This window comes from Aquila chrysaetos, chromosome 10 (assembly GCF_900496995.4).
Source record: "Aquila chrysaetos chrysaetos chromosome 10, bAquChr1.4, whole genome shotgun sequence".
Classification (NCBI taxonomy): domain Eukaryota; kingdom Metazoa; phylum Chordata; class Aves; order Accipitriformes; family Accipitridae; genus Aquila; species Aquila chrysaetos.
Window position 1 is genome coordinate 20,475,457 of NC_044013.1, and position 137,207 is coordinate 20,612,663.

The window sequence follows — 137,207 nt, forward strand, 5'->3', positions numbered from 1 at the left end:
CTCAAAGAAGCAAAAACGGTGAAATTATTCTTACACAAGATAAACTAGCTCAGAGAAGGTATGTTGCTTCTGTGCCCTGAGGGCACATGCTGCATAGAGGCACCTGTAGGAAAACAGTAATGATAGAGGTAAGTGGAGTCAGATGCAAAATGTACATCTTAAGATGCCTTGGCATTCAGAGTCCAGTTTAAGAGTCACCTGAAAGAAATTCTCTTCTGGCTATGCCACGTACTTCCTCTGAGGGATCTTGAGCAAGGCATGTTTTGACCCAGATTTCAATTTCAGCCACTAACTTTTCAGTTAGTCCCCTGGCGACAGGGACCTAGATTTTTCCTGGCTGACCAGCCTAACTTTCAGAGGTACGACGCCACTACTAACTTACAGAATCTGACATTTTCAAAACATTCTTCCCTTTTACAACAACTGCCCTTCCCTGAATGACCTATATGTAATTCTGGGCTCATATAAGCTTTGCCTCAGGTGACACCCTCATTTCTCAGGCACGCATTGCGACGAAAACACAAAACATAAATAAAAATGCCTTGCATCATGCCATTCTGTGAGCCTCCGCGGGGGGATACGCCTACCGGTAACATGATTCAGAGAGGCAGAACTGACCTCCGGGAGACTTCAAAGGGTAAGGCATAGGAAAAGGAACAAGCTGCCCTTCCTTTTTTAGCTGGGCATAGCAAGGTTAATACCAGGTAGCCAAAACACAGAGTAGGTGCTGTCCGGCTGGGGACAGGGCTAGGGTGATGCCCCGTTTTCCACGGACCGGTGGGACTGCACCAGCGCTCCAGCCATGCTTAATGCTGTGAGGCCCACTCACGCTTCCCTGTATGGGTGTGAAAACCTGCACTTTGACCCTAATGAAACATCTGCCACAAGCCCAAGAAGGGCGATATCGACGGGGGGGGGGGGGGGGGGGGGGAACGGAACTCTGGCAAAAAAAAACCCAAAACCAAAAAAACCCCAAACCCAAACAATAAAGCCAGGCATGCCCTCTACAATGCGTCCTGCCGGCAGGCCCCCGGCCGACCCCGGCCCCGCCATCCCTGACTGGACCTGCCGCCCGCCCGGCTCCGCCCCGCCCCGCCCCGCCTCCCCGCGGCGTCGCTCTCCGCCAATCAGCGGCGCCCTCTCCTCCCGCGCGCCTTCCCCCTCCCCTCGCCGCCCGCCGCGACGCTGACAGCTCGGCGCCGCGCGGCTCCGCCCGCCGGAGAGGGGCCGGCCGGCCGTCTCGCGAGAACGGCGGAAGCCTCGTGAGAGCGGCGAGGCACACCCCCTCGCCCCCCCCCGCAGGCGGCGCTCCGCCCCGCGGCCCTCCCGCCGCCGCCGCCGCCGCCGCCGCCGCCTCCGCCCGCCGCCGCGGCCGGATCTGTCTCTCGCTGGCTGCTGGCTGGGCGGTGGGAAGGGAAGAGAGAGGAAAGGGAAGGAAAGGAAAGGAAAGGAAGGGGGGGGGCGCTCGGCCCTGCGCACTGAGCGATGTTTGTCCGCCATCGCGGCGGAGGAGGAGGGTGAAGGAAGCGCCGCCGCCGGAGCGAGGGGCCTGCGCCGCCGCCTCGCCCCTCGCCGCCGCCTCCGCCGCCGTTCCCCCCCTCGGCCCGGCCCGGCCCCGGTCCCGGCCCCGACCCTCCCGCCCTCCGCGCAGCCCCGGGGGCCGCAGCCCGGAGTGAAGGTCGCCAGCGGCCTCCTCTGCCCGGCCCCCGGCCCCCGCTCCCGGGGTCTGCCGCCCCGCCGCGCGTCCCCCGGCGCCCCTCCGGACGGGAGGCGCCGCCGCCGCCGGGCCCGAAGATGTCGAACCTGAGCAAGGGGACGGGCAGCCGGAAGGACACCAAGATGCGGATCCGAGCCTTCCCTGTGAGTACCGGGCCTAGGCCGGGCCGAGCGGCCGCGCCAGGCCCCGGCCTCCGCCTGCCCGCAGGCCCCGCGGCCTCGCCGCCCCGTCAGCCGCGCCGTGTGCCCGGGGCCGCGGGGCGGCGAGCCGGGCCGGCCCCGGGCAGAGGCGGCCTCGGGCCTGGGAGGGGGCCGCGGGTGCGGGCGGTGCGGGGAGAGCTGTCAGCCGGCCGGCGGCCTCGGGCACCCCCCGTGCGAGTTGCGGGGCGGAACGGGCGGGAGCCGCATCTCGGGGGAGCGGTGCTACCTGCCGCCCGGCGAGTGGGAGGTGGAGGAACTGGTCCCCGGGATTATCGTCTCCGTCATCAGTCAAGCAAATCAATTATGGAAATCCACGTACGGCATGGGGGGGGGGGGCTGGTTTCTTTGTTTTCAAGGAAAAGGCCTCAAAGAAGGAGTCGAAGGTGATACGCCTACATCAACAAAATTAGTTAACCCCGGAAGGGGGGTGTGTTTATTTATGTCTTCTGGAGAGTTTCCTTTTGGTGGATTTATTTCACTCTCCACACCGTAAAAGAGGCTATAAGTCGTATGATTATAAGATTTAGGTGGCACAATGCCAGCTGTTTGGAAGATGTTACTATAAACATCTAGGCATAGGTAACTTTCACGCATGTTCGGTGGAGCCATGAGCGTGCCATCCTTTTGAGTTACAGAGGGGAATGAACCAGATTATTAATTTATACTGCCATAAAGCTTGCTGTGTTTTGACAGTTGGTTCAATTAAAGCTTACAACAGAATAACAAATACAGTACTATTAATGGCGCTGAGGAACGAGAGAAATAGAGAAGCTTCAGTCTGCCAGAGGATGGCCAGGAAGTGTGTATGTGTTCATCGGTGTATATGTTAAAAAGAAGATACTCAGTTGAGTCACTGGCTTTTAAGGTTTAGCGTTAACTTTTTGATGCTATGTCTGATCCCAGTAGGCAGTAGTGTAGAACTAATGTGCCTTGCCTTTATAGAGAAACTGGATATACCTGTTTATCTTATTTCACTGGCAAGGAATATATCAATATATTTGCTTCATCAAAACTCTCGCTGATGAAATTAGAGAATTCTTTATATTCTCAGCAGCTGGCTTAATCTTAGCAATCTGATTTATACTGTTTTACTCTTTCCTCTACTTTTAATGACTGACAGTTGCATTTAGTGGTAAAAGTCAAAAGAAGAAAATGGGCTATGAAATTAGGAATTTTAGCTGATGAAAGGTTCTTGATCTCCAAATTGCCTTTATTTTTTTAAACAGCCTTTTTCAAGAATGTCAATTTTGTTAGGATGTGTTGGATTATAGGAATAAAGAAAAAGACTTACTGCAATGTGGCCAGGGCTCTACTGACTTCTTCCTATGGTAGTAGGAAAACCTGTACAAAAATAAACCATGACAAAAACAATGTGTATGTTTTACAACGAACTACACCAAAAAATAGTCTTTTAATTTGATAAACAGATTCTGTATTCCAACTGTGAATATGTAGATATGGGTCAGCCAGCCAAGGTAGACTTAACAATGGGATAAACTTTAGTTTGTGTTTTACTTTTTTCATCACTTCTGTAAATGAGCATATGAAATTAGTTTGGGGGGTGAAGAATGCTCATACAGAGCCCTGCTTTTACATAAAGTTAAACATTGTCGTCAGTTTTTTTTCCTTCTGAAACTGTTTTTGCTAGCATTGTCTTTTCAGTTGCTTAAAGAATGTCTGGGTTAAAAGTTTTCTAAAAAATTACCTTCTTCCTAGAATAATTTGATAAGTAAATAGGCATCAAGGCCTACAGGTCTTAAATGTTTGGTGACATCTGTTGACAGCAATTTTTCAGGTGTTCACTTCAATAGATTTTCTTTTCCAAGATATTTTGTTGACAATCCTGTTGATAAAGTGTTTGTAGAAAAGAAGCATGTACTTGGTTGAGAGATTTGGAGGGGTTTCTCTTTCATAATTGCAGAAGGCAATAGCTGTAGTTCATGTAAAAATCTTAATGCGAATTTTGTGGAGGCCTAAGTGGTTGTATAGCTTTGGTCCTGTGAATAGTGCCAGCGACTGCAGTGGGATTATTCATGTCAATGAGGTTGCATTTGTGTGGGGGGTAGAGTCTATATTTAGAAAGTGTACTATTCGTACTTCAGCTACTGATCTTCGTTCTTTTCTCTCAAATTTAGTGGTTCTGCTTTTGAGTTCTGAATTGACTGCTTGCAGAGGTGACTTTTGTAGGCTGCTTTAATTTGTCTTCTTATTGATCATCTTTCCTCAGCAGGTCTACCTGTTTTAGATTAATTTGCTTCTTGCATGGAGGTAGCTATTTACTATTATATTAAACTAGAAGTAGCCAAATTTGAGAGGTAAGGTTCCTGGAACATAGCAATATTATGGTAGCTCCTTCCATGTAGGTTCTGTCTCTAATATTTTCTATTTTTCATAATGTTTTTGATATTTCTGTTATTGTTACATTTTACCTTAGCTAAAGGAAAGGAGAAATAGTAATTTGCAAAATATTACTACTCCAAAGTTTTCTTTTTGTACTTTACTAGAAATTAAGTAGAAATTGACCAAAACATTTGAAAACCATCAGTGTTGTACCTAGAGATCTTAATGTTTTGGAATTAGTTTTATTCCAGATTCCTTGTTTATTATTTCTTGTAATTGGTGGCAGATTATCTGTCATCTCAAGTGTCCGCTAATATTTGCTAGCTCCTGGTATGTGCTCTGATGTGCTTTTTCTTACCTCAAGGGCAATAACTGAGTACATGGTGTACTGTTTTGCTGAAGTGGGTTGTAGAGTAAGATAGTTTTGTATACATTTAACCGATTTTTCTGTTCACAATAGAAAAAAATGCATTTCTTTTCCTAATTTAAAAACTTAATTACTAAAGAGTTTTTTGTGTTCTCGTGTTGGGCTTGACTTAAACACAGTGATAATCTTTGCATCAGAAGTAGCCCAGCTGAGTATGCATTTTTTTTGAGACTTCAGACTTGAGCATTTTTTTAAAATCCAGAAAGAATAATAGAAATAAATTTTTATCAAAGTTTACTGTATATTCAGTAGAGCAAACTGATGCAGTTAAGCGTGTGCAGTTAATTAACCTTATGTACCACTGTAGAAGACTTCCATTGTGCTACTTTCAATAACCACTTATAGTACTTTTAACACCTTCTTAATATATAGCTGTTCTATATTTGTATAAGGTCTATCCAGATAGTGTTCAGAGTAGCATTAGAGTTAATGTGAGAGATGGAATAGTGTAAGAGGGCTTTTGAGTGAGTGCAGGTTCTTTTTTTCTTAAGCAATCTTTAAACTTTCTTGTTTCAAATTCATACACACTGCAACAAATAGGAACATGTTGTGGTTGGACACTAAAAATAACAAAATAATTTTTGAAATGTCAAGTAATTGTCAGTGATGTAAGTTGAATATAGTTTGTAAGTATTTTATTTTTTTTAATTATTTGGAGGAGTGCAGTAGTATTTTTGCTGAATACACAGTATGTGCATTATGTGAAAATGCAGCTATGATACTCCTACAAAACATTAATTAATTGTACCTGTTTTGGAGAAGTGCTGGGATTTGTTTTCTTCCGTTCCCTGGTTTAATTTAAAGTACTCTGAGGGTCTCAAATTGGCTCTCATTGTTTAACTCTCAGTGAGCCCATTACTGCTGGCTAAAGGAGTACTTTAAAAGCTCTCAAACAAGCTGGCAGCAAATCTGATTTTAAGATGATGTAGTTGGTCTGAGAAAAGTGGTGGCAAAGAATGCTAGATTTGCACTTAAAACTTTTGGAGAGATGTGATGTCTATGACGGAGATCTAGCATGTATAAATTATGTTTCCTGCAAGTGTATTTGAGGTGGTTTGCTGTGACTGTTTAGCTAGTGGAAAATAGTAGCCTTAAATGTGTTTTGATGGAAAAGTTGTACAAAGTGAAAAATGCACATTTCTTACAGAAATAAACAGTATGTGAGAATTTGGAAAGCATTTTGGGAATTCAGTTTCAAAATTTATACAAGTAACGTTAAGCTGTGTTGAATGAACTTTTTTGCAAGAACTCATCCTTCTCTCAATGCAATATGTCAGCTGTCGCCATAAAATTGGTTGGACAGATCTTTCTGAAAACCAGTATGACCTGATGTAGGTTCTTGGGCTTGATCTTTATAGTTGGGGTATCTTTTTTTGGTTTTTTGAGTGCTTTTAATCATTTTCATTTCCTGCAGAGCTGTCTTTCCTCTCTAGAGCAATGCTACAAAATAGTGTTTTGCCAATTCTCAGAACTATTCCAGTGGTTCAGTATTATATGGTTATATTATGAATTCTGGAAAGCATTTAGAGAGATCCTACACATGCACTTGCGACTGAATGAGTCTTTCAAGTATGTATGTGTGTGTGTGTGTATATATATATATATATACACACGTACATACATATACATATAACATAAGCTTCACTGATTCATTTTATTTGAAATAGTTGTGTCCAAGAAAATTCTCATTTCGTGCAATCTTGTGCAGAAAGGCAGACAGCCTTTTGTTTCTTTCAACCCCATTTATCAATTGATGTTACTCCTTCCTCAAAGAAAGTTCTGTAAACTTAGAAGTAAATGACTTCAACTCTTCCACGAGAAGTATTAAGACTCATATTTTCATTGCCACTGCTCCTTTCTCCGCAGATCTAATGGCCACTTGTTTTGGGCTTTGTGTAGGCAGAAGGCTTTTTTTTTTTTTCTCGGGGAATGCTAACTGCTTCTGTGGTTTGTTTTGAATCTTGGGGAATTGATGATGCAAGTTGAGATGAGGTTTGTTAAATTTATGCTTCAACATATAATGTGTAATCTATCAATTCAAGAATTTTATGTAAAATTTGTGTCTGTCTTGAGCATCTTACAGCAGATAGACCATAGAAAACATGTTGAACTGTTGTCAAATGATTAAGTGTTCATATTATGTAAGCAATATGTGTATTTCTGCTTTGGTTTATAACTGTTAGAGTATGCGTGCTGTATTGGTGAGTGAATGGAGAGGCCTGGAGGACGGGATGGGGATAGAGTTGGAGGATAGTTTACTGCAGGCTTTTTTAGCTCTGATTAAAATAATGCAATCCCACCGAGTGCTGCAAGACCACCTAGTGAACTTAATGCTTTACATGGTTGCTTCGTGAATCTTGATTGCTTTATATTCTCAAACATATTTATAAGAGCATCTTAGCTATTAACCCATATAGTGTATACAGTAGTCATAAGTTAATGTTAGCAACTAAAATTTTAGTAGGTTTAAAATCTCAAAATAAAACAGAGCAAAACCCTAAAACACTGTTTATCTTACTCAGAGGAAAAAGGTGGTGTTTTCATGTAAATTACAGAAAAATACAGAGATACTTGCTGTTTACTGGACAGTTAACCTTAATGAAGGCCTTCCAGTTTTCACAGATACATTTTTTTTTTTTTTTTTTGTAATGAAATGCTCTGAGCAGACTGACTGCCCTGATACTACATTTAGAATTTTTAAGAGATGGTGACACTAATTCCAGGGTAGATTTTGAGTAGTTGTAGGTGGTTTTTTGCTTGGTTGGGTTTTTTTAATACACTGTACATACTATCTTTTAGTTGTAGTCTAACCTAATCTCATTAGAATTCCTGAGTTCTATAGGTGTTTGGGTTTCAGTTGCACATTTTCTTGGTTTTCCTTGTTAGTTGGGTCTTAAGTTCTGAGCAATCATCATTCCAGTTGGGCTGAGTTTTGAGTAAGTGCCTCTGTATGGCATTGGAATGGGTACTGCTGTTTATGCATCTTGCCTGTATTTGAAATTTGCTTGATTTTCATGCAGAAGTGTGAAGTAACATCACTAGCATTCTGTTAAGATTTTTATACTGGCTAATTCAATCTCAGTTTTTTTCAAGTGGCTTGATAGGTTTCTCCACCTCCTCATTCTTGTGTTGTATAGTAGTGCATTATTAAACAGGAATTACTGTTTTTCCCTGGTAGCAGTAGGTGAAAGGGCTTTGTGAGACTTGCTATAAAACTGATCAAGAGCTTTTGGTATTCTACATGAAGAGTTACAGTAACAGAAAGTAACATAAAACTAGAAGTTTTTTCTAGAAAAATTATTACAATTTTTCAAAATGTTTCTTATTTTAATCTCTTTTGGGCAGATGTACACGACATAAGTGGCAACATTTCTCAGAATTTCAAATATGTATTCTGAAGTCTTTGGCTTTGATCTGTAGGACAGGTAGTCTTAGTGCAGGTGCTTTTAAATTTTCACCACCATGACTGATCTGCAGTGTCTGATAATCTCTCTGTATGGGGTGAAAACATTTTGTGATGGACTGGGACAGATTTTCTTAAGATAGTTTGATTGAGTCCGTTCATAAAATGCACAGTGATTCTGTTACAGTCCAAAATAGGTTTTTGACCTTGTGTGTATGTTATCTTTGGTTTCTAGTAGCTATACATGTGGAAAACTAACTCTTGAGAAGAAGTGAGCTCGTATTTCTCATTCTGAGTCAGTTTTTGTGGAAACAAGGATAGGAAAGTACTGTAATAGAAAACTGTAGCATGGCCAAGTATACTTTTTATCATATGATTATTTTTCTGAAGTTCAGTTAAAGCCAGTAGAAATTTTAAATCACTAATAGTTCTTTCGTGAAGGTGCAAGGATTGGCATATCAGCAGAAGTAAATACTGTTAGACAACTTAACAAAAGAACTTCCATAATGACATTTTTAACACATGCATTTTAGGGCAGGAAAAAAGTACATTTAATACCCGAATACAGCAAGAAGGACAAAACTGTAATAAACACATTTGGTTGGTGCTTGCTGTGGAGTTGCCTAGATTCTTTAATTAGTTGTGCATAAAATTGGTGTTTGAGGGCTGAAACTGTCTTGCTTGTAGTTTAAATAAACTGTAGTAGTATGCAAAATGTACACAGATAACTTGCTTTATTTGTTTATGGTTATGGATGAGGTGCATTTGTGGAAATGACAATTTTTGGTTTAATACTTCTGAGAATAAACATAAATGAGGACAATAATAATTTAAATTATACATGTGAATGATATAAAATTGGACTAGCTTATATAATAAAAAATTTGTGACATTCATTTCTTGTACTACATGTAGTCTGAGTACAGGCTGTGCGTGTCTGTTTCTTACATTTTGTATGTGAAGAATCTTTAAGGAAATAAATACTTCCCTTTTACTTTCACACTACTTCTGTTTTTAAAGTGTTGGTAGCATCTGAGTGGACCTATTTTTTGATATATACGTGGATATTATTTCCATGTGTAGCTCTGGATTTTTTCTTTTCTGTTGCACTCGTTTCAGTGTTAGTCTTGCTCTTCCAGGCACTGCTGACTTGTGCATCCGATCATGGTGTATGCACTATATGGTGCAAAAACCCCCAGAGAAAGGTTACTGTCAGCATGCAGCGGTATTGATTATCTGTAAATGTGTTAAGTGATTTATTAAGTGTATCTTCCTTCCACTCCCTGAAGTAAGCTGAGAAAAAAAAATTATCCTCTGTTGGCCTCTGTCTACCATAAAATTTTATCTTTTATTTACTATACAAGCTCTTGAATTGTTATACTTTTATCATTATGGAGGAGGAGTTGTCAGCAAGCCCCCAAAGCCTCTAAAGGCCCTTCTGCCCCGCACCCACCCTTTCTTCCTTCATTCCCCCCAAATCATTCATTGTGTTCCTTGTTTTGAAATGGCCTCAGGAAACGTGTCTGCAATCTGTATAAGTTCGTGTGTATTTCACAGATTTCCTCTTTAAATAGTGTTGATTTTTGAACAATTGTAAAATATTCAACTACTTGTAGGTTAATTGAAAAAACCCAGAAATAATTCTTGTGGGATTTGCATTGAAGTTGAGTGGGCAAGGAATGGGCCATTTGTGGTTCAGGGAAGCCTTCTGAATCCAGGTCATTGAGGCTGGGAAGTTAATGAACTAATGGATTTTTTCACTTGGAGAGATGATACCCCTGAGGAGACTCGGTGCCTTCCACAGAAGGTATGGATGCGCAGAACAGCATTGCTCTTTCCCCGGCAGTTCTTAACTGGGATTGAGGCGCGCAGCATCTCCGTTATTCTTTAAAGTTGTTATAATGTTAATATTATACAAGTCATCAATATAAAACATTTGCCAAAAACCCCCATGAATTTGCCTCTTGTTAAATTAATGCTATTTACTTCTACTTTGTAATGTTGGGATGATGATCTTAAAACTAATAGAAGTATGATCACATATTGAATCAAAGTTTTCAAAACTGTTTTGACTTAGGTTAAAAACCAAATATTTCTGTTGGTTTAGAGTTAGGAGTGATATGAGTAGCAGGCTGGGTGTAATAGTGCTGCTTCTGTGGACAGTGGCCTGTCGTCCGTTATGGCAGTTTCAAGACAACCTACTGCTTGTTACCTGGAATGTTGCAGTCTCACGCTTGGGTTTTAAAAGGAGATGAAGAGTGTCAGGGACCTAAATCCCATTGAAATTTGAGAGTTCCAGCAATTTTTAATCTTTGCTAGCAAATCTTGTTAGGTTATATATAGGTAAGCAAACAACTTTCCTTTCTGCTCATAAGTCTTCAGTAAATTGGGAGTAATTCCAGTGGAAGCGGAATGAGCCACCTTCCTTCTACTGCAGTGTAAGAGCCTGCACATGGCCAATTATCCCAAGTAAGCTGCTTTGAGGAAATTTGCAGTCAAACTTACTTTGTGGTACTGTGCTCATAGTCACATAGTCCTCATATTTGAAAAGCATGTCCTTGGCTGTTCTAAGATTTTATTGCAGTGGAAAGCTGAATGACTTGAATGAATTTTTGGGGACTGGCCCTTGTTTGAAAATGGGGAAAGGCATGCCCAGTAGTTTATAAAATTTTGTGCCACTGTTTCCACTGTCTGTACTGTCACCTTTGACATGAGCCTGTTTGACAGCTACAGACACACAGCTGAGCTCTTGAAGTGTAGAACTACCTGTCCCTGTGCCTTCTAGACCTCCAGGATCTTGCTGACACATGAGAGGGATGATTCACTCCCAGAAACTCAGCTCTTCTTCATTCCATTTCTACTGTTCTAATTCAGTTCAAATATTTTCTTTTAACGCCAGCTTCATTTAGGATAGAAATCTTAAAGCTACTCTGTTTCTTTCAGGAACATATTTCCTGCTGTTACACAAGCCTTTCAGAATTTTTTTTCCCGTAACTTTAATTTGAGGAAAGTTGTCTTAGGATTGCTACTTCTGAAGTGAATTGAGAGGACTCTGAACTTCTCATTAGTCTTCAGAATATTGATACTTATTCTTTTGGGCAGGAGAGAAGTAGGCAGATTTTTGGTGTTAAATCTCTGTATTTATTCTGCTGTTTCATTCAGAATGGTTTTTTTTTGAGTTAAGCAATCCTGACCTGATATAGCTTTTTTTTTTTCCCCCACACGTGTTAATTGCACCTGAAGTAATCAATACAACTACTGAAATAAGCCAAAAACTTTCTTCATGTCTGAAAATGCTTCTGTTACTTTGCAAAGTTAAACATGAAAGACCAGAGTTTCTGAAGTGTCAACTTACATCTAGACTTCAGCTGTAACAGTTTCCAGATTAGTAAGAGAAGTTTCAGAAGCATAGACAGTTCTTCTTTACTATGGTTAGGTTGAAGCATTCTTAGGAAATAAGTAGTTTCATTATAGGTGTTTTATAATCCTCCTCCATTTTCAGGCACTATAGTAATGAGCGCTGTAGAAATGTCATTGAATGTTTTTAAAAGAACATTGGTTAATAATACAGGCAATGTCACTATTTTGGCTGTATAATCACTTCCATTCTATAGCAGTGACAACTATCTTTTGAACTAGAACTTCCTATATTTAGCCTCTTACCAATTCAGTTCTTCTAGAAGCTTGAACAAAACCAGTCAATTGTTATCTTTTAAATACAGCTTTTTTAAAAACAACTTTAATAATGTGATGACAGGTGGGCAGAAGCTTGCACCATGGCAGGGGGCGAGTTACCCATTTATAGGTAATGCCTTTTGGTATTTGAAAAGGCATTTATATTTGTCTGCAGATGCTGGGGAAAAAATAAGGTAACTTTAAAACTTGGATTTCTGTATTTTTAATTAAATACTATTCTGCTATCCTCTTTGGGCAAAGCATGCAATTCTAGAATAAAGTCCCTAGTGTAATTAGTAGCATCTTTGAAAGTTTATGTTGAAAAGAAGTTAATTTAGGTCTGTTTTCTTTGTTTTTCCCCAGTATCCAACCCTGCTGGAGGACACCATCCCTTAGTCCTTGCTGACTAAAGCATATGTGTATTTCAAGCAGTTTGGGTCCTGTGGAAAATAAATAGTAAGACAGATGAGTGTATACGAGACAGAGTTCAGCTTTGTATAGGTGATCTTAGATACAGTATTTACTGACTCTGATTATCCTGTGTTGTTACTTAACTTACTGATAGAGTTTTTCTACAGAACCTTAAAGACTGGCCTGTGTGAATCCATATATACCAATAAGTGAATGAAAAATGAGGCTGGTGAGCTATCAGTAATTTTTCATTGACCCACTTAGATAAGTAATATTCTGGTTTTATCTGTATTAATGAGAGTGACTGTTCGAAGGTGCATTTTGTAAGTTGAACATCATAAATTGCAAACTGAACCTGTAAGTTGATTTTTAAACAGCATAATGTAGTTTGTGGGCTACCCTTAATGGACCTGCAGCAGAGGAAAAAGATAGTTAAGTCTTATCCATGGACTTAAACGTGTCATGCAAGAGTCTGCATCTCTAATAAAAAAGTTGAAAGAATTGCCAAATCAGAGAGTCTCAAGGGTATTAGAGAGTAGTGAATACACATGGACCTTGTTTTGAATTAAATAGGTGCTGTTACATACTATGTACCTATGTACTACTCTTCTGCTGTTTACTGCTGACTAAATATATTGTCCTTTACAGTTGGGTTATGCTTTGCAACCATTTTATGAAAGACTGTTGACCTTTGTCTTTGTGTATATGATGCATTCTTATAGTTGTTCATCAGTAGTTACAAACACTTAGTATGAGTTAGCGTTGGGAAAGTGTGCAAAGATCTGTAATGGAAAGAAGTCCCCATTCACAGAATCAGCACTGTGTAATTTTGTGTTTCAGTTTATATTTAGTTGTCTTCCTCTCCAGGTTTTCTCCATTGTTTTTGCATTTTTTTAAAGATATTAAAGAAAAAGTTTTAGATTATCTTTTGTCTTGTGTTTATTCAGTAACTGATGGCTGCTCAAATTTACATAGTTCGTAGTCACAGTTCAGATGGAACAGGTGTTTGGGAGGAGTTGTTTTTCTCATTTTTTCCCCTTTCCTCTGGGGTAGTGTTCCACAGATTTGCAAAACTGAAGTTGAGGAGGGCCATTTGGGAAAAATGAAGACATTTTATTAAATAAAAGTTGAAATCTAGAATAAGTCAGGTAGGTTGGCAGTGCAGGATTAGTCTCATTCTTCTGAATCGGTTCTTAAAATATGAAAGAGATGAGTCTCTGATCTTTCTTTAAATTTGTTCAGTCTCCTAAACATGTCAAAACTGCTGCTGCAGTATGACATTTTCTATTAAAAACTTGTTTTAAACTTTTCATATAGGCTGTTAAATTGCTATTGTGTGGTGGAACTCCTGTCAGGTCTACCTATAACACAGACATGTTACCTTTTGAGAGGAGGAACAAATCTTTTTTTCCTGGGCTTTATGTTTACTAGAAAAGGAAGTTCTTGGAGGATATTAGTTTGCTGTAAAGCTTATCAAAACCAACCAACCAAACCCCTTCCTTTTCAAGCTCCCACCCCCAAGCAGCACTTGTTTTGTGATGAGACCAGCAGTACTCTAAGACAGTGCCTTGGAGGTAGACCAAATCTGTCAGTCACTACGCAGGAGGTATGACTCCGTCTTTTAAGGAACAATCACTTTTAATCTACTTACTTCTTCAGCTCTGTGCTGGCAGAATAGCTTTTCATTGCTGCAGAACCCATTTAAGTAAAATGGAGAAGGAAGGGGTTTTGCCTAAAATCCTGCAGCCCTTGAGTATTTCAGTTGACAAAGAGTATTCCCTTTTTTTACTTAATTGCGCATTGTGCTTGCTTCTGCTAAGTAAAGACTGACAGAGCTGGGAAGGAGAGGTGGATATTGAAATTCCTGCATTTCTACTACTGACTGAGTATTGTCATGGAGCCCTGCCTGTTCTACAGAGGCTGGAGCCTTTTTTGGAGTCAGACTAGACTTGATCTTTCTCTTGGCCTTTATGGGATTACTCTCAGCACTGGTTACTCAGCTCATCTTCTGAGCCTGGAATGGAACACGGTGCAGGCCATGAATATTTCTTGCAGGAGGAATCTGGAGAAGTTTAGTGTAGAGATTGCCCACCCAAACAAGGGTGAGGCTTGAATGTCAAGGGATGAGTGAAGAACAAACCACAGATATTAAAAATGGTGTCAGTATTTAATGTTGTAAATGATAACTGGCAGATGCCATAAACGAACTGCAGGCATACATTCCCCACCATCACACACACCCTCTGAGGGAGTATAATAGTGTAGTAGGCATTTCCTGACACTCCTAGGAGATGTGGATAATACTGGATAGTCATCTCCAGTTGTTGTTATAGGTCACCTAGGAGCAAAAGCCTAGTTATTAGGACCAGGTTTGATAGCACATTGCTGTGACTTCCCTGTGACTCTTTCAGCAGATGGCCAAAGTGGAGTAGTAGCCCAGATGCAGAACAGCAGTAGGTCAGGGTGCCCCTTACTTTCTTCATGCTCCTTCTCTTAGCTTCCAGTCATGTTCTTTGGTGTGTAACAGTCAACCTAATCAGATAACACTATTGAAGAATTTTGTGCCTGGTGGTTTTGCTTTTTCAGAAATTAGTTGTTTTTATTTGTGAGTGTGTGTTATGGAGTTATTTGCTTCTTGACATACTGATGTTTCTTAGGCAATGAGTTGTAGCCAATGTATCCTCTTCCAGGTAACGCTCCTGGCTACAGAGTGATGAAAACTTCAAAATTCAGAGAAGTATGAATATTGAGCTCTCCATTTGTCATTAATAGGAGTACATTTTATCTGCTCTGTAGTTGAAGAATATGTAGTTCCGTATCTTAATATGCCATTTTTCAGAGATATTATTTGAGCAAATACTAGACAATATATCTCTGTCACTGTAAATTCTTGTCTTCTAAATTAAGAATATTGGAAGGGTTTATAAAAATTCAAGTAGTGATTGGGTTCTGAGGCAGGAAGTGTGGTGCTCTTGCCCTTTTCTGGATAACCTCAGCCAAGCTTCATCCAGAATGAAGGATCCAAGCTAAGGATGCTGAGTTATTGTGTAACAGGCTATTTAATACCATCTTGATGAATGCCCTGTCTTGAAATGGAAGTGAAGACTATTAGTTTTGATAGCCTCCCTTGCCTCTTGGACTGTGGGTCAGGACCCCTGTGGTAGCAGTTTTAGATGGCTGCAGTCAGCCCCTGCTCATTTTGTCCTGCTGAGGGATGGGAAATGGGGGAGTGAGAACAGGATGCAATTACTAGGTGCAAATGTTTACTCCCAGAGCTGCTAACTAACTTTGTTGGTATCCACTCACTTCCTTCAAGGTAGAGAGCGTAAACACTTGCATTCTGTAATTTCAATCGGTTCTCACTCCAGTGCTCTGGGGTATTAGACCTAAAGGATGTCATGGAAAGGAATGAGGCAGGTGATGGTTGTGTTTTTTGAAAATCGTGATAAATGCTCTGCAGCTAGTCTGTAGAAAAATTGAGTAGTAATGTTTGTGACTTTTTTTAAAGCAAAAATGTCCTGCAAGTGTGTTTACAGTCTGTTAAAACTTCTGAGAACTAACAGTGGCCTGTTTCGTCTGAGATCTTTGTGAGAACTTTGTAGAACTTGTCTAGAAACTTCTTCTGCAAGAAGGATGAGAAGCTGTGTCTAGTCACTAGTCTTGTGAGTACTAGTTCACGTGCCTCCTGTTTCTGCTGGTTGGTAAACCTCTGTGGATGCTCCTACCGAGATTCCATAGGACATCTGTTACCTCTTCCTCGCTTCTTTCTTAACCACCTCTTGTTTAAGAAGACTAAGTAGCTACTTCCAGTAAAAGTAAGCTGGTGTAAACAGTCAAGGGTTCAGCAGGTTCTTAACAGTTTACTCCTGTAACTGCCTTTCTTTACAACTCACAGCAGTTCAAGCATGGTTATATAAGTAAGAGGAGCAAGTTCTGTAGTGTTAAGGGCAAAATGACCAACTGACAAGAACATGAAATGAAGTTGCGTTCAAAGGAAACTGTTGTAAAAGCTAAATTGTATAGAATGGAAATTATATAAAAAAAACCCAAGCATTTATTTCTGTGTAAAGTAATCTGGATTTCCAGCAGTAGATCTGTTTGATGTTCTGCATAAATCTGGGAGTTCTAATGTTGTTTGACTGTAGTTAAGATAAGCTAGGGACCAAATGCCTGGTTCCACTGGTGACCGCAAGCATTTTATAGCTCACCTTTGTTATCCTGTGATGCATTTCAGTTGGTGCTGGCAGTTTTAGTAAGTCATGCTTACTCAGGGAGCCCTGGTTTTCTGAATTCCTCGGTGTACAGCTGTAATGCATATCACCAAATCAGAGAATGGTTGAGGTTGGAAGGCACGTCCAGAGGTCATCTTGTCCAACCCCTCTGCTCAAGCAGGGTCACCTGCAGCCAGTTGCTCAGGATGGTATCCAGACAGCTTTTGAGTATCTCCAAGGATGGGGACTCCACAACCTCTCTGGGCAACCTGTGCCACTGCTTGGTCACCCGCACAGTAAAAAAAAGTTTTCTTGGTGTTCAGAGGGAATCTCCTGTGTTTCAGTTTGTGCCCACTGCCACTGGTCCTGTCACTGGGCTCCACTGAAAAGAGCCTGGCTCCCTCTTCTGTACACCCTCCCTTTAGGTATTTATATACATTGATTTGATCCCTGTGAGGCTTCTCTAAGTTAAACAAATCTGACTCTCAGCCTTTCCCCATGTGAGAGGTGTTGCAGTCAGTTATCTTAGTGGCCCTTCACTGGACTCTTTCCCATATGTCCATGTCTGTCTTGTACTGGGGAGCCCAGAGCTGGACAAAGTACTCCACATGTCTCACCAGTGCTGAGTAGAGCCCTCAGCCTGTTGGCAATGCTCCTCCAAATGCAGCCCAGGATACCATTAACCTTCGTTGCCTCAAGGGCCCATTGGCTCATTGCCAACTTGATGTCCACCAAGAGCCCTGGGTTCTTTTCTGCCAAGCTGCTTTCCAGGCAGTTGACACCAGCATGTATTAATGCATGGGATTGTTCCTCCCGGGGGACAGGATATTGCACTTCCCTTTGAACTACATGACTAGAAAGGAGATAATAATATTTTGTTTGAAGTTACACATTAATACCAAAACTACTGGAGTTTAGCTGTTTGCCACTTTTGATTTAAGGAATGCTGATGAAGTTATTCAAAAGAGGTGGTGGCTGTAGTGTTAGCTTCTAGGAGGGAAACACTGAGAAGTATATTCAGGACTGTTACTAGCTTTACCTGCTGGCGTTGTACTCTTCAGATGATAATGGCAATAGATTGCTGACAGTGATTATTTATTCTGTCTTGGAGATTTTAATAGGATAGACGAACATTGTTAAAGAAAGGGCTTGCATGTATCTGATCCTGCACTGTGGCAGTACTGTGGAATAGAGGACCTTTTGAGTCCTTTACAGACTTTTTTTTTTTTTTTTTTTTTTTGTGAAATGATTGTACTTTCATGTCCACTGATATTTTAGTCTAATTTCCTCAAGATGTACTTCTGCTACACTTTGAGTTCAGATGTTTGTGTTCAAGTTGCATCTTTGAATCATTAGCATTTGGGCAGCGGTTTGTGGAAGTTTTCCAACTAGCGGCTTCTTATAAACAGCTATCTATTCTGCCAATAATAGACTTGATCTCTCTCCCGTTCCCCAAGAAAGGTAATATTCAGATAAACTGGAGTACATTAACACATTTCCTCTCTTTGGACACTGGCTTCTTACCATCTTCGTGAATCTTGGTGTAAACACTACTGAAATTACTGGGATTTTGCTTCTGAAAGCTTTTCTGAACCTGGGTGGTTTTGGTGTTGGTGTTTTTTTTTCTTTTTTTTTTCCAAAGCACCAGCAGAAGCAGTAATTTAGCTTCTGCTTAAATCTGCAAGAATAGTAGGCACAAGCAAGGCAACTGTATTACAACTGTGGAGTTGACTTAAAATACAACCGTTAGAAGAAATCTGGGAATGAGCATGGAAAAACATTTGGGCTCTGATCCTGTATTCATATTTGTGGAAGTGGATCACTTATAGGCTTTGTTGTTGACAGATCTAGAGAGTTGCATAAATCTTCACTGTTGGGTCAGACTGATGGATTAGGATCACAGTTGTCTAATAGTGTTTTTAGTGATGCTTTTGTACACAATTCTGAAAGATGTCAAAATGTTCTAGTAACATCACAAACTTACTGCTTAGTTGTTTTTGTTGGTTTTTTTTTTTTTTTTTTTTTTTTAAATTGTGTACAAGCCTGACTTAAGGAAGGGGGATGAAAAGAGATGAACCTGTGAGTTAAATAATCCAAGGGTAGATTTAGTCATTGCAATTCTTACATAACTTTGAGGATAGTAATAGAGGAAGACCTCTTCTGTTGAAAAGCTAAACAGCTTTTCAGCAGTGGAGAGGAAAGAATAAATTTTTGCTAAAGCTTTACTGCAGTGACTTACTGCCCGATAGAGTGGAGTTATTTAAAGTATTGGGAGCCTTTGCTTTGTTAGCTAGCTTGTTTACAGCAGTGTTTTCTATGCTAGAGCTTTTTTGGAAGACAGTGCTCTTCTAACTTGGTACCCTAGAATTTTAGCAAACCTGTTCCCACAAAACCTCACAGATAGTAATCTAAAGTAAGTCAGTAGCAGAATAGGAAGCTGCACTGAGAAGCAGAGTCCTTCATGGTTAATCTTAAAAGGTAATAAGATAAGTTTATAATACTATTTCAAATATTTCAGTATATTTATGCCATGGAGATGTGGACTTCTTAAAATTCCCTTTTATGGATCTTGTGCTTCCAGAGCAGCTCATAGTGTGTCAATTGTTAAGTGGCAGAAAGCTATGTGTTTATGTTTGTATTCAGTGAGTTCGGAGCAAATAATGTTACAATCATTCTTTCATTTTTTTGTAGCATTTGGATTAAAGGTAGAAGAATTAAACAGCTCACTTTTAGCTTTTTCTTGAACAGATCTGAATTATTAGATGTACTGCTTATCTGTAACGTACAGGAATGTTTACCAGCTGGCCAACCCAGAAACAGCAGTGTTGTAGTATCACTTCAAACTAGAGGCTGGTGATTTCCCTGTTTTATACAGATCATACTTTTTTTTAAATACAGTGAGCAGTTAAGTTGCAGTTGAGATAAAAAGGTTATCCTGTTGGCTGGGAGAGTTTTTATTAGCAAGGGGAGAAAATGGCATTGGGAAGTGTTGGTTTGAGTCTATGCTTTGTTTGAAAACAAACCCTCTTTTTTTTTTTTTTTTTCAAAGGAAGATTGAAAAGCTTTACTTGGATTGCTGTCTGCAATTCTAAATGGTTGCCTTCGTTATTAGTACTTGTAAAATTGCTTGTTCAGGAAAGCTTTAGAAAATAATTTGCCTGAAGAGGCACCAATGTAGCAAATGCAAATTAAAAAGAAAATAACTGATCTTTCAATATTATGCATAGCAGAATAAGCAAAAAGCAGGGCCGAGGGGATGACATTGCACCATTTCTCTGTTACTTTGAGGTTTTGGTTTTGGGAGATAGGAAGCTAAGAATTTTTAAGTGTGTCTGAATTTTTGGGGTTTAGATATACAATGACATATCTCTTAAGTTTTGGGTACATACAGGTTAGTAGGCTAGTGGATCTGGTATCATGAGAGTGGGAAAAGTAGCGATAGGATTATTTTTGTCGTGAAAATCTTTGTATTTAACTAAAACTCAAAAAGACGAGGAAGATGGAGGAGTGTGTCTTGTCTTGATATTGTTCGGCAGCCCATTCCCTCCTAAGGCAGTGAATGGCTTATCCTTATTATGAGCTGTACTTTTATTTATAATGCCTAGAAAACTTGATATTTTGAAATTGCATGTAAAAATGTACTTTTAATGAAAAAAGTCCTGCTAATCATTGTGTTTGATTACAAATGCAGGCAAGTCTAGTGTTCCATGTTTTTCCTCTATTCACTTAGTGTTTTTTGGGTGGAAGGGGAGGGAGAAGAGAGGCAGACCAGGGCTGGTCATGATTTTCCTCTAGAATGTCATACCATTATTCTTTACACTCTTACTACTTTCAGCTCTTATTTTCATGGCTGCTTTGACAGTATTGGTAGACTCAGGCATATTTTCGTTCTCCACAGTAACTCTGGGAATAGTGGCCTTTTTCCTCTCTTCAGCCTTTTTCTTTAGATGTAAAATGCTTGATCAGTTCCTTTTTGTATAAACTAAACCAAACTTAACTTTAAACATGCATTTTAAATTTGGTTCATTTAAAAAGTTTGGGTTTTTTTCAGTTGGGTGATGAAACTTGGCTAAATCACAAACTTTAAGCAATACTGACATCTAATAACTTTGTTGCTATACTTATTTGCTATCCCAGATACTGCTTTATATAAAGCATCATATTTTGAAGCACCTTTGCATTGGTAAAGCACAATTGTAAACTGATTCACACTACACTAGACAAGTTGGTTTGATATGAGACTATTTCTTATAAGAGTTTCTCTCTTTTTCTCTGAATTTTTCTTTATTGCTCTAGTTTTTATTTGGTGTATTTACTGAGGTATTCAGTGTCTGAATAACGTCAAGTGGATGCATATTCTGCTTAGTGCTTGATGCATATCCTGTAGGAACTTACTTAGCCATATTTGTGCAGTGGAAATATGTTCAATACAGATGTTAATTTTGGACATTCGTAGGGTTTTTCAACAACACTTCCAAGTATTTAAATTGTAGGCACAATATTGTAGGCACGTAATTCTTTGGCCGTTAGTACGTTGCTGTAAATAAAGAATATCTAGTTAGCTGAAGCAAATGACTAAGTAAGTTTGCTAACTCTGTGTCAGACATTATTGTCTTTTATTGTACAAGTTGATTTGGGGTCTGATTAAGCAGATCAGTGTTGCAGTGCAATTTATGAGGTGCCAAGTAGCATGTCAGTATGGGAGGAAAGTTAATTGACTATCATTATTAACACTGTGGAGTAAGAGTAGGGAAGAGACTCATGTCCACAATTACCTGCCTTCCCACCTGCACAGGCTCTGGAATTGGATTCTGTGGATTTGCAGGTTTGAAGGAGAAAAGCATTAAACTTTTACAAACTACAGTTTTCATAACTATTTCTTGAAATCCCATTAGTTTCAGAAATACTGTTTTCCTTTTGATAAAGTTTGAGAAACCTTGCGATAATGGAATGAACAAAATGTGGCAGAAGCAATTACTGCTCCTGGAGTTAAAACTTCTGTAGATAACTTTCTGTAGTGATCTTTCTTGATTCTAAACAATAATGTATTGTTTTATTTTTACAGATGACTATGGATGAGAAATATGTGAATAGCATTTGGGATCTTCTAAAAAATGCAATCCAAGAGATCCAGCGTAAGAACAATAGTGGTCTCAGTTTTGAGGAGCTGTATAGGAATGCATATACAATGGTATTGCATAAACATGGCGAAAAACTCTACACTGGACTAAGAGAAGTGGTCACTGAGCATCTAATAAACAAGGTATGTCATTTTATGAATTAAAATTGAAATGTCTTATATGAAAGAACTCTGAATAGTTATTTAAATGACAAAAAAAATTTAACTTTATTATGTTATTATGTTGCCTTGTGTTGACATTGTATTGCAACCCTCAAAAGTGGTAGCTTAGAGCTAAGCTAACATCAAGGTTAAATGACTTCTTATTCCAGATACTGTTTAAGTTATTCATGGAGGGTGGACCATAGGAAGTATTTGAAAGTGTATAACAGGTAACAACTTTAGCTGAAGCATAACTGTTGAGAACTGGGACTTTTTTTTAAAAGGTTTGTGGCCTTTTGGTGGCAATTTGTGACTTTCTCAGAACAAATTTTGGTTTGTTTTCGAGTCAGTTTTTTCATCTGTGGAACAAAAATACCAATTTAAGAACCTGTTTGCTATGGGGTAATGAACTAATTCACAAGTTAATGAGAGAGTTGTGCTAGGATTACTCTATTTAAAGAGGTGGTAGGCAATGTACAAAAACATCAGCTCAGCAACAGCAAAAGTCCAGAGTAGTCTGCATTCTATCATTTCAGCCTTTTCAAAACCATGTAATTCAGTCAAAAAGACATGCAGAAACTTCTTGTTTCTGAAGATGTATCATCTGAGAAAAGGGCTCTTTACATCTTATGGTAAACCGTGGAACCACCTCTTCAGTCTTTGTGAGCAAAGTTTAGGGTTGATTAATAAGTATGTCACTGAAAAAAAGTTAAAACTCACTTTTTATGAGTCCAGATAATATTTACTGGTAATAGGATCATAAGTCTAGGGAAGATGCCTTACTCCTTGCGGTAACATCCATAGCTGCCTATTTTTGAAAAGAGACACATTTGATTTCATATACTGGCTGTGGGTCCAGATGGAGTGTCAGATTTTTGTTCTGTTATTACAACATTTGAAAAGGAAAGTCATAAACCATCGTGTGTCTTGGATGATTACTTATGGCTGAATTACAGAGAGTGGATGGGAGGTTTATGTCTAAATAATGCATAATAGTTGGGGAGCTTTTTGTGCATTCTGACTAGAGTTACTGCTGTGGCAGAGAAGTGTGTTCATTTCTTTTCTAAAATCTTAGTTTTCAAAGGTGTGTTCCAGACAAGTATAGTCTAAAACTGCTTTGAATGTGGAGCTTTTTTACTGTTTGCACGAGAGGAAACATCCTGTATGAAGTGGCTAAATAATTTATGGCTCTGTTCTATAATTGTAGCACATCTGTGACTCTCGAACACTTCTGTTTTCATAATCTGTGCATTCATAATCTGTACTATTCATATAAAATGTGGCAAATGGCTGAGGCTTTTTGTGCCTTGTTCTTGTATGTGCCTATGTTTACAGTTTATACTTAATAATAATCACTACACTAAACTTTTATTCTTCTAGGCTTTAGTTTACCCTGGCTTAATTTGAGGAAAGCTTCTTATCTTTGTTCCTAGCTATTCTGCATATTAAAAATTATCCATATACACAACTAATTATTCTGAAGTGCTGATTGTGGCAAACTGACAAAAGAGCAGAAGATCCTGTGAGTTTGTACTGTCACTGCACTGGCTGAGAGGGTTGCACAGATACCAGTGTAGAGAATTGCCTTTCTGACACTTAATGCAATTGTATCTAATGCTTAAAAAGCAAAAAATAATCTCCAATGATCTAGTATTCTGATCTTTAATGTGATTAATCAAATTATATCTATGTGTATGGGTAACATAAAAATGGATGATCAAAAGCTTTTTAAATAAAAAGGTTAACTACTGAGTTTTAGTAGTTAAATGCTGTAAAAAGGCTAAATTATTCAGATGTCTGATGATGCCGTCCTATAAATTAAATAATCCCAGGAAAAGATTTTAAAAAAAGAAAATGTGACTTCTGTCAAAAAGTTCTGAACAATAAAGAAAACTTCTGTGGGCTCAAAGCTACTTCTTGTTCTTTTTGGTGGTTTGCTTAACGATGTTATGTTGAGGCATTTACAGATGGAAGTATGGAAAAAATAGTGCATTGTTTATTAAGAATAGGATTGGTTCTATAATGGCATCTTATGATTGTGCCATTGTTGTAAGATAGATAAAAAGAAATTTTTGTTTAACCTCACACTTCATGTAACAGAAATTTTAGAGGAGTCATGTATTTTCAGTGTCTGTTTCTAAGAGCAGGTCGCTGTTAAATGTTAAGTAGCTAATTAACAATAAATGCTCTCATCACAAGTCTTTGTAAACTTCTATTCAGAGAATCAATGGTGGTTGCTAGAGTTTAGAAGAGGGGCTTTTGCCAACTGAAATGTTGTTTATGAAACCTGTTAACTTTTCTCAAAATGAAAATGTGCAGAAATGAATAGATTTTAGTAAAGGACTATGCTCAGTTTAGGGAGTGCTTCTGAGGAGCCAAACCCAAATTTTGAATTGCTAGAATCCTTGAAACAGAATTGCCATTTGCTGTCCACATCTGCTGGTTATCTTTCTACAAATAAAGTTACATCCCTGTAGTATTCCAGTCATGCTGGTTAATTAAGAATAGATGAAGAGACTAGGTAGAGGCAATGTATTTGTTCAGATGTTTTTACAAATAGTTTTCAAGCTTGGAATGCAAAAGTTTTTATTTTTGGTGTGGCACAGTTAAGAGCTATATTTATGCTTTATGCTTATTTAATTGCTAGATGAAAGTTGTGCTTACTCAGCATTTTTATTAGAAAGAAACCAAACACTTTAAAGATGAAAATTATCTAACTTGTCAACAAGAAAACACAATACTGCGTACTGTCTTTACAGCCCGTTTAATTGTAAATAAAATGACAGGTGCAAACATGATCAATACAAGATACAGGCATGCAAGCAAGTTACTATAAAGTATGCTTGATTTTGAACTTGCAGACCCTAATGGCTTTTAGTTACGGTCACCAGGTTCCGACTGCTTGATGAAGGCACTAGTAAGCCAGGTAGCTTACTCTACATCATTGACAAGAGTCAGCTGTCTTCAACTACCTTGTTTTTACTGCAGGGTAAGGACATGCTAAAACTTGTCTTTGTGTATTGACATCATTATTAAAGTATAGTACATATAGAATTTTATTTAAAAATACCGTTGAATAAAAAGTACTGAAATCTTTCATCTTAATTCAAGCATTTAATTCTTGTGCATCTTGTACTTCATTGATTTCTTGCTTTCTTATCCTTCAGCAACCTTGTAGCTTGATGTGGATGCTCTTCCTTCACACTTCTCAAGTCTAGTCTGTTATTCCTTCACACAAGTGTTGTAGAAGTGTTTTTTAAAAATAAACACACAAAGCTTAGTTTACAGCTCTTTAAACCGTTTGATCATAAGCAACATCACTTGTGTTAGAATAAAAAAAATCTTGAAGTTAAAAAGTTTGCAGGATAGTATTTTTAAAGTTCCCTTAATGTACACTTCATAGTCTAGTGAAATCTAAACCCATGACGTGCAATGTCATAGACATTATGTAAATCATGTGTGTGTGTGACAAAGAGATTGACTGATTTGTTGGCCAAGCCCAGTACAGTTTTGTTGGTTTTTCTGTGCAGTGTACATCAGAGATTCAGAGATGTAAAGGACTGTCCTAAACTTAAATGGGCTGAAATGTGCTGGTTTGGAAAGATAGTAGAGCATTACTGAAAAGCAAGAGATGCTTGGGATGTTCTTATTATGTCCTATAAGATTTCTTGATCTTACCAAACATTTCTGTTACTGTCTGTTGCTGGCATGCCAGAATGCCTTATGACCTGGTGGTCACTGCTGATACAACTGGTGGAGGTCGGTAACAACTGTGCATGCTATTTCAGAATAATAATAAAGGCAGGCATGCAAGAAAGCCTTTGGTAAGGGGGGCACAGAGCCAGTCATTGTGGCAGTGTTGTTGAGTGCAGAAGAAATTGTATGGGGTGCTGGTGCAGAAGGTATGGGGTAAAGAAAGCATGTCGATTCTGGGGCTTATAAAGATATGTCTAGGATCCTTGGCAAGCCTTAAAATTTGCTATCGTGGTGTCGCAGAGAGAAGGGGAGAGAGAAGATAGGAATCTTCTACAGGCAGTTTGAAATTATTTCCATGACATGTATGAAATAGGGAGGAATGACATGAGGAGTCGTGTAGGAGATAAATTAAATAGTGAGCATTATGGTGTACTGTAAGCCTGACTGACAATGTTTGAAGTGTTATCTGCCTTTATCTTTCCTTAGTGATATTTTAAGATGATCTTGTGCAAGTCTGCAATTATATGGAGGGCAAAAGGATGTGAGGGAATTGCAAGAAAGTAAATGCAATTCAGAATCATCAATATTCTTCAGTAGTTTTTTTCTTTCAGCAAAAGGATAGCAGCTGCAGGGGTGGGCACATTTCTGGTAAAGTCAGAGTTAATCTGTTAACTTAGTTGGAACTGTAAGATTTTGGAATACTATCTTTTGGACTACTTGGACTTTTGTAGAAGATGAAGAAACTCCATAATGAAAGTGCTGAGTCCTGGAGGACTTAGTTCAGAAAGAGATGTTCTATCCCGCTGCTCCCCACAGAAGATTCTAGCTGTCCTTACAGTAGTGGAAATTATATAATTGAACTATTCGTGCTGCTGCGTCAGACCAGGCACTGTAAGAGAGAAAATACTAGGCCGTAAGTCTGCTTTGTGTACACTTAATAGAGAGTTATTCAAAGGTATTGAAAGCTTATGCCAACAAACTATTCATAAGAGATTGGTGGGGGAGGGTGCTAAATTTCCTTAAGAGCTATATCTAGTAGAAAATACTGTTGAGCTTGAAGTTATATAGAAGATTTCATCCTTGCAAATACAAGAAGACCTTGTGTAGATCATGAAGCTGCTTATTTATTTTTGAGACCGTATATGGACAGTCCTATTTAAGCTGGATATGCTTGCCAATTTACTGCATAACTGCAAAGATTGTCACAGAAATCACTATAGGCTCAGCTAATTGAAAGTAACGTTCTGCTGATAAAAATCTTTGAGACTGAAGTTTTCTTGAGGCTTTGGAAGAGCAGCAGCTGTGTCTGTGAAGGGCTTCCTTCTCTATAGAAGAGTGTGGATATCCAGGTTTTTTTACTAGAAGTTATTTATTCCACCAAAGTGGTTTGACTCTGCACCTTTGCATGGCTAAGCCATTTTGTCCATTATAGTAGTTTTTCTGTAATATTGTTGTATTCATGGCCCATACAAGGAATGTGTTCAATGCTTATTAACTAAACAGCTGTTGTAAGCATCAATTTGGTTGACTTTTGTAGCAACTAAAAGATCAGCTTCCCAAACCTGTCTGCAGCTTAAAATAAACCTAGGAGAAAGTCACTGAGAAGCTTCACAGAGAGACTCTTAGTTTTGTTGTACAGCACCATTCCTGAATTTAAAACACATTTCCAGAAAGCCACATGGCATACTCTATGGAGCAGAGGTGGCACAGATCTGAGTGCTCCTGTGTCTGCTTGGAAGCAAGTTGCCATTGCTACCTGGTGGCAAGAACCCCCTTTTGCTACCAGTGATTTGGCACTGGCTGGTCTAGTAGGATTATTGTGATGGGTGTGTGTAATTATAAAGGCACACAGCCTCTGAGTTGTTAAAGAAGAAAAAAAAAATCTTTGAACCCTGAAGGGTTCTGTGATGGCCTCATATACTTGGGTAAAATTGACCAATCCCTACCCTGGTTATCTGTGCTTGTAAACTAATCATACTCTTAGTTTTGCTTTGGTAAATTTTACTGGTGTGGGTGATCTACAAAATAATGTTTTCAGTGTTTTTCATATTGACTAAAGAAGTGAAAGCAACCATGTCATGTTTGTTTCTCTTGTTCTGGGAGATTCTGTGTAGTCTTTACAAGTATGACTGGTGAAGTTTTTAATGCATATTTACATTTTAGCTGAAAACTACATAGATCGGATGACAACAGGGCACACATTTGGGAGACCAAAGGATAAATGATGATCACTATCAGAAAGAATGAGGCAGCTAAGCAGTGCTGCTTGTGACTTATAACTGCATATTGTGTTTTCCAAAAGCAAGGAGGAGAGGCCTTGCTCAGGTCTGGGGAGTAGGTGTTTGAAGATTTCAGAAAAATTTGAACAACCTGCAGATATGCCTATATTACCTAGATTTGATAACAAGGTAAATGTTATGGGGATAAGTTTCCACAGCTTCTTGAAGAGACCATTGTGTTCATATGATATGCCATTCTATGTTTCTGATTTGCTCATCTAAGTTTATGGAGTATATATAGTAGTGTGGCAGACTGCATTTTTTGTTATGCTGGTTTTGCCTAATAACTTTGTAAAACTTAAATGTCAGAATGAAGTCAGTCAGGTGGTTGCATCTGATGTTGGTGCAGCTTGTGGCTGCTTGTCATGTGTGTTTTGTTTTCCTATTTGAATTCTCTCTACTTGTGCAATAGTGTAAATTTCGGTATAAATGCAAATCTATAAATGTGAAGATACATTCTGTTTGGTTACAACAGAGGGCAGAATGTCAAAAGTCTATTCACATTTTGTTAATTCTGGAATAATTTTTTGTACATTCCCTCAGGTTTCTCCTTTACATGAGTTTTAAGCTTGAGCACTGTAGTATATGCGTACTGCATGAAAATCAAAATATGAAACTGGATGTTCTTTTTTATTAGTAGGGAGTAGCAGCGTCAAAAAGAAATAAAGCCTGAAGTTGATGGGACAAATGAATCAACTAGGAAATACGTTTGTAAAAACAATGATGACTTTCTTTTGTTCTCCAGAGTCTTGTTGGCCATTAGGGACTATTAGTATGAGAGTCTGGTCTTTACCAAGTGATTGATTGTTTTCTTTCAGAACTGTTGTTTGCTGTAACTTTATGCTATCTCAGCATGTCTTCCTAAATGCCATTATGGCCAGTTTTCCACCTGTGCTTGTTCCTGTTTGTAACATTTACCAGTACTACCCGATATTCTGAAATTACTTCTGATAGTAAAGTTAACATTAATTGAAACACTATAGCATAGGAAATTAAACCTTTGAGGAGTTGTAAAAAAATATTTTTAACATTTGAGATTTCATATATTCCTTTGAAATTTAATATCCATGTTTATTTTGTTGCTCTTGGTTTTAGCCTGGTTTTATTTTTTTATTTTTTTTCCACAGAAATGAAATAAAAGGTAGGGAATGTGAGCACCCAGGAAAAGCAAGAACTTGTTCGTAAAAAGGAGGAGAAAGAAAAAAAAAAAAAAAATTTTTTTTTTTTTTTTTTTTTTTTTTTTTGAAGCAAAGCTTGTTAAGATTTAAATGATGCAGGAGAAACTGACTTGGGGGTTTATAACGATGGTTTTTTTTTTTTTCTCTCTTCAGGTGCGAGAAGATGTGTTAAACTCCTTGAATAACAACTTTCTACAAACACTAAACCAAGCATGGAATGATCATCAAACGGCGATGGTGATGATTAGAGACATTCTGATGTATATGGTGGGTATTCTGCTTTTTCACACATTTAACTTGGTGCAGTAAATTGTCTTTTGACAAATGTAAACAAATGAGCTGGAGGGGTAAAAAGCAAGGCATGCTTACCAGTCTTCCTAAGACTACTGTCTGTCCCTTGTTTTGAATTTCCTGTGTGCATGCGAGACTGTTATGGGTGTGTGACCAATTATAATTGGATTCTTCTTTCAGGTTATCTCATTATCACTTGAAAAATGCATCTGAAAAATGATTGAATTTTGCAGTTCTTAAAAAATAAGCTAGTCAGACCCATTCTGGCAGGTTATAGATGTTACTTGCATGTTTTAATTCACATAGTGGCGGTTTCTTACTGTGGAAAGCATAATAGTGTAAACTCTCCTCAAACTTCCAATGTAGTTGTTGTTCTTTAAGCTTAACAGCTTGAAGAGGATAACTTTGCTTAGGTACAGTCTGTGTCCTTGAATGTTAAATTCTAATTGAATCCTTTGCTGTTCATATAGAGCTTGGGTACCAGATCAAGCAGAGTACTTAGATGATGATGGGATCTTGGTTGCATGGTTGTAATTTTAAAAGAAAAAAGGAAAGCATTTTTTACCTGATAGCTAACAGAAAAGACCTTTTCTGAAGAGGGAGGGCTTACGTTTTTGTGTCTGGGTTGTGTTATGCTTTAGGTAGTTGGTATATGTCATGGTTTAACCCCAGCCAGCAGCTAAGCACCATGCAGCTGCTTGCTCACTCCCCCCCCCACCACCCAGTGGGATGGGGGGAGAGAATTGGCCAAAAAAAAGTAAAACTCGTGGGCTGAGATAAGAACGGTTTAATAGAACAGAAAAGAAGAAACTAATAATGATAGTGATAACACTAATAAAATGACAACAGTAATAATAAAAGGATTGGAATATACAAATGATGCACAGTGCAATTGCTCACCACCTGCTGACGGATGCCCAGTTAGCTCCCAAGCAGCAATTACCCCCCAGTCCCACTCCCCCCAGTTTATATACTGGGCATGATGTCACATGGTATGGAATACCCCTTTGGCTGGTTTGGGTCAGCTGCCCTGGCTGCGTCCTGTGCCAACTTCTTGTGCCCCTCCAGCCTTCTTGCTGGCTGGGCATGAGAAGCTGAAAAATCCTTGACTTTAGACTAAACACTACTTAGCAACAACTGAAAACATCAGTGTGTTATCAACATTCTTCTCATATTGAACCCAAAACATAGCACTGTACCAGCTACTAGGAAGACAATCAACTGTATCCCAGCTGAAACCAGGACAGTATATGTTTAAAATCCCAGAATGGTGGGTATGGTCTGAGGATGCAGGAGAGTGTATTTTTGCATAGCTTCTAGCCAAAGGCTTTAACTTCAGAAGGAAAAGAAATATGTGTTGAGACACTGTGGGTTTTTTATATAAAATCTTTTTTTTTTCAAACTATCATACTGAAGATAGTACTTTATGCAATATTAGACAGTGAAGGACAGATAATGGTAGTGCTTATTTTGTTTTTGTCAAAAAAGATGATTAACCGAGATTGTACTTGAATATCTGCTGAACAACTGGAGTTAAGATCTTATCTTGTAGCTGTTAAAGATCTCAGGCTATGAAATTGAACCTGTTTGTATTAGCTGTGAAGAAATCCTACTTGGTTAATAAGCTAATAAATGTTAAAGAATTTGGAGTAATTATTGTAGCCGCATAGCTTAATTTTTTTATTTTTTTTTTTTTTAAGTTGTGAAAAGACCACATACCTAAAGCTAGAGGGCTGGATAAAATGCCTTCAGTGACACTTAATGATCTGTGTATCTTACCTTGCCAAAAGGAAGAATCGGAGATTATTTTGAAGATGTACTATCTTCACTGTAAGAAATCCTGGAATCTCTTATGTTTGTGAAGGACAAATACAAATCAATTGCTGCTAGCTGCATCTGGGCAAATTCAAGAATAGTTAACGATTAGAATAAGCTACCAAAGCTAGTGGTGAATTTTCAGAAACGTTAGAAGACAGAATCCAGAGCTTTCTAGGGGAATAGCTGTTGTGTCTTGGCCAAATACTATGTATTATTTCAGTACAGGAGGTGCTGGATGCTCTAATACAATGTTATCTGCTGCTCTTAAATTCAATAGATCTTTGATCCCTCAAACAGTGTCAGAGAAAGCTGGTCTCATCAGCTGTTCTTCTTTTAGTGTATTGACCAGTGAGGACCAGAAGTCCCCTTTCTGAGGAAGGGTTACATGCTTCAGTTAGCGCTTCTGGGAGGAGATGAGAGCTGTTTCCTAAGTATTTTTTTGTGCTTAGGAGAGCAGTGCCTTGACTTTTGTTTGAAGCTTGCAAGTGCTGTTAGAACAGCCAGCCAGCCTTCTCTTTTCCACCAAAACTCCAGAAGGTGGAGACCTGCAGCATTCCTACAAGTGCAAATTGAACTTCATTGGGTTGGTTGTATTTTAGATTCAGAACAGAATAGTAAACAAATAAACTTGAATACCTCTGGAATATATAGTCTTTCACGTGCTGTTTGACAGTTCCTAATTATTTCAAGTGGGTGTTCAGTTGAGGCCTCCACTTGACTAATTATTTGCCTCTCAGGCTTTTTCCCTTGTACCAAAATGAGACCCAAGAAAACAGAAAAGATGCATCTACAATAAAACATATTTATCGTATAATAGTAAAAATATAATAAATTTTTCTTTCAAAATGCTTATATAAACTTGTCAAACTTCAGGAGCACTGATGTCTTTGTTAAACATCTATAATGTAGCATGGTTTTTATGATTATAAATTTAATCTTTATTAGATAGAACTGTCTAAGGCAAGGAGCTAATACAATGGGTAGACTCCCTCCTTTTCTTTGACTTGTAGGGGCATAAGATGAAGTGTCATGAGAAAATACATGCTTTGATTACAAATTAAAAGTATAAGCTATGGTCTAAAATGGGACTAGTCTCGAAGATTTGCAGTTTCACCTTTGTCACTGGGATGTCCTGTTAGTCAAACATAATTCTGTTCATTGGAAAAGGTTAAGAGCAGGAAACTTCTAGTCTTGAGTATGTATTCATTCAAAAAGCTTGAAAAAGCTGCTAGTACCAAAAACTTACAAAGCAGAGGAATATCTGTCAAAGATGAGACCTGACTGCTCTTCAAAGAAACAATTTTCAAGAACTTTATAAAATAAGGAATGATTTGTTCTTTTATGATGTTGAGTCTGAATGAAATGTAGTTTTATAATGATATGCTTATGTCAGAAGTTGTTTATACCTTTTTATTCAAGCACAGCTAATAAAATTTACATAAAAAATACTTTACCTTAAAAAAAAAAAAAAACCAAAAAAAAACCCAAACAACCAACACTGTATAAACTCAGTCACCAGGCATTGTTAATTGATATGCTTGTGTTCCACTAGGAGAAGTATATGCAATTTTAATATGTCTATAAATAAAGGTTAACCCAACCCTCCTCCTCTTATTTTGTAGGCTGTCCCAATTACTTACCCATCAGTTTCAGGAAATGTACCTATTGGTAACCAACAAGCCACAGTCTGACATCAGTGAAAGTAAAACAGTTAATATCCTCTTGAATTCTGATCTTACTTTCTTAAATTCTTGCTTCAGCCTAGTGATTGTACCTCTTAAACTAAACTGTATCTGTTTTAATGCCATGTTTGTTTTCCAGCTTATTTTCACCCATTGTCTCCCATATGATCTAAGTCAAAACAAACCTCTCCAACCCCCCCTTAATCTCTTTCCTCTGTTTAATTTTGCCACTTCTAAAATAAAAAATAATTCAAATAGATCTTTTTTAGAAAGGTATATATTTTGTACAATGGGGTTTGTGCATTGTTATGATACTTAGTGACTAGAATCCTTGCCGTTTGAGGTTTACGGCAGGATTTCATTTTACATGCAGAACCTCTTCCACAAGACACTTGTAAAGCTTGCCTTCTAGTTGCATTTTAAAAAAAAGTCCCATGTCTCTTGTGTTGTGGTTGCTGCCTGGTAAAAGTCTGCTTGGTTTCAGGTCTGTTGTATAATGTAGTTCTAGTGTGAGGTTTTGCAACCTGGAATTGCATAATAAAGGCAGATCTAAATTTCTTGAGATATTCCAGTTTCATAGTTGAATTTCAAGTTTACGTAGTTCCACTGTATTTTATAGTATATGTGCACTAGCTCTCCTCCTTTCGTTTTACGTGTTTAGGCAACAGTAATCAGTGCCAGAATAGACGTAATAATCTCTGTAAATTCATGGTACTGTCTGCAGCAAGCAGTGAGGTACCAAAGCAGTGAAGTCCTGTCCTAAGTAGTATCTTCACTAAGTCACGTAATGTCCTAAGACATGTTGAAGTAATGTACTGCAGTTCAGCATATCTGAAATTTAGTCTCACTTACGGCTGCATTGTAGGTAAGCATACCTACAATAGGTTTTATTTAGCTACTGTATGGAACAGTAGTAGTGGAGGTGGAGTTCTTTGGTTCTTCTCTTCAAGCTACATGAGCGTGCGTATTCTTGGAATGTCTTACGGAAACTGGGCTAAACTTGATTCTGTGGTGTCCTTTCTTTACTACTTGTACTTGCTAAATTTAAAGCAATTTCAGGTATGCAAACAGCAGTCACACCCTTGGCTGCATTATGGGCATATGGGTAGTGCTAGTTAAGCACTGTCAGAAGTGAACAATTACTCTTGCGAATACAGCTGTGTATTTCACAGAGGGCAGAGCGTTCCCTTCTCATCTGTGCGGTGCACAAAGCCAGTGTCTTGATTTAGGCCAGCACTGACAGATCAGCTATGTGAGTTTTGTCCTCGAGGCATATGACTGTCATTGTTCATGGCTTACGCACAAGGTAGTAGGGAGAAGTGTTGTTTTTATTTTCAGAACTAGGATCAAAGACACTTGCTATATATATATATATATATATATATGCATAACAGTGTCTGAAGGCTACATCATCCAGGTAGTGCATCCATGCAGAGATGGGCAAAATGTGGCTGGGGATATCTTACAGTAGGTAACTTGCTTTAGTTGAGATCAGAATTATTCTGCAGTGTAAGCAGCATTGTAATTTATGAATAATTGCTGTCTGAAACTCCACCCTTGTCTCCTGAGAGTTACTCTTACCTTTAAGCACCTGCTGCTTCTCCCTGTGGGAATTGATTGCTGTTCAGTAGCATATAGCCTTGTCAGTCAAACCTGTTCCCAAATGGGGCTTCCTGTCTCTAAGATTATTTTTTTTTAGGTTTGGGAGAGCTTCCAGTAAACAGTAAAAGTGATCTGTTACCAAGGGTAAGCAAATCAGCAGTATCAGAAACGTTAATGCTGCTACTGCAATTTGGGCATTGTGGAGTGGTCTGGCTTACTAAAGAGGCATTGCTATTGCATTAAGAAGAGTTTCTAGTGCAGTTACTATTTCATTTCATAATGGCAGTGTTTAGCACTGCCACAACATAACATATGCAGATGAGTCATGGCCATGGCTTTAATCCATTTTGATACCCTGCTGCCTGTGCTTCAGAGGCCTGAATATTCTTTGGAAATAATATATATGTTCTTTTCTCCTCAAGTTATATAGTATATTAGACACTAATTTTTAATTTCGTCTTTCATCTCTTTGAAAATGTATTTTAAGTTTGTCTTACTTTAGAATCACATTTATTTCTGTTCTTGATGCAGGTGTCTAAATAAGGGAGTGAAATAAATAACCCTGTCTTTAAATAACGGGGAAAAAAAAATAGAGTAACTCATTCCAAAGACCTAGACCACCATGTGTCGCTAAACTGACTTCATGAGCCCAATTAGTAAACTTTTTTCTTTGAGGCAGAACTGAGCTTGCTTCATGGGCCACAGAGTAGGCATATCTGACCTGTTCCCATCTTGTTTTTTCATTTAAATTAAGTGCTGCCTGTCTGAAGGGAGTGAGTGGGAAATCACTTGTGAATTGTGGAATCTGGTGTTTTGCTTTCCTCTGGTCATCAAGTGGCAATCTGGCATGTAATTGGCATACAAGTAATTTTGCCAGAAGTCCTTATGTACAATTTTGCAGTACCAATCCATAAATGTTATGATTGTAACTATTCTCATTTTGGCTTTACTTTTTCTTCTGTTCATGTAATGATGCTATTTTAAGGAAATTTCACTGAATATTGAGGGGGAACTGTCTGCCTAAAAGGAGTGGTAGGAAGATGCATGGGAGATGGAGAAAAATTAATTAATTTTTCTTAACGAACAAAGAGGGGTGGATGGAAGGGGTTTGAGTAGGTAAGTAAAACATCTTTCAGATCGTGCCATGAATTTTGTCACTATTTGGAGATTCTCCTGCCCCCAAACTAAGTGGCAAGGCTGTAGATTTGTTCTGGCATGCTTTATTCATAAATGCTATGCTTCCACTCTTAAGCAAAGTAGAGTTGCTGTGTAAATAAAGTTTTGGAAAATGGGACTGATTTTAAATTTTGAGGGTGCTTACGATTTCCTTTTATGAAGAAACGAGAGAAGATTAATTTGATTATTTCTGCACAGTGGAAATATGACCAATCTCTTGCAATTTTGAATAGCATGGATGTACTGAATTTAAAATTTTATTGCTGTGTATGCCTTCATTGCAGGACCGTGTGTATGTGCAACAAAATAATGTGGAGAATGTCTACAATTTGGGCTTGATTATTTTTCGAGATCAAGTTGTACGCTATGGCTGTATTAGGGATCACCTGCGGCAAACTCTGCTGGATATGATTGCAAGAGAAAGGAAAGGAGAAGTTGTAGACAGGTAAGATGTTTGTAAGTGACTGCATTTTGTTGTAAATAACGCATGTCAATTTTTAAGAGTGAAGCAAGAACATACACAAATAAATCATTACTTAAGGCTGTGTTCCTGATCACAAGATAAATTCTTCGTAATCCGGGATAACATATTTCTTTGTATATTAAGGTTTAGCATAATGGTAAATGGGGAAGCTTGTTAATATATATTTTAATATTTATCTTGTGGTTTTTATTAAAACATCTGTTAAATCTCTCCATTACCTCCTTATGCCAGAGCATTTGGTTATAAAACAGAGTTTTGACAATTCTCTGCCTCCTGCTTCCCTGTATTTCCTCTGTACTGAGAGATTGTTTCATTTTCTTGTACCTGTTGATTTTTTTATTATTATTGTTGAAGGTTTCTTTTTTAATTCGATTTCCCTTCCTCATGTTTTGATTCATCTGTTTGTTTGTAGTTTAGTTGCATCTCTGAGCTTTTGAATCTGTTCCTCCTGTTCTTTGACCAGTTCAGTAGATGTGGAGTTTTGTGCCACACGTTGCAGATACTGCAGCTGAAGTAAATTCAAATTTGCAAGTTTTCTTGGGCTTCTCCAGTTTCAGAGCAGCTGTTGGGTGTGGAGATATGTAAGCTCCATGCTGCTTTGGCTGCAGTTCTGTGACTGAGATTGCCCAACATGCAATTTATGAAGAGAAAAATACTCACTGGCAACAGCTGTGTGTATTGTCCCCTACTGCCAGAAAGTGGAATTTTTTCCTGGATGCAGTTCTTCTGTTTTCACATTTTATTGATGTGTTTCTGTGCCTAACCAAATGCTGAACTTGGTGATAGATTTTCATTTTGTGGGTTTTTTCTTTTGTTTTTGTTTTTTTTAAAAAAACCCAACCAACCAAAAACCCCAAACTTTGCACAGCAACTTCGATCTGTGCAATTGTTTTGAACTGCTCAATTCCAACCTACCTGTGCAGTTTTCTTTGAAGTGGTATTTTTGGTTATTTTCTTGTATGTTGAAATATATTTTTAATAGTTTTCTGAGTTAGTAGAACTTGAGACCTGCTTCCCTATCATTGTATTTAAAATATTTGATAAACATTGTCAGTTCCTTAGTTTAGAACAAAACCAAACAATCTTGCTCCTGTAGTCTTCTTGAAAACCTGTTGTGTACCAAACAGATTTAGGATGGACTTTCTATTACTATATTTTATTTAAGTTGATACCATGTTCTGAGTTGTTATTCTGCTGTGTACTCTGTCTTACAAGCATGTAGATTTCTCAAGTTGTTAACAACTTACTTTTTGGCAGAGGCGCAATAAGAAATGCTTGCCAGATGTTAATGATTCTAGGTCTTGAAGGAAGGTCAGTCTATGAAGAAGACTTTGAGGCTCCGTTTTTGGAGATGTCTGCAGAATTTTTTCAGGTACAGCAATGTTGTCATATCATATTTGGAATGTTGTTATAACTGCCTGGAATTGTGAGAATTGGCGGTATTTTAAGTAATTGCTGCTTATTTGATGAGTGTGTCCATCTCCGTTAAGAAAAAAAATCACTAACTTTGTGGGAAAGGTAGCACAAATTTTACAGCATTACCATAATTTGAATGTCGTTTTGAGCTATGGGTGCCAATAACATGTAAAGTAATCATCATGCTAATCTTGTGCCTGCTTTGGGCTATTTCATGCAACTTAGTCTATCCTTGCATTGCAGTCACAGTCTTTTTGAAATACCAGTTCTAAAGGTTCAGACTGTTTCAGGCTGGGAATGGAGAGGGGAGACTACCTGTCAAACTGCTTTTGAGGAAGCTTTGTTTCCTTCATAGTTTCTACATTTGTGAGGGTTTTTTTGTAATAAAATGAACCGAGTCAAGGAATTAAGTGTATCCAAGTGGCTATCCAGTTGTTGGCCGGCCACTGAATAACGTATTTTAAATATTTCCTGAGTTTTTTTCTGAGATTAGTTTCAGGAAGAAAGCCAGTTGAATGGTTGTTGAGTGTAATCATGCTCATCTATTGTTGGAAATTGATAGAGATTGTAAAAGCATGTTAAAAGATATCTAGATAACATAATTTGTCAGTCTCCCAATTCTTACGCAGTATCGACTGTCTGTCATATCCTCTGATCTCCAAACTTCTTTGAAAATCAGAAGCGTATGTTGCACAACCATTTAAAAGTAATTGTATTCTGTTTTTCATGGTGCTACATAAAATTAAGAAAAATAATTACTTTCATTTAAGTTTTATTTCTTAGCTCCACCGTAACCAAAAAAAAAAAAAAAAAAAATCTTTCTTCCAAAAGACTATGCTGACCACTATGGATAAAAGCAGTTTGACATGAATAATGTGCTCAGCATTGTCACAAATGAGAATAATGAGAACTGTTGATCCTCACAACTCATAAATATGCCATAAACTGATATTTGAAAGGAATTTTTGCCTCTTCACTCTCCCCATCCTTCTGTTTTCTTTGGACCTGTGGCTGAAACTCTAGTTGGTGACTGGAAACTAGGTTGGCTTAGGTTGTTTTAGCATGAAAAATACCGTGTTCATATTGCATGTACCCCCTTATGTATGTAACACAATTGGCATAATAGAACCTTTATTTTGTATTAAGCATGTATGTAAATCTTGGGGGTATAATGGTCTCATTTGTTGGACATGCTGGGTTTGATTTGAACTTGCTTATAAATGCTGATCTGAAATAACTAGTACGTTTCCTTTTTCCCCTTGAAAAAAAAGTCTAAAGTACTAATTTCTGTTAATCACAGATGGAAAGTCAGAAATTTTTAGCTGAAAACAGTGCTTCTGTATATATAAAGAAAGTAGAAGCTAGAATTAATGAAGAAATAGAACGGGTGATGCATTGTCTGGATAAATCAACAGAAGAACCAATTGTGAAAGTTGTCGAGAGGGAGCTTATTTCCAAGCATATGAAAACTATAGTGGAAATGGAGAACTCTGGGCTAGTTCATATGCTGAAAAATGGGAAGACAGAAGGTAAGACTGCATCATATGGGAGACAGAAATGCTTACAGTACTGCTTATTGTTTTTAAACATAGGATAAGTCAAGCTTAATGTTTGTGTTCCTGTGTAATTGTAAAAACACTTCAGTGGTTCTGTTTTGCAAACATCTGAGAATATTACTTCAGAGACTTTCAGAGGGCTCTTAAAACAGAGCCCATACATATAACTCGTGTCTATTTAGTACCAGATAAAAGTACTTTTTTGGTAAGCCCAGTATCTCTTAAGAAAAGTACAAATCTATTGTAGTGGTCCTTGTTACCTGTTTTCCATGAGCCATTTTGTTACTTTCATTCCTCTAGTATGTACCTGTCAAAATGCATCGAAGTTTTTTGGTCCACAGGCAGTTATTTAAAAAGTGCTAGTGTAAATTGCTTAATAGAAGTATTGCAGGACCAATTCTTCGGGAGAGGGCTTTGTTGCAGAGAAAAAGTTGGCTGCTTCTAAAGGATACAAAGCAGCTTATTGCAGTAGTTGAAAAAGAAGGGCTTGGCTTGATTTGGGTTCTCTAATAGAGGTTAATGTAGGACAGAATGACTGCATGAAAGTTACGATGGAAAGAAATAGAACATAAGTTTCTAAAGCAGCATAATGAAGAGAGTGATTGTAGTATCTATATTTAGAAATCAGTGCTCACACTAAAGCTGTGAGATTGGGGAACAGACTTGCTGCTTAGATTAATGGCCTTTGTTCGTTAAAGCAGCTTTGCAATTACTAGGTGATAGTCAGAGTGACAAAGTGAGCAAATTTCTTAGCTGGAAGAAAAGAGAATTACTGTGTTGAATAGGAAAGTGATGATACTATACTTAACATTTTTTCTTTAATATCCAGTTAAGATAGCCTTCAGGCTGAGGGTACAAGGATATTGAAGGGTATTCATAAGATACAGGAATTAGTTTAACTTTTATGAGCCCTGGTTTGATTTAGTTAAACACTAGAGAGGAAATACTTGCTGCATTGTGAAGATAAGATTTCACATAAATGTGCAAGGATGGATTGCTTTTTTGGAAAGCCATGTTTAACCTAAGCCACTTATCATGATTTTAGATGGATGAAACAAAGTAGTGTAAAATTATATGGCTGACTTTAAGACAAATATGAAATAAACTCCAATTTTTACATTTTTTTGCTTTTAATACAGAAACAAGCATCTCATTAGTGTTGTCCTATTTGCTTTAACTTAGACTTTTCGTATAACTTTTAATACAGTATTTTATTTTTGGGATGATAATCTTGGAAGCTACATTCTTAAATACCACTTGAAAATATAATCTTACTGAAGCTTTAAATGCACTATCCTTCAGCACAAGCAACAACTTTTGCTGGCGTAGGGATCAGCAAGTGGCTGAACTTTTGCGGTTGTCTTTTACTATGAGATGAATGAGTTACAGAAGTATAACAGACAGAGGGTGTCCTGCATAATACCTCATTCTGTTTCCAGACCTTGCTTGCATGTACAAGTTGTTTAGCCGTGTGCCAAATGGTCTGAAGACAATGTGTGAGTGCATGAGCTCATACCTGAGAGAGCAAGGCAAAGCACTAGTTTCTGAAGAGGGAGAAGGAAAGAATCCGGTTGACTACATTCAGGTAGTTAAATATTTTAACTTTCTTTTCTTCCATCTTTCCCACGTTCCCCAGAGTAGCAGTTAACTACATGATTGAAAAGGTAAACCTTAATATTGATTCAAGCTACCTTTATAATTTTGTTTAAAATATACATTTTCTGAATTTTCAGACATTTTTAGAACTCTTCTTTTACCTAAGTTGCTTGGAAAGTACGTGCTCAGTTTTTGTGCTTTTGGTAGCTGCTTTTATTAAACAACATATTGAGGCTAATTATCTAACTGCTGGGAACTTTTTGGATTATCCTAAATGGTATTTGCCTCCAGAGTGAGTTGCACGTCTGCTGGCAAATAGCTTTATAGTGTCTATTTTGTTGAATTTTATGTAATGTTAGTTATCAATGTTTATTGAGACAAAAATCACATGACAGTATTTCATGGCAAGATTAACTATGACTGAGAGGTGAATGTGTTATAAATTATAACAAATTACTTGCTTCATTCTCTGTCTCCCTGAGAAACAGAACACTTCTGCATGTTAAAAGACATAAGTGTTCTTTCTTGTTCTCCATCTCTCACTAAGAAGTGATGTATACCATTAATTTATCAAGGTCACAAAATATGCTTCAGGAGTGTTTGTCATCTTTTCTCTCCCATTGTCTCTGAGAAGATGGTTTTAAATTTGCACATAAAATCTTTAGACTTCATTGAACTTTAAGGAAATGTTTTTATAGCTGGAAGATGTTTTATACTTAATGTGAAAATGTGTATTCATTAAACATTAAGTTTGGGAGGGGGTTAAATGTGTAGTTGAAGTCCTTGTGTCTGGTCTTTAGGAGAAACAATGCTGTATGTCTATTATCTCTGCTGTTTTGTTTGAAATCAGTAACTTTGCTAGAACTGGTTACTATTAGAAGAAGCCATTTGAGTATAAAAAGATTTTTGATTGGATTATTAATTTTCTGGCAATGCTGAAGCAAACTTCTTACCAAGCTTGAACAAGAATCACCTCTCCAAGGACTGTTAAAAAGAAGAGAGAATGCCCTTTGAAATTTATTAGGTTTAATGATTAAGGGCTGTTATGGTTTTTTTGTGGTGGTATGATTTAAAAAAAAAAAAAAAAAAAAAAAGATGTGGAAAATAAGTGTCTGGATTACTTTGAAGTAATTTTCACTCCTTTTAAATCCTGATGGACCTAAAGGGGTATCATTAAAAATTTAACTGAGAGTTAAAAACTTAATTGTGAAGATGCTATCAATGTTTCTTGCTACAAAGGCGAATAGCATAATGAAGCTGAAGAAGACTTATACTGCATGTCTTTTGGCAGACCTCATCCTCTCAGCCCATTAGTATGTACCCCAACCATCTCATGAAGATGTCCTAGGGAAGGGATTGATACTTGATTACTACTAAACCCCCAAATAGATTTATCTTCCACTTCCATTGACACAATGGAAAAAGAGAAAAATATCTGTGAACTGAGGAACCACCTCACTCTTCTCATCTCAGCCTTGTTCATCTGAATCTTTCAAGGACTTAAAGAGCAGTAAGAAGACAGACAAGGAAGCTACATTATACCACCAAGAAAAAAAATTCATCATAGGCCAGCACTGCTTCTGAAACATGACATCACCAAACCCTGAGCGTAACTGGCGAGATGATTGCAAAAGCATTGCCAGGGGATTAGACTTAAAACTTCTTAAAATAATTTGAAAGGATGTTGAAATGCTGTTGTAATTTAAGGTACTAACAGTTTCTCCTGTTCAACACCAGGTTGTTCAGATGGTGTGTACTCCTGGAGAGGAGACATAAGCTAACCTTGGTAAACAGAGAGATAGTGGGATTTACTTTGAATTTAAAATTTCTAATACGCATTAATTAGCCTGTCTAAAGACCATTCCTTTAAGTGAGATGGTGAGTTCTTAAGAAACATTACTACTACTTTGAGTAATTCTTGAATGGCTTCTTTAAGTAACCACATATAAATAATTTCTTAAGAAACCAAGGACTTTAAGATCATTTAACCTGAACAGTTTTTGTGGGCAGTCGTTATCCATGATAAATTTAACTCTCGAGTGAAGTTTTCTCTGCTGCCCCCCGCCCCCAAGTGCTGTCTTAGTTATGTCTAAACCCTGTGCATATCATAAATACTTAGCAAGGTGCTCAGGTGATTTTAAGATGCTCTCCCCTCCTGCACTCAGTTGTTTTAACTCTGGGTGAAGATGGTGCAAACCTTAAAAATGATGTTAAGAATCTGATGATTTAGCTCAGACGAAGTGGTTCAGTTCAGGCCTGTGAACATCACACTGTGATAACTGGAGAGCTACTGCTTGTATCCAACTTTCATATGTTCGCAGTGACTCTTAAAGATCAGCTAGAAACATGCAACTAAATGATGCAGAACATGTCCCTGGATTGAAATTAGAGGGGGAAAAAAACCTAACAAGATTAGGCCTGTTGTTGCAGTGTGTTTTCTCCTCAAACTTGTTTAGTAGCTCTAGGGATGCAGTTAATGGGTGCTTAGCCTCATCTTTCCCATATCCTGTATTTATGGTAGTGACTTTGTCAACATTATTTGAAATAGAAAAGGCTTAAGTACAACAAATACCTCCTTTAAGCTGTGGATTTAAAAATACAGTAAATTAGCCTGTTTAACAAAGGTGATTAAAAAACTTTCTTAATCTTCCAGTAGCCTATTACAGCAAACTGCACCAGTATTTGACACCAATATTTTAGCCAATTTATCTGTAAATTGCTTCTGTAAGAGATTTATGGCAGCTATACATATTTAAAAAAGGAAATGAAATTTCAGAAACTTTCTAAGAATGCCGAACTTAGAGAGTGCTTTGCAGAATCTCTGACTGTAGATGTGGTCTTCTCTATGACTTCATCTATTGTTACTGTTTTACAGCTTACAAATCAGTGAAAATGTTTTTGCTTTTTTTAAAAGGGTTTGCTGGATTTGAAGAGTAGGTTTGACCGCTTTCTTCAAGAATCTTTCAATAATGATCGACTCTTCAAGCAGACTATTGCGGGTGACTTTGAGTACTTCCTCAACCTCAACTCTAGGTCTCCAGAGTACCTCTCATTATTTATTGATGATAAGCTGAAAAAGGGAGTCAAGGGAGTAAGTATAAACCAAATGAAAAGGTCACGTTCTTTGCTGTATAAACTTGGATGAAATTAAACTAAGCTACTTTCCTGAGAATTATTTTTATCTTAAGATAGATGGCAATACTGCCTTAAAAAAAAAAAAGTGTATGTAACACATCTGAGCTCATAACACTTTAGATACAAACTTAGAGAAATATAAAGCACAAGGAGATTGAGATGTTGTGTGGCTTGTCCCCCATCTCTGAAGCAGTATACCTGGATTACTTCTGGCAGATACCCCCTCAAAAAAAAATTAGGTTGTAGTAGATTCTGCAGCTCCCTTCTCTTGAAACCTTAAATATCAGCTCCTTAAATATATTTATAGTTTGGCAGTTATTCTCAATATCTAATAATTTCTTTTGAAAATTAACTCACTTGGGGTAGGCTAAACAGTTTGTCTTTGCCTCTTAATACTGCTTTTACATATCAGAGGACTATTACCATATCTGTCTCTTCTAGCTTAAGTACAACTGTTTCTTCAGTCTTACCTCATAGCTTCTTTTATGAAATTTTTTGAGGTACAGCACCCGGAACAGGACAGGATGGTTCAGCTGAGGCTTCAGTGGCTCTGAATAAAGCTGAATATTATTGCATGCATCTTATATTTTGAGAATCGAATAGTAAATTCTATTTATTTATAAAATAAGTAATCATTTCACTTGTTGTGGCACTAGACAGGCTTTGCAAAACAAGTCTTAACATTTTTAAAAGCTTTCATTCCAAGCTAACTTTTCATACTCCTAATACTGGTTTCCATCTATGCTTTTTTTTTTTTTTTTTTTTTTTAATACTTAAAAACTTATCCAGGAACTTTCACTATATTTATCCAGGCATTTTACTCATCCATTGTCTCCTGTCTCCTTCATGATTGCTTTTCCTTCCATCTTAGATCTGTTTCTTTCTCTGCTCTATTGAGTTTGTGCGCTGTTCATTTGGCTCTATCAATCACATGTTGGACCAGTTTTGTTGGCTTCTTTAAAGGCTACTGTTAGACCATATGCTTGCTGTGAATTAGTTTTAAGTATTTAGGTTGTATAAGACACCTGTGCTGGAAGGTTAAAACCAGTAAATTACTTCTTTTACAGCTAACAGAGCAAGAAGTAGAAACTATATTGGATAAGGCAATGGTTTTATTTAGGTTTATGCAAGAGAAAGATGTTTTTGAACGCTATTACAAGCAGCACTTGGCAAGAAGACTTCTCACAAACAAGAGTGTTTCAGATGACTCTGAGAAAAATATGATATCTAAATTAAAGGTAAGACAGTATCTGCATACTTTTTTTTTTTTTTTTTTCCCCATAAATATGGTTTCTTCTGTTTTTACCTAAGGGATGTATAGATAGCATACATCTTGATCACTGTTAAATACAGATTTGATTTTAAAGCCCCAACAGAAAATATGAAAGGCTTTTTTGAATAATTTCTTGGAAATAAAAGGAAGGAAATACTGGAAAGCACCTATGATGAGAGAGCGATCTAGAAAACAAAATAATTTTTTTTTAAATTTGTTAAGATTTTCCAAATAAGAGGATAACTCCTGTTATCTAGTGACTGGATTTGAAGACAAGACTGTGTTTTATCCTACATTTTCTGTTATTCACAGTAGAATTTTTTTATTGCATGCATTGTGTTGTTCTTTAGTTGCCTCCATCTGCAGACTGGTGATAATGTTCAACTCCTTTTTTGATTAAGTGGTTGAGACAGATTGAAAAAAAGGTCTTCATATCAGTGTCTGGAAACACGTTTTCCTAGTTGGTTCATTTTACTGATTAGATAGGCCAAGAGATGGAGAAGAAAGGTGAACAGTCCTTGAAGCAAGTTCTAATGCAGCTTCTTCCTCAGTGGCATGATAAATGGCTAGGGAACTTCCAAACCAGAGTGATTTGATCCTAAGATCAAACTTTACTGATCCTCATTTTTGACCTTTGTATTCTATGAGTGAAGCCTGTTTGCATCAGATTTCTCCAGCCTATGTGTATTAATTACCTCTCCACTTCTCTAGCCTGGTGATTTAGAAGGCACGGGGCATACATTTGCAAGATGAATCAGTGGACTGGAACTGCCCTCTTTTCTTACGGATTTGCACAGTGATTAGGATGCTGAAGCTAACATGCTTGCCTTTACCATATGTGTCAAAGTACATGTTAGAAATAGGCACAAAGTCCTGTATGTGCAACTGAAATGCTTGTGTTTGTGCACATGTATCTAGATATGCATATGTCCCTGATTCTGAAAAGGTCTATTGATCTCACTTGGTAATCTGCAGCAAGTGTTTAAAATTATGTGCTCTTAGGACAACAAGATTTTTTTTCTGATACAAATAAAGTTTATTTCCCTTTACAGTATCATGCTAAAAAGCAGGTGAAAGTGTATGCCTTGGTCTGATAAGCTTTCACAGATTTTTAAGATGAGATGAGAAGCTAAACAGAAATCAAAAATACAATAATGGCGAAAAGAGAAGGAAAGTGAGTTTTGATATGTGTAGGGTTAGATCCTTATATGAAATATGAAACTTTTCTAAGTTCTGAAGAGAGTGCAAATGGGAATCCCAGGAATCAGATATAAAGAAATATCATTTTTATGAGATTTATAAACTAACTCTTAGTCTTGCAGCTCACGTATCGGAGGCTCTGTTTTTGTAGCTCTGCCACAACAAGTTATTCTGTGTGTTTTTAGACTGAATGTGGATGTCAGTTCACGTCTAAACTGGAAGGAATGTTCAGGGACATGAGCATCTCAAACACAACGATGGATGAGTTCAGGCAGCATCTTCAGGCGACTGGGGTAAGAGCGTTGGGGGAATGTGTGCTTGTCCTTTTACTTCAGTACAAACCCTAGACCTTTATCAAGGCTCGTGGTTTTTGATTTGTTAGTATATGCACGTGGAAAGAAGGATCTTGTTAGCATGCTAAAATTATATTACTTTTATTTCCTATCTTACAAGCTTTGTTAGTATTTCCCGAAATACAAAAGTCAGTTCGAAGCTTGATCCACAGCTTGAGTAGTGCCAGTTTCGTTCCATAACATCCTGTTCCAACTTCTATCGTACCCGCATTCTTCTGAAAGGGCTCAGGCTCGCTGCCGAGCGGCTCTTCCTGCTTGCGGCCGGCAGGGGGCGGGCGGCCGCCGCTGTGCCCAGCTGTGCCCAGCTGTGCCTGCCGCCCCTGCCCCGCCACCCTGCCCAGCTGTGCCTAGCTGTGCCCGCCACCCCTGCCCTGCCAGCCTGCCCAGCTGTGCCTGCCGCCCCCTGCCCTGCCAACCTGCCCAGCTGTGCCGCCACCCAGCTGTGCCCAGCTGTGCCCAGCTGTGCCCACGGCCCCTGCCCTGCCACCCCGCCCTGCCCAGCTGTGCCCGCCCCCCCCAGCCCAGCTTGACTCCTGGGGCCGGCGGCCTGCTCTCGTGTGCATTTCCAAAACACCGTGTCACCAGCAAAGTCTTCCCTTTCTCATTCTTTAAAAGTAATCTTCACTGCGACCTGTATTTTATGCTAACAGCAAGAAGAATATTGCATACTGCAGGTATTTGAAAAACATACCATCTCATGTTTAACTTCTCGGACGCAGTTAATGCCTTTACTAAAAGCAGAACTGCCATTTTATTCAAATTGCCAAATGTGGACTTAATTGTTCAATCAGGAAGTGTTACACCTTGTTGTAAAAGTGGACCTCTGGAATATTGCATAATGGAGAGATCGCTTGTATTTTGAGATATCAGTTTGCTTGCTCTAAACACTTTTTTTCTATACTGATACTCAGTAGCGCTTAATAATATATAATAAAGAACTGGGTAGTTCCCCGTCTGCAGGTAAGTAAGTCTGTATATCAAGCATGTTTGAATCAGTTTCAGAAATCTGAATGCCAGGCATATGTTTGTGGATTTACTGTGTCCATTGTCCCTCGTTGTGCAAGGTGATCTGAATGAAGTCTTTGCTGTCTTGAAGCAGTGAGCTGAAATCTTCCTCATCAGCATACTGTGAATCATCATGAATGAAAGAACGGGATGTTCTCAAAAGTGGTTTCAGAAAAAGTTGTAGAGGATATGGATAGATATAAAGGTGTTTGTGGACAGGCAGCTTTACTGCTGCTTTTTTTCTTTAGAGGCTAATCATGTTTTCCTTATAGAATGCTTGAAATACTAACTTCAAGAAAAATTTGTTAGAGCATTCCCATTTTTTAGGTATCATGTGGGACTTTAACACAAGCCCTCCCCTATGTACAAGATTCATGTAGTTTACACGACAGTTTTACATTAAGTGAGTTAATAAATGATGTCTATCTTCTTTTTAGCTATGTGCAGCTAGTAAGTTGAATTTAGAAAGTTAACAGGTATTCTGCTAGGCCTTATTTGAAACTTCATCTTTCTCTTGTCAAGGGACCAGCAGTTTGCCTGATGGTTGCCTTTTGGTCACCCTAATCGTGGCCTTCTAATGAAATTTCTGGAATACTTATTTTTGGTAGGAGTGTATATGTTTCTACTGGTGTCAATAATATTGGAGAGGAAATACAGACAGGAAGACTTCTGTTTTTTTGTGTTACTGTTAACTTGCTGGTGATGCTGTGTTTTATATGAAATAGTCCATTCTACGCCTTTTTAAACAATTTGTGTACCTTGAATACATATAGTGCCTCCTAGAAGAGTCAGGCATCTGTTCTTCTCTAAATAATCCTACCTGCAAAGTCTCCTGCTGGATCCTGTATCCTGAGATACAGGTAGTGCCAAGGATTGTGTAGATGATTGGTTTGCTATCAGTAAGTGGAAAGCTCAGCGCTAGGGAAAATCCAAGCTAACAGATTATGAGTAATTTCTACAACTGTGATCCTGAAACTTCAGTTTGTTGGAGTTTGTAAAGATTGGATCACTTCAAGGCACTTTCTGTTAGTTCATACCATTTTTATGCTGAAAATACATTTATAAAATAAAGCGCTTCCAAAACTTTTTCAAGTCACAAACTGCTCAGTGCTCTGTATAATGTGTGTTGTGAGGCATTCTAAATTAATGCTCTGTTCTGGTCTGGCTAAGACCAAAAAAATTTGGGAAACGGTTGCCATGTGAACTAAGATGTTTCAGTTCCAGATAAAGATACTTTCTGTACCTTTTCGTCTGCATTGATGGCCCTTCCGTACACTTCAGCTGGAGGGAGAAAACTTTTGAAGCTTTTTTAGGTGATTCACAGATTAACTAGTTTTCTGAGTCTGAATGGCTGTTTGAATTTCTCTTGTGAGCCTTATGACATCGGTGATATGAAATTAGAAACACGGCAGTAATGTTGGCTACCGACCAATCTTTATATGGGTCTTTAAATACTTTTGCAAATTGTTCCTCTTAAACCTTAATGAAATTCAGTCAAAGGGATTTCTGTATGAGTAGCCTGTCACCAGTCTGTCTAGATTTTTCAGAAGTTTCCTAGGCACAAGTTTGTTGATGCACGCAGACATTCAACACGCACAATACAAAAACTCTTCCATAGTGCATGGAAATGCTACTCTGCTACTTAATAGTGGAATTTTCTGAGTTCAGTTTTTGACCTTCTAAAATATAATGTGCTCTATTTCTGTGTAGTAGGTTTGTAACGAGCTGGATATGGTATGCTTTGTTTTTTCTTGTCAATAATGTCCATAATCTTTTCCAATAATCTTTGAAGGTATTAGTTATACTTCCTAGAGCTGAAAGCAGTCAGTTTTACATTTAATAATATTCAGCTTAATTGAGATACCTAGTGAGGATTATGCCTCATGGGTAGCCAGATGTTTATCACCTACTAACACAACTACTTTATAGATCAGCACTTCAGTTGTAGAATGTTTCCTAACCAGTGCTGAATATTTATAGTAATGGCTGTCTTTAGGGAAAGCGGCTAGGTTGTGTATGTAAAAGTGAGTAACTGTTTACATTGCAGTCCAGAATGTAAGGAAAGGGACTCCCAATGGTTTAATATTAGATATTCAGTATTTACTCTCTGCTTCCAGAGAGTAAATTTATAAACAGTTATTTTGAAACGGATATGTTTAGCAAAAACTGGATTTACTGTATGTCATCAAAAACCTGTTTAGAAACAATTGTTACATGCATTATGAGTTCTGTTTATGATCACAGACATTTCATTGTTAGTTAAGAATTTATTTTGTTAAATTCTGTACACTCTTAAATGCCAGAGGGGAAAAATGTGGAGGATTTTTGCTGTACGATCTACTCTGATAGTGATGAATTCATTTGTCTGGCTTTGTAAAAAATAATGTTCATAGATATATTTCTATTTTTTTCTTAATCTGTGAAAATTCTATACTTTCTACACTAATACAGAAAAATGGTAAAACATGGTCTTGTTTTAAAATAGTGGATGTTTTCTTCCAATTGTCCTTAGGTCTCATTAGGTGGTGTTGACCTTACAGTGCGGGTCCTCACAACAGGTTACTGGCCTACTCAGTCAGCCACACCAAAGTGCAACATCCCTCCAGCTCCCAGACATGCTTTTGAAATATTTAGAAGGTATGTATTAAAACAGATTTTTAGGTAGAGGTTTTAAGAAGAAACTTTCTGAACTTAACTTAGAGGTATGTTTTGCCATTAGAGTTAAAGATGTGCTAGCATACTGCTCTTCTTCAGTTCATGTGAAAATTAGAGAATGCAATGGTCACATTATGAGGCTTGAGGTTTTGGGAGCTTTTAAGTAGAATTCTAACAAGAGTTAATGTTTTGAAAATGCAAAAGTTAGAAATTTCTTGAGAGTGTCCTTGATGGCTATGAGAAGTCTAGGTAACTGTTTAAAGCAATTTCCTCTTAAATACAAAATGTGAACTAAGTTTTCAATTTAATTACATTACAGATTTTATTTAGCCAAACACAGTGGGCGACAGCTGACACTCCAGCATCATATGGGTTCTGCAGATCTCAATGCCACTTTCTATGGGCCTGTTAAAAAGGTAAAGTATCAAGATTATGAAAATACTGTGGATTTCCTTACATTTTAAGAGATACGTTTATAATAATTTCAGAATCTTGTAAAATAAAAGCTTACCCATTGATAATATAAGAAAAAGATGCCTTCAATCGGTTTTATAGTCTGATTCTTCCTTTGTAGCAGTTTTGTTTTTGACTTTTTTCCCCCCTCTAAATCTAATTTGAATGTATCACTTGGCATCATTTCTTTGTTACCTCATAGAAAAGTAGTAATTTTGATCTTGAAGGGACCTCAGTGGTTTGAGTATTTTGGGGTTTTTTGACTGTGAATCAGTCAAAAGTGAAATGAAACTTGTTTCTCTTTAGAGTAATTTTTGTTAATGTGAAAAAGTGTTGTTAAGCCAAGTTTAACCTGCTTTTCGTATGCAGAGTGCTAGCAAAGTAGACAACATTTTTTTCAAACGTGAGAATCTTAGTAGAGTTTATAAAAGTACAATGCTTAATATTTATTTATACAAGAAAATAATTTGCTAGTGATTTAAACCAGTTCTAAAATGCTAAGCTAGAGGTAGTAATGGCATGATGCTTGGGAACATAAAAGGCAATGCAAAATGAAAACAAAATTTTTATAACACTAAGTATTAATAATGTGCATTTGTGAGGATGTTAAAATTATATTACTGTAGGATAAATATTTTGATTAATTTTAAAGATAAGAGTAAGAAAACTGGAGGATGGGCAAGTAGTGGAACAGGGGCCAGAGAGGTGGTGGAGTATCCATCCTTGGAGATGCTCAGTATTTGACTGGACACAGTCCTGAGCATCCTGCTCTAGATGGCCTGGCTTTAAGTGGTGGCTGGACCGTGGGACCTGCAGCGGTGCCTCCAACCTCAATCACCCTGTGATTCTAAGACAGCTACCGGAGAGACATTCTGTTTATGCCACCAGGCGTATGCTATTCTATCACTTCTGTAGACTGATCTCCTAGATAATTATTTCATCAACTAACTTTCATTTTACCGAGGTAAAATATTTTGCAGTGGAGAGTAATCTAATAGTAGCTTTGTAATTTTAAAATAGGAAGATGGCTCAGAGGTTGGTGTAGGAGGTGCCCAAGTAACTGGCTCAAATACACGGAAGCACATATTGCAAGTCTCCACTTTCCAGATGACGATATTAATGCTCTTTAACAACAGAGAAAAATATACATTTGAGGTAAGCATTATGGTTTTCTCACTTGATTTTAAGTAACTGTTTTAGGCGCTTTCTTGTCCTCTTGAATAGACCTTTGAAGATCAGGTGCTTCTTATCCTATTTGAGTGTGGATCAGGCCAATAAATACAGCGAGCGGATCATTAGCAATACACCTGGGAAGCAATCCTAGGAGAGGAAATTATTTGGGAACAGAAGTTTTCAGAAATGTTGGAGAGCTGCGAGTGTGGTTATTCCTAGGCCATAGAGCTATAGAAAAGCTGAAGTTGGAATGCAGCAGGTGGCTCCATTTGCTCATTTTATCTTTGAGAAACTGGATTTAGAGGCCAAAGGGTGGAGAAGGCTTTGTATCCTGGCTTCTTAAACACTGAAGTGCTTAAATTGGCAGGTGGGAGTGAGCTGTAGGATGAATCAAAGAACTTTCATCCCTTCTCTGAGCTGGTGAGCCAGAAAGGACAATGAAGAAGGGCCAGATAGATTCTTAATAAAGAGACTAGAGGGGCATTGCTGGGAAAGGTTGAAGTGGACAGCTAATAGACAACAGTGAAGAAGCCTTTGGGAGTGGAGGAGGATCCTGTGCTGTGAGGTTTGAGCATTGTATTGTTAATGTCAATTAATAGTTTCATTTTAGATGTTATCTTCTGTTTGAGAGAGCATTGGCAGCCTTGAAAAGCAGTATGGGTGCAGTTTGAAATGGAGTGGTTTTCCATGTTTTCTTATCTACTTTTGACTGTGCTATGCAGAGTAATCATTCGCCTTTTTATTTGGACTTTGTTTTCAGCTTATTTGGCATACTTCTAGCCTGTTAATAAAGAATGTTTCTTTGAAACGGTCTCAGTTGGAATTAAGAAAGCCAGGGTTTGATAAGAGGCTCTTAATAAATTACTCATAGTTCAAAAAAAGATTATTTTGCAGCACAGAAAGTCCTGTGTGTTGTGAAATCTATTGCAGGAGCTTTGAGTACTTTCTCTGCAGAAAAGTGGGGGGTGGGGACAGGACTTAATAGCTCATTTTTTCTTGAAGTTGGTGTTGAAATCGGGCTGGTGGCTACCTGATTCCACAAATTGTAGGCTTTATGAGTAGTAGAGCCTCACCCATATATGAATAAATAATACTTGGTAGAGCAGTGAAAAATACAATTTTTAATAGGTGCTCTAATTATAGTTTATTTTACTAAGACCACATGATAGAGAAATATGTCCATGTGCTTTTAGGTTGTGTGGGTTTTTTTGTTTCTGGTTTGGGAGTTCTTAAACTCTTACTTTGTGTCCCACTGTAACTAAAACATTAAGAAGGCGTATTTGTTTGGTTTGGTTTCTTTGGTGAAGCACGTGGGAGTTGTCTTTAACTCTGGCCAGGAAAGCTTATGAAAACTTAAGAGCAGAATGAATTTTATCTTTGTTCATTGATCATTGAATACCATGATTAATTGCTGAGTGCTGGGCAAATGTTATTTCTCTGTCATATCAAATTAGTGCTTTTACTGCAATGTAGTATGAGAGATGACTTGTGGTGTGTGCTTGTGTAAGCATAAAACTTTGATATACAAGTGTTTCTGCAGATTCACAGCTGAATAGATTAATTTGAAGGTGCCTTTACGGTTGAACAGACTTTGCTGTTTTGTTTTGCATTCAGTGTGATTATTAATTGCAAACTTGACAAGATCCTCACAGTAATCCTAACAGCCATTAAGCCATGTGATTGAGAGAAAAATGGGATAATGATGATACAAACATTATGCATAAGATGCTACAGAAACCTAAAGGATTATTGCATAGCAAAATTCCTTCACAAAAATGTATGAATTTATTGTATTCCTATGCAGCAATGTTTTATTTATATATGCAAGAGAACTGGTGGCCATATGGGTCTAGGGTAATGCTACTTGAATCTAAGAGGAAGGATCTTCATGCAAGCCTTCAAAGAATGCTATTTTTTTAAAAGAATTCAATTTCTTCTAATCAAGCCTCATCTAATACTCAACATATTTTTCTGTTAGTTTACAGTACCTGTCAGTATTTTAAAAGGTGAAATGCACAATTTTTTAATGATGACATCAAAAATAAGGGGAAAATTTTTTGTTCATTCTTTAGGTGTAACAAACAAATACAAATGCGACTGTAGTAGAAGTTGTTGAATAATTCCACAAAAATGAGAGATTAGAACTTAAAACTGGCTTACCTGTTTTCTCTTTTGCTGATCTCTGCTTTGGAAGATACACAAGTTGGTCTGTAAATAAAAATAAAAATCTTTTATTTCTTTTTTTGTCATTTCAACAAAATGACATGATATTTTTCCTTCTGCACATTTTCCTTCTAATAAACTTTTTTCCTGCTTAGAACTGGACAGAGGCAGTTCCATGCCTAGAATTCTCTCTTGTAGCCTCCAGATAGAGCTCACCTGGTAATATTTTTAGAACTAAGATTGTGTAATCAGTACTGCTCTTGTGCATGACTAGTGTGGTCTTTAAAATAAGGCATTTATGGAGATAGGGGAAAAAAAACACATTTTTCACTGTTACATCAAATATCTCTATAAAAATATGTTTAGAAAAATGATATGCTGCAGACTGAAGGAAAAAGAGAGCATAGGAACATCTGTTATCCCCATTTACATTCATAGCTACACTTTTTTTATCCAACTAGAGGTTTTTGCAGCCTTCTGAGGCAGCATACTACAGTGCAATTCTTTCTGTGGTTCTTATTTTAATACTAGCTTATAAATTCTGAAACCCAAATGGTTTGCATACGTTAGTGGCTGAATTGGAATGCTAAAGAGAGAAGTAAAATCAACACATAAATACATAGTTGTTAGTATAAGGCTGTTTAGCATCAAAAAAAAAAAAAAAGGAATTCCATTTTAGCTCTTTGTTTCACTTTCATCAAAAGCAGAGTGTATCTGTTTCCTTGTAGAAGCGACTTAGTTTTGAAAGCATTAATTTTAGGTGTTGATCAAAAATCAAAGTTTGGGAGCCTGCGTGTCACAGGCATTACATCATTAATAACCTGGATTTGGTTTGTAGCCTCAAGGCTACATTTACCTAAGTCCTAAAATCTAAGTGTCACCTTCCTTTGTTTTGTTAAATTTATGCTGATCAATCCATTTCAGTAAGACTCTTTTTTGTGACCATGTAAAGGATTATAGTGTTTTGGGGTTTTTTTTTAATATTACTTTGTGCCAGATCTGGAAAAAATGCATGAAGGTGGCAATTGTGTTTTAAATAAAGCAACAAATGAAGAAATAGTCTTCCTGTGAGCTGCTTGGGAAGAGGCATTTTGATACTGGCAAGTAGTTAAAATATGTGGATACATGTCACTTATTTCAAATACTATGAATATTTCTGAATGCATTATGCTAACAATACTCTTAAGAACATTTTATTATTTCCCAATCGTCCATAAGCAGTAGGTATCAAAAATTCTGAAATTTTTAAATTTTAGACTTACTGATTATTTTTTTAATTTACCTCATTCAAATGAATTTGAACTCATGTCAAAAACACAATTTCACATGATTTCACATAAAGAAAACATGATACATGTAATGTTGGGTCTGTAGTTGAAAAGTAGGCATATTCTGTCTGAGCTTTGCCATCGCAGAGACCTGGTAGTGAGATGTATACAAGATGCGCTGTAATTAATGACAGAGTCCAAGTAAAGGCCAGTATATCCATATTATTTTTATTGCATTTTTTCAGTGCTGCATAACCACAGAAGAGACGCATTTTTTTTTCTGGATTGATTTTAAGAAACTTGAGTACACTTAAGAAATAACATAATTTAACAGAACTTTGTTGTACTCTGAAGTTAGATTTTTCTGTTTACAGTACTTTTAACACGTTCTTTATAGGTCTTTACAGATCTTAGCATTTTGGTCACTGGGAGTTGTAACTGCGGCTTTTAGCCTGAAGGTCATCAGTTTGACTTGTGTGCTGTGAGCATTAGGAATTTATGGGGACAGTGGAAGAGCTTGATGCTGCTCTTGGAACCAAAGGTGGGGAAGTTGGGAAAGCGACAGCTCTTGTGGACAGTTACATGTCTGTGAGGTTTATTTTTTCTATTTGGTAGTTTAATTGTTAGCTGCTAGAGGTCCCTCAAGAGTCTGAATGGGAATGTGAAATCAGAGAAGTCTGCAGTTTCCTCAAATTAGAAACAGGAAGAAAATAGAGATAAGGCTAAAATGAACTTCTAATGAATGGGAGTTTAATAAACAAGTTAGGTTTGAGGAAGCAGTAATAGTTGGCCTACTCCTAGAGCACGTTAAGGCATCATTTTGCATCCAGTCCAATTTGCTTACTAACTCGTGATCACTGGTGACTTACCTAACATACAGCTCTCAGCTGAACTCTTCAGAATACTGACAAGAGGTGCAACAAGTTATGTGCATGTTTTTACAAACATTCTTCTTCAAAGTTCATACATTTGCTGCACTGGGGTTTTTTTCTGTTTTACCTGGAGAAGTCCTAGCCAAGGGCATCTGGGCTGTAAACAAATTGTTCCAGGTTATTCAGAAAGGAGGTGCAATTAATCTAGAGTATTTCTGTGTTACGGTGAAACTAGACCTTGTTTGCTTCCGTTTGTAAAGATCCTATTTTTGACGGTGCTGCTGAATGCAAAAGCATTTACACAGTTCTTTGTCAGGAATGCTCAGGAACATCATGGATGTTTTCCATCGCTGAGTTACTTAGAAAGCTTGGTTTCACTCTGTTCAGCAATTGTTGGAGACAGTGAACAAATCCTTTCAGCCTTCTCAAAAATTATAGTGAAATGAAACAGCTGGTTATTCATTCTGCTATTTTCAGCTCATGGTGACTATTTACTTGACAGAATTCACTGTCTGTGCATTGACCCAGGTGGATCATTTTGCATAGTACATATTGAGACTTTGCTACTGAATGAATTTTAAACTTTCAAGCCTCACAACTGTCATAGTAGTATGATTTTGCATGCTTGAAGGTGGGCATTTTAAGCAATCAGTGCTGTTGTTTGCAAAACATGATGATGAACATATTTTTCTTTAGGAAATTCAACAAGAGACTGATATCCCCGAAAGAGAACTGGTTAGAGCCCTACAGTCCCTTGCATGTGGCAAACCAACACAACGTGTTCTTACAAAAGAGCCTAAATCAAAAGAAATAGAAAATGGTCATATATTTACAGTGAATGATCAGTTCACATCTAAACTACACAGAGTCAAGATTCAGACGGGTAAGTGAGCTTTATATTCTACTGTCTTGCAGTCCCAAAACTGCCTTAAAATGTCAGATTATCTTTTGCAGGGTTGATGTTCATACAAGTGAAAGGAAGAGAGTAATATTTTTTTTTTTATGATGATGATTGGTTGCATCAAAATGAAAATTTAAATATTGAGAAAAGTGTGGAAGTCATAGTTAAGCCTTTTACTTTACAAAATTTGTAATTATCTCTTAAAAGGAAATGTTGAAAGAGAAATAAAATAGAAATTAAATAGCAAAATTAAAAATATGCTACTGATTGATTCAGAAATAAGAAAATTGCCTCATAAGTTGCTTTACTGCTTTGAAATTGAGTGATATTTTCAGCCCGTGATACAACAGCCATTTCCAAGTGCCAGGTAGCTATAATAGTTTTGGGCAATGATTTGGATTTAACAAATAAGAGAAGGTACAATACCACTGCATTAGCTCATCAAAGTGCTGGTTTGTTATACATAAGTAATGTTGGTACCTTTTTGTCTGGAAAGCTCTCTGGAAATAATTTCTGAGTTGTTAGCATTGCTGTAGATACACTTCATAGTGTGTTTTGGCAGATTAGTTCTTAGTTTTAGTACATCTAAAAATATTTTCTGACTTTGCAGATCTTCATATATAAAATATTGCCAGTGATGCTGTGTATTTTAAGTGCAACATCGGTAATTCACATGCTGTTTGTTGCACATAATATAACTTGTTGGGCTTCTGTGCAGCATGCTATGTCCAGGGATGTAAGCCTGTAAAACCCAGTGGTACCTACATACATTACATTGCATGTATCCCTCTGCATAAGCGATAGCTAGACTGTCTTCATGTGCATGCAGAGTGCTGTGATGTCAACACATTTGCCATGTCTGGAGAATTTTTCTGGTGAGCAGGAGCGCAGCAGCCAAATGAGGATGTTGAGAATTCTCTGATTAGGGCCCAAGGCACTTCTCTGGCATAATTAAAGTCAACTCCGTAACAACTGTTTGAGCTTTAGTGGAATTCTGCTTTTTCATTTCCACTCTACAAATCTCAGTGAATGGGGAATATGATTTGGGGTTCAAGATGGTTTTAGAGCAAATTTGATACTCGTGGTGTTATGTTTGTGTCTTATGTAGAAGACTTCTTATGTGTATCTCTTTAAAACTGGTAAATATTTGGGGCTTTTGTGTGAAGAAGGGCAGAGGGGAAAGTGATATAGCAGTGTGAGAGGAGGGCTTGATTATAATGATGCTTGAGTGAAAGGGTAAGAAAAGCTAGACATAAGGGCAGAAATAAAGCATAAATAGAAGAGGAGAACAGAATACAAAGAATATAATTGAGTTGGGGAGGATAAAGTTGGACTGTTTCTTCTGACTGATGAACTTTTAAAGTATCTAACTAGTTTGTAAAGTAAATCTTCAATCCTTTTTCTATTTTAATTAATGGATTATTTGATATATTAAAGAGAAGAATATTTAATGGGAGCATGGGGGTTGGTGGTGCCTGTAAGCAGATTTGAGTACTGTTGAAGTTTTAACATAGCAGTAATTAAATAACAGATTGTTACCTTGTCAGTTGCTATCAAAATATGCCAGAAAGTGTTAATATGTTCTTGTGGCTGCTTTTCACAGAAAAAAAACCAAGTTTGAGAATGTCAAAACTCAGGAAAATATAACTTGATGTCTAGATGAAATAAATAGTGAAGGAAATAAATTTTAGTTTTGCTAACACACTTTACATTCTCTTTCTTTTCTTTAAGTTGCTGCCAAACAAGGAGAATCTGATCCAGAAAGGAAAGAAACAAGGCAGAAAGTAGATGATGACAGAAAACATGAGATAGAAGCTGCTATAGTTCGGATAATGAAATCTAGAAAGAAGATGCAACACAATGTGCTAGTAGCAGAGGTATACTTGTACACAGTTTTGATATGGGCTGGGGAATTCTTTTTGCTTTTCCTGTTAATTCATGAAAGTTACATAGCTCTCACTAACATGGTTCTGAAAGGCTTTTGAGAGATGCTGTGTTTAATCCATCCTTTTTTTTTTCTCCCTGTGTATCTGAAGACATTTAAATCCTCACCCTTCAGTTTAGGATGCACTCATGGGTGTATCTAATTTTTCTTCCTCTTAGTGCTATTCTGATGTTATCAAATTCTATTAAATAACAGTTGGCAACAAAAAAACACTGTACTTTAATTATTTTCTGCTTTGATCTTGTTACTGACCGTTGGGTCCAGATTTGAGAGATTTGAGCTCTTAGCAGAGGGAGGAAGAGTCCTGCTACTCTTAACTCCTAAGTTCTGACAGCTTCAGGACCGGTATGGAGTTTCCATTCTTGAACTCCCTTAGGCCTGTGAAATTGAGGTGATTCTCAGGTTGTGACCATGCCTCTGTAGAGCATCAGTACTTTGAATCGTACCCCAAAAAATGAGCAAGCAACTGATGGGGGGTAAAAAAACTGTTAGAAGTTTGCAGACTGCTTCTTACGCTTCATGGTTGTAGCCAGCCCTGTCTAAATACATTTTTCTGATTATTTTGGTCAGTTAGGATACTTGATGATCTTACTTGCCCTGTGATCTCATATTGGTTTTGATCTTATGTTCTAGGTAACTCAGCAGCTGAAGGCCCGATTCTTACCAAGTCCAGTTGTTATTAAAAAACGTATTGAAGGACTTATTGAGAGAGAATATTTGGCACGAACACCTGAGGATCGCAAAGTATACACTTACGTAGCATAAAATGCGTTCAGAAAATTTGATTTATTCTTGGACTATACTCTTCGCATGAACTGGGAAGTTCTTTTAAATCATTAATATTAAGACGACCATCTCTTCTATTAAATTACAATACATGTTCTAGACCATTCAGATCAAGCCTTTTACTCCTTTTGAGAGTTTTCAACATCAATTGATTGAGCTTCAGGCTTTTCAACGTTATCCCTGTAGAGATCATCCTTACAATTCTTCGAGAAAATGTGAATGTGCCGCGTTTGTTTTCAATACTGTATGAAAACAGAAAAATAAAAACAAATTTAGAAAACACAGCTCACTTAAAAAAATAAAATTGTTGGAATTTCATTTCCCCAGATCTTCAGTGTTGATGTAAATGTGTTTCTGTAGTGTTGCTTAGCACTTCGCGCATTGTATAAGTTGGGTTTAAAAGAAACCACAACTGGGAAGGCAGAATTCCCAGTTATATTGCTCTGCTTCAAATGTTTCTTTAACTAGCCATGTTTAATTTAAATATTTGGTAATCTTTTGATGACCCAAGAAGACAACTTGAGCATGTTTCACTCTTCCAGCTGCACTCACTGTTCCAACAACATGAATCAGGAACTTCTGGGGGCTCAGAAAAGACCGTAATAATTTTGGCTTTCCCTTCTGTAATTTGAGTTCTTCTAAATTAAACTCTATATTGATTAGGTTTGTTCTGGTTTCTTTATAGGAAAAAGGAAAAGATTTTAGTGTGTATAAACTGTATAATAATTTTTGCTGTTGTACTCACTGCTGATGGTGGATTGTACAGGGCGATGTTTTTATTTCACTAAATGTAGACAAAATAAATTTAAAATAAATGGATTTAGTGTACACAAACACCTAATTCAAGTGTGTTAGAGTACAGGGTTGACAATCTTTTGGAACTAAATACTGTCCCCTGGGGAAACGTACTGGGATTATATTTTGTTAATAAACATCATAGAGGGATCTGTAGCCCCAGGGCTTCCCATCATAAGTGCATATTTCAGGAGATTAAAGTGAAGCCAGCATGCACTATTTGTTTTTAAAAATGCATTTTAAACATGCAATAGAAATTTGTTACTGTAATGAAATTTTTAGTTCTTACACTGGAACTTTTTTCTTCTTGTCAGTGTGGCTGCAAAAATAGATTAAAAATTGCAGTTTAGTGGCATCATTATTCTCATAGTTAGAAATGGTTTGAAGTGTGCATTGTACTGCAGAGTTTTTATTAAACAGTGTTTCTGACATTCCAATGCACATATTACATGGTTTCTCTGCCATAGCTATTTTTCTGTTTTCATTCAAAACAATATTTTTTTCTTGATTCACGTTACTTTCATCCATAGATAATGAAAAATATAGTTGGGATGGGCTTCCCAATACGTAGAGCTGTAGTTGAAACAAAAGAAAAACTTGGTTGTAGAGCATTAAGACACTGCCAGAGCATTTCTTGATTAGCCGTATTAAACAAATATGTGGTGGTGGTGTAATGTAGCAATGCGATTGGACAGTATTTTTCATAATGTGTCCCCAATTTCACCCCTCTCCAGCCTGTTAAGATACAGATCCTGGCTATTTTTCAGTAGTAGGATATTTCTTCCAAAGAGGGAGTGGAATTGGAGTGCTATTTTAGTTTGACTGTTCTGAAGCTTTTCTTAAGAAGCTTTACTTAAGTTTACTGCCCCCCCCCCCAACACTCACACACACACACACACATAAGTAGCTTTTAAGTCATCAGAGGGGAGGTGGCCGAGAGACTTTCCTGCCATTGTTCTTCAAGAATTTAGCCCTAAAAGAAAACAGCTAGGCCATTGGCCATTCTAAAAATGTATTTGGTGACAGTTACTAAAACACTTGTGTGTCTGTACAGTATATGCAAAATTTCAATAGAAATGTAATCATTGTTTAGCCATAGAACAATACTAAATACGGGTTGGATGAGATCTGGGTTTTGGATTGTGCTTAAGTCATGAGAAACATCTTCCTCAAAATGTAACTTGCTCTTCCATGTATCAGTATGAAGGTTTTCTTTTATGTGTATCTTATTCTTTAATAGCATTAATGTTGTGATAATTGCATGTTAATGCTTTCCCATGTGCTTTTCAAGGAGAAATGGGTTCACATCCTTTTTCCCTGTGAAGCTTATAGAGATGCTAATGTTGCTATCCATGACAGGAGGACTTTGTCCTTAGTGTTGCGATTGTACTTTTGCTGTGCATCAGCTGAAGCTTTCTACCTCTGGTGGCTTTTGTAAGTGCTGAGCCTGAATGTTCCATGACTGACTGTATAATTATGTGTTTAAGGGTGGTTTTTTTTACAAGCTACGTGGGCAAGAGTGTTTGCTAGAAGAATAACAGGTGGTGATGGCTATCTTCAGTAACAAATACTAAGAGTATAGTTTCCATTTTAAATTTAATAGAATTTTGAAGACACTGTTCAGGAAGGGACTTTTGCTGAAGTCACCTTTTGGAAATGTGCCCTTTACCGTTGAACAACGAGATCATGTTACTGAGGATTTAAAGATGGAGAATGTGAAAACTCTGGTCAAAGAGAACAAGACGTCATTAGGACTCTGCTTAAGGTGAGTTTCATGCTCATGCCTTTACACTGTTGGTGTACATTACTGAGATTTCTTTTACAGTCCCCAGTAGAATTCTGCTGTGCCTTACCTAATTTCATTTTTGCTTCCTTTCTTAATTTCTACTTAAAACTTCTTTGTAATCTTGTTAAAATTTAATCAGTAGGATTGTAGTTACATGTATGAGTGTGATTATTAAGTTTGGCTTCCTTGCATTTATGTGCAGTTAAATACAGTAACAAGACGTAATAAACATGGAGTTTAATTCTTCAGAATTTTTAAAATTAAAAGTAGATTTTGAGTTTTCTAGCTATTTGAAGATACATAGGCATGTACCTTCCTTGTCTACAAGTTTACTTTAAAGGGTCGAGAGTACGCTTCATTTACCATCGTAACAAATAAGATTATCCTATGTATCCCTGATTTAGTTCTTGGTCTTTTCAATGTTAGCTTCCTTTACAGCTTTGATTTGCTCATTTTGTCTCCTAGAATTAATCTGTACAATTTCCCCATTTGCTACAGAACAAATGAATGTTAAGCATGTCTGCAAAGCAGACTGAGTCCTGGATGCTAAACTACTCTTGAATGAAATATCTCTCATCGCTACCTTTCCTAAAGACAAACTTTGCCCCGTCGACCCTAAAGCTTTCAATGTAGTACCATCTGTTCTTGTTACCTTTGCTCGTTGTGAATTGGCAGCTGCCATAAGATTTACATTTCTGGACTTGTAAAAACAGAATCATTGCACTAAATATTTTGGATGACTGAAGTAATTTTATTCACATGTGTTGTAATCAAATTGTACAGTACCTGATAGGTGGCACATATATATATGGTAATAGAGCCTGTCATGCATGCTTTAGGGGATAAGCTTACACAGAGATGGGGTTCCCGTTTTGTCAAAAGTAGCAAAAACTGGAACTACTTGTGGCCTCTCATCCTATGTCCAGAACTGGCCAGAACCTTCATAGCTCAATCAAACTCCTGAACTCTGCGTTGCTAATCAGTGGTTAGAGGTGAGGTGGGCTCTGATCATTAGCTCCCAGTTCCTCGGAGCCCCTGTGGATTAGAGCAGGGATTTGACAGTCTAGAACTAGGCTCACAGCAGTGTGCAGAGCTGGTAAGAGGCATTGTCTTGTTTGTGTCTGTACCGAAGTCCCATTTCTGTTAATATTCATTTTGATATCTTGGATAGTAAATGAAATAACCAATGTGCTCAGTCTGAAGGATGAGTTTAATGGCTCTGTCTTCTGGAGTGTGTCATGTGAAAAGTTTGTAAAATGCAGAACTTGATATTTATCCAGTTTTCAGCTGGATATATGTAAAGAACAGGAGAGTAATTCACCTAACTTGCTGTCCTTCAGTATGTAGGGAAGTGTTCACAGAGTGTGCCCACAAACTGGATTGAATATTCTGAATCTTTCAGCTGGCTTTATCCATGTTTTAACTCTGTACCGGGCATGGCAGAGGTGAACGTTACTGTAAAAATGTAAGGATGCTGTTTTAAATGAAAGTAGCGGCACAGCTTTAACAAATGGCTGCGATAAACACGTGGTGCGCAACAACACCCACCCACATCAGTGCAACCTGGCTTACGTTTTGTGGGTATGGTGGTCTCTTTCAGAGCAGCAGGTCTCCCCAGGTGCACTGCGGTTCATACGTTTGGTGTAACCTTATTGACGTGACCAGAGCTCTTGCTGCAGGAAGGTACTGCTGTGATGGCATTAGTACGTGTCAAGTTTGTAAAACAGCTTCACTTCTGTCAGGGTCCTGCTCTTCTCTTCATTTCTCCTCCAAAACTGGAACTTCGATGGGGAGTGAGTCCATGGGAGCTGATGCGTTTAATATCATTGAGACGAACATGAAGTTTATGGATAGGAAAAGAAGTAACATTTGAACTGAACAGCAGTGATGTTCTATTAATTATTCTTTCTCCTGCAGTTCAAAACTTAGCTTGCGTTCCAGGTACAACAGACGCTGAGGAACCCTCCGATCTTAATGACTGCTGTTCTGTTGCTCCTCTTTGAACGACATACCGCTGCAGTTCGCTTCGTTTGTGTGCCTTATCCTTCAAATGCTGGCAAAGCATTGACGTTTGATCTGTCAGAAGCTGAAGCTAAAGCAAAGGCGGTGCAGTGTATCGTGCACGCTCAGGAAAGAAACGTTTAGGCAGCGGAGTGATGTGTGTTTGCGGCGAGGGGCTGTTGTGCTGTCATCGCAGCGTGTCAGCTGCCGTGCAGGGAGGAGAGCGCATCTCTGGGGAGGGCAAGGGAGGTGCGCGGTGCGAAGCTTCCGAGATCGTTGTGGTGGGAGTTGCCAAGCCCCGCGCAAAATGGGCTTTTAGTAACTCGTATTCATCGTGTAGTAAGATGGTGAGCTGCGCTGGTAGCTTTGTGGCATCCTGGATGACTTCCAGCGAGAAGTAAGTATTACCAGAGATGCCTCTGAGCCAAAAAAAGCAGCGCCTGCGGTACAAAAGCGCTCTGAACGTCGGAAGTTGTGACGCTGGTAGAAACGGCGCCAACCAGGTCGCCGGGACTCCCTCCGCCTGTGCTCCCAGTCTTGCCGCAGCTGAGTCAGAAGGAGCGGGGCCCGCAGCGCGTCCCCGCGGCGCTGCTGTGAGGCCGCACGGCCGTGCGGAACGCTGCGGCCTGCCGGCCGCCGCCGGGGGCCGAGCGTGGCCCCGGGGGGGCCGCTCGGAAGCGCAAGGGCGGGCTCGATCCCCGCCCCCGCGGCGGGGTGAGGGGCAACGGTCAAAGGCCCCAGCCGGGCCGGCCGCGGGGCGGGGACGCCGGGGCCCGGCCCCCTCGCTCGGGCTGTGGGAGATGGGGGAGCCCCCTCCAGCCCGCCGGCAGCCGCCGCGGCCCCCGCTGCCCTCGGCCGCCCGGCAGCCCTCACCCGGGCGCGTCCCCGGGCGGAGGCGGCGCGGCAAGGCCTGCGGGCGGGGCGCCCGGCGTGTGTGTGTAGTGGGGGAACCACTGGCCGGTGTGTGTGTGTGGGGGGAACCACCGGCCGGTGTGTGTGGGGGGGGGGGGACCACCGGCCGGTGTGTGTGTGTCCACCGGCCGGGGGGGAACGGGGCGCTCGGCGGGCGGGGAGCGCCCCGCGACGCGGCGGGGGGGGGGCCGGCACTGCCTGCCCGGTGCTCGGGGGCCGGGTGCTCTGCTTGCGTCTGCACAGGCTCTTCCATGAGCTTTCCTTTTTTCTCTCCTGCTCCTTCCCTTTTTTGTCCTTGCCCTCAGTAAAGCTCTGTTAAACATCCAGCAACGTCTGCTACAAGCTGCCTGTACGGTTGCCCTCTCAAAACTTTGAAGACCGTGTTTTGGAGCAGCATGGATGGGGGCAGGAAAAGCAGCTTCTCTTCCCGTTTAGCGTGACGTGCTCAAGGACGAGGCAAACGAGTCACGTACACAACGTCAGGTGGTGAAACAAAGTAGTGTTAGGTCTGTAAATTGAATCTGAAAATCATGAGTTTTCAGTCTAGTCAGGGGACATCTTTTTAAGTTACAATGCCAGATTTTATTTCTTGCGTGTTTCTTACAAGCTGAAAAAACTCCAAGACATCCAAAGGCCACAGAAAGTGTACGGATTAGTTGGCAGTGATAAATATATTTGTTATGCTTATTATTTATCTTCCCTTCCATCTAGTGTAACCTCTCTCCGGATAAGTGTTACGGAGTTGGGGTAACACATGAGATTTAGCACGTACTGCGAGTCTTGTGCATCATGAACTTGGAGCGGGTGTTAAGGACATGAATAGAAAAATACTAAGAAACTCTGTCTAGGCTGAAACCCTGGTGTCTTGAGCTTTGTTGTTCCAGCAGTTGATCTGCAGTTCTGTGATAGGACAGCACTTGGGCTCACTAGTTACTGCCCACAAAAGGAAACATGTATTACGGAAATCAGGGAGGGGTTTAGCCCTCCCAAAAGGAATATTTCCCGAGCTCTTGGAAACGCACGGTGTCTCCTGTGCATGTTTCGTGTTCTTTGAGTGATGTGTTTCAATAATGAACTATGAGTTTGCATTTTATAGAGGCTCTTAACGTTAAGCACTGCATTAGGCAGAATCACACTGACCCTGCGGTTTGTTCCACAGGTTCATCAGGTAGCAGTAAGCAACTGCTCGGTGCCCTTGTGATATTCACTGGGTGCTGTGTGAAAGGCAGGGGCAGCACTACTACATGAAACAAAGGTGCTGAGAACAAAGGTACCCGCTGGTTTCTTTAACACTGAGCTTTTCTAAGAACCCTGTTATATGCATATTCACCATGGGTGCTTGCCTCCTGCTGACACTGCACAACACTAAAGGTTCATAGTGCTATAGTAACAGCCTGTTGACCAGCACCATTGCTGTGGTTTGATTTGTGTGTCGTAGCCTTATCTGGGAAAAATGCCTGCTGAAACCTATAGGAATTCATCCCAAGTCCCAGGCTGCATGATGTAGTGCTGGGTGCTTGGCAAAAAGATCTCGATTGCTCGTTCCCTTGAGGGAATTGCTACTCATTGCGCTCTTGGGTGAAGCTGGGAATTGCATACCTCCAGGGAAGCAGATTTCACAAAGAAGTGAGTATAAACTCTAGTTCTAGGAAGTCTTGATTCAAATTAAGCCTCCTGTTAGTCTTTTCTGAGCTGGAACCCAGGTGAGGGAGTAATGTCTGAAACTGCACTGCTCTGCACTTGACTCGGTTTGGTCCGTGTGTTGTGATACAGAATATCATCAACATGGAATAATATTTTACACTCAGTCTGCTCAGGTAATAATGGCATTGCAAAATGAAGAGCAACAGAAAAATGAGGTTTTAGCTAGAAATTGGTGAATAATAGACAGAAAAGAGTGAAAATACTATTCCAAAAGGTAGGAGATACGCTTCAGGTCCTCAAATCACTATGCTTCTGCACTTCAAGCATCTTTGGCATCTTCTACACTTTAGCTGCAGTTACAATTGTGCTCTGAAAATCCAGTGTAGATGTGTCTTATTACGTGAGGACAATTATGCTTTCTCTCCAGGTGGGCTGCTAGGATCATCTTTAGTCTGGTGGGTTTTTTACCCTCTTGTTTTTAATCTTAGTTAGTTATTGTTCTCATTAGGTTAGTACCTGGAGCCTCAGCTGTGATCACGTTGTATTTATCCTGTACGTGGAAAGCCACAGCATTCGTTCTTGCTTTAAGGAGCTCATCACTGTATTTACATCTAACATGAAGTTCTTTATTTTTACGACCTTTGAAACGAAGCCAAGTTTTTCAAGGACAGTCTGGCTGTTTTAGGGAAGTACACGCACAAACTACGGTTCTGCAGCAAAATATTTCTGTCTCGTTCCACACTAAGGCTGTAAGGTTCACACAGGTGCTTCTGGTCCTTCAGTCTTCTCATACCAAACACAACCTTGACCCTTGTTTTTACAGTTTTTTGCCTGCAAAGAAAATCTTGAAAATGTGGTGTGACTGTAACTAACACAGCAATATCTGCCTGGGTCTCCGAACAGCCCGACATAGTCTGCCTGCTCTCAGCAGCTATTTATCCTAAAGCAAGAAGGCATATTGATGTTTAGGAGAGATGGGCCTGTTTCACCTTCCCGAGTCATGGAACCGCTGACCTGGATTAGCTGTGGACAAGACAAGGAAATTGTCTGGAGAGATGATGGTCTGGGAGCCATGTGCTCCTGTTTGCCCGAGGAGAAGCTGGGAGGGAAGGGGGATACACTGGTAGGTGCAACTTCCATTCACTGTTTATGAATAGCCCTTAGTAGTCCTGTTCTTGGGAGGAAGAACTCACAATGGGAAGGGAAGTCCTGAAGTCATCGAAGTGAAGCTACATTAGAGCCTGATAGTGCCTTACTATGGCCTTTGAGTTCATATGCAGCTTTTTCTTTGCAAAGTTTGCTAGAACATGCGCCAAATCCAAGCAATGCCTGAGTTTCTTAGACCGTGAGAGCCACTTCTGCTAATACTTGTTTGATGTTTGGATATTGCTTCTTTTGAAATTCTGTTAAAGATGAGGCTAATAATCTCCTGCAGCTTGTCTGTCACAGCATTTGTTATCAACTTTATTATGCAAATCTGCAATTCCAACATAATGTGGGATCCAGGCCAAGACTGGTTTTTTTAATTAGAGTTTGGGGTGTATTATTCTGTATCTCAGGAGGGCTGTCCTCAGGAAAGGGGGTAATTAGACGCCTTCACACCGCGTAGGTCTGACTTGTTCCTTAAGCTGGAGCTTGGACTTATTGGCAAGCTCACCATCACCTGGTGACTTGCTCTTATTAACACTCAGTAGGGTGCAGTTTCTCTCGGCGTCTGCTGCTGGCCTTCCAAGAATTTTGCCTTGAGTTGTCTGCAACAAAGCTAAATGTAAGCTGATTAAATAAACACTTCACTGGTGCTGCAAGTCTCAGTTTTGTTTAGATGTGCCTGTTTTCTTTTTCTGGAACGTTTTTAATTGAAGTGTAATTTATATAAAAACTGCTAGGCTGAATCTTTCAGAAATGAGTCCCTGAAGCTAGGCACTTCAATTCGCATGTAGGCAAGCTGACTCCCTCCTCATGCCACACTGACCTGGGTAGGAGGGGGGTTGATGCTGGGGATGTGGGCAGAGGACTCTCAAAGGTACCATCTTGGGTCACTGCTAGATTTTGACTCTGTGTAGACAAGTCAACAGACTTGACTTTGTTTTCTAATACTAGTTTCTGATAAAACCTCCTATTAGCTCATTATGTTTCATGGATCTTGGTTTGTGTGTATGGAGTGCTTTGGAGTTTGGGGTTTTTTTTAAATATTTTAAGCAAACTGAAAACTGAGGAAGAATCTATCTGTCTGCAAGTGCCCCATAACCTGCTGAGGACACTGTGGTGGGTTGACCCTGGCCGGAGGCCAGGTGCCCACCAAAGCTGTTCTATTGCTCCCCCCTGCTCCCCCCCCCGAGCTGGACAGGGGAGAGAAGAAATAACAAAGGGCTTGTGGGTTGAGGTAAGGACAGGAGAGATCACTCACCAATTACCATCATGGGCAAAACAGACTCAGCTTGGGGAAAATTAAGTTAATTTATTACCAATCAACCAGAGTAGGGTAATGAGGAATAAAACCAAATCTCAAAACACCTTCCCTCCACCCCTCCCTTCTTCCCGGGCACAACTTCACTCCTGGATTCTCTACCTACCCCTGCAGCGGCACAGGGGGACGGGGAATAGGGTTTATGGCCAGTTCATTACACGTTATTTCTGCCGCTTCATCCCCCTCAGGGGCAGGACTCCTCATGCTCTTACCCTGCTCCAGCGTGGGGTCCCTCCCCCAGGAGACAGTCCTCCACGAACTTCTCCAACGTGGGTCCTTCCCATGGGCTGCAGTTCTTCACAAACTGCTCCAGCATGGGTCCCTTCCACGGTGTGCAGTCCTTCAGGAGCACACTGCTCCAGCGTGGGTCCCCCGTGGGGTCACAAGTCCTGCCAGAAAACCTGCTCCAGCGTGGGCTTCCCACGGGGTCACAGCCTCCTTCGGGAACCCACCTGCTCCGGCGTGGGGTCCTCCCCGGGCTGCAGGTGGATATCTGCTCCACCGTGGACCTCCCTGGGCTGCAGGGGGACAGCCTGCCTCACCATGGTCTTCCCCACGGGCTGCAGGGGAATCTCTGCTCCGGTGCCTCCCCCTCCTTCTTCACTGACCTGGGGATCTGCAGGGCTGTTTCTCTCACATGTTCTCACTCCTCTCTCCAGCTGCAGTTTCTGTGTGCCCTGCAACTTTTTTTTTCCTTCTTAAATCTGTTATCACAGAGGTGCTACCACTGTTGCTGATGGGCTGGCCCTTGGCCAGCGGTGGGTCTGTTTTGGAGCTGGCTGGCATTGACTCTGTTGGACATAGGGGAAGCTTCCAGCAGCTTCTCACAGAAGCCAGCCCTGTAATCCCCCTGCTACCAAAACCTTGCCACACAAACCCAGTACAGACACATAGCCCAGATTTGGTTGGAGCTGAATGTAAAAGCTGTCTCAATCAGGTGGTATAAATCCAAATCTTACAAACTTTGTGTTTGTGGCTGTGGTGGGATGCTGGTAGCCAGGCAAGGACAGGCAGTGCCTTTCTATGATGTATTTGTTACTAATAGGAAGCTATAAATGGCAAAAGCATATTTCATGGCTTTTTGCGGGGTGCAGCGTGGGCCCATTGCTGCGAGCGAAGGCACGCTGGCTGCCGGCACCACGGCCTGGACGGTGTAGGAGTTTCTGCAAAGAAACTTGTGCATTTTTGGTTACATGTGTTTATTTGGAAGGCTTTCTACTTTTCCCTGTGTTCAAATTGCTTGAATGTGAACCGTCTGAACGACTAGAGCCGGCCTTCTGCTGTTCATGTTTTCTTTGAGATTTCCCTTGCGTGTGGCTGTAGTGGCCATCAGCCGTCTAACTGGAGGGAGGCCAGCGGTCTAACTGGAGGGAGGCCAGCATATGTCAAAGGCATCTGTATAACCACACGTGTCTCGGGCGTCTTAGGGCATCAGGAGCGGGAAAGCTGACTCAGGCTTCAGGTAGACAGAGGTTCTTTGTTCCGCTCCCTGACCCTTGTCTTGCGGCTGGATCTCGTGCACCCCACCGAGCGCAGAAGAGGGGCTGGAGGGAGGGCGGCATTGCTGCACATTTGGTGCTATCAGTGGGCTGGCTCTCGCCCAACACTGTTGCAGACTGCAGCAGCATCCTCTCTCTCCCCATTGCCTTTGCCTTGGTTTAAGCAGAACGGCAACTTGTTTGGGGTTGGCAGCTGTGATACAGCCTAGTTCGCACCACTCCAGTAAGTCTGGTTTAATGTGAGGTTTCCAAGATCCTGTTGAAGTCAGTGTGTATTTGGAAACTCAGTCCTCAGTCTAGGCTCTTCTTTTCCTGAGAGATTGTTCAGGTACCAATGGTAAAAGCTTGATTGCCTCAAAGACTATGGCAGTTTTAACGTGGGCTTTGGCAGGGTCCGTTGCTAGTGATCTCCCTCGTCTCTGTGTCTCAGTGCTGCTCTCCCAGCTTTGCGTTTGCGCCAAAGTCCACGTTGCTTGAGGATAACTTATTTGCTTTACTTTTGTAAATATAGTCACTAAGCGTACAGGGAAGATGTGGTTTGATCCTAGCTGTCCCTCTGATGGTGTGTGCTGTAGTGCTGCGAGGATGCCTGTTCCCCCAGCTGCTGCAGCCGAGTGTCGGGAGGAGCCTCTCTCATTTTAGTTTGCATTTTATCTCCCGTGAGTCTTGAAACTCTACCTTGTCCGTGCATCTCCTAGCATAGTGTTTCTCATAGCAGGAGTCTCAAGTCGCTGGGTCCCGTCAATGGGAGGAGTTGCAGCCTGCTGCGCTGATGCTGCTGCCAGGTCGGAGCTGCGACTCCCAGCAGCGGCCGAGGGTCAGCCCTCCTGGTAGCTCTGCGAGGTAAGACAGGCTGCAGCCTGCAGCAAGCTTCCCTGTCCCTCTCCTCTTTATAACTGTTTTGGGGGGTTTTTTTGGTTGGTTGATTGGTTGGGGTTTTTTTATTATTTTCCTTTTCTTTTGTGCGTGTGTGCCCTTGGATCCTGATTCGCAGTGTGCAGTGGAGCTCTGTATTTTCTGTGTCTGCTGACAGACCCTCGCTGGATTCCTACTCTTTGTTAGCTGGTTAAAAAGAAGAAACAAGAACTGTTTGGGAGAGAAGTCTACTTAAAAAAATGCAGTAGGCTAGATGGTTTTTTGCTCTTTTGGTCATTGGGGTTTTACTTTTCTCTGAAGTGATGATGAATTGGAGTCACAAGGTTTGGAGCAAGAGACAAACTCTTTGAAAAGCCTATAGTATTCAAGTAAGACCTTAATCCTGATTTTTTTTGTCTCAGTACTGTCTATGCTGTAGATAATTGTCATCTAGCAGGTTAATTTAGGATTTTTGTCCTTGTTATAGGCAGCGCTTGAAATTGGCGTAAAACAAAAAAAGGTCTTTTAACAGTTAGTAAGCCCAAGACATTGCAGGTATTTTATGAGGCCTGGTCGCGAGATGATTAGGTAATTCACACCCAGTCTCTCTGAAGTTAATTATGTGCTAGCATACAAAGCCTAAATCCTTATAAAGTAACTTCCTTACAGATGTTACTATAAACTTATTAAATCCTGTGATGCATCATCAGTCTTGTTGGTGTCAGCTAGAGTGAAGGGCTCTGAGTATGACAGAGGACTAGGCACGTCTTAAGAATTCATTATGACAAAGAATTTTTAATTATTTTGCTGTGCCTTTCCACCATAAGATTTTAAACATGTAGCAGACAGTAGTCTCTGAGGCTTCACACAATAAAGTGTTTGTTAGTTGTTTACCTTTGGACTTTATTTTATGCAGGGCTTACTAGTGTATATATTGGTGGTAGATACAAATATTCGTATCTGACCTGCTCTTACACGAAGCTGGACTACCCCAGCAGTCTGCTGTACGTTCTGCTGTGTTGCCAGCCGCTAGCATGTGGGAACGCAGCTCCAACATATTTTTTGAGTACCATATCAGAATTTTTTTCCCCCCTCCCCTCAGCAGGGTGACTTTTCCCATAAGATTGAACTGCTATTTTTCTAATCTCTTAGAGAAATCTTTCTTGGAGTGTTCAGTAGGTCACTATGAATAATGTGCTTTTCCGTTTGGCAGCCAGACTGGAAAGCTGGGGGAAGGGGGAGCAAAGGGGAAGGCAAGGACTCATTACATTTGGGGATCGGAGTGAAACCAGCACTTTCCTTTTCTTACAAGATCCAGCAAAATGCAGCACTTTGTTCTGATGGCAGTCATCCCTTTCCTACCTGAGACCTTCTTGGTGCCTCTGAGAAAAGCAGTGGGTGAGGAGGTCAAAACTCACCAGGCTGCAGCAGCGAGGATCATGGCATCCTGGCTTTACCCCAAGGTTTATGGGGGCAATAGACTGGGGACAAAGTGAGGGCATGAGAATACCCTTGCCCAAGGTTGAGGAGCCTGGGTTTGAGCCCTTCCCCGTGGACATTTAGATGTCAAAGCAAAGTGGAAGAGGAGCAGAGCACTCCTTTACTGGATGGTGCTTAGCCAGCGTGGGCGGTGGGGCTGCTCTCTGAAGGAGGGGTTCAGGCAAGGCTGATGTTCAGTTCATCCCATGCTCCTTGTGGTGGGAGTGGTGGGGACCGCTGACCTGGAGCTGCTGGAGAGCTTATGGGTCCGAGAACCAGGCCTAAAACTGTTCTCCAGGTAGCTCTATCAGATAGAGCTCACAGGTGAGACTGCTTCCCCGTCCCACCCCAGCAAGCGCACTGCTCACAGAGGAAACACGGCATGGTGGCAAGGTTCATGATTTGGCCCTTTTTGTGCGTAGGCTCGGTTTCTTGGCCGTTGTAAAACCTGGTGACACTTGAAATAGGTGGCAGCTACATCAGATCCCAGCTCTGCGCAGGAGAGATGCTGGTCACCTTCAGCAGTCTCTGTGGGAGGCACCTGCCCATCTGGAAACCAGCTTGGCTCCCACCAGCTACAGCAGGAGCTGGAGGGAGATGTGGTGTCTGCATCATTTCCGAACCCCTACTCCTCCCGGCTTGCCAGCCCTTACTCTCTACAGCTGCTTTGCAAGAGTTCATGTTACCAGTACTTTATCTTCTTCACTACGACGCTGCTGCCCCCATAGGATTTTAAACAGCCGGGCTGATGCGATTCGGGTGGGGATGGGGACAGAGAGCCGTGTGAGCCTGTAGTGTTTGATGGGACGGTGCAAGGAGAGCAGCACTCGCTCCCTCTTCGCGCCCGTGAGAATGAACGGTTTGCCGGTGGAGAAGTGACGGGGTGCCCTGCTCTGTGGGAGAAGGGGAAAGGGAGGGCAGGTACCGGGACTGCGGTGTAGTAGCAGCCCAAGGGGGTGATCACCTGGGGAGGGAGTGAGCGTGCAGGTGGGGTGAGCGTGGTGGAGCAAGTGCTCTGCAACTGAGCCAACGCACACGCTCTGCGTTTTCAGAGGCATTGCGGCATGTCCCTGAACTTGCCACCCAGCCCCTAGCAGTCTGGTAAATCCTACGTCCGTGCATGTGCTCAGTCACCTTCTGAATCCCCAAAAACTTCTAGTATCACATTGCCTTGTGGCAGGCTTAACGATATGTGTGGAGAAGTGTTTCCTCACTTGCTTGGAAATGGGTTTTGGTAGCTGCAGTTGGTCCCCTCGCTGCTTTTTGGGAGGGTACTTTAACCTATGGCTGCCCCTTTACCCTCCTGATGCCACTCATAACCTTATAGATCTATAATATATCCTGCCATGGTTCCTTCTCCAGGCTGAAGGTCCTCATCAGCTTGCTACTCTCACTGAAGCGGCTTCTTTCATTACTCTTGTCTTCCTCCTCCTGCTTTCTCCCTAAATCTCCACATCCATCTTATTAAAGGGCAGCTGGAACAGCACATACTATTCAAGATACAGATGCGCTATGGATTTATAGGTTGCCATACAATGTTTTCCATTTCCCTCGCTATTCTTTCCCTAGTAATGCCATTGTTTCAGGCTGCTGCTGACCGCAAAGCCGCCACTTTCACCCAACTGCCAGCTCAGCCCCTGTCAGCGTTGCTGGGCCATACGCCAGCCTGCGGTCCCACAGCTGCACGCATGGGGTGAGGATTGCTTCCCCCACCCGTGTTTGTGTTCACTCATATTTACCCGCTTTGACCCTTACGGATCTGCGTTCGTTTGTCTGACCCTAAGGCAGTACCGCAGGGTGGTGCCTTGCTTCGGCATGCTGCCGCCGTGGCCGTGCCGGGCATCTCTGCCATGCCCAGCACCGTTGCCTCCCACCACAACAGGGACCCCGAAATGCAGCTCGTGCTTCCAGCTACAAACTGAGCCCCGATGAACTTTCTTTGTTTCTTTGTTTCTTTTTTTTTCTTGTACGGGCAAAATGCCCCTTTTCCTCACCTGCAGGAAGGCAGATGACTGCTTGCCCCTGGCCTGTAGCAAAGGGTTGATGAATCATTTCCTTTTCCATATTTTAGTAAAATTGTGTTGTTCAGAGCTCATCTAGAGCGTTTTAATGTTTTGAGTACTTGCACTCTTCTCTTTGCTCTCTTCCTGCAATTGTCCGAAGGCTGGATTTTTTTGTCTCCCTCCCAACAGTTGTTGTTGCTTGCTTGGAAGTGTTGCGGATGGGTTTGTCTCTATCAGTGCAAAATAATTTTTTTCCTCACTTTCTAGTCAGCCTTTTTATCTTTATTGCACATTGGCGTCAGTACGATTTTAAAGCATGAATGTGAATTTCTACCAGTGAGAGTGATCTTCTACGTAAAGGAAACCAAGGCACTGCTACTTGTGCCTTTAAACCTTGGAGATTTTGCTCAGCTGAATATAAAGCTAGGGTTGTATTTAAAAAAAAAAAAATAAAAAATTAGTTCAGAGTTTTGAATAACAACCTCTTATTAATGCTGGGATTTGTGCACAGTGAACCACTGCTTTGTGTGCTTGGCTGTTTGAGAGGGAAACTGGTATGTCAGCAGAGAGAGATGTGTTGCTCTTAATTAGGTGGAGCTGGATGCATCATTGGAGGCCCCAGTTCTGATTTAAATACTGACTGCAGTGGGGGCAGTTCTGTATAGAAAATGGGAGTTGGCTTGACTTGTATGTATTGCTCCTGGGTTGGCAAAATAAGGAGATGAAGGGACAGTGTGATTTATTGTCTAGATACTAGAAGAGGCCTGGAAAGAGGTGTATATTCAGCATTCCTATTGCAGTCTACACAATAAGCTAAATTAAGTACCAATATGTAAACCCAAGGAGCAAGGAAAAAAATCTGGAGTTTGCTGAAGTGTGCTGATTACATGGGTGTCTCAGCATTAAAAAAAAAAAAAGAGAGAGAGAGAGAGAGTGAGAAAAGAGGCAAACAGAGCACTGAAAGGGGGAAGCCTGGTACCCAGCTTTTATGGGCTATGTATAATAACCCAGAACCTGGTTTCCAGCTAGGCAGCAAGCCACCTGTATTGTGAAGTGCATAACTAGGAGTCCAAGTTTTTTCCCAAAGCTCCTCTTTCCTGAGGCTGATTCATATCTGCCCTTATTGTTATCTGTTGTGTTCACATGTTGGGGTTTTTTTCTTTTGTTAGTCTGTTTTCCTTCCTTGTTTCTAAAGAATAGCTTATCTGTACACCCCAGAAGGGTGTGACTCGCAAAGATCATGAGCTTTTTACAATGAGCTAAAACCAGCCTGCTGACTACAAGAAAATATGTTGAGGTATTCAAACACGAGTGCCACATTGCCTTTGCAAAAGGCTGCAATCGCACCGAGATGTACACTGCTGGGACTCGGATGGATCCGGAGCGTCTGTTTCCACTGCTGACAGGCAAGTGTGCTTACAACATCACCTCATCTTGGAGAATTACTGCTTTTGTGTTTCAGTGCTCTTCATCTCTGCTGCCCTGTGCTGTGAAGTACAGGAGCAGTAGGACACACAGGTGTTTCTGGACGCATCGGTCGCATGTACACAGTAACCAGAGCTCAAGTCTTGGAGTTGGAAAATGAGCCTTCAGCTGAGCTCTGCTCTGATGTGAGTGACCTGGGACTGGCCACATAATGCCTCGTCACTCCTTGTCTGCCTCCTTGTGCACATTAACTGTGCGTACCTGCGTATTTCATCGGGTTATTGCAAACCCTGTAGAAGATTGAATTCATTCGGTTGAAGTCTTAGAGTACTCCCCTCGTGTTACTGAGGCTCCGGTAGTAGGAGAAGGAGAGGGAAGGCACCAATTTGTCCGTTTTTATTTTTTGTCAGGAACCTTTGCAATGGATGACAGAGCAGACTCTCTGATGACTGTGCACCTTCTCGCCAATTCAGGACACTCATTGCTTCTGCAGCAAACTCTAGATCGGCTTTTGGAGTGGATCTGCCCAGACATTCGTCTTTTCACGGTGTCCGAGCGAGTTACTCCATTGAAATACTATGAGAGATATCGTAAGAGAAGCTGTGGCTTTCCTGGAATATCTGTTCTCCTTTTTCTACACGAGGACTTGGGAGAAGAACGGATTTTCCAGGTCCATGAGCAATTCCAGCGTCCACCCTGGCGCTACCAGTGTGCCCAGATTGCTAATGGGCAAAGCCACCCCTATGCCCCAGCTCACCAGGACTTCTACAGCCTGGATGACCAGATGCCTGTGTGGGGCATCAGGCGGGTGCACTGTGGCCCTGAAATCCTGCGTGTCACCCTCTACTGCAGTTTTGATAACTACGAGGACGCAGTGAGACTCTATGAGATGATCCTACAGCAAGAAGCGACTATGCAGAAAAGTAACTTCTGTGTCTTTGTGTTGTACGCAACCCAAAATATTGCCGTGCAGCTCTGCTTGAAGCAGCTGCCCGTCGGGGTGGCTGCTGAGCCGAAGGAGTCATCAGCCTTGCAGTTCAAGGTGCGAGAGATTGGGCAGCTGGTGCCCCTCCTGCCTAACCCCTGTATTCCTGTCAGTAGCACCAGGTGGCAAACGCGGGACTACGAAGGAAATAAAATTCTGCTTCAGGTATGTGTCTGGGGTGCTCTGAGAGGAGGTTTTTTAGTTTGGTTTTTTTTTTTTTTTCTTCCAAGGAAAGTGGGACTGGTTCAAAATGGAAATTAAGATTTTACTTGTTCATGCTTTCTTCTGAATTTGTGAATGCAGTAATTGGTATCTGCCAGTGCTGTGATGCTGTTGATAAATATAAGCACAGATCCTTGGAATGTTTTTATATTGTTAAATTAGCATCATTACTGCTTGCCTGAAATTAAAAGTATTAATGCTTTTTTGAGCAGGCTAGTTTAACATCTTTCCTTCCCTGCCCAAATCAAATGATCGTAACAGCCTATTCTTTTGATAAGTCATTACATTATAAATGTTTTTGAAAGCAGATATTTAGCATCCAAAACCAGATATAAGAACAGTGTTGATACAACATAGCCTGTGATAGATTTTGTGAGCTTTTGAGTGAGTTGCAGTTGGGTGAAAGTGCCGAAGAAGTGTGTCATAGGAAATCTCTGCCTTTTCTCTTCAAGTGTGTGGTCCAGAGGTTGTATGAATACAAATAAATAAAAAACAACAAAAAAGACTGCGCTAAGATCATACATAGTGGGAATTGTGAGCAGGAGGGCAGTTTAGCTCAGTGTGCTTTCTTTCTATTGTAACAACCCCTCCCACCTCTGATTTTATTTTTTTTTTTTAATTTGGATATTTAAATAATTTGCCCATCCTGTGTTTTTATTTTTTCCTTCCAGAGCTCATTTGTTACAAATCAAGTTAATTATTCTCTCTGGCCTATTTTTATGCTACTCTGAGCACTAATCCTCAGGGCAGCCTTTGTGTACTTCTCATTCAGTATCACTTTATGAACTGGTTTGCCACCCACTTGGACTGGACAAGGCCCGAGCATCTTCACGTAGCTTTGAAGTTGGTCCTGCCTGGAGCAGAGGACTGGGCAGGTGACCTCCAGAGGTCCCTTCCTAAATTACTTTGTGGTTCTTCCTGCTGTAGATACAAGGTCTTTAAGCTGACAGACACACGTGAATTCATTGGCATGAAATTTGGAAGCTTTTTTGGGGGGTGTACCCATGCTGCACTGTGCTCCTGGCTAAGGAAGCTGGAGCCCACTTGAACCTGAGGATGTGTATCTTGTGTCCGTGCTCCACACAGCACGCTGACAGCCTAGCACGCAGCACTTTATTTCGCAATGCTTCAATTCATACTGTAAATCTTTAGTCTAAGTACCTGAAAAGGATTTATTTTTTCCCCTCTGACTTATTGCAAACCAAATCCAAGGGTCTGCTCATGGACTACCACCCTGAGCCTGCAAGAACTCTTTCCTTGGTTTTATTGGGGAAGAGATAACCCAAGCCACCTAGTTTGATAAAGAAGTAAATAAAGCAGATCCTCTCTTTTTTTTTTCTGAAGTTGCTCACTAATTACTGTTCTATTCAATGTCCTTTCTCTGAGTGTTTACAGCAGATCCCTGTGGCTCAAATTTTACAAGTTTAGCCATAAGACTCAGGTAGGAGTCTTAAGTAGGAGAGTAGGGCCATCTCCGTGTGCTGTTTTGTAAATAAAGACATGAAATGTGTCTCTAGTCTTGCAGAGGATTGGTGAGGCGGGTGCCTTGCTCTGGGCTGGTGTCCCCAGGGGCGGCATGCCCCATGGGAAGAAGTGGGACATGCTCAGCAGGTCCTGGTCCCCTTGGCCTCACTGCTCTGATGGGTATCTCCTCCCTGGATTACTGCTGGTCCATGTGTTGCCCAGCCATCAAAGAAATGCCATTTGATCCAGAGCTTCCTGAACAAGTTTATTTCCAGAAACAGCCAGTCAGGATTTGCAGATGTGAAGGAGCTCCGGTAGTTCTAATGCCACCAAGAAGGTTTGGGGACAGGCACAGCTGTTTGTGTGTGCACTAGTCCTGAGGGCCCTCTGAAAGCTGCCCATGAGCACCACAGCATGTGCATGCTGCCATCAGGAAAATCCCAAAGAGAGGTGTAAGAGCTTGATAGACACTACATGGTCGTTCAGGTTTTTTGTCGAGACTGGGTTTCAGCCACATCTGTCTGCCCACGGACCTATGTCTGACCGTAGGTGGCTGCCTTGGCATGAACATCAAGAGGACAAATGCATGTGTTACACCCCACTGATAGACTCCTGAGCTGCCTGTGTTAAACTTCAGGGTCTTCTGAAGCCAGCTGTGGTAACTGGCAGTGACTCTCCTTTCCAAGTGTTCATCTAGTTTCTCCTTTAATCCATGTGAACTTTTTTTATCTACAACATACTTTGGCAGGGACTTCCCCTGGTCTACTGCCACCTTCATTTAATTGAAACTGTCTCCAGCTGGCTTCATTTGATGGCCTCTGCTTCTTGCATTGCAGATGGTGGGGAATGGACAATACCTATCTGTTTCTCCAGGTGGCTCATGGTGTTTTAGCCTTTTATCCTCTCCCTCCCAAACTGTTTTTTTCCCCAGGCTTAAAATTACCAGCATACACGATTGTTCCTTTACTGTACTTGCAATTATCTGTGTTGTCCATTTCTGAGCATTTCCAGCTCCACAATACTCTGTTATGAGCTGCAGGTGAGGGACAGGCACCATGGTCCAGCTTTGGGACCAGAGCTGCACCACGCATAACAATGTTCTCCATTTCGTTCAGAATAATTCTTAAGATTTCATTTGCTTTCTAGACTGCTGTCAGGCATTGAACTGATGCTAACATGGTGCTGCCTGTCACAGAAATGAGGCCTCTGGGTTACAGTCAGCTTACAACCTAGCATTTTGTATGTGAAGCTGGGATTGGTTTTCTCCATGTGCATCACGTTATCTACATTAAGTTTCATCTGCCATCGCTCAGGCTTGTAAGACTCCAATGCTGTTCTCTAGTGGGGCTCCGACTGACTCACACTGCAGGTGATTTCAGCACAGCGAGGCTGGGTGAGAGCATCGTCGCTTGGTCAAGTGTCGTGGTTTAACCCCAGCCAGCAACTAAGCACCACGCAGCTGCTCACTCACTCCCCCACCCACCCAGTGGGATGGGGGAGAAAATCAGGAAAAGAAGTAAAACTTGTGAGTCAAGATAAGAACGGTTTAATAGAACAGAAAAGAAGAAACTAATAATGATGATGATAACACTAATAAAATGACAACAGCAATAATAAAAGGATTGGAATATACAAATGATGCACAATGCAATTGCTCACCACCCGCCAATCAATGCCCAGTTAGTCCCTGAGCGGCGATCCCCCACCCCCACTCCCCCCCCAGTTTACATACTGGGCATGATGTCACATGGTATGGAATACCCCGTTGGCCAGTTTGGGTCAGCTGCCCTGGCTGCGTCCCTTCCCAGCTTCTTGTGCCCCTCCAGCCTTCTTGCTGGCTGGGCATCAGAAGCTGAAAAATCCTTGACTTTAGACTAAACATTATTTAGCAACTGAAAACATCAGTGTTATCAACATTCTTCTCATACCTAACTCAAAAACATAGCACTGTACCAGCTACTAGGAAGACAATCAATTCTATCCCAGCTGAAACCAGGACATCAAGGTAGAACGGTATGTTAATGGGGTTCTCTCCAAATTTTCTTCAACAGGTTCAAGGCAGCTCCAAGCCCCATGAAACAAATGTTGGGTTTTCCCATCAGCATAATAATGCAGGCAATGAAAAAATCCTGCAGGACTCTGTCCCAGCCCCTTTCCCTGTGAAGCAGGGTAATCCTGGGCGGAGAAGCCAGGAGGTCAGATCCACAAAGGGTAAACCAAAGTCTGACCAAAGCGAAGCCCTTACTCCTAGGCAAGCCAGTGGTGACCTCCACAGGCACTTCTGCTCTTCTCACAGCGGTCCAGCCAGCCGGTCGTGGTGGGATGCCACCTCTCTCCGCAGGCAGGCGAGCAGCAAGCCGCAGGCTTCTCTCCAGGAGAGCTGCATTCGTCAGCAGGCAGCGGAGACCAACGTTGACACCGGGCTCACGGTGGTGAATCCTGCGAGCGACCGCTGGCTGCTGAACCGCTTTTCCAGGGACCTGCGGAGCAGCCTCCTCCAGCCGCAAGCACCCATGGATGGGGCCAGCAGTGCCGTGCCCTGCCAGGACAGGGCCCAGCTGCTGTTTGCTGCAGCCAAAAGGAGTGAAGGAGCAGGGCAAAGAGCTTCGGGCTTCCACTTGCAAACACCACGAGCCAGCCCCGCAAACAGAGCGGAGGATGACGAGGAGGAATTCTTTATATGACTGAAAACAAATGTGCCAGATGGACTCATCATTTCCAAATGACAGTGGAGTGCTTTTGTGTGTATTGTGCCTCCTCGTGCCGTGACCGCTGCTGCTTAGTTTACCTCTGTAGCTGTGGCTACATTTCAGTAGTGGGTTCACTGAGGTATATGCTTACTTTCCATGGAGCGATACAAAGGAGGCTGCAGGCAAAGCAGGAAAAATAACACTGTATTTACAGAAAGGTTTATTTTTTTAATGCAGAATAGATTGCAGGATTATTGTGCAATGAATAGGAATAAGCCATATGACTCCTAGAGCTGTTCTAAGATGCTAAAAAATAGCCAGTGCCATCTTCAGATGGGGTTAGGAGGTGCAGTTTGCCTAAGCTGCCCAAGCAGCTGGATGCCCCCAGGCACGGGGGCTCATCGTCCCTCACTGGGACGTATTAGAACAAGGTAGTGGCATGGTCACAGTGGTTACGCCAATTTTCCTCTGTGTTCCTTCTTGCTTCCCCTGTTGTTGGTATTTAAAAGCTATCAACATTGTCAATTTTATGCAAGGTGTGAAACATAAGGATTTTTTTTTTCAATATTTTTGAAGAAAACAATTTCTAGAGAGACCTTTTTGCCAAATTAGCACAGCACATGCAAAAAAAAGAACACTTGCAGAGAATAGTTTGAGCTATGTTTATGCTCCAGTAAGACCTGCTGTTGTGGATTCATATGACACTTAAAATAAACCCAGCAACAGGCCAGGCTTTGTTAGACCAGTGTGCAGTTATCAGCAGGCAATCCTAATTGGGTTTTAATTAACAGAAGACAAGAGAAATTAAGAGTCTTGGAGGGAACTGCTGAGTGCTGGAGAGTGAAAAGGACAGGAGAAATGAAGTAATGTTTCAGCAACAGATGCTGAAATAACTCCCATCTTGATCAGCAGTTTTCTCAAGTAGGATTAAGTAAATCTCAAGGGGAAAGAAATGGGAAGTGCATGATAGAGGAATGAAATTATTGAATGAAGAGCCAAATCTGATCATACTTACCTTCCAAACAGCACAACAGAGAAGTATTTTCTCCTTAAATATATCTGAATTCTGCTTTACACAGAAGTGTGAATTTGTTTGGAGAGTGTCTTCTTATTGCCTCTTCTTAGTTCATAACTCAAGTTTGACAGACAATGGCTTCTTGTGGCCCAAGGAGAGGCAGAAGGTGAAGAGCAGCAGCAGAGCCTTCCTGCGGGGGCGGGGGTTCTGCACAATTTTGTGGGTATTTACTTGTACGTGTGCCAGCTGAACACAGCCCATGCTGCACTGCACGAGCTTTGTTACCCCGGGAAGTCCAAACCCATCCCCCTGCTGCTGGTGGGCTCTGCGGCCCAGTGGGACTAGAGAGCGATGCCGTTGCTGGATGTTAGCTCGGGCTTCGGGAAGGCCAAGGTTTTGGAGAAGTTTTGAAGGCCCAGCCGAGTTGGTCTGAAGAGCTGCAGGTGGGAATAGGGCAGTCCCTGCTCTGTGCCTCCGCGCCCTCACAGCTGGTGTTGCCCTGGAAGCGATGCTCATGTACCCTTTGATTTGGGGACCAACACCTGCAGAAAGCTGAACAGGACACTTGTTTCACTGGACACTTACAATCCCCCCCATGTTTTCATAAGCTCCATAAAAATTTTGGACCTTTTAATAAATCATATGGTGATATTTTACATCTGTGAGGGTGATTATTTAATCTTACCTAGCATGCTAGAAACTGAGCCAGTGCTTTTCAGAACTGGAGAAAATGTTTAGTCAATTAGGAAAGCAGCAAAGAGGAGAGCTTGCTGGTGGGTCAGCTCTCTGGGTTCACTGTGGTGTGTGCGAGGACGGGCTGGGAGGGTTAAGGAGAGAGGAGGGGGATTGGGGTAGGGCAGTGGCCTATAAACATGGGGTTACAGCCCTGGCAGTGGGCATGGAGGGGATAGTCATGAACCCAGGAGTAAAGCCAGAAGTGGGATTTGTGGGAGAAATGGCTTTGAAGAGAGATTTCATGGCCTTCTCTCTACTTTTTCATGCCAAAGGTACTTGAGTGTCACTGTTCAGCATAATCTCATTTTACTGAAGAGAAAGAGGGTGCTTAAGAGGTAGAAGGTCAGTATCTAGCACGGAGAAAATGCTCCATCATTTAAAATGAAAAAGAGAATGATACATGAGGTTCACCTGCCTGCAATAGATCACAGAAGAAAAGGACTTCAAGTCAAAGGAAAACTGCTCTGAAAATACTGCTTGTAACAGTAAGTATATAAAATCCATGTATTCTAAGTGCAGAATACACCTAGTGTAAACGCTGTATTACACAGGCAGCTGTTGGTCAGAGAGCACAGTTTCTCCCTGGATGAATTCAGTAGTGAAAGGCAAAGGTTCACATTTTCCATAGGCTGTTCATATCTCTGCAACCTTTATTTTACATTTCTTCCTTGCATACTGTGTCATTTCTTTCAGGTTTTTAAAAAAAGGCTAATAAGAGAGAGCGCGGGTTGACAGGGGTCTGCTGAAGCTCTGTGCCCCAAACAACACATGAGGAGCTCAGAGGTAAGCAGCCAGACCTGGCGGCCTCTTGGGAATGGGCGGCCGTGCGAGGTGTGCGGGGTTGGCACGGCTGGCGGCGGGCTGAGCCGGGGGCTCCTCCCTGCCCCAGCTCCCATCCCATGTGCTGGTCCCAGCAAAGCATGCGGGGGAAAACAGTCTTGGTGGAAAACTGAAGAGGGAGTTTTGAAAATTTATGCTTAGAGGTATGATGGCACCGCAACCCTCAATGAAGGGAAATGAGGTGCGGTTCTTTTTTACCATTTCTATGTGTCGTGCTTGATTATCAATGATTTAGTCTGGTGGGAATGGTTCTGACCTAGGTGTGACCGTCAGGGGTGATGGTGCTGTGGATACCGAGCTGCTGATTCCTTTGATGGACACCTTGATGGACAGCAGCCAAGGTGGTCAGCGTGGGTTGGCACCCATTAACCAAGATTTTGATTTTGAGCTGTGCATTTCTTGAGGGTGGTGGGCATCCTGCGTTGTGCTGGGCTGTCTGTCAGGCAGTGTCACACCTGGGAGCAGGAGCATCACCCCAGGACTCCTGCAAGCCATGCCGTTGGAGGACCCCGTTCCCAGGTGGAAGCAGAGATGCTGCCGCAGCTGTGCTCACAAGGGATGATGGTGAACAGTCCCAGCCCGAAGGGAAAGGCTTTTCTCCTGGGCCAGTTGCACAGTCTGGGTGATGGAGGGGGGACAATCTATCTGTTCTTGCAGGAGCAGGGTGCGTGCTGAGAGCAGGAGCTGCTGGCAGCGGGAGTCGGGCGAAGCAGGAGAGCTTGCTCTGGAGTCGCCTTAACCCAACCTGCAGAGGCGGCTGCTGTTGCTTTTGTTGTTTTAGCCCCTGGCTACAGAAATGGTGTCTTTTTGTCTCCTCTGAAGCCAGCCCGGTGGTATTTCAGAGGGATGGGTGGTATTTCAGAGGGATGAGTTGCCGGGGAGGAGCCGGAGCGCTTTCCGATGCCTGGATACGGGCACAGAGGCAGGGGGTGCTCCCTCTGCTCCTTGGGCCTGGCATGGTGCCAGGGTGCAGGCGGGCACCCAGGCAACCTCAGCCTTGGCATGCGGCCGCTGGAGTCAGTTAGTGATGCCGCAGGCTTGGCCTCTCGTATTAAGGAGAAGTTGGCAAGCTTGATTCTTTCGGGGAAGCAAATGCTGAATGCGCTCTTCTTCCCTGACTTTGGGGCCAAATTCAGCTTTTGTGAATGCCTGGGTAAATCCTGAGGTAGTCCAGCAAGCGCAGCCAAACTTTCCAGATTTACTCTGGTGGGTCTGGGGTGGGAGTCTTTATTCTCTCAGCTCAGGCAGGATATTCTTCATCTGTGTCAGTGCTGTGCTCTGTGCGCAGGACAGACAAAGCTTCGCAGCCACTTGGTGAAGGACAAAATGTTGCATGCATCAGAAATCCTGTGTTTGTAACGGGGACACAAACCAGAAATTGTCCGTTTAGCCAAGGACCAGCGCGGCAGCTCCAGCTCCTCCGTGGGCTGCGCCGTGGTGTGCTCCTGGCACCTCTGCACAGCGCGCCCACGGCCCGGGCATCGGGGCTCCGTTGCCGTAAATTGCACGAGAAGGGTGCAGAGTCACTGACTGATGGGTCCCTCTGCTAATCTGTGCGTAGCTGTAGCAGTAATGTCGATTTTCCGCTATCGCCTCTCTGCTGTATGACTTGAGTCCAGCCAGGTGCCCCGTCTCCCACCTCTTGGTCTTTTCACTTTGCCAGATCCTATTTTTTTTTTTTTTTTTTTTTCCACTTATTAGTCGTCTGTTTCCCTTTGTTTTCGTGTGGCCTGGCTGTCGCGGCTGAGCTGCCGGGCCGGGGCGTGCGCTGGGCCCGTTCCCGGGGTGGGGGGGCTGCAGGGCCGGGCTGCGGGCGCCCCGCGCGGCCGGGGGGGGGGCCAGGGCGCCCGTCCCCGAGGCACCAGCTCCGCCTGGTGCCCGCGAACGGCATCTTTCCTCCCGCGGGTCCCGTCCCCTTGGCAGCTGCCTGCCCTGGGCTATCCCCCTCCGACGGTGTCCGTGTGCCCGTCCCGTGCCTCCCCCCGCCCCGGGAACAGCAGCAGCAGCAGGGAGCACGGGGACTGTGGGCAGGCAGCAGCTGCGATCTGAGTTCGGGGTCTTTGTTAGCCTTTTCATTTGGTGCCGGCATCAACCTGCCTTTTGCCTCCCCCCCCCACTAGTATCGCACAGGCTTTCATGAAGCTGCCTGGAGGAACCACCCCAAGTTATTACCCCCCGTACTGGGTTTGTGTGGCAAGGTTTTGGTAGCAGGGGGTTACAGCATGGCTTCTGTGGGAAGCTGCTGGAAGCTTCCCCTGTGTCCAACAGAGCCAATACCAGCCGGCTCTAAGATGGACCTGCCACCGGCCAAGGGCCAGCCCATCAGCGATAGTGGTAGCGCCTCTGTGATAACAGATTTAAGAAGGGAAAAAGTTGCAGGGCACACAGAAACTGCAGCTGGAGAGAGGAGTGAGAACATGTGAGAGAAACAGCCCTGCAGACCCCCAGGTCAGTGAAGAAGGAGGGGGAGGAGATGCTCCAGGCACCGGAGCAGAGATTCCCCTGCAGCCCGTGGGGAAGACCATGGTGAGGCAGGCTGTCCCCCTGCAGCCCAGGGAGGTCCACGGTGGAGCAGATATCCACCTGCAGCCCGGGGAGGAGCCCACGCCGGAGCAGGTGGGTTCCCGAAGGAGGCTGTGACCCCGTGGGAATCCCGCGCTGGAGCAGGCTCCTGGCAGGACCTGCAGACCCGTGGATGAGAGGAGCCCACGCTGGAGCAGGTTTTCCGGCAGGACTTGTGACCCCGCGGGGGACCCACACTGGAGCAGTGTGCTCCTGAAGGACTGCACCCCATGGGAAGGACCCACGTTGGAGAAGTTCGTGGGGGACTGTCTCCCGTGGGAGGGACCCCACACTGGAGCAGGGGTGAGGAGTCCTGCCCCTGAAGAGGATGAAGCAGCAGAGACAACATGTGATGAACTGACCATAAACCCCATTCCCTGACCCCCTGCGCTGCTGGGGGTGGGGTAGGTAGAGAATCCGGGAGCAAAGCTGTGCCCGGGAAGAAGGGAGGGGTGGGGGGGGAAGGTGTTTTGAGATTTGGGTTTATTTCTCATTATCCTACTCTGATTTGATTGGCAATAAATTAATTTAATTTTCCCTAAGTCGAGTCTGTTTTGCCTGTGACGGTAATTGGTTGAGTGATCTCTCCCTGTCTTTATCTCGACCCACGAGCCCTTTGTTATATTTTTCTCTCCCCTGTCCAGCTGAGGCAGGGAGTGATAGAGCGGCTTTGGTGGGCACCTGGCCTCCAGCCAGGGTCAACCCACCACACACCCGCAGCGGTTCCCGGGATCACTCTGAGTGATGATGTTCATATGGGCACCGCTGCACCAGAGGGGGGTGTGGGCAGCTGCCTGCAGCCCACCACGGTCAGGGATCCCCCCACCAGGCTTTGTCTTTCTGCAGCATCAGGTCTCCAGGCCCAGCTGGGGTCCAGTGCATCTGAGCTCCTTACGGAGCTTCTTGTAAGTCTCTTCAGGCCCCCCCTGCCTTCCAGTAATTGAGGCTTTTAATCTTCACTTTCATTAACATTAAATTAACCTGATATGTCAGAAAACAATAGATGTACTAACAACAAAGAAAGGCAATTTATCTCTCATTCATTCTTTTTCTCTGCCAGCAAACTAGTTAATTAAGGAGATCTGTCATGTAAGTGACAGGGAAAAACAAAGTCCTTCCTTAACATGTTTTACTGATTTGATGGCAGCCTCAGACATCGATGCTCTGCAATTTCGTATGCAGTTGTTACTGTGTATCTGCTGAGTGTACAGAAAAATTAAGATACGGTACCTACATGCTTGCTACAAAGACGTTTTGCTAAAAAAAAGCTATGGCAGATCAAGTTTTTAGCTGTAATAACAGAAAAAAGTCAATCATTAGTTTTAACTGGGTGTAATTTCATTTCAAAGGTCAAAAAAATAGACTTGTCCCTTTTCTTCAATGGTCAAGCACCAAAGGATCGCTTTTGGGTTGTCATGAATTAATCCCGTTCCCCTTTATGGAGACGATGCTCCGTTGTGCGATGGAGCGGGGCGGGAAGCAGGACCTTCGCTTCGGCAGGGCAGAGCGGGAGGAGACGCAGAGCTCTCCGGGGTCGTGGCTGCGGTCGCTCTGTGCCGTGCTTGCGAAGTGAATTATGAAGCTCAAAGGCCCTTAGGCTTTGCTTTTCTCTAATAATGAGGAACAGGAAACTTCTACTGAAACCAAAGTGAAGCCAAGGAGAGGTCTGGGCTGTGGGAGGGAGGCAGCGGGCTCGGGGGGGCCCGTGGCACCCTCTGCGTGTGGCGCATGTCCTTCTCCGCCCGCCGCCGCGCCGTGCGGGTCGGTGTTCGCCCGTCTCGGCGCAGGAGCAACGAAAGGGTGCGTCGGGACCAGGAGGATTCTCGGCGGCCCCTTCTGCCGCTGTGCTGCAGACTCTGCTGGGGTGGGGGGAGGAAGGCCATCGCCCTTCCTGCCCCTGTGTCCCTCCTGCAGGCAGGCCTGGCTCTGCTACAGCTGCTCGGGCCTGCGCGGTGGCGGGGGGAGGTCTGGCTGCTGGATTTTGCTGGTGAACCCTGATTAAACCTCCAAATACTAGTCATGTCGGTCTGACAGGCCGGCTGGCATGGGACATGCGGGAGTGGAGTGGGAGCGTGCGTGTGTCGGGGCTGGGGGGCTCAGCTTGTACGGAGCTGCCTAACCTGCTTGTGTTCCCGACGAGCTTTCGCCTTTGTCCCCTTCTGCAGTGAGCGTTTTCACACAAGGCTCACCAGGACCTTTCTTTTGTCCTCGGGGAGGTGAAAACTCATTTTTCCTTCAATCTTTTGGGCCCTGATATGGTAAGTGCAGAAGGCGCATCCCTGCCTTGGGGCGCTGCTTGCTTGCAGACATCGGGGACGTGGGAGAGGGACTCGGCGGCAGGAGCTTCCTGAGGACGGGGTAGGATGTACAGGAACAGCCCAAGTGCCCCATTTGGGCCTCAGTAAGAAACCTGGAGTATGACGCGCTTCCATTCATCAAAGTGCCTATCTGGCTGTGGATTTTCTCCCGGCGCGGGGCTGGTTCGTCCCTGCGGTGGCTCAGCGTTGCGGAGGTGCTCAGCTGCTTTGTAACCCCTGCGGCCAAACACACAGCGGAGGGAAAAACTAGCACGAGAGAACAAAATGCCTTTTAAAAGATCGGCCTGACACCTGCAGTATATTCCTCAGGGTGGTAACTCTTAGGCCCCTCTTCTGCCAAAGGCAGGTGTGCCTTGCACGCCAGGCTTCAGCAGCAAGTGGTGTCCTGGTTCTGTCCCCTTCTCGGTGTCAGGCATTCCCCATCAGCTTTATTTTCAGGAAGAGCTGCTCGTTTTCAGTGCCGTATCTCAAGCTGAACCCCCCAAATCCTTAGTACCTCTGTGGAAAGAAGTGCCAGAGGTATTTCCCTGCCCCCAAAACATAACAGCAGTTGTACAGAATAACAAAATACAACAGCTGTTACAATAAACAATTTCTTTCCTGTTCCCATGTAGTGGGTTTCGTTAAGCATGGAGGATGCACCTGATCAACCTGGATTAAAAATTCAGTTATCCTATATTTTACAGGAGAAACAGGGATCACACTCAGGTTTGAGAGGGTGTCTGGAAGGAAAAATCGGCATGTTGGGAAGCAGTCAGTATGGGTCTGTGGTCCTGGGCACTACCAGGAGGCAGCGATACTTCCACTGAATTTTTCAACTTTCTCTTTCAGCAGACTCCTCCCAACACCACAACTGCATTGCAGTTTGCTGTGCTGCTCTTCTAATGTTTAATTCTCATAATTTGAGAGAGGTTTTGAGAGGTTTCCATCTCCCATGGAGCACTTGCATTAATATTCCAGTTCAGGATCTCAGTTCTGCTGCTGATTACAGGCAAGGACAGATCCGATTCCTATTAGCGTGAATTAATATTCTTTAAAAGTCCCAAAAGCTTTCTTCTCCCCTATCACCCTCCTTCAGGCACTTGGCAGCCTGGCTATGCTGGGAGGTGATTAGGTTTGTAAATTTGTTCCTGCAGACACTTGGTGACACCATTAGTTTTCTCATCTCACTTGTGCAGCTGAAATTGTGACAACCTCGCTTCTTTAATTGGGATCATCTCAAGTTGTATCTCGGCATCAGAAGGAGCCTTGTAGGGCACAGGCCTGGGTAGGCACAGAGCAGGCAGGAGCCGCTGGGGCTTTTAGCTGTCACAGCTGGTAAAAGCTTGATCCTTGTGATCCTCACTTTCCAAAACTGGAAGATAGGATGAGAGATGCCCTGACAACTGACTGGAGGTGGAAGATGTCCCTTGCTCTGAAGTAACCCCCTTCCAGTTGGCATAGCTGGGATTCAGCGCCTTGGCACGGAGGAAGAGGAGAAAGTCCCTCCTCCTCCTCTTGCCTTAGGTTTGGCTCACTGCCGCTCCCTTGGGAGTGGCAGGAGAGACAGAGGGCGAAGGAGGAATCTGAGGTATCCCAGCCCTTGTGCCACTGTGTCACTTGTGCCCTTGTGTCACTGGCGCCCTTGTGTCACTGGCTGTGATGTGCTGGTAGCTGGGATCATTCCTAGTGGGTGTGCTGATGGGAACAAGTGCAGGTCCTGCATCATATCTCTGCACTCGGGCATCTGGGGTGGGAAGGGGTGTAGCTGGAGCCGTGACTCCTTGGTGGTGGCTTGCCCTCTGCCTGGGCTACCTTTGTCTCTTTCTTCACGTGGTGGCAGCGAGTGCTCCTGCTGGGCTGGGGGGACCAAAGGTCTCTGCAGAGCTCCACGCAGCCCCGAGTCGCCCTCGGTCCCCACACGGCAGGGAAACACCCTGCCACGGCTGCAGGCAGCGCCCGTCGGCCAAGCAGCTGCCTTTGCTCTGCCGGCTCCCGAGTCTGCCTTGGGGAGAGGGCTCTTGGGCAGTGCCAGGCTGCCCTCACTGCTGCCAAAGAGCGAGCGCTATCAGAGCATCTCTCCTTGGCCCCAACTTCCTCTTCCAGCATCACTTCTCCCTCTCTGTTCCCTCCCCCGCTGTCCTGCAGATGATGCTCATCGGGTCTCGCGGGTGGTGTGCAGGAGAAGGGTCCCAGCGGGACCCGTGGCGTGGGGGCAGGAGGGCGGCTCCGTGCCTCTGCTGTGGGCAAAGGGCAGTGCCCTGCCGCTGCTGCGGTGCTCCCAGGAGGGAGGGAACGGGGTGACCCCCTTGGTGGGGACCTCAGCCTTGAGTCCCAGTGTTTGTTTGAGCACCACTAAGGAAAAACCTTGGGGTAAGCAGAAGCCTCTGCAGTGCCCCTTTTGACCTATGTGGAAGAATTTTTCTAGGGCCTGAGAATTACCGGCTGGTGGGATGGGTGACTGCAGCTTAGAGTGGTACTATATTTATATGCAAGAAAATATTAAACTGCAGCCTAATCTCCCCTTGGATCTCATAGTTTATCTGTTTCCATCCACTGGCATTGTGTTGCTCGGTCAGAGGCTGCAGACACGGGAGGGCTGTCATCAGCCTCCAGCCGGAGTCCGCCGTGCTCACGGCCTTCACAGGAGGGACCGAATCCGGTGCCCGGGCCATAAAAGCTCGTCTGTGATCCTTTCTCCGGGCTGGCTGGGAACTCCATCCTACCGCTGGACCTCCCCGAGGGCCGCCCCAGGCTGTCCTCCGCTCTGAGCCACCCCAGGCTGTCCTCTGCTCTGAGCTGCCCTACCGCCGCTGGAGCCTCCCCGTGCCATCAGTCCGTCGGCTGCAGCGGGAGTCGAGGCTGCTTTGGGGGAAAGAGGAGCAGTTTTGAGGGCTGGGAGCGAGGAGGCCGCAGAGGACAGCCCCACGGTGCCAGGAGCAGGGCTGCTGGAGCCGGGCTCCTCCGAGGACGCGGCCGCCAGCGAGCCGGGGTGAGCACGCCGGGTCTCACGGGCGCAGCGGGTGTGCCCACCGGCTCGTCGCTCGTGCCGGCAGCGTGTGTCAGTCCTAGGCCTGGGCGCGTGGTGGTCGTCATTAAACACCTGCTCGTTCCCGTGGACTGCTCTTTCACCTCACCACGGAGGGAAAGCTTTCCTCCTCTGCATTTGTTGTTGCCAAACACTGAAGCTGGGAGAGCGCGTGTCAGGGTTAGAGTGGCCGGGACGCAGGCTATTGCCCGCCCTAGATTTTGGCCATGAGTCTGCCTGGCTCGTCGGACTTCCCTCTTCGGGTAGATACCGTGGCTGAGCGAACGCTGCTGGCAGCAGTGTGCTGTGTGCCGGGCTGTTTCCTCCAGCGGTGCTCCAAGCCAGGGAGCACAAACGCCGGTGGGCGGCCGGGGAGCACGGCTGCGCGCTCTGCCCTGCCTCCCTGCGCGGGCAGCTGCCCTCTCCTGCCCTCTCCTGCCGGGCAAAGCAGCCGTGCGGCGCGTGAGCTATTCGCTCGCTGGTGATGGTGGGAGATACCCGGGCCGTGGTGTTCCCGTGCTGCTTTTTGAATCTGAAGCTTCACTGGCGTATGGTTGGAGTGGAAGCGTGGTTTGTGTTTTTGCTTTGGCTTTACCAGAATTGGCTTAAAACGCCCCAGGGATTCTCAATTAAAACAAACAAAGGAGGTTATATTCAAGGAAACTCCCAGGACAACATGAGAGATGAAATTCTGAGTGTGCAGTGACTACAAAGTGAATGTGTTTTGGCCATCCGAGCGGCTGGAAGTTTTGTTTCCAGCCTGGCAGTGGATCTAAGCAAGCGGATCTTGGTTGTGTTCCTCTCCCTCCCTTGTTTGTTGGTCATGTTAGATGGAAGCATCTTCACAGGGTGACCACATGTGTCAGGAACGCAACTGTGGGGAAACCAGTAGTGGTCACTGGGATGGGTGTAAGTAACTGGGATGAAGTAAATGAGTGTTATGAAACCTTGTGCTGTAGATCAAATGCAGCATTTCACGGCATTGATATCCCACTTCCAGGGGCTTCCTTAGCCATCGGGTACGGCGGTTGTTGTGTTGGCCTATGTGGCCTCCTGCCAGTCCAGCCAGTGCTTAAAAATGTAGATGCACTTTCCAGAAGCGAGTTGAGTTGTTGGAAGATGACTAATGAAATTGGTTCTGGCACCACCAGAAGTGTCTTGGTGGATCGGATGCCAACGCCTGGGCTCCACTGAGGGTCCTGCTGGGTTTCCGCTGGCCTTGGTGGGAGCGGTTTGGCCACCAGCTGGTTTCACCTGTAGGTTCAGTGGCTTCACACTGAGGAGGGCACTGGGCTCCCAGCCCCGCAGCCTGGGTCCCCAAAACCTAGAACCCTGACCTAAGCCAGGCTGTGAGGGTTTCCAGCCTGTCCACCTGAGCTGGGAGACCAGGGGAAGGGGTGAGATGGGAGCAGAGCTTCCCTGATAATTTCCCTGTGGTTTTTCATCTTGATTTAATTCAGAACTACTGGGCTTTTTGGAGGGAATAGCTGATTGCAGAAATGCTTCATGCTGATGTTTACCAGATATTCTTTTTAGATGGGAAAACAGTTCTGTGTCACGAGAAATTTTGCAAATATTAGTTTTTGTTGCAAGTCAGAGTGAAACCAGATTTCAAGAGGTTTAGACTTCTCACAAACTTGGCGGGTTGGCTACCCTTAGCTGCAGCTCTCTGACAGCTGTCTTGAGCTGCTGAGCCACCTCGTTCTTTAGCACGTGGCACAAGGTGTTAAAACAGTTGAGAGACAAGATATGTGCTGTGGGAAGCCAAGCATTTTCTATTAAGGAAGAGCAAAACTTTTACTGTAGCTGTTTTGATTCAGCAATTGTCTTAGTGGAGACTTCTTTCTTTTCCAGTTTCATTGTTTGACTCTGGTAATAACCACTGTTGTGTTTGCAAGTTTTATGTGACGGCAGGCCAAACGCCTCCCCAGCATTTAATTTCTTCCCGTGTCAGTGTGCTGGCTTTGCTTGCCTTCATCAGCACCAAGGGCTTTCTCTCCCTTGCTCTGCTTGACATGTAACCGAGCTGCGGACAAGCCCTATCTTGTACCATACTGGCATGGGGCACGCGGTCCCTGTACCTCCCCAAATGATCAATGTCTCGAGGCACCTCTCATTCAAAGAGTTTACGTTCGGTCTGCAATTTGCTGGCATCAGTAAGGCGGGTACTCGACTCAATGACCTTCATGCTCCTTCTGTGCCCTGTGTTGTATTTGGTTCCTGGGTTTAGTTTGGAAAAAAAGAAGTGCTGCCAGGGTGTCTGTGGGAGCAGGTGTGCGGGTGTCAGAGGTGCAGTAGACTTGGCAGGCGGGCTCATGTGGAGGGGTCGCCAGGAGCAGGGATGGTGGTGGGAGGACGTGTTTGGGGCTGAAATTGGCCCCTCTCCATGCACCAGGGCAGGCTGGCCACGGCACATGCCAGGACGGCTCCTTCTCCTCCTCGTTGTCCCCGTGTGCTGCCAGCACAACCCATCCCCGCCGAATCTGGCCAGGGGAGCGCAGCACAAACAAGCCCAGCAGCAGCAGCCAGCACGACCCAAGAGGCAGCACACATGGTAGCTGGGAGCAGAGAGCTCCCGGGATTCCGGTTTCAGGGTGGGAGCTGTGGAGTCACGGGCTGACGTCAGCCTGGCGGCCCCCCGCAATACCAGACAGCCCTGTCGCGGCCAGGCGCGCGGCCGCTTGCACAAGCTGAGTTACTTAAGCTTATGAGTGATATAGAAAGCCGCGTCCCAAAGAAAACCTTGTGCATGTAGCCAAAAAAAAAAAAAAAAAAAAAAGGGAGGAGAGGAAGGAAGGAGGACCCATAAAACACTTTCCTCCAACGTCTCGCAGATTCACAGCCCTTGCCCCACTTATCTGGCTGCTGGGGTTTATTTTCAGCTGTTTGATTCATGAGAACGTGTCTCAGAGCATTTGGAAGTGTGCGGACTACTTCCGACTCCCTCCCCAGTGACTCACGCCATCCGCGGTGAACCAGCTAGGTAGTGCTTCCACAGCCTTGCTCCCCGGGGAGGGGAGAAAGGGGTGTCGGGAGCGTGGGGGCTGCCCGTGCCCCGGAGCCGCTGCCGTGCTGCCTGGCCAGGCGCCTGTGCGGTTTGCTGCAGTTGGATAGCATGCAACTTAGCAAAAACAGAGCAGGATGGGATTTTTTCCAGGTTTAATTTGAGCTTTTCTTGATTCCGGTGTAACTGTGAGATTTGATGGACTCCTGTTTTTTCCATGTTCCACTGTGCTTTTGTGGCAGGAGCAATGACAAGCCTCAGACCATCGTCAAAAACCTGGTTTTGAGTTGTTTGTGAAGGGAACTGTATTGACAATGAAAACACTTGGGAAGTATTACAAGGCCAAGGTTGAATGGCGATCTCCTCCCTCCACACCCACCACAGAGATCTTGGACCTCCGAGAGGTGGGTGAAGACGGCAGCGGTGGCCGCCCACGAGCAGCTGACCCATGGTGCATGGAGCGGGTGGCCTCCTGGATACTTGTCTGGATTTTTCAGTTGCTATTCTGGATAGGATTTGTCTGCAAGACAATCTATCATGGTTTTGATTCAATATGCAGTTACTGCTTGGAGGGTGATTATGTGAGAGCGTTTGTTCTATATGTTCCTCCTTTGTGTTCCGTCTTGCTTGACCTACACACAGAAATGCACGTTGGCAGCCTCAGCCTATCCATCTATTATCATTAACGCTCCAGCATGTGTTTTCACTTTACGGAGGATCGCATGGTGTTGCTGATGGTAATGGGAAAGGAGATGTTATGGGCATGCAGCAGCCCCGTTTAACATCTACAACATCTTGGCCAATTTTTAAAAGCCAAAGCAGTCACCCGTTGTATGTTCTAAAAGCCATTTGTCTGTAATCTTAAGTTGTAATAATAAGAATAACCTTGCTAATGCAGAGGATGTGTGGGAGAAACAGGCCTCCTTGAAAATTTCCTACGAGGCTTTGCCAAGCTTGAAGTGATTTTTTTTTTTTTCTTCTTTTTTTTTATGACTGAAAGCCATTTCTCACAGCGGTGGGTAGCAGTTCCAATTGCGACATGTCGGAGCCGAGCACAGGATCAGGCTCTGGAGGCAGTGTGGCTGTGTGCTATATCCTTTTGCAAAGCATGTAGGAGGCAGCACAGTAATTTCCCCAGAAATGTGGGGAATGAATCCCTGGATGCGACTGCCCTTCAGTTCAGCAAGGCGTCAGCAGAGTGGTCATGTCCCTTCCCAGCCAAGCTGTGCCCAGCTCCTGCACATCTGCGGCTTGCAGAGCTCAGACTTGGGCTCGGCATTTCCTCAGAACCCCCTAACTCATCCCGCATTGAGACTGAAAAGCCACTCATCTTGCTGGAAAACATGCAACGTGTCAGCTTGCTCCAAAGAGGCAGCAAGTTAAAACTTGGTTACCTCTGCGGGACCGTGGAGGTCTCAGCTGCATAAATGCAATTTAATGCCTCGAAACCCAGCACGTGCGTGGGTGTGCAGGGCAGGAGCGTGATAGCTGGCGGGGGTGCAGAGCGTGCCCCGAGCTCCAGCTGCCCCTGGGATGCTGTGCAGCGGCGCAAAATTGATGAGATTGTCATAGGCGCAGCCGTGTGGTCACGGTTGAGGAGGTGCTCTCGTCCCCAGCCCCTCTCCTGGGGCTTCCAGCCTCTCCAGAAAATTACCCTGTAGAGTGTCATTTCTCATGCTTATTCTTAGCCTAATGGTGTGTAGTCGGTTTGGGTTTTGGAAGTTGGATGAAAGTCAATTAATCTGAGTTTCAAAATTCAGTCAATCAATCAGATGTGGTTGGTTGAGTTGTTTTTTCTTTCACCTCGTGCTCCATAGACATTTTGTTGGTGGGCATTGTGAGCATTAGGGCCGAAGTAATCTAAACGTCTCCACTGGGTAGGAAAATAGTAATATTCCCATTTTATTCAGAGGGAAATGCAAATAAAGGGATTTTATACAGCTTGCCCAACATCACAGGGAGAGTCCCTTTAATAAAAAACAGATCTCACATCTCTTAATCTTACACATTAACTGCAACAACATCCTTCTACCTTAATACTCCTTTCATACGCTACAAAACTTTGCACTAACAGTTTGGTTTTATTGGGCATGGCCTTGATAAGTGATTTCTTTGAACAATAGCCAATTCACTGGCTATTGTTCAGTGGTAATGAGCTGGCTTAACGTAAATTCAACAGTATGCCAAGACTTTACACCTGAATAGGCATCCAGAGGTCTGAACCCTATGTCTGATATTTGAAAAAATCCCCATTATTGTTTGGAAAGAAGGATGAGAAGAATTAGGAAGAGGACAAATGCAGATGTATGGCATAAATGCAAACTGCAGTGATCTTAGGTACTCAGGCTGGTTTCTCTGTTTTCTTATGCTGTACCATCACTCCCTGTTTCAGTCTCTATAATTCCTCTTTGTCGGATGGTGAGATGATGATGTTGCCTTCAATCAGGGATGCGTGGGGGCGAGACCAGCTCCGTGAAGGTTGGTCAGTGCTGGGCAGAAGGAAAGGAAGTATTCGTATCTGTAAGAGGAGAAGGGGCTTTTGGATGACAGTGAAGAAGTCCTCCTTGTTTGGAGGAATGATGAGCTATTTAGTGCGTCTTTCTTCCACCTAAAGTAGGAGTTGGAAGGTCAGCTAGACTACAGTTAAAGGACTTCTTGGTGAATCTGGGCATTCCCAGACAACATGGTATCTCAGAAGGATGTGAATGGTGGGATCAGAAATAACTCAGGAATGCTTTTATCTCCATGCTCCTTATGTGTTTACGTGTATTAATGGAAGTAGTTCCATCTTTTTCCTGCCTTTGGAGGTGCTTATTACTACAGGCTGCGGCAAGATCCTGGGGAGTGGATGGTCCTGCTTTGGCAGGAGCATTGATTGTGCTTGGAAATTAAGTTCTAACAGCACTTAGAGTTTTCACCTTTCCCCTAGTCAAGAAGTGCTTGTTACAGTTGCGTACTGTACAGTGATTTGGATACTAGGGAGGTAGACCCGACCCTAAGATACCTTCGCTGTGATCATCTCTTGTGGGTTGAGGTCAGTCAGCCAATGTAGTGTTGATGTTGCCTTTTAGCAGTTGTAGAACTGCAGTAGGCTTGCCTCCTCCTTCAGGCACTGTGGTGCTGAGGAAGCCCCACATCCACCCGTGGGTGCTCTCCTCGGCGTGCAGGCAGGGAGTGCTCATTCCCAGGCTCCTACTGTTGGTGACAGAAAACAGATGCTGATCCAGCAGCATTGGGTATTAGGAATACTGGGGCTGCCCCCACTCACATGTTGCACTGCTGGTTCTGCAAAGCATTACTGCAACTGAGTTTGTTTGTTGTTCGCAACAGTTTTCTCCTGGGGTCATAGATTAGGCAGTTTTGGTTTGCTCTTTTTTTGCTTTGGTTTTAATTACTATTTGACCTCCTTGCTGCTGGTTCTCTTCTGCACTTGCTGTATCGTAGTCATTTTGCTCTGGGCTGTATTCTGAGAAAAACTAGGACATACTTAGTGCCTTTGGTAGATGTTATGCCTGGAAGGTGGCCCAGTGCTGTAAGAAGTGCTCCTGACTGCGAACTAGAAGCTAAGAAATAAAAAGTTATGATAGTGTTCCAGTTAAAACATGGGACAATCTCACACAATTTCAAAGTGGCTTAGCCTGTGTCATCACAGTACCAAAAGAAAGGTAGATCCAGAGTACTGCTGTTCCCAGGAGATCGTTGGTTGTATAAATAAACACTTGAATTAGGAGTTTTCAGTGATAGCTTAAACCCACACCTTCTGTTTTGCCCATGTCCTTTGCTAGTCTAGCTGGTGGACAGGCTGTCCCTCCTCTATAGGACTTGGATGCAAAGGACATCACTAGAGACTCGGTATTTATCGGGAGACAAGGCATTGCAAGACTTTTTTTAATGGGTGTAGTTTTAAATCTAATGTTCTGCTCTGCTTTCTGTGTCCATATTTGTTTAAATCTCTTCCATGTGTGTTTCCCAGGGTGATAAGATCTCAGTGGCACAACCTCAGCAACAACAATTGAATTTAGCCCATCATCTTTCAAAAGCCTCTGCTGTCAGCAGCAGCCAGCGGTTCCTCCTCGCTGGCTGGAGAAGCTCCCTGGGAGAGCTGCCCGCAGCGACGTGCTCCGCGGGGATCGCACTCAAGCAGTGAAGCTGGAACGGGCCATTCGTGAAGGCAAGGAGCTGAGAGCGAGTGATGGAAATGTTAAATGAGATATGGTTGTGCCTTTTAAACCCTCCTCTGGGTTACATAGAGGTCAGATGTTTGTACAAGGCAAACAAATACCGTTTCTCTTAGCCCACGTTCAGAGGGCTCATTACCTCCAAATCAGAGTTATGGGGTATGCAGCAACTTACTCCAAAGCTCTTGGTTTGACCCAAGAGCTGGAAGTATCCACCTGGAATGTTGGAATGACAGGGATCTAGGTGGGTAAAGGCAATGATGAGACAACCTTCGGTGGAGATGCCTAGTTTAACTGGGATTTGCTATAGGTGACTTTATTGCCTAAATCAGCCAGGCTCCAGTGTGCTTTTGTCACTGTTACTTCTCTTGGCAAGAACTGGGTCTTCTGCTATATGTTTGTAAAGTTCTTCCTTTAACAGGGCTCTGATTTGCTGGTGATATTGCTATGTGATGGGTGAATATTGAAATTTTATTGGCTAGTGCTGAACAAGCATAAACTTGCTATTTTATCATTCCTACTGAATTATTCTTAGAATGTTGTTGAATAAAATACTTCATGACTTCATTTTTATTGTATTTGTGCATTGAATCTAACTTACAGACAATAGTGAACTTCGCACTGTGCTGTGGAAATGCTCCTATTCTTTGTCTTGTGCTCTTTTAAACAAAGCAATCTGCAAAGTGTTTATCTAGAGGCATAAAAGCCCCCCTATAAATTGATGCATATCCAAACTTTGTAAGACTTGCGTATTAATTTGCTTATTTTCCGTCTGAACAAAGGATCTCAGGAACCCACAAATGTGGTCAGAGTCATCTTGATCCAATTTGCTATGTAGTTTTGCTTGACTGTGCAGATGTTTTCTGTGTGTTTGGCAAAACAGGGGTCAAACCCTGTATCTGGGTCTACTATTTCTGGCAAAAACCCTAATGTTTTTAATCCTTTTTGAACATGAATCTTCTGAGAGCTTATTTTGATTTATTAACCTGATTGTTTGAACACAGAGAAACAATCTGGAGCTGCGACCTTTGTTCAGGAAAGTGCATGCTCAAGTATTCCTGCTCTGAATCCCTCCAAGCACAGTGCAAAGTGTGTGAAGGACCCCGATGTGCACAACAAGGCTGTTGAGAGACACAGGTAAGCCTATGCATCTCCCTCTGCAAGGTTTGGGTATGGCTGGCTCGTGCGGTCTGCAGGGGGTAGTGGGATCTGCACCATGCAGTTACCTAAACGAGGTCTGATGGAGGGCTCTGCTTGTATCGACAGACCTCTCCATGGCTGAGGAACCCCAGCCCGGCCAGCGTCGCGTGGGGCTCCCTGCTCCGGAGCGACGTTGATGTGGGCTGAGTTCGCCTGGAGACTGCTACAGGGCGCTGCGCTGCACGTACGTACCGGCCATTGGCGGGGTTGCTGTCTTATTGAGAACAGCTGGGTTTCGGGGGATGTCACCCCGTGCAGTTTCATTCAATAATCCTCTCTATCTCTCCAAAGAAGACCTGGAGATCACCTCTTCCTACGGGCTTTGGGAATGTGTGGTGACATAGCATCAGGATAGCTCCCATTCTCCATTTGTCCCGTGGCGGTATGTGAGGGGTCCCCAGCGTGGGTGCTTTATGGACGTGGCACAGAGAGATGGACACAGTCCCCCAGAGCCTTGCAGTGAAAGTGTATTTCCCCAGTGAGTGGCGGGATGAATAATGCTCTTAACATTTTCTGCAGAGCTCCGCAGCCGGTGTGACTAGGCAGCAGTCGTCTGGGTCGTTATACCTCCCTTCCTGTTACTCACAGAGTTACTGACTAATTCACACATTTCTGGCCAACGTTTTTGCAACTTGGCTGCCTCAAAGAAGGCACCTCTGATGAGAGCGGCTGGGTTTCAGAAGGTGCTAGGGAGTCCCTGCTGCCAAGCAGAGTCAAATTCGCAATTGCTGGCCTACATTTTCTTTATAATTGCAAACTCTGTAAGCGTTATCATTGCGATTGGAACCGGGTATTTTCTTTAATCCCATGGAGCTGACCTGAGTGTGCTGCAAACAGCCCGGACAGACCCTGGAGCAGCGAGGATGCACGGCAAGACGGTTCCCAGCCCACGGCAGAGCTGTCTCTGCGGGGCAGACCGCAGTGCAACTGCTGCTGACAGAGTAAAGTACGCGGTGGATGTCTGGGGAGGTGTCTGCTGGATGTGATTAGTGGTTCTTCTGCAAGCTGGGTGTTGGAAAAGGAAACCGATGGAAACAATAACAGGAGCCAATAAACAGCCTTGTATACAGCAAACTGTTAAATTCTCCATTTCGTAAGAAATAGCAATTGTTCAGGGCCAATATCATAAACGCCCATCTTGGAGTGCTGCTCTCCATGCTGACGATGACCAGATGTTTAGTCAAATCTGACTAACCTCTGTTTCACAAGTTCAGGCTTTTCCTGTGCTCTGGGCCAAACCCAAAGCTCACGGGTGTGATGGAGGGCCTCTGTGGGACACGGGGGCTTTGAGATGTTTTCAAAGCTCTGAGGTTGTTCGTATAAATATTGGAAAGAGGTTCTCAAGTGGCTCTCGCTGTGTTTTGAGCGCTGTTCACTTCTGGGCTTTGAAAATGCATCAGATGTAGACATCAGTAAAAACCCAGCATTGTGAGTGACACTGGAGTGAAACCTGGGGATGGGGAAAAAGAGAATTAAAAGCTTAGCTCATGCTACTTGCATTACGTCTTGAATACATTTCTCTCCCTCTCTTCTCCAGAGAAATCTCAGTGGGCATCACAGAGGCAGCTGTGTTTCAGACATTAGCCAATGATTTTATGTGCTGACTTAAGGAAAATTAAGTTTTGGCCCTTTGTGCTCTTTCCCAAAGCACATGCTGTAACTATATTTTTGATTTAGGGATGACTTGCCGTGGCTTTTATTTATCAGTCTTGACTGATCCCGATGTGGCTTTGTTACCTAAAGAAAGCCCTTTTCGTCACGAAAGCTGTCTCCAGGGCAAGCTCCATGGGCCTGCAGGTGAAGTCCAGAGAGGCAGCAGGCCTCGTGGTCCTTCCTTCTCGTTTCTAGCTGAGAAGAGTGGAGCTGGTTGGCTGGTGGCACAGGGACAAACGCCACCTTTGGCTCCCAGTGACAATGAGTTATCACGCAGGTGTTTCCAAAAATCCTTTTTCACCCAGCAATGCTCTGGCTGGTGGAAGTGGCTCTGAAGGAGGATCCATACCCAGACTTGGATTCATCTCTGTTACAGTCTGATCTGCCTAATGGCCAGGACTGAGAGATCCTCAGCTGGATTGAGACGGAAAAGGTCTGGGACAGACGTTGCATTTCATGCCTCCGTTGCCTCCTACTTAGCATACAGCAACACAGTGCGATTGGCTTGGGCTCAGAGCTTGTCAGGGAAATTTCTCTTTTAATCCATAAATGTAGGGCATCTGTCAGATTTGTTCTGTTTTCACTTATCCTGTGGTGCCTACTGTGGCCTCTTTGAAGTGATAGTATGGCTTGGTGTCCCTTTGACAATTGTCCAACCTGTAGGTGCTTCCTGGACATGCACAGTGAAAACCCGGTATATTTTAGTGCAAAACTTCAATGCCTAAATTTCTCCTATAACTCCCCTAATTCACATACTCATCTCTCAAATCCTCAAATATTTCCACTTGATGCTACCCCCTCTCCTGGCCACCACATTCTCATCTTTTGCCCTCTATTGTAACAAGGTTCAGCAGAGTCAGTGGAAGGCTGGTCTGTAGCCTCTGCAAGGTCTGGGTGTGTAAGCATACCTGAATTATTCTTCACCCATATAGGGAGTCCTGAAACTCTTAGATATTGCATATGCATACCAAACAGCACCTTAAATTACTTCCTTTTCTATTAAGCTCCAATAGAGACAATTTTGGGGGTGGGATGTATGTGCTTTTTTGAACCACCATGTGTTTTCCAGAATTGCAACCTTCATGGCTACAGCTTGTTTCCAATGCAGGAGGGCCACATCCAGGAGCTCGAACTGTAAAGTGATGAACAGAACCCTCAGCTGCCCCATGTTTCTCCCTCTAGATGAAGATGAACACAATGAAGATGGCTGGTGTCTCCAGGTAAGCTAAGAAAAGCTTTAGCAGGTCAACAAATAGCCGTCTGTTAGAGAAACTTGGGGTGGAGATCTTTGTGGTGGAGAATGAATCACAAACTAGTGGACTACCCAGTGTTCTTGTCTAAGAAAACAAACAATTTGTTGCCAATCTGGACAAACAGTGATTTTTGAGCAGGACTTGTTCTAAGCCAATGATGACAGCATGTCTCATCCCAGGTTGTTATAAGAAACCCTACATTCAGTTCCACTCTCTTAATAGACTGCCTACTCATCTGCTAGAAACAGAAAGATAGTAAATGCTTTGTACTGTTTTTTTTTCCCCCAGTATTTCATATAACAGTACCGGCACTGATGGCTTGCACTGGTGTGTCCTAAATCCAAACCGTAGAAGCAAAGCGCTGCTGTTCACAGTGACTCTAGCAGGATTTAAAAGGCTGGTTATTGCTCTCCTGGGAAGCTCTTTCGGGTCCCTTGGTCTCTCTGTACAACCCGATCCCAGAAAGGCCAGGTGATGCCTCATGGACACACAGGGCTGTACTGGGCAGCGGGGACCCCAGGGGACCAGAGCTGTGGCCCCTGCCACCTTCTTCGGCAGCACCCAGCCTGTGCACCGAGCCATCGCAGGGCAGAGGGAAGCTCCCCTCAGCAGCATCAGGGGCCACTCTTGTTCTCGGGCAGTGATTTGATATGGACCAAAACACCCACTTTGTGCAATTCCAAAGCTTGCAGACAGCACAAGAGAAAAGTAATCGCCATGTACTTGATCTGTTGATTGATGAGTGTTGCTCTGGGATGAATAAAGCTGTCTTGTACGTCTGGCCTGGCCTCTCGCCTCCTCCTAGCAGAGGGGAATGGAGCCATCAGTAACTGTTTGGTTTCCACTGACTTCTGAATTTACCTGTAGTTTGTGGAGAAGGAGCCCTTCGTGCACCCCTGATGTTAACCATGGTAGGATGAGGCATTAGTTTTGCTCCTCTCTACTTCCAGGCAAAGTTTGTGTGTGGGCAGAAGGAAAGCAGGTTTGGGGAGTGCTCACCCCGCCTCAGGCCCACGCACTGGGATGCACGCTGCTCCCTCAGCCCTGTTCCAGGCCCATGTATGAGCTGGTGTCCCCGGCAGCTCTCCGTTTCTGTCCGTGCGTCTTCCCTGAGAAGAAGGATCTCTGTCTTAGCACTGACTGTAAAAATTAGGAAATGTTGGTGTTTTATAGCTTGGCAGGCATGGATGGAAGCTGGGGCTTGACCGCTGTGCCATGAGGGGACAGCGTGTCCTCCCTTTCACTGTTTAAAATAGGTTGATTTGAACACTATAACAGATTAAGGCACTGTGGGTGTTTAAACTCTCAGGATGATTGATCACTCTTCGGAGAGAGGCAGATGGTACTGTGATGAGTTCCAGATCCTTTCAATTGAGCATCTCGAGGGAAAGCTTTATGGACCAGGCTGGGGGGAGGGTGCTCTTAAATTAATTATTTTTTTAAAAACAATGTAGGATTTCAAATTAAATCCTGTTGGCTCATAAACAGTAACTCTAAAAATTGACTCAGTTTAAAATAAACTGCCTGGGCTGCTCTAGGATGTGGGCCAGGCGAAAGGGCCTCAGTTCACAGCCCCCCAAAGGCTTTGGGAAGGCTTGGAGTGGGTCAGGCTTTGTGCCATGGTCTCACCAGAGTGCTGCTGCATGGCCCCTGAAGGGAGCTGTCCTGGTCTTGGCTGGGACAGAGTTAATTTTCTTTCTAGTAGCTGGTACAGTGTTATGTTTTTGATTTAGTATGAGAAGAATGTTGATAACACACTGATGTTTTCAGTTGTTGCTAAGTAGTGGTTATACCAAGTCAGGGATTTTTCAGCTTCTGATGCCCAGCCAGCAAGAAGGCTGGAGGGGCACAAGAAGTTGGGAGGGGACACAGCCAGGGCAGCTGACCCAAACTGGCCAAAGGGGTATTCCAGACCATGGGACGTCACAGCCAGTATATAAACTGGGGGGAGTTGGCCTGGGGGGGATCGCTGTTCAGGAACTAACTAGCCATCGGTCAGCGAGTGGTGAGCAATTGCATTGTGTATCACTTGTTTTGTATATTCCAGTTCTTTTATTATTGTTGTCATTTTGTTGTTGTCATTATCATCATTGTTATTTTCTTCCTTTCTGTTCTATTAAACCGTTCTTACCTCAACCCAGGAGTTTTACTTTTTTTCCCCCGATTCTCTCCCCCATCCCACTGGGTGGGGGAGAAGTGAGTGAGCGGCTGCGTGGTGCTTACGCACCACGACAGGAGCCCAGGTCTCCTCCGAGCCATGTGGCCTTGGACGGTGACCACTGCCAGCTCCTGGGCTCTGCCAAAAGCATCTGCATTAATGCCCCTGTTTGGATTACCCTACTTGCAGGCTTTTGATCCCTGGAGGAGGAACGTGGTTTCAGACCCACTTAAAATATTCCAGTGGCTGTACTGGAGCCGTTAGCCCAGTAACCCCACAACAGGGCTGATGCTCAATGAGCTAACATTGATCTTCATCGGTGAAAAGCAATGAGCAACTAACGAGCAAAGCTCAGCAGCTTCCCAAACACGTCCCACTTCTCTGCTAGCCTCTGTTGTCTGAGGAGGGGGAGAATTGATTAGAAAGAGTCACTTGCCTTCTTGCTTTCCGACACAGCTTTTAACACTTTTTGGCAAGTGTGCCATGCTGCAGTCAGCCTTCATCTGAAGCAGGTTCCTCCCAAGCATCCCCTGTGCCTTGGAGCAGAAGCATCTGTCTCCGTGTCAGGGGCTGCATCTCCACGTTCCTCTTGGTCCCCACAATTTGCCGGGGAGGCTGGGAAAATCATATGTTGGCTTCAGTTCACAAACCGTTAACTGTATGGGCGTTCAAGGAGCCGGTTAGTTTTTTGAAGGCAGTTTCTGGGCTTTACGGTGATGTAAAGTTTCTCTGTAAGCCAGTTGGCAGCAGCGCCTGGGTAAAAGCCCGTGCTGTGTCACTCTTCCTTGAAGCGCACTCCCAGCCTGCCCAAGTCCCAGCTCTGTGCCTCTTTGGGCTGTCTGGCTTGACTTCTGCAATTAGTTAAAGGTTATTGTAGGTTTAAAATGCTGCCTGCTTTGGCAGTATCTGCAGTCCCTTAAGGCAAAGATGCCTGTTTATTGTTATAACACCATCTAAGCACAACACAGAAAAGTCCCTGTAGAAAAGAGTATTTCAGTGAAGTGGATTTTTTTAAAAAAGAAGTCTTGGCTGGCCTCTGAAACTTAAATGCCATTGGAAACTAATACTAAGCTCATTTTTTTCCTCCATAAATCACGTCTCAGAGCTTTTGTTGTTCTGCTCTCGTCCTATCGTATCTTCCCAGCACTGATAAAGAGCACTTAGCTGCTGTCCCGGGTCCCCAGGGGGTGAGCAGAGCTCCCGGGGCTGCTGGCAGGTTTCCCGGGGGCCGAGCGAGCCCGTGCTCTGGCCCTCAGGCATCGCGTGAGATTGGCAGTGCCACCAGACAAAACTCCGGTCAGCCTGCGCCATGGCAGCAGCCCGGTATGCGGTGGTGGTTTACCAGTGCTGATGGCTTCACCTCTGTGAGCACATTTATTTAGTCGCAGCACTTCTGCCGTGCAAGCCTGCTTGCAAACCAACTTTGCCGGCATCCTGTTGGGCTGGGAAAAGTCCCGGCAAGTAACAAAACGGCTTTCCGCTAGCTGCCGGTCGGTCTTCGCTGGGGTCCATCAACTGTGTTTTGTGCTTTACCCGAGCATCGATGGTGTTAGGACAGTCTGCCTGTGCAGTCTTGTTTCTCTGTGCTGGAAAATGGAGGAAAAACCCCTAATGATCTCTCTCTCCTGCTGGCCTTGGTTCTCTTTAGCACAACTGCCGGGTGGCCAGGGCTGCATGGGTGGTAGCATGGCTCTTCTCCCGCAGGGCCACGAGCTACGTGGGCTGCTGAGCTGCCCGCGGCTGCTTGGCAGGTATAGGAGTGGAGGAGACAGCATCACTCGCCGTGCGCTGGGGGCTGGCCTGCCACCCAGCCTGCTTGGGGCACCCAGGGGTGCCTGCCTTTGCTGGGGGATCTGCTGGGAGCCACCGCATCCCAGACCTTTGGGAAGAGCTCCTCTGGGGGTCAGTCCTTTTAATGGTAAATACCCAGCCACCAACCAGATAAGCCATCTCCAAAAGGAGGAAATCCCATGGTGGGATGGGCTTGCATATGAATTAAAATAAGCAAATGCCCTGAAATCTATTTTGGGCTTATCTTCAGAGGAACCGGAATATCCAGTTTAGTATCAAAATCCCTGCATCCCTCAGTGGGAAGCGAAGGATGGCTGGGAATCGAGAGCCTGTCTGTCGGGCTGTTTCAAGGGTTTGAATGCTTGTGCATTTTTATATGTCGGAGCAAACCCATATGTATATATAATATATGGGTTGTTTGTTTTTATTCCCTCCAGCACCCATCTTTGAAGCTTTCCCCGCACTCCACTGGGGCTGTGCAGAGGAGGAGCCAGCCCAGCATTACTGTGTGTCTTCATTTCACACACATTGACGTGAAGATGCTAAATGACAGAATTCAGTCCTCCTCCCGCTTGCGCCCAGGTGGGTGCAGGTGGCCATGCTGCTGCTCAGAGGGAGGAATCACGCTTTGCCGAGCCCCAGAGCATTTGCTCGTTTCTGATTACGCTAAGCCAGGTAATTCCGGATCATTGTGGTGATGTGGAATAAATACTGAGGTCTTCTTAATTCCCTAGCTCACTATAGAAGACACTGATGCATCATTCTGATCCTTTCCTACTATAAACCAGCAGGGTAATCACAAGTGAAATGGAAATCTCTCTGTATAGATAATGCCTGACTGTACAGCCTGTGTGCTGCCTGCCTGCGGTATCTATTGAAGATTTTCCAGTGATCTGGCACATGATGAACTGGAATGATTTCTGATTTCACTCCTGACCCCCTTCATCATGCATGCATAATTTAGCAAGAATAATGAGCCAGATCATCATGACTGCTATGATACACCAGCTGATGAAGTGGCCTATCATCTCTGCAGCTAATAGCGCATCCTGGTGCGAGCAGTGGTTTGAATGTCTTGGCTTTTACTGAGAGCACTGCAACTTCTGAGTGGATTTATTTCACTTCTTTCCTTGTATTTGATGTGAACTTTATGCTAATGAATTTCAACTCTCTTGATGTTCCTGTCAATATTCCAACTTTCACGTCTTTGCCAGTGAGGAGTGAATTAGGTTCCTAAAACTTCACAGGAGTGATGGTTTCAAAGCAATTGCTTGTAAACACATTACTCAAGGAAGAATATTAGCAGAATATTCATGTATACGTTTATCTTCCAGAAGGAAAAAATTGAGGCTGAAATATCTCTGTGTGCTTTATCTGCCATACTTTCCCTTTTGGGGCTCTGTAACTACTATATTGAGATTCTAATATATAAAATCAATCTTTTTGAAGAAAGAGATATAGATGAAATATCTGCCTAAACTCTGAATTGTACTGTTTTTTTCCTGCTTTGTTAAATGGCAACTGTGGTAATGATCTTTTTTGAGGATGAGGTTTTAATAGCAGTGTATATTATGTTTCCTAAAATGTTTCCTAAAAGCATGAAGTGGAATTTACACTTAAATCATCATTTGATTAAAAGTGGGATTATGTGAACTCACAGTAATGATCTTTGAGTGAGGATAATTTCTCTCTCATCTCTCTGAGGGAAAGCTGGGAGGAACCCTCCTGCAATAAGCAGCGTCACAGTGTTATTGTAAACCTCCTGTTGTTTTGAGAAGAACTTGGGACAATAGTTATTGGAAATATAGTGCTGATACATGCCTGTAAAGTTTTGCCTTTCCTTATGGTGGGCCGCAAAAATCCCTTTATACCTCTTTTTGGTACAGCTGAGTCTGAATATTGTGTTTTTTAAAGACTTTTAAAAGAATTTTTATAGGGGTTTGGAGATTTTTTTTAAACACCTCTGCCGGCGCTCAGCTGGGCAGGAGAGGGGGTTCCCCTGCAGCCCTCTGCTCTGCCAAGTCCCACCACTCCACTGCTTTCTCTGTGCCCTTGTAGGAACCACGCATATCTTTTGGCCCTTGGGACAAGCGGTTTACCAATGCTGTGCTGCAGCTTGGAGCCCTGGGACGTGATGCTGCGGAGCCTGTCCAGCCACTTGAACAAGAAACAGCTGCTCTGCCTTCTTTGGTCTCTCCGGTTTTAGAGATAAGTTGCTTTTCTCCCAGCTCTGTTCGGATGCCATCTTCAGAGCTTCTTCCCTGCCTGAGAAGACCCTGTAGATAAACGCCTCTCTGGTATTTCCCCACTCGGTAACATACGGATGCCTTGTGTGCCCCAAGTTACTGAAGCAGAGCTTCACCACTTTGTACCGGGGAATTATGGGATCCTTCGCCACTGCGCATGCTGTGCCTGAAACTGCATCGGGTATCTCTGTCCCACACGCTGTTAATCGACCGCAGGACCAGTTGGCATTTTACAGGCAGCTGGGAGATGGGTACCCTTGCAGCTTGTCGTTCACAGCTTGCTCGCTTGTGCTAGGGACGTAGCTTGTTGCAAACATAGAAACTGCTCTGGAAGGAGTTTGGCAGGTTATGTCCTTTAAGAATTCTGGTTGTGCCGTGGGCTTCATAATAAATTAACTTTGATACCAATATTATTTTACTAAGTTTGATGGGAGAACTAAACAAAACGTTTTTGGGGTAGTTATGTCAGTAATAAGCTGCTTTCCCATGTTAATACCCCATAAATAAAAAAAAATGACAACATATTCTTTGTTCAAAACCATATGCAGACTGTTGCACGATATCCTCGCTTACTGCAGATGAGCTTTATTTTCTATGACTTTTGACTTGCCGTGGTTGGAGCACGAGCAGCCAGGAGCTGGGTCTGAGCAGAAAACAGCCCCCCGGGAGGGGGTGAGCGCGGTGGCTGCAGCGGGGCTGGGACGGCAGCAGGGATGGCCGGGGTGGCCATGGTGGCCGGGGAGAGGTGCGCTGGCTCTGCTGGTGGTCGCTGCTCTGGGTACGTGGCAGGAGCCGTGCCCAGCGAGAGGAGGAGCGGGTCTCGGCGAAGGTGCTCCTGCGCGTCCACAGCGGTTGATGGCGTGCAGTGGAAACGACCGGCAAGTGTGGTGTTTCCTGTGCCAAAATTGCAGCTGGGGCTTAGGCTGGGGATCAGCGAGAGCTCAGCAGGGAGGGGACGTTTCTGTGCCCTCGCCAGCTGACCGCCAGCCCTTTGCCGTATTACAGTGCGGGTCGGTCGGTGTGTCTCAGGGTCCCCGGGGTTAGCTGGCAAGAGCTGCATTCATCTCCTTGCTGCGGTGGTTGCTCAGGCGGGCTTGCTGTGCCACGCCGTCCCCTCCCTCCGCCTGGTGGGACACAGTCCGGCACCGCAGCCCCCTTCCAGCTGTGAGCACGACAGCAGCTCTGCTGGCTCACGTGGCTGATCCTGTAACGCTGACGCTCAAAAGGAACAATCTGACTGCTGCCAGTGTTTAGATGCACAACAGACCTCTACTATTCACGAGTCCTGAGCAGCAGCAGTCAGCGAAGGGCTGGAAGCGGGACGCTGGAAAGCAGCTATCCAGTGGGGCTATAATGCTGACGTGAACCTCCTTGCCGTGGTGCTTCAGGGCCGACGATGTCCAGATTTACACTTGGGGTATCCCCAGAATTAAATCGTGTGCATGGAGCTGCTTTTGCAGGCCAGCAGCAGGCTCTGCTCAGAGCAAGTCTGTCTGTAGAGCTCCTTAAGTCTGTTATTCAAATTATTTCCATACTCAGCATAAAAGCACTGAAGTGATGTAAGCACACTCGGGCATTAGAAGCAGCCCTAGGACCTCACGCAGGCTGTGACCTCAGATGCCACTGGCGTTTTTAGCTCATTTCTTGTGCTTCAAGTAAATGCCAGAAGAGTTGAAGGACACGGACAAAGTGCAGGAGGATACCAAAATGAGCTGCCATCGCCTACGTGGTGAAGCCTTACACAGGCGGCAGGGCCTTGCTGTGCTTGCAGGATAGTACAGCCCTTACGAAGGGCTGGGTTCCTCCCTTTGCTTGCTGCCAGGCTGTTCGCCTGCAGACTTTGAACATCCTTCAAGTAAAAGTTGAACAAAGCTGCCCTCCCTGCTCAAAAGCTCCCAATTTGTCTCTGCCGGCAGCACGCTGCGGCTAACGGGAGCTGGCGATGCCGAGTACCGGCAGATCTCGTGGCAGCGCAGATGGAAAGTCCGACGGGGGAGCGAGCACGTGCTCCGTGCCTCGCTTTCCAGCTCACAGCCGATGTGGTTCAGCTGCCAGCGCCGGGCAGAAGCCAGAGAGAGCCTGCGGCTCGGGAGAGGCTGAGCTGAGTTTCCGTGGGAGGGCTCCAGCAGGCTCTCCTCCAGCTCCTGGCACCACAGAGGCTCCCAGGCTCTCCGTTCCCTTCCCGGGCTGTTGCTCATGCACTATCTCCACCCCGCAGCCTGAAATGCAGTTTCTATCCTCCGTATATTTGGCTTCTTCCCACCGTCCTTCAGCGAGGTCCCGGGGTAAGCAGTAGCAGAAGGCTCCCAGTGTTTCTGCCGTAGGCAGCGACCGGGAGGGATGGGATGCGTGCTTCTCCCTCGGATGTCCTGGGCAGCCGCGAGACAGCCAGTTTCAGAAACTGGCTCTGTCTTCGGGGAAATTTGCAGCGATGATGGCTCCTTTCAACCCCACTCGTCCCGGCTGATACCCCTGTGCTGTGCTGCTTTCCTTCTTATCTCTGTACCCCTGATTTCTCCTCCTAACTGCCCGTCTCTCCCCATTTCATCCCCTGTCCCCGCAGCAGTGTGACCAGGCGTCTTTCTGAGAGGCGTAGGACGTGCTCCCGTTGAAGCAGGTACTCGCAGAAACACGGAAGGCTGCTGAGACCACCCCTCGACGATCTCAAAGCGCTGCTCCGCATGCAGATAAACCGCTGTAAGGTTTTAACTGAGTCAAAATGAGGAATTTCCTTTTTCCTTCCCATTCCTGATGCAAACATGTCCACCAAAACCTTCTCGGAAAACTCAGCCTCAGGGAAACACCTGGCTTGGAAAAAAAACCCTCAACACGATTGATTGCAACTGTGCAGCTTCACAAGCACCTGAAAAGGAAAGGTTCGGGGGCAGAACGCGCTAGGCAGTTGGTGGCTGCAGCTAGCTGCGCTGCCTGGGAGGCCTCGGAGCGCGGAGGAAGCAGCTGGCCGGGGCGCAGGGCGGCCGGCCGGCCGGAGCGTGCTGCTTCCACGGCACCGACGGCTGAGGCCGACGGTGGAGCTCGGCTCCGACTTCATCAGGCGTTAGATTAAAGTTAAATGCTATCAAGGGTCCCTTTCTAATTCTTGCTTTTTGCGGGGCACGCACAAACAAGCATTTAGCGTATAGCGCGCGGAGCTTTTAGTGCCTTTTGAAAGATTTCTTTAATACCAAGCCTGACTGGAAGTAGACCAACTGAAAAATGAGTAAATTACACTCGCAAAAATGCATTAGGAGCTGCGGTGTGCGTAAATCTAACTGCCATTTAGCACAGGTCCTAACAAATTAGAAATTCAAGTTTTAGATACAAAACTTTTCCAGGCTGTGGTCGGCAAAGCAGCCTCTGCCTCTGGGCTCTTTGCCTGCCCTGATGTTGCTCCTCCACCTCGCTTGGAGAGCTGCGGGAGCAGCGTGCAGGGCAGCTCACAACACGGCTTCGTGTGTCAGATCTCCGGTCTTTTTTTCGTTTAAGGTTAGATTATTCCATACAAACTTGTTTCTTCGTGTGCTCTTTATAAAAAGGATGAATGCTGCTACCACTAGCGAAGCGCTGTTCAGGGACAAGAAGTGCTAGGCACTCTTTCGAAAATCAAAACCTGCAGCTTATGTTGATATGGTATTTGGGCACCACCAGGGTTTCGAAGTTGGAAGGCTTCAAAATCCTTCCAACCTTCATCGCTGAAAAGCCAAACTCTCAAGCTTGCAACTCTTGCTCTTTTTCTTAATAATGGGGGGCGGGATGGGGGATGGGAAGGGGCTCAGGGGAAATACAGTTTCAGCAATGAAAATGTAAGTCTTTATTTTCTTTTTAGAGAAAAAACCAAAAAACCCTGAAAACCCAACCTTTCAAAACTATAGTCTGAGTATGCCTAGCCAGAAACACTAGCAAATCTGTTTCTCAAAGGATGTTCTTTAGTCTCTAACAAACATTTTAAACACCAAGTCTCCAAGAAAAAGCAAAGCAGTTTAATGTAAATATGTTGGGTGAATTGTGATGACAAATACTTTGAAATATGCATTTAAAATAAATAAGTCGTGTTTTCTTGTTCTCAGGCTTGTAGTTTCTGGGACAAGCACCTTCAAACTGCAGAAAATCAAGATTTTTTTCCTCCTCTCCCTCTCCTCCCACAGAATTTGAATGTTGTTCTCTTTTTCCCAGTGTGGTTCTTGTTCTGCTGTCTGCCAGGCATGCCGCCTGCTCCAAACACATACAAAACTTGCAATGTATTTAAAAATAAATGTTTCTTATGTCCTGGCACCCATGCTTATCCAGCTCCCAGATTCATTTGGAGGGTAAGAAGTACTTGATTTTTCTTTAAAAGTTAGCAGAAGACTAGTAGTCAAGAAAATAGCTTTAAAAAGGGCATCCCTCTAAACACCTCTCTAGGTACTTATTTTACTGATCGTATGTGCTCTCAGACACCCAGGCAAGGAAGGTCCTTCAGCATGTGCTGCTGAAATCAGTTAGATAAGCAAATTTAAAGCACAACGTGTAAGTGCTCATCTGTATTGCAGATATATCACTAAGCATCGTCACTGGGGAGTCTTGAGTACGGCCAAGGGCAGTTAGGAAGGAAGATTTTTAATTGCTACCTAAGTTCATGTTATATTACTTTCACCAGTGGTAATGGTATATAAGCCTGGAAAACTTCTGTTTAACTCTTCATTGCCGCTAGAGCTTCTTTATGCTTGCATGGTGAGAAAATGCACCCCGGTACCACAGAAGGCAATGTGAAAAACACACATTGCTGCATTAAGTCCTCTTGTAAAGCAGAACCATGCTTTGAAATGTTAAGAGGCTTCTTCCTTGCCTGTCTTCATCTCCTCCTCCCTTTCCCCAGCTGTTCTGCAGTGAGTGTCATTCTCCTTCTCGCTGCATCAATTTCTAACACACGGCTGCAGGGTGATGCCACCACTAAATTCTTCTTTCTGATCAAGGGGGAAGGATTTAGGTGAGTTTTGCTCATAATATCCTAAAAGAGGAGCAAATATGAAAATTGCAAAGGTTTACAAATGCAGCTGGGTTCCTGGACATAACACCCCTATGACCCTGAAGAGCAGGAGCTGCTTGCTTTGCCAGAGTAATAGTTTGTGTGCTCTAAAGCTCTGGAGTCCTGAGTGCTACATGTATGATAGTCAGCACTGGAGTCAGGAAACTCAATTAACAGTTGCAGAGATTAATGTCCTGTCAGCTCATGGGATTGCCGTCCTTTGTAACCATGACCCACACGGGGCAAAAAGGCCTTGTAATAAAGTTCAACTGCCTACCAACATGCTGCTGTCACCCGTTTTCTTACCCCAGCTGTGTTTTTAGGCCGTGGCTTCTACTTTCTCTGTCTTGGGACCTTGGTCTGAACTTCTGAAATACCTTCTTGTGCCTGAATCTAGGGTTTGTATTTGTTTATTTTATAGCTGTAGGGAAAAAACCCTGGTTTTGCAAGGGAGAGGGGACATCCTGCACAGCTGCATTGTACTGACTGTCAAGCCTATATCTTTAATTCTTCACAAAACCATTAAAAAGAAAGCTATAGTAATTCTACTCCAGGTTAAATGCTGTCTTAAATCTAGGGAGGGAATTACAGTTGTAGAAAGCTAGCAGTTTCATTGTATTTTAAGTACATTTTCTCTCACTTTTAAATCTTTTATTATATAGTGTGCAGATATTTCTATATCTGTTCTTGTTTTCATGCCAAAACATGTATTTTGGGGCATTATTATATATGGTACCGAGACGAAGGAAGGAGTAAGGCTGTGTCATGATGCAGAAGTACTTCTGCATCCTCAACAACACAAGTAGAATCTGAGGCCTGACAGAGGCTCCATTTCTGAGCAAACTCAGTAAATTTCTCCTGGAAGAGAGGGACATGGTGATGGGGGTGAGACTAGGGCTACATATCAAATCACACACATGCCGCCACTGGGTTTTCATCCTTGCTTGCACTGGGTTTTTCATCCTTGTTAACAGAAAGAGCACTGAGCATTATGAGTGTGTAGGATCCCAGGAAGAAATAAAACCCGTGCCCAGGAGCTTTGCTGAGGCCTGAGCTGCAGGAGGTGGCTTTGGCCAATTTACAGAGAGAGGTAAATGAATGGGAATATTCTCCAACTTGCAAAGGCTTTGCCACAGGAATCCCTCGTGGGTCTAGAGCTCTCTGGCAGTGTACAGAGAGTCTTCAATTCATATGCATATACGCGGCAGATGGCTGTGCCTGTGCATTCAAGGTATCTTTCAAAATCGCTGCTATGATATCACTTTAAATTGATGCTTTCCATACTCCCGCACCCTGCCGCGGTGGGTCCTGCCTGTATAATGGAACAGGATTGTCCTGGGGAAGATTGAGACAATGGCAAATGAAGAAGCACTTTTGCTTGTATACAGCAGAATACCTATCTGGAATGATAAGAGATTCTGCTGCAATCAACAGGGTCAGGCCTGTGTACCAGTAACATGTCAAGTGCAGGACTATGGTCTTCCGGTTTAATTTTGTTTTAACCTTTTAAACTGTGACTCTCCATCTCCACAGCAGCTGTAGAGTAGCACAGCTCCACCGACTGCCACGGACCTCTGCTGATTCAAAGCGTTTGCACATTGTTTTGCTGAGGAAGGTGAGGGTGAGCACCACGGAGGCACCAGGAGCACGGTGATGCTCACTGAGGACGGCAGCCCTGGAAAGCAGATCCGTCCTCTGCCTTGCTGCCTGGCTCTGCTCTGCGCAGTGCGGGCTGGCCTAAATAGCTTCCTTGGAAAGATTTATTAGTTTCCCTCTAACCAGGGATCAAGGCATGGTGGTGCAGTGCTGATCACAGTTTGGATGAGGACTCATCTCTGCCTGCTTTTTCTTAGCAGTCACCACTCGGAGCCCATTCACCATTTCAAAGAAGGAGCAGAGACGGTCATGAAACCCACCTTTCTTTTTTTCTGTGTGCAAGTTGCTTATTATTATTATTATTATTATTATTATTATTATTATTATACATTTTCTCTCTTGGATTATACATAATCAGAAATCAAAGCCAAGCAAAATCAGGATGATAAATACATTGCCACAAGCAAAACATATGGAATACTTGTCTTTGTGCTCTTTTAGTTAGTCATTTTGCACAGGGTATTTCAACAGAGCAGTTTATCCTCTTCGGTTACTCGGTGTAACTCTATTAGCAGCGGATGAAGTAATGATTGTTAATGGCAGATAAATTACTGTTCAAGCTGGTGAATCCCACATGTTTTTGTTACCTATTAAAATTTATTCGTTGAATATTCCTCCACAGGTGACTAAGAGAGAACTGGCCCTTCAGATCCAGGTAACCAACAGTTTTGTGTCTATAATCAGCAGAGGTTGTGCTCTACTTGAAATCTGACTTATTCCAAATGTCACTTCCGGATGATCCAAAGGGAAATGCTTACAGATGCCTGAGTTGAGGAGAACAGCAAGGGAAAGGGCATTACACGCATCCATCTCATCAGGAAGTTTTGTCACATTGCCAAAACCCCAAAACATTCGAGTTGCCAAAGCCAGTTTCTCTTGCCCTCTAAATCAGTTCAGTACGCCGTACAGAAAAGCAGTCTGAACAGCAGTGTCCTTGAAGGAGCTAGTACGGCTCGCTTATTTTTAATTGAAAATAATGAGCCAGATGTTCAGCATATACTGGGAAACTCAAAAAGCATCCCTACCGCTGCGGGGCCAGACCTGCGACTGATGGAGTGGGACCGCGAGTTGCCTGGGGAGCTTTTCTCCCCTGGGTCTGCTTGGTGCCTCCCTCCTCTCCCTGTGTGTTGTCCTCTGGCCCACAGTAGGGCTGGGTGTTTGCGCTCCAAACCTTTCCCTATCCCATCCCACGCCGCCTCACCGCTGACCCTAATCCCAGCACGGCGGTGACTCAGCCCTTGCGCAGGGCAGCTCCTCCTGCCTGCCTCCCTCTCCGTGCCTGACCTCGCATACACTCGGATGCGCTTCACTGTTGTATTTTGGTTTATATGCTTATTTGGAGTCAGAAAAAGCATAAGCAGAAAAATAGCTGCTGTAACAAGTTACCTGACTTGTCCTTTTCCGTGTGGCTTGGCTGCTGCCCCAGCTCGCCGGAGCAGTGCTCAGCAGTCCCCAAGCCTCCCAAGCTCTGGCATCTGGTCGGCTTTCAACTGAAGCAGAAGCCAGCCATTTACAGCAAGGAACCGGTGCTTGTGGGAGATGTTTGCATGTGGTAATGTGCTCAACGGTTCTCAGTCTAAGTATTGAAAAATGCAAAACACCCTGGAAAAACTGCTAGCCTTTGGTACTTAACTCTTTGGTGATCATGTAACAAGCAGCTAATGACTGTAATCACTTGGTTAAAACTACACTTATTTCCTCCTTTACCGCTTACTTTAGAGAGGAGTTAAATCTGACTCCCCAGCCTCGTTTAGAAAATCTTTGTAGAGTTCTTTTCTTGTCCGCATAAGAAATACTGCTATTTACTTCAGTCTTTTTACTTCATTTCAGATTTAATATCCTAGAATTTACTAATTTACTATTTGAGTCATTAGAAAGTTACCAATTTTCAGTCCTAACAAGGATTACTCTGTCAAGACACTGTTTCACAGACATGCTTTCAGTCAGACTTGCTTCATTAACCGGCTGAATCACGTGTTGTATATGAGCATCATTTGTGGGGAGATTTATCTCAGGTGGCAGTATCTCCTGTTTGTAATATGAAAGCGGCCCACAGACTTGTGTCACCAAGGAAGGGTGCCAGAAAAGCTGAAAAGTGGCCCTAACATCTCTACTGCTAACGTCGGACGACAAGCTAGGCGATGGCTAGGGCATTCGTGGCATGGCTGGGGGGAGCGGGCTGCCCGGGCTTGAGGCAGTGTTCCCACCGAGTGCATCACTGGGCAACGGTAGCAGGGGGACCTGAAGCACAGAGGTTATGTCAGAACTAAAAGACTTGTGAGAATTTCAAGGCCCAAATAGCAATATGAATTCTGGTACATAATTTTTATGCACAAACACATGTATGATAATGTATATTACAAAAACACATTATAAATTCCAACATACATACAGGGCGTATATACCACTAACACCTTAGTCCTAGTCTTCTGTGTGAAAATGCACAAGCGCCTCTAAACTTCAGTTGATCTTTGGTCCTTCCTCTAGCAATCAAGTATATTGTTTAATTTTTTTGGACAGTACCCACATCACTGACAGGCACTTCATAAATATACCAAAATCCATCCTGGCAGGCTTCATCTCTAATTTTACAAGGTGGTTTTCTGTGTGAGACGACTACATTTTTTCCTAACTGTTTTAACAAAAGCATCCAGCATGATTCAGGTTTATTCTCTTAGCGATTGTACATGTTCTGCATTCAAAATAACCAACTCTGTCGTCTGGAGGGCTGTACGGTGCTCCTGAACAGCAGGTGAGATGCTTTAATCTGAGATTCCCATTACGAAGCTGGTGCAATCAGTCCACCTGACTTCTTAAGACCTTATATGTGGGGGCTTTTCCCCTTTGTGACTAGGAGTGACTCATTGACTGCAGCTTCCCTGAATTGCTCTGGAGTAGCCCTACTTCTGTTTCTCTCGCAGGGTGATTGATGGGCCAGTACCTGCCCAGCTTTACCTCTGAGGCCAGGCGAAGGTGCGGAGCTGCTGTGCCCTCCCCACGCAATCGCTCTGTGCCAGCCTTGGCACTGAAGAGCTGTTGGAAGCAACTTGTCGAAGAGGTGCTGCGGTTTTGGTCAGTCTCTTGGTGCTCATAGAGCCAAAGGTTTTACTGGGGGGTTTTTTGACTGGTTTTTTTTTTTTGTTTTTTTTTTTTTTTTACTGTGTTTCACTTTCCTCCCTGTGCATGCTCTCCTCTTGCAAGCTTGGAAAGCAGAAACATTCAGAAATGGCTGGAGTTGCTGGGTGAGAAGAAAACCCTATCAACAATTGATTTGAATGGGAATAAGAGAGAGGTTTTTTATGGGAGGTCAAGGCTATGGTACATCATGTCTGACTAGCCTGTTTATCTTCTATAGTTCTTTCAGAATGTTTCTTCACTTTTTTCTTCTTTTTTTTAAATGGAAAATCTGGGGGTGGTTCTTTCCTTTCTGCTTGTAATCTCTGGGTTTAGTTAAACCCACAAAAATGCTGAGGGAAATTGCTTAACCCCGCTGAAGTCTGTCATCATCTTTCAGCTCAATATAAATTTTTGTTTGATTTTTCAGGAAATTGTTGTTTAAAGTATTTTTTAGGCCATGACAGAAGATGGTATCTGTATGTGTTATGGAAAGTTTTGTAATAAGTACAACTAACACATTGCAAAACCAATGTTCTGCACACTCAGTTTTCAGGGGTAGGTCGAGGAAATGTCCTAGAGAGTCAGGCTGAGCAGGCTCCGTGTGCCACACTCGAGCTAGCACAGGTTTCACCACACATGACTACTAAAAGTACATATCTGTGAGGGTTTTGCTTTCTGCTGTATTACGGTTTTATATATCAAAGATCTCACTCTTAGTGCAAAGCTCAACTTCCAGGCTTTATGGCATTGCTGCAGCCTGCTCCAAAGTGAAACTTCCTATGTTCTCCCTTGTTACTTCTTCTAAAATCACCTTTCTTTGAAAATACATGTTGTGTTCTGGGTGGTTACAGGTTTGGCAATTACCTGTCCATGCACTTGGCAAGACAAGATCTGTAGCAGAACACAATAGATCTATAGATGTATATAGGCCCTGGCTTGCCAGAGGAGTTATCAGTAAGAACCCTTTTTTTGGCCAAATTGTCCATGACTCAGCATCCATGCATCCATCACTGATCTCTGGAAGTCATCATCATACCTGTCAAACGTTCAAGTTTTTTCCAGCTTACAAGTTTCCTAAACTGCTGTTGTATAAACAGCCTTTTAATTAGATCTTTCTTACCAGTCTGTTAATTTATTAAAAGGGCTATCTGTACTATCTGAATAAGCACCGTGTCTTCTTCCCTTTGCCTTCCATCCTTCCAAAATATCTGCTTGTAACTGTGACAGGTATTTGTGTTCAAGTCATCACCTAATCTAGAAAAATGAGATCTTCTTGTACACAGCACTTACGTCTTTACAGCTGTATTTCAGACTAATAGCTGACACTGAACTGAACTTGCTGTTGAACTCTCTATCTAGCAGCCTGAAAACATCTGGTCTCTTGTGACCAAACTGAATAAGCAGCAAAACTCAGTTTTTTATTGTTTTTTTTTTTTTGGGGGGGGGGGGGGGGGTTGTTTGTTAATGAGTTTTAGCATAAATTCTGAGAAACTTCTGTACCTTTCATGTTCTGAACATGGTCATGAACCTTCCTTGGCTATAGTGAAATACCCATGTGCTTGTGTAACAGGTTTCCCATCCTTTTTCTCAGCTGAAGCTCTAATGATAATAAGGCAACATGGTGTAGTGTACCAGGCTGGGAAGACATCTCTTGAATGGAAAGCCTGTGTCTCTTGGTGGCAGATGCTGTACAGAAAATTGCTTAAGTTGAGCTGGTTGGGAGGTTACCCTCACTATTTCCTGAGAGAAATATGTGGTTTCCGTAAAAGGTAGTGTTTCTTTTTTTAAAAAAAAACAAAATCCAACACTTGATTTGGGGAAGCAGGGGAATTCAATTCCCCATCAAGGAAATCAGGAGGAGACGTTTCCTCTGGGAAATGTTGATGAAATGTTGATACTTGTCTGCTTTTACAACAGTGGCTCTGTGCCAGGATTCTGGCTAAACCACAGTAGCTTAACGCTGTCCTGTGACTGTAACTCGCTGTGGGGTAGGTGCTCTGTCAGGAGTTCGTCACACACGTGCAGTAAGGAGCATGGGGCCTCTGAACCCAGTTTTACAGACACTTACATGAGCAGGTTCATGTGGTTGATTCCCCACAAGAAATATCTGAGCCAAGAATGCTCTGAGCTCCCACGCTTCAAGGGAGGTTGCAAAAACATGACCTTTTGTGTTCCAGTTTAGGACAGAGCCAAATGGAGTTTCAAATGGGAGAAAATAGCGATTCTTGACCTGTCACCTGTGGCCCACCTTAAGGTCTGGTAAGTCAGGCTTGATAGTACAGATACACAGTGGCCCTAGAGACAGTCGAAGGCTGAGCCAAAGTATTTTGCAAGGACTGCGATAGAAATGGCCAGGGCAGATTGTTCTTCTTCTGTCATCAGCTCTGCCTTAAAGCAAGCACTGTTATCTTAAATGAAGAGTGAATTTGAAAGATATAGCAGTTCAATACATTGGCTAAGGACAACAGCAATAGCTCTGACTTCACCTCGTGCAGTGTTCCCACCTTGCAGAGCATAACAGCAATAAGATGTATTTAATTACCATCTGTGTGCATGCCCCCAAGAAAATGGTCTTGCCTGGGACTCTTAGCTGGCTGCAGTCCCCAGTCGAGGTGGAGAGCGTCTCCCCTGCATCGTGGGGCTGCATGGTTAGGCAACAGGGGCATGGGAGAAGTGAGAAGCAAGTGCTAAACTTTGGGCTGGAAGAGTGTAAGAACAGGAACATCACTGGCTTGCTTGGAAAGGGGTGGGATCAAGTACTGGCATCCCACCTTGTTTTCTGTGTCACGGGGCTGATGCTGGGCAGTAGGTAAAGATTGAGCTTTTCTGCCTAGTGCTAAAACCATTAAACGACTCTTCATTGTTTTCCTGTAGTTGTTCTTGACTGTTTTTCTGTTGGCTGTGGGCATTGCGAGGATTCAGTGTGGGCTTTGCAGCGCCGAGGTATTCCAAAACGACTGCAGAAGGTGTTCCCTACAGCTCGGAGGAGCTGCATAACAGCATATAATCAGATTACTGTGCCTGAGTAGGAATCATACACCCGGATCATAACAGAAAAACCAGACTTGATCCAGTGGGCAAACAGAAAGCTCCTGGCACCACCCACTCATGCCCCACTTGGAGGCTTGAAAAGAAATGAAGCGCTGAGTACAAACACCCTTTTGCACGGCAAACAAACCAAGTTTCTGTATGGAGGATTAACAAAAAGCTGAAGCCCTACTGATTTGTCTTGAAAATTCCTTAGGAAGACCAGTTGCAGCCAGCTCTTAAAACTAACTTCACTTACAGCATCTTATAAAATTATGTGATAGATGAGGAACATGTGTCCCTTTCGCATGTTTTATTCTGCTCTACTTTAGCTCTTTTCTTTTGCAAAGCCTGACTTTTGCAGTATGTCTTAGCTTGATGTAAGGGCTCCTTCTCAAATCTACATTGTTTCCGTACTAGTTAAGTGTGGAGAAAATATTGCTCAACACAGCCTAAAAAAATGAGCATAAGAAAAGACTCATCTGGATAATTTTTGATCAATTGGTTTTTTCTCTCCTTTTTTTTTTTTTTTTTTTTTTAATTAACTGAGTTCGCTGTACAAGTCCCAACTTGTACAAACTCTTGTGAAAAAATGCAGCTAGCATTAAATGTGATAGTTGGGAAACAGCCACTACAAGGCTGACGGTGGTGATGGTAAAAGCCTGGCAGAAGCCAACACCAACTTACTATTGCTATTTGTAGAGGGAGTGCTTCTCGCTCCACTAGGCAGTAAGAATTAGTTCCCCCGCTCCTTCCCGGCAGTGTCTGTCTCATGCCAGCTGTAAAGCCAGGATGCTGTGTGGCAAAAGCTAAGGCAAAAGGTACTTTTGGGGGCTCTGGTGTCCGAGGCTGAGAACAAAACACCATGACAAGATGAATCCACTGAGTCATCTGCCCTGGGAACAGCGTGCGCTGTCACCAGCTTCTGGAAATCGTTGTAACTGCTAATTTCCCAGACCAATCCCTCGGAGCAGTTCGTTTGCCCCAACATGAAGCGTTTGCTGTAAATTTAGGCAGGAGTTTAGTTGCTTGTATTTCCAACCAGCAGGGCCAGAGCCCTGGACGACCACCCCGTGGCCCCCGGGGTCTGGGTGCATGGGCAGCATAGCAGGGAAGGAGATCATCTCGCTGTTTGGGGACAGATGCTCCAGCATGGTGAGGCCATGGGTACACTAGTCCCTGTGGCATCTCCCCAGCAGGCTGCATTTACCTGGTGTTGAGAAACGAGCAGTTCTACCCCACGCACCCCTTCTGACAACTAGCTAAAGAACTGAAACGTGAAGCTGCTGGCATCAGTTTTTGGTGGGCTCCTGCTGCACCTCTGAGGGCGAGTGTCCGTCTTCGGGGCCTGAGCAGCTGACTTCAAACCACGCTCACCCAACGCTGTGCTACTGCTAAGAGAGCATGGATAAACTTCAAGGCTTTGTGCACCAAGGAGGTCTTTAGCAGGAAGGAAATGAAGGGAAAAATAAAACTCAAGCTTTCAGGGCAGATGAAAAATCCCCCTGTGATCCAAGAGCCCAGGTTAGCTGTACCCATGCACTGAAGAGGAGGAAGGAGGAATCATTTCCTCGGGCCTCCTTTTGTGCCAGTTAAATAATTAATGCCTCTCTAGATCTATGTGACTAGTGTAAGCTTGAGCACCTGGAAAGCTCTAGGTTGCATGTAGGCCAAAGAAAACGTGTTTTCACTATTAAAAGCACTGTCATTTTATCTCGTCAGCCTATGCATTTCTTACAGACCACGCTAATGTTTGCAAAAGTGAATTTCTTTTTTCTCCATTCTCCTCACATGAAAGTATTTAGTTGGTCAAAGGTAACGGAAATTTTCTGGAGAACACCTGACCTCACTGGAGAGAAATGTCCCATTCTGGGTACGGAAGGTAAAAAATCTCCTTTAGTTTATTGCAACTTCCATCATCCTCTGGAATGGCAACAGCCCTGACAAAGCACTGATGTACAACTCTGGGTGGCTGCAGATTTCTCCACCAGACCTGGCTGGTGGAGTCATCAGGACCCGATGCTGGGTATCCCCAGCAAATTTTCTGAGCTGACAATAAGGAAGACAATTCCACTGTGGGGAGAGAACCGCTCTGCTACGAGGTGACAGGAAGGAAGTCTCACGCTACTGCCAGTAACAGAAGGGCAGAAGCGTACTTTTTCATGATGAACTGAAGTAAGGGTGGGGCCGAGAATGAGTCTATCTTCTTTTTTCCAGTATTACTTCATAGAGCACTTGTAAAAGATATGCTCTTCCACATAGTTTGTTTTTCCTTAACTTGAGGAATTTGTAACAGGGAAAGATGTCCCTGATCCAAGGTGCCACTAGTTAATAGAAGGATGTCCTCTCTGTAAACCTGTTCTTGTAAGGCACCAAGAAGGTGTCTTAAAAACGGGTGTAGGCTATTAGATGCTGTGCTGCTGTCAGTGCCTGGCTTTGAGGAGTTCTGCACTTGTTCTTCACTGAAATGCTGATAACAGAGCCAGGGTTCTACTGGCAGAGTCCGTATCCCAGCTACCTGCTAGCATTTTATGCAAGGTGAATCATTATCTTTGATTTGGGGGATTGTTTTTCTCTGTAGTTTAAGCATTAATATGCTATTTAATATTGGTGAATAAGTGGTAGAATAAGGAAATAACTTGGTAAATTAACCCTTTCAAACTGAGGTGTCCAAAATCAGGTATATAGTGCAGCAACTTGATTTCCAAATGCTTTGGAATGAATGTCATCCCTGTTTTTCATTAGCCTTTCTGCATGTGACTAGTCCTTGCCATCCAAATCTGAAAGCTGTAGCTGGAGACTAGCCGGAGTGGTGGGGTGATGCAGCTGGGCCAGCCCAGCAGCCAGGCTGGGGAAGGGGAGGAAGGGCCTGCAGGGTACACCGTGATCGATGCTGGACGGGAGGGGAAGAAACCTGAAGCCTCTCCATGATGAGCAACATCTTGGGCAGCCTCTGCGCAGGAGTGATGCCGTCTCTTCACAGTGACCTTGGGAGCTGGATGTAGTGGTGAGGGAGGGGAGAGTTTGGAGCAATAACTGTTAATGCACTGCAAAAGGGCTTGGCCTGTGGAAACAAACTGTTATTATTAGATTTTACTTGGTTTGAAGAAAATATTCCCATTCCATCTACGTTTCTGGCAACAGCTGGGCCATCCGCAGGCTCTGCGGCAGGTTGTGTTTACCAGCATCCTCCCCTCCCCTGCCTACTCTCGCCTGTGTTTATGGCAGAAGGAGAGAGAGATGTTAAGGAGAGATCCAGCCTTTACAAGACATGCATCTCCAAGTCTCTTACTCCCATGCCTCTGATGGGAATATTTTCTAGGCTTTTCAGGTGTACAGCTGTTGTAGCTAGCCCTTGCTACTCTAGCTGTTAATTTAGCGAGCGAAATGGAGTTGCTCACTTCCCTCAGCCCCTGGAGAGCTGGCGCAGAGGGCTCTCTGTGCAGCGCTGGGGCTGGGAAGAAGCTGTCCTTCTTTTGATCATTGTTTTTTCCTGCAGTATTTCAGCTGGGAACAGACTTGACCTGGTATCCTAAACAGAGAAGACCTGTGGTTTTCCTGCACGGTTGATGAAAAGCAAAATCTGCGCAGCACCATCCCTGGGGGGGCTGGGGGGAAGAGCCGCGGTGGCGGTCGGAGGAGGGAAGCCCAGATTTCCCCATTTACTCTGAAAACGGAGCTAATTACAGGAAAGGGCAAGGTACGGGTGGGAAGCGTGTTGTGCTGCTGCACCCCGGCAAGCCCCGACGTGCTGGGGTGAGCAAGGCTTTCCAGGCGGGAGCCCAGCGTCACCCTCAGGTCTGCTCCCCGGCGGAGCCCTCCCAGCTCCCCAGTGACCAGCTGGGAGAGCCCCAGGGACCACCGCTTCGGCAGCCTTCCCGTGCTGCTCCCCTGGGACTGCGGGCAGAGCCTGTGCCTCGGGAACGGCTGTAATGCAGAGTTATCGCAGGGCTTAGGAGTTCTTGCCATGGCTCCCGCTCCCTGCTGTGCCTGCTGCTGTCAAAGAGGAATAAAAAGAGATGGTTCCTGCCCCCCAAACAGCAAACCTTTATAATTTGGGGGTTTTTTTATGTGATTAATGGAGCTGTTCCTACATTTATTCCTACAAGGTCAAACCATTTGTTTTCATGGGGTATGCTAATATAATCTATTTTTTATCCTTTCTCAGCCATCTCTTTTAAAAAAAAAAATCCTTAGAGCTTTGTTTGGGAAAGTGTTGCAGATATACTTCTACGTGACATATTTATGCATACCGTCACTGATCTGAATTCAGCTCTGCACTACAGTAATAACTGATAGGTTGTAATGTTTATAAACGTTGCTTTGAGATTTAAATTTAAGAGACAAGCATAGGAAATAGATCTTATCACAACACACTGTAACCAAATAGGGTCCCAATAAAGAGAAACAAAGAAAACAAATTTTATATTTGGGCGTTAACATTCTCCCAGATGTTGGCTACCATCTGCCAGGACTTTCTAGCTCTAAAGTAAGCTGCATTTATAACACCTATAAAACCGGAGATTTCTTCCCCTCTTTTCTCCCCTGCCCATGCTTTTGCAAGGGAAAGATATACACAATAGTAACTCAGGGTGAAAATTTTCTGTTGGTGTACGTGGAGAACTACGCGGCACGTTCAGGGTGACTTGGCTCCGTAGGTAGGACCAAGATGAGCACTGTGAGGACTAAGAAGTTGGATCCTCTCTAGCAATGAGTGGGAGAGCTGCGGTTCCAGCTTCCCATCACATACGCTTGGGAAGGTGAAGCTGCAGCCAGGAAGGAAGGTGCGTCTCCGTCGGCATTCCTGCCTCTGGGCTACCCCGACCATCAGTGCTCCTGGGAAGGACTTTTGTAGGTGAGGAGGTTTTTATCTTCCAGAGCGTTCGTATTTGGGATGCCTCTAGTTTATTCTGGCAACAAGGCTGCTAACTTTTATTATTGTTTTGAAGAGATCCACAGAGGTGTTACATGTATTTGTGTGCAGTTCACATGTACTACTTACGGATGCGCACGGTCTCAATTCTGACCTTATTTCTGTGTGCTTGTTATATCAACAGGATATTTAGGTTCCCTAGAACTCAAGTTTTTACTGGAAAAAAAGTTGGTATTTACTGAAATATTGAAAAGTCTTATCTAGTTTTGTTTTCATTCTGAATCCCAGGGATTCCACACAAAGATGAGATTTATTAGAGTCTTGAATGCTCAGTTGTGTGCATTATTTCCATTGGATTGGGAGCAGATTGAAAACTGGAGAACTGGACGGTCACATGGTCCAAGAAATGAAAGGTACAACTAGCACTGGCTTATTTTTTTTCCCCTCTGAGTTATGCTGACAGCAGCCATAACATTAAGGCTGAAAAGTTTATTTACTATATAAAGGCCATATTTTCCCTTCTTATCCCAGCTTTTCTTGGCTTGCATTGCTTGGCAGTATCCCCTTAACCACTACCACCCAGAGGCGTGGTATTAAACTGGGATGAAAAATGAACATGCAGAAGGATATTGGAGATTTAAGTGGGTATGGTTCTAAGAAAATCAGTGGAAAATATGTTTACTCCAAGCATCTGTAGCACCTAATTGAAGCAGTGATGTTTTCTGTAAGAACACAGGGAATGCTTTTCTGCTTTCTCTTTGGCTTTGAATTTCACTTTGAATTGATGTGACATAATCCATGGAATTATTTTCTCACAGCTGCAATGGAAACTTTCTGCCAATAGACAAGGATGTGTTAATCAGGGTGAAAAAGCTTACATTCAGTCCAGCTTTGTTGCTTTCTGGAGTCTTTGTTAGGAACTGTTGCTTCCTCCTAGTTTATTGAAATCTAGTACACAGTAAACACTATTATTTTTGAACTATGAATGTTGCTATAAATTTGAATGGCTAGAAAAGGGTGGCAGATTGTGATCAAAAGGGAGCTGATCTACAGCTGTGTGTGAAATCATTGCCGATACTAAATGTGACAGAGAATGAAACACATATTTATGTGCCCATAAAGGATGATTTAGTGCTCCTGGTCCTGCAGTATTGGCATCACCAAATGAGTTTCTATGAATCTAATTTAGAAGAACGTAAAAGATCCCATATCACCTTTAGGGCATCTGCAAATGCTGCTGGTTGGTAGTTTGTTGTTTATTCATATTATTTTTCCCAGGCATCTCTAATTTGAAGGCTGAGTTCCCGTCCGGTGGACTTGCCAGGACCAGCGAGGGCATGCAGCCCTGCTGGGATGGGGACCGGCCACTGACCACCGGCAGCAGGTCCCGGCCGAGGGAAGGGTCCCTGAGCAGAGGTCTCCACCTGGAAGAGGCGGTGGGGTGTGAGAAGGCCCTTCGCGGGGAGGCTGCAGAGCACTGTGCGCCAGAGCACTGTGCACCGCTCCCTGGGCACGCCTCGCTAACGTTGTGCATGTACCGGAGTTTTAATTAAATACAGCTAAGCCCTGGTCAGCAGTTTTAGCTCATTATGGTCCGTTATTGGTCGCGTGGTTCTCCAGTGCCGTTCCAAAATAAATAAATAAAAGGCACTGTGTATGTTTGACAGGAACACACGGGCAAGGAATGGCCTTTTCTTTCCTGCATCCCCGTCCCCCCCTTTTTTGAGGCAGTGGGGTCCTGCAGCAGTCATCTCTTCTAAAAGCTACTGTTCTAAGCATCCAAATCTTTTTGACTGTATTAATCTGTGTTTATACAGGTCACTTATCTTCCCAGGGACACGCACATCACAAAATGCAGGCAATAAGTGAGCCCACAAAGCACTCGCATTCCCCAGGGAGCCACAGCAGTCTCAGTCAGGCAGGGGACTCCTCCAGCCTCTCCCCTGGCTGCAGCCGCACAGCCAGGAGGGCTCACCCCGCTGCCCAGGCAGCCCCCAGCACTTCATCTCAGCAGCCTTCCGCTCCTCTCTCTAACCACCCGAAGAAACGCCACTCCTGCCCGAGCTGTCCAGGACCCCGCTGACAGCCTGGTAGTCCCCGGGTAGGGCCAAGCCTGGAGTGCTGCCCGCTGCACCACGGGTGACTGCCCCAGCCACCAGCCACTCGCCAAATGAGGGAAGATGTGTTCCCGCACCTCGCTGGTCAGTCTGGCCCTCTATCTCCTTGCCTTTTGTCGCATGTGCTTAAACAGGAGCTGTTTCAAAACTGTACTTTTTTTTCCCAAAATACAGATTTACATTTTTCAGAGACCTCTGAAGACATAAATCGAACAAGATAAATTTTAAAGCTCTTCTAATCAGCATCGCAGCCCTGGTTTGTGCCATATGGAGGGGCAGAGGAACAGACCGGAGCTGAGAGAGCGAGACGGAGTGGGTGATGCACCAAACAAACAGCCTCACTGGCAAGTCGCACCAGTGGAGATAAGCCCAAATGGGGAAATTTAATGGGCAGTGTAACGTACGTGGTCATGGCCATCACAACAGAGCATGATAGTGCCATGAAGGTGGCTGGAAAAAACTAGATTTTCTCATTTAACCAACCGTATCATTTTACGGTCATGTTTTGGAGATTAACAATGAACAGAAGAGACTACTGATGCAAGTACTTGAGAGACAGGGACTTCATCCTGCAAAAGGGTTATCGGAAGCCCCGACTGAAAACCGCAGGGCAGTGTTCAGGTTGCCCGAGCAGGGCCAGCAATGGGCTTTGAGCAGAGGTAGTTTCATGAATGTATCTGTGAGGAAAATGATTGGAGTAGAAACGGCCCCAGTTGCCTGCTGGAACCGCTGCTGCAGGCAGTGCTGTGCCAGGCGGTGCCTGGCTTTCACAAGCTTCTGCAGAACAACAGAAATGTAATACCCACCTCATTATGGGGACCAGTTTCCAAAGTTTTCTCAGTGAACAGTTGAAAGGAAAGCTAACATCCCTTCCTGGGGAAAGCTTTGCTACTCTTCTCTTGTCCGGCTATTGGCCTGAGTGGTGGACGTTGTCTTGGGTATGGGATACTACGCCCACAAGGAGGTGGCTTCACAGCAGACTTACAGCATTTCACGCAGTGGGGAGTGCTTTAGGGACTTGCTTAGTCTGGCAGAGCTACGTGTTGTGATGGGAGGGCTGGGCTGGCTCCCCTCACTCCCCATTCCTACCGGTGTCACTCCAAAGCATTTCGTGGTGGGGTAGCTTTTGGCCAGATGAGAGATGTGTGGTTGGCAGATCCCTAGCATGGTGCTGTTTGGGAGGGTGCAGCCCACAGCAGGGATGGGAGCAGGACCTCCTGCTCACCTGAACGTTGATTCTCTCACTTCTCCTCATGCAGAGCAGGGCTTTCTTCCAGGATTAGTCCCCAGGCACAGGCATGGCTCCTTAAGGCACTGGGAGCAGGATGGGGCAGAATTCCACTCCGCAGGGTCTCCGTTGGTGTGCACAAAGGCAAGGGGGAAGGGCTGTGGTACCTGACACAAAGCAAGAGCAGAGGTGAAAAGGAAGTTCTTGATTTAAAGAAGGCTGTTCAGACTTTACCTCCAGCTCCCCATGTGCTCAAAGCTGAGCTGCGTACCCTTTTCAGTCTTAAAAGCTCTTCAAGCCCTGCCTGACTCCGAGTGCAGAAAGAGCCCTGATTCTGCCACTCTTTTCCATCTCTCCGCCCTGTTGGGTTTTTTTCTTTCTCAGCAAGATTAATCAGAGTGCAAACTGATGGGCTGAGAAGGGCAGAGCTCTTCCCTGGCTCCCACCTACACTGGCAGCAGAGACCTGTGCCTCCAACCTGTGTAATTGCAGGGCTGGCTGCTAGGAAGCTCCTGTTGGGTGACCGCTCTTCCGGGGGCAGCTGGACTTTCACAGCTCTGTAGATATTTGAAGACTGACTGGGATTTCTAAAAATGGTTTTGAAAATGTATTTTTACCATTGCAAGTACCATCAACCTTCGCTGGGGCCTCTGGGCTGGGCTGCAAAGGAAGTCCACAATGTTAGGCCCTAAAATAGAAAATATTTATGTAAAGAAGTAAAACTTTATAATTCCTTCTCTTTTCCTGTAAGCATAAATTAATGGCAGTTCAGCGCTGTGCTGAAATAAATGGGGTGAGATTGTGGGAGAGCTATTTTCAGGCAAAAATAAGCAACACTTTAATTGTCACCCACTCATTTGCTTTTTAATGTGAACAAGGCTTCAGCAGGCTCCAAAGAGCACGTGCCTGGTACCCACGCCTGCTCTGCTCTGGAGTAGCCCCAGCCGAGGAACTCCAGTGTGTCCGCAGGCAGGTTTTTAAGCAAATGCAAGATCGCTACTCGAGGAGCCAAATAGCACCTCCTGTGTCTACGACTGTAGCCTGCAAAAAGGTCTCCACGCTTTCCAACGGTGGTAAGCTAGTGAAGAAAATTTGGGAACCCCCTGCTTTGCTTGTTTCCCATGAGACGTTAATGGGTGCTAATAACCTCACCAGATTCTGTGGCGAGGATGTGCGTGCAGAGAAACAGCAATCGTGCTGTAATGGAAGGAGGTCAAGCTTTGGACTTTTTCTTCCCCAAATCCACGATTGGTTTTGGAAGGGGAAGGAGGGCTGCTCTGTGTTTGAGGGTTTTTCAGAAGTCCTCTGCAGTGGCCTAATCCTGCTGCCACTGATCTCAGCTGGGGAAGAGTCTAGCTGCTGCTGAGGATTTCTGGAAGTCCCACCAGCAACACTGCTGGGGTATCCAGCCCCTCTCCCATGCAAGGGGTATCACTTGGGTGTTTGGACCTAACTTGGCCAGGCCAAATAGTTCCGGAGAGCCACCTCTGGTTCTTCACGTTACTTTGTATCGATATGCTGGTTTTTTTGCAATTTACTATTAGGGAAATGGAATAATATTCCTCTCCTTCACCTTTGTTTTGGAGTTTAAGCACCATCCTTAGCCATGCAGAGAGACCTGCATCCTGGAGCTGTAATTGCACCTGGGACCATCCCAGGCCATAATGCAGAATAATAACCCGACACTAATGAGCTCTGTGTGTTCAGTCTGGATCAGACCTGCCGTCCTCCTTCCAAATGAAATTACTGCTGGTCTGCCGGTGCTGTTTTTCCAAGTGTATGCTAAGGCTAGCTATCAATTTGAGCAAGTCTTCATTTTGATTCAAGTTTTCTTCTGAAATATCCAACAAAGCCAAAGAAAGACAAAAGCTGGGACAGTGAAGCAGAGATGAATGCACTTAAACTGAAGGAAGAAAAAAAAAAAGACCCAACGTTCTCTTTGATTTGCAGTTCATCTGCAAATTAAAAGAGTAAACACAGCCATGCTGAAGATGCATAAACACAGCTTGGAGAGCCATTGAAATCTAGGTCAGGGTTTCAGCTCTGCCTGGGGATCTCATTATGTGAATCAGGGAGAATCTGTGCTGCTCCAGGAGCCAGGTGGAGAATACTTCTGAACCAGTATAATGAAACCAGGTAGGCTTCTGCACAATCAACACCAGCTCCGCTACAGACTGATAAACAGGTCACGTAAGCCATTGCTGAGCTGAAATTGCTAAATTATTACGGAATCACACAGTTCAGTAACGGGGAAGGAAGTCTTCATTTTATTGTCTTGCGGCTTCGGTCTACAATTGTGTTCCAAGCAGGACTTGAAGCATTTGCCAGCAGTAACCAAGTCATCTTCCAGGTGCTTGGGGGAAAGTATTGAGCTGTCAGTCTGATAGTTGTTAACAAAATACACAATTTGGGGGGAGAGAAAAAAAAAAAAGGCTTACATTGATCCATGTTCCTTTGATTTGCAATCCGAATATATGGCTTTTGCAGAACATGAATCTATTCTGTATTTGAGACCCAGTCTGTGTTTGTATTTTAAGCTAGTCTTCCAAGCAAAACATGTGAAAAGAGAACATTTAAACAGGAAGGGTTTGATATTTTTTTTTCCCTCATATATTTCTGTAGGTCTTGTTGCTGCTAATTACTGGAGATCTCAGCACAAGAGCTTTTCTTTCTAGCAAACCAGCTTCTCATGTTTCCTGCCCTTCAGTTAATCAGTTATAATCTCCTGCTCCATTTGTTTATTTAACTTTTAAAAAGCTAATTGAGTGTTCGTGACATGAGTCGGCCTGAGACTACGACAGCAAAGTTTGTTTGCGTGTACCCGCAGAGCAGACAGAGGGTGGGCTCTGGCAATGTCCACAGCTTGCTGCTGCGTCCTCTAGATGTTCCTTTCCTGATGCCCGGTGACCACCGACGTGCATGGAGGGTGGGTTCAGCCCAGCCTGCTAGCTCTGTCCCGCCGTGCCCGTGCGCCTTCCCGGGAGGCTGTTTTCCCCAGGAGGCGGTTGGTCGGCGGGGCTGGCCGGCAGCGCGCGGGTAGGGCACGGGCAGCTGCCCGGGCTGATGACTTGCAGCCTTGCCCAACCGAGGCAGCATCCCTACTGGGGAGGGTGGCTTAGGATCAAGTAAGGCAGGGACGCACACGGGAGCCACTGCAAGCCTGATCCTCTGATTCTTCTGGAGGGGCTGGAAAAGCAGCTTAGAAACTAAGAAATTGAGGAGCTTTACTGCAGCCTCATTTGTGTCTCTTCACTGTTAATTGAAGGAACATGTTTGTGGTGAGAGCGGTGGGCTTGTGCCATCTCTTGCTCCACTGTCCCCACGTCCCTCCCTGGCACAGACGTGCTCTTTGGAAAGGCCAGGCACCCATTTCTCACTGTGAACACATAGCGCAGGGCAGTAGCTGCTCGTTACTCCCCCGTGCCCCGGAGTCAGACTTCACAAGATGCATGCCAGTTCGTATGGGTGCCTGGCCTTCTCTGCAGTCAATATTGTTTTCCTTACTTATATAATACCCACGTCTTCAACCTAAGTACCCAAGAGGTCTCTCCCCGGCACATGCTCCCCAATGGCCCGCTGCCTCCGCATGCAGCATCTCTGGTGGGGCAGCCCGGAGTGTGTGAGGCTGGGGCTCATGTGAGCCAGTTGGGTTGGGGTGTTACTAATGGTCTATTGGATCCCCCGAGCAAGATTAGGAGATGCTTAGGCTTTTCTCAAAATCTGTATTTAATTGATTGCAAGTGAGGTTTTTTTGACCCTGTGTTTTTGCCTTGACCATGCAAGAATCACTAAGCCATGCTGATTTTTTTTCTTTCCTCCCTTTAAAAGGGGTCGCTAGATCATATCAGACTTTGGCCCCCTTATAGCCTTCTGTGGCATTGCACGGGTACAGGTTCGAAGGATACAGCCAGTGAAGAAATCCTCCTACATAAGAGGAGTTTCTCAAAGGATGGGTCTGCTATAAGGTATCTTAGTCATGCTCATGCATGCATATTATTGCTACAGAAGAGATTTTTTTTTTTGCAACTATGTGCTCCTGGGATTGTATTTCAGCATCACAGGAACAGGCTGATATGCAAAGACTCTTCAGAAGGTCCCACTTGAGTTCCTGGTATGACAAAACTACCATTTAACCTCAAGCCATCAAGTATGAGGCACTCTTTGTTTCTAAAGTGATTTGAGACATTACACACAGTTCTATAAAAATGCAAAATGGGGCTGCTGTATTTCCTCCGGTAGTTCAGGAGGTTTGGAGGAATTGGTTCATCACTTATCACTGAAAAAGAACTTCCTCAAACCTGTGGCTTCTGTATCTTCCTTTGCAGCAGGCTCTTTATTTTTGTGCTTATAACATTGCCATTTATTTCCGTGGCAACAACAGTAATGTGATAATTCGCATCCGTAATCACTTCACTGTTATTAGAAAAGATAAACCTGAGATGATAATTTTGAAAAAATTATCTGGGTCCAGCTGAAATAGCAAACTATTAAAAAAAATTAACAATTAAGTGAATTTCTCGGGTATTAAATCATGAGATATTGAGTTGAGCATATGATTTCTCTCCTCTCACTGCAGAAAAGTTGCCTGCCGTACCGAGGGGCAAGCCTGTGTAAGCAGGCTGGAGAGCTGAGACTACAGATGAGGGAACACACAAACACTCTCCTTTGTATTTTACTTAAGATTTGCCAATGTTGTTCTCTGTTCTCCCTTCCTTGAGGACTCCAATTACTCAGGTACTGTTTTCCTTCATTCTACTAAGTGATGCACAAATTGTTTCTATATTCCAGGTTAGTTTCTGATGTCCCTCTCTTCTATTTACATGTGGATAAGGAAGATGCTGCCCTGCTCGTCAGGAAATGAGTAGGCTGCCTGACTCCAGCCCGAGCCAAAGGAGAGAAGCCGCATCTAGGTCAGTGGAATTGCTATGGCTTACCACTAGCCCTGAATTGGGATTTGCCCCAGCAGGGCCACTTATTCAGTGTTTTTGAACACGTTCTGTCTTTCACCTGTGTCCAAAATCTTAATGCTGTCCTTCACTGACAATGCAGGACATAACGTGGGCTCTGCTGGGATGAACACTGCATGCAATCATTGAGGAACCGAGGGAAAAATGCCTTTCCCTTGGTTCAAATTCCAAACCAGCCACGGGGTGTCTTTCCTAGTTCTGTCTGCTGTGGGCTTTACTTGCTTTAAATTTTTTTAGAACATAGTAAAAGTTTTTTATTTTCTTGTGCATACACACAAACACATTCATGTTTAATTAAATAAATGAGAATCCTGCTTGTACGATGAGTCTCAACTACAGAGGATGTGTAGGACTCCACACTTGTCTGGTCTTCAATGCCATGCCTTGATTCGAATGACCCTCTGTTTTAATGAATTGATTAAATCTATTTTAGCTGAATACTTAGCAGAAGTCAGGCTATTGGTAATATAAAATGAGCTAGGAAAAATACTGTACATATGCTTTCCTGAAAATCTTATATTTCCTCCATAAATAGAAGTAAGAAAGCTGGCACTAAGAGAACACAGCAGGCTATCAGAGAGGTTGGTTTGGCTGGTGTAGAAATTGTTCTTCAGATGATATGATTTTCCATAAATTACCAACTGCATACTCAGGTTGAGAAGTTAGACTTCTTTGAGAAAGGTAAGAGCCATGTGACCCATTTGATCCCACATGTGGCCAGGAGCACTTCATCCTAGCTTGAAGCAGCTGGGCGAGTGAATATCACTTTTCTTTGTTGTGTGTGATGTGGGTTGAGTTAGAATTACGAAACAAACCTCCTCGCCTGCTGCTTTGTCTCATTACATTTCCATAGGCCAAAAAGAACAAAAAGCCCCACATCCAATAATGCAAGTGTGGGCTCGCCTCGGCCCTGTGTTCCCTTGCCAAAGGGTGCTGAGAGGTCTCTTCCCGGCCCCTGAACACTCCTAGGACATGACCTACAGCTCAGCTGGCCTGGGTCTGCCTGCTCTTCATGTGCGCTGCTCTTGCTTGTGGTGCTTACCTACACTGGTACGTGGATTTGGCAAGTAAAGTTTGTGGCTGTATATAGATGTTCTGCAATCTGCTATTTAATGCGTGGTCTTAGTTAGAATACAGTTATGAAGAATTGGCTCTTACGTTATTTTTGGCAAAGTTGGATAGGCCAAATTTGATTTTTACTTTCTTTTAAATTTCCTGCTTTTCCTGTTGCACAATAATGCAGTCTTTTAACAGCTATTGGAGTCACCATGTGACATGTGCTCCTTGTTGCTGTGTGTGTTTATTTTTTGCTTCACAGAGTATTATCAATATTGATTCTCAAGATGGCTCCTTACGCCGTTTCTAGAGAGACATGCAAATTGAGCCACTTTCCATTTAATATTAACCGA

At 43.5% G+C, this 137,207-nt stretch overlaps 2 protein-coding genes and 1 long non-coding RNA gene across 5 annotated transcripts; all 3 read left to right on the top strand.

The window, feature by feature from the left end:
- The first annotated feature begins 1,749 nt into the window (after window positions 1–1,749).
- On the top strand, window positions 1,750–60,283 carry CUL3 (cullin 3). Its single transcript, XM_030029312.2, has 16 exons — window positions 1,750–1,860; window positions 21,450–21,647; window positions 28,972–29,085; window positions 35,672–35,832; window positions 37,129–37,243; window positions 38,588–38,816; window positions 40,283–40,428; window positions 43,354–43,530; window positions 44,642–44,812; window positions 46,233–46,340; window positions 49,918–50,042; window positions 50,380–50,476; window positions 51,534–51,668; window positions 56,686–56,872; window positions 58,622–58,767; window positions 59,469–60,283. The coding sequence occupies exons 1-16, from the start codon at window positions 1,795–1,797 to the stop codon at window positions 59,598–59,600; spliced, it is 2,307 nt and encodes a 768-aa protein (XP_029885172.1). The 5' UTR covers window positions 1,750–1,794; the 3' UTR covers window positions 59,601–60,283.
- A 10,742-nt stretch (window positions 60,284–71,025) lies between these two features.
- On the top strand, window positions 71,026–83,519 carry FAM124B (family with sequence similarity 124 member B). Of its 3 annotated transcripts, XM_041126927.1 has the most exons (4): window positions 74,705–75,953; window positions 76,001–76,468; window positions 76,898–77,637; window positions 81,210–83,519. In XM_041126927.1, the coding sequence occupies exons 2-4, from the start codon at window positions 76,414–76,416 to the stop codon at window positions 81,840–81,842; spliced, it is 1,428 nt and encodes a 475-aa protein (XP_040982861.1). In that variant the 5' UTR covers window positions 74,705–75,953; window positions 76,001–76,413; the 3' UTR covers window positions 81,843–83,519. The 3 variants fall into 3 exon arrangements, with proteins under 3 accessions (XP_040982862.1, XP_040982861.1, XP_029885182.1); XM_041126928.1 differs by lacking the exons at window positions 74,705–75,953; window positions 76,001–76,468 and adding an exon at window positions 71,026–71,568; XM_030029322.2 differs by having other exon boundaries at window positions 74,705–76,468.
- An 18,987-nt stretch (window positions 83,520–102,506) lies between these two features.
- On the top strand, window positions 102,507–108,107 carry LOC121233613. Its single transcript, XR_005933480.1, has 3 exons — window positions 102,507–102,637; window positions 103,469–103,580; window positions 108,000–108,107. It is a non-coding gene; the product is annotated as an uncharacterized LOC121233613 (long non-coding RNA).
- Window positions 108,108–137,207: the final 29,100 nt, after the last annotated feature.

Excerpts from the sequence above, each read along its gene's own strand:
- CUL3 (XM_030029312.2), top strand. The coding sequence starts at position 1,795 with ATGTCGAACCTGAGCAAGGGGACGGGCAGCCGGAAGGACACCAAGATG. Across the intron at positions 21,648-28,971 it reads CTGAGCATCTAATAAACAAG|GTGCGAGAAGATGTGTTAAA; the intron begins GTATGTCATTTT and ends TTCTCTCTTCAG. Across the intron at positions 58,768-59,468 it reads ACAATGTGCTAGTAGCAGAG|GTAACTCAGCAGCTGAAGGC; the intron begins GTATACTTGTAC and ends CTTATGTTCTAG.
- FAM124B (XM_030029322.2), top strand. The coding sequence starts at position 76,414 with ATGTACACTGCTGGGACTCGGATGGATCCGGAGCGTCTGTTTCCACTG. Across the intron at positions 76,469-76,897 it reads TCTGTTTCCACTGCTGACAG|GAACCTTTGCAATGGATGAC; the intron begins GCAAGTGTGCTT and ends ATTTTTTGTCAG. Across the intron at positions 77,638-81,209 it reads GAAATAAAATTCTGCTTCAG|GTTCAAGGCAGCTCCAAGCC; the intron begins GTATGTGTCTGG and ends TTTCTTCAACAG.